Source organism: Crotalus tigris, unplaced genomic scaffold (genome assembly GCF_016545835.1).
Source record: "Crotalus tigris isolate CLP2741 ecotype Arizona unplaced genomic scaffold, ASM1654583v1 scf7180000018809.685583, whole genome shotgun sequence".
Classification (NCBI taxonomy): Eukaryota; Metazoa; Chordata; class Lepidosauria; order Squamata; family Viperidae; genus Crotalus; species Crotalus tigris.
Window position 1 is genome coordinate 437,262 of NW_024097207.1, and position 144,179 is coordinate 581,440.

A 144,179-nucleotide genomic window follows, 5' to 3' on the forward strand; every position below is an offset into this window, starting at 1 on the left:
GTGCCACATATTAAACCCAGTCTGATTGCTGTGATCCCAAGAGCTCCTTATGATTACAGCTACCTAAAGTTGGGATGGGATGGGGTTTCTTGTTGATTTGATGCGAGAAATATACACAAAACTAAATATTCAATATATTTGTTGTCTTCCCATTCTTCTGCTTGCCTCAAACTTGTCAGGCATAATTATTTTTCCTAGTCCATCATCTATTTGTACTGTATGCCCCAAATCAATGCATATCTGATTGCAGACCATTGCTTCAAGCATTGTTCCCTGCTTGAGCGGGGTGGGGGGGTTGGACTAGAAGACCTCTAAGGTCCCTTCCAACTCTGCTATTCTGTTATTCAGTACAATATGCACACTGCTTTTCAGGCCTTTGTCAGACAAAGGAATTGCTCTCCTCCCCCCTCCGCAAAGGTCAATAAAAGGGCAATAAAAGATCCATTGCATTATTGCAAAGTCATCAGAAGTAGAAACCTCAGCTTTTTCCACAACACCTGGAAATATGCTGAGACCATGCTTATTTAAAGCCACAAGGCTGAAGCCATCCATGGGACAACAGAAGATTCCCCCAAGCCAAGCCAAGCCTTTTTGAGGAGAAAAAAGGGTGGGGGGGGGAGACCAGAGTAAGAATGTTTACTCTCTAGCGCTCGGAAGTTGATATTTCTCAGTGAAACATGATGAATCATCAGAGTAGCTCTATAAAAGGCATGCCAGGTTATTTCGCCAACCATCCAAGTTGCAGCCTTTTGCATCCATCAATCCTGCAAGATGCATCCAAACTCTGCAGCCACTTTTTTTCTGTTGCTGGGCATGTCCTGGTGTTTTAGGTTGCAGATTTCTGACGAGGATGATAGTGACGAGTTCACAAAACAGGAGCTGCAGTTTGCAGAGGTAATGTGATTGATTCATTAAACTACACATTCCTGCATCTGTTTTTCTTCTCTGTGTTGCCTTATTTATCAATATCTTCTCTATCAATATCAATATGGATGGGAACTAATCAAGGAAAGAAGCAACATAGAGCTAAGGTGAAATTTCCTGACAATTAGAACAATTAATCAGTGAAATGACTTGCCTCCAACATGGGAGGTTTTTAAGAGATTGGACAACTATTTGTCTGAAATGGTATAGGGTTTCCTGCTTGAGCAGGGAGTTGGACTGTTATTATTCTATTAACATGTGAATGATAAGCTTCAATATGAAAGACCTGGACTTTTGTTTTGATGAATCTGTATGGAATATTATTATTTCTATTTCTAATTCTGCTAGTGCTTTTCTTTTATGTTACTATTGCCATCAGTATTAGAATACCCTATTGAAAAACTGTTTTTCCCTCTTCTTTTTCTCTCCAGCATTATTTAAAAACTCATTATAATCTCTGGTCAAGTCCCGCTGGCATCTTGAAGTCAGGCGATACATTTTCCACCAAACTTCGAGAAATGCAATCGTTTTTGGGGCTAGAAGTCACCGGAAAGCTGAATGAAGAAACCTATGAGTTAATGAAGCAGCCCAGATGTGGTGTTCCTGATGTGGGAGAGTACAACTTTTTCCCCCGAAAGCTAAAGTGGTCCCATAATAATTTAACATACAGGTGAGAAGCAGCTTGTTTCTAGCTCCAAATCCAACACAATTTGTGTTGATGGATTTCCCATCACCCATCACCTATGCCCTGAGGAAAAAATAAATAAAGATTGAACTAAAATTTTGGGGAGGTTTGATGGCCGTGTTGGGTGTGATAATGAGGCAGAGTGATAAGATGTTTTTAATAGAAATGACAATATTAAATGAAATACTAAATTTCATTTTTGATGGGTGCCATTATCTTATCTTATTATTTTGAATATCTTCCATATCTTCAGGGGGATTGTCTACTTTTATTTATAATAATATCAACAAGGCTTATTTAGGATGAATGTTATGTATTACATATACAACATTAAGATTAATCTTCTGAAGCTGCTTTATGGTTGAACAGTGTTTAAACAGCTTTAAACATGCTAAAACAACTTCCAGTAAACCAACCACAAGTCTCACAGACCCAAACAACCTAAATCATTTCCATTATGTATGAAATGTATCTTTTTACAGCCACTTCTAAAAATAAGGCAAATTTACTGTTACTCTGCCAAAAAGAAAAATATCCACACTTTTGGTGGCTAGAAAACCTACTTCATTAAATAAAAAACCTGCTTCTATTTGCAAAATCAAAAGCATAAGAAAGAATATCACATTATTGTCACCAAATATTTTGCAAACTTTTTCTGAGTCTAAAAAAAATCACCATCATTTGTTTGGTTTTGGCAGGATTTTAAATTACACCCCGGATCTGAAAAAGTCTGAAGTGGAGAGAGCCTTCAGAAAAGCGTTCAAAGTCTGGTCTGATGTGACACCACTCAACTTCACCAGAATTCGTACTGGCGTAGCAGATATCATGATTTCCTTTGGACGGAGAGGTAAATAGTGGAGAAATGGCTACCACTATGTTTTCTTAATGAAGCCACTGAGGATATGGTCACTACTAGTTTGATGGGTATTTGGTAATGCTGGAATCATAAGCAGAATGTCCAAAAACCTGGAGAGCAATGGTGGGAGAGGACTAGCATTATCTTATCTGTATTTGAGAATTTTTTGTATGCATTCTATTGATAACATGAAGTAGTGGACTTCATTTGTTGCTGGCCTAATCCAGCTTCAGGGCTTTTCTGTTCTTTACTTGCTTTTGTATGTTAACCAGATTGTCACTTGAGTTGATTGTCAATTAAACATACTAATGGTATTTATTACCATTCCATATGTTTGTAGAACATGGTGACTTCTATCCTTTCGATGGACCTTCTGGTCTCCTGGCTCATGCTTTCCCTCCTGGACCAGGTTCTGGAGGAGATGCTCATTTTGATGAGGATGAACTGTGGTCAACAGATTCCAAAGGTAACTAAAATGGGTTTAAAAAAGTATTTCCACTCCCTTCCTATTATTTGGTTCTGAACAGTATTTGATGTTTAACCAGTGACTTTTTTCATAAGCAAACTTTCCTTTGGGGGGAAATACATGAATATGATTCATCATTGTTCAGCTTTATAATTTCAAAGTCAATACTGGCAGAGTTGTTTGTTTTGATTAGTACTACCTTACCAGTACCAATTGCATCAATTAATTCACTTCCTATTTGCACAAAAGTGAAAGAATATTCCATTGAATTCAGATCAGATAAATGTTCATAACTAGCTGTTAGTAGCACTCATCTAGCCTTGAAAGCTAAGCAGAGTCAATACTTGGATGGAGTTCAGAAAAGAATTCCAGAGCTGTTGGCAAAAGTTCCTGAAAGCCACTTTTATTCTACTGCCAGGAAAACTGTGGAGGCTTTTAAGAAGAGATTGTACAGTCACTTCTCTGGAATGGTATAGAGTATAGGGTCTCCTGCCTGAACAGAGGGCTGGGCTAGAAGACCTCCAAAGTCCCTTCCAACTCTGTTGTTCACTTATTCTGTAAGAAGAACATTCCCCAGAAGTCATCAATTATCAATTCATCTCAAAAAATATTTACTTATAAATTATGCATTGGATTGCAGCCAGAATTAAATATAATAGCTTAAAATAGGAACAGGCCACATTTAGCTCCCTAGCCCTAATTGTATGGTGTCCAGGAGAATTTTTAGGTCATGCCATTGAAATTCTGTACTAGAGAACAGTAATGTGTTGGCACTATTTTTTTTTCTCTTGCAATGGAAAAAAAATCCAGGAAAATAGGTGACTTAATTTTGTTGGGGGACAAGGCAAAACAGGGGGACCTTGGCCCAGCCACTCTTTCTCAGTCCTAAGAAGAAGACAATGGCAAAGCACTTTTGAAATCTTGCCAAGAAAACTGCAGGGACCTATTTAGGAAGTTGAATCAACACTGTTTCAAAAGAAACACAAACACAAATAGATCTACAGGTAGTCCTCAACTTATGACCACAATTAAACCCAAAATTTATGTTGCTAAGTGAAACATTTGTTAAGTGAATTTTGTCCTGTTTTCTTGCCACACCTGTTAAGTGAATCACTGCAGTTGTTAACTTAGTAACATGGTTGTTAAATGAATCTAGCTTCTCCATTGACTTTGTTGTCAGATGGTTGCAAAAGGTGATCACATGACCCCAGGACACTGCAACCGTCATGAATATGAGTCAGTTGTCAAACATCTGAATTTTGATTACGTGACCATGGAGATGCTGCAATGATCATAAGTGTGAAAAAATGGTCATGTCACTTTTTTCTATGCTGTTGTACCTTCGAATGGTTGAGGATTACCTGAATTAACTTCTCCAAAAAATGGGAGGGGAAATAATCAGAACATATTTCTAGTGACATAATAGCAGCCATCTCCATGACCCCAAAAGTCCTTGTAGACTGAAAACCCTAGTAGAAAGGGAAAAAATGCCTTCAGATGCAAACAGATAGCCTAACCCCCAATTTACCTATCTAGGTTGGTAAGTAATTTATACAATTTCAATTCATGGAAAGTGAAAACATTGGAGGAGCCTGTAAGACTAATTAAATAAACACTTAAATGGTGGCTATTATTATTTTAAGTGTTACCAAAAGAAACAAAAGAAAGAAACCAGTTTTTCAATCTGGCAAAATTAGGATGCAAGCTTGGTTGCTCTCTTGACACAAGCCATACTGTTTCCTAGGATATAACTTGTTTCTGGTGGCTACCCACGAATTTGGTCATGCTCTGGGACTTGAGCATTCCAGAGATCCAGGAGCTCTGATGTATCCAATCTACACATACACAGGGAACACAGGCTTCTTGTTGCCAGATGATGATGTACAAGGGATCCAGACTCTTTATGGTAGGTTGGTGTTTTGAGGTTTCTTCTGCTTATTGAAATGTTGTGCCAAAACCTGCCTTGCCATTTCTTAATTTTTTTTTCTTCTGCAAAAGAGGGGTCTGCTTTTTTTCCCCCTCTTATTCTCAGAATGCTTGAACATTTATTTGAATTTCTCTTTGAATTCGAATTGACTACATTCTTTGAAGCAGTACCAAACTGCCAGTCTTGTGGTTTATTGTTACTGATCTTTCCATGACTCTGAAACTTTCCTAATGGTCCATTTCCAATCTTTTTTTAAAAAGCAAAAAAAAAAAAAAAACCCCAAAAACCTAATGGGAACATTTTCTGATTAGAGATTTAATGAAAGTATGGGAAAATTGGAAGCAGCGCAAAATTTGTATAAGTTGTTTTCCTCAATGTAAATGAGAAGAGAGAGGGGAAACTGCAAAAATGTCAAGCATTCCATAAATATTATTTAATTAGTGAATAACCCAAATTCTTAGAATGACATGCATAAATAATTATGGACTAATATGATCACAATATGTAATCTAGATTTAATGAATAAATAATGTATTGACCCAGGTGCAGGAGATCACGATCCCCATCCTGATCATCCAAAAACCCCTGAGAAATGCAGTGAAAACTTAACACTTGATGCTATCACAGAATTTCGAGGAGAAATGATGATCTTCAAAGACAGGTACCTCATAAATGAAATATGAAGGATTTCTTTGCCATTTCTGACTTCATGAGATATTTTACTGATTAAGGGAGGCAATGATTAATTACAGGATTAAATTGCTCCAACAGTCTGCAGATCTTGAGATCTGTATGTATATCATCCAAACATTAAAGATGAAAATATGTTTGCAACAATCGCTTCCTCAAACCAAGGATTAATCACTGCATGATGTTAAAGATCAATTCACTGCATTGTATGCTGACTTTATTTATCCATTAATGGCTTGTTTGGTATTGTGTAAAAATAATCTAGTCAAAAACAAGCAAAACCAGCAAATATACATTGTATTATCTTCTGCAAAACAAATTGTGCATTATGTAGATATCCTCATCTTCATCAGCATCATTTTATTCAGCATTTTTATGTACAGGCAGTTTTAGGGATAGACAATCTGTAAGTTTGGATTGTTTGACCATTATGGCCTGCATAGAATTATATTAGTAATCAAAGTACCTTGAGATTTATCAAAATCAAATTGGAAGTCACCATAATGACTTCAGATGACCCTTTCCAAATGTACATCTTGAGTCTGAGACTTAATTAAATTGACCTATCAGTATCTCAAAAGGTTTGATGAAAGGGTTGTTGAAAACTGTGCTCATATTTTAGGACTATTCTCTGCTTGCATTTATTCATGATATAGTAGGAACCCGCAATATCCCTTTTGGCTCTGTCCCCATTCCATTGCATTTATTTCATCCCCATCCCATGACAGATACAAGCTTAAACTATCATTAACTGTCCTGGTGTCAATGTTTTCCCTCTGATTCCAAGAGTATCTCCCACATGAATAAATCTGCTAGGTCTGGAGAGAGTTTGGAGGGAAGATATTGTCAATGACTGGAAACAGACAATAGATGGAGGATAGGCATCACAGGTGTCTGTGTGTGCATGTGGGGGAATATAATACATTTTCTTCTAATATTGTTTTCTGCCAACACAAGAATGTATGCATTCCTCAATTTAATTTAAAATTTCAAACTTCAGTTCAACAAAGGGGAAAACCCTTAGTGACCCCCAAAATACATGGCTTTTGTTATCTCTAATTATCTCTATCTCTTTCTATCTTTGATTCCTAAAATAAGAAAATGGCTATAGTATATGGTGCTATTGAACATATGCACAATAATAAATATCCTTCATAATTTGAATACTTATATTCAAGTTTTTTATTGCTTTTTTACATTGTCTGTTAGTGATGCTTCATGATGGTTATTATAAAAAGAACAGCAATAAACATAAGCAATTACACTAAAAACAGTGTTTTTAAGCCCTTGTGAAATGCAAGCCCAGAGTTCAATTCCCTCAATTCAATCACGCAATTTAATGGTTGTTGCATTTATTAGTAGGTATACAATATTGTCTCGACTCCAGAGAATCAAGTTCTAGAACCAGTCAGTATGTTTAATAAGATATTGGCACTTTATAACAAAACTTTCCTCTTCCTATTAGGTTTTTTTGGCGCCTACATCCTCAGATGGTTGAAGCAGATTTGGTGCAGATTAGATCATTTTGGCCAGAAATTCCAACCAAAATTGATGCAGCATATGAACACTCTGACAAAGATCGTGTGCTGCTTTTTCGGGGTAAGTTGATGATGAGTTTGGTTTTTTTTTTTTTTAAAGTTCAAATTATGTCATCCTTTCCATCAAAAGTGATATTCCAATTTCATAATAGTAATAAAAACTAAAAAGCAATTATAAACCTGCAGTTGCAAATATAATTCTATCATTCTAAAGTTACAATTAAAACAAAATTTAACGTCATTTAAATACAGATATCTGTTGAATAAAGTTCAGGTTCAGACTTCCTTGTCTTGGTCCTTGAATGGGGAGATGTAAAACTTCCAGTGGCCTCTTGGATGCCTTTGCAGAAATTATAGGATTGAAGTCTAAATTTGCCCTTTACAGAAGTCTTCCCCCATAATTATATGTCAATATCAGAATGAATACTATGGAACTGAATGACACCATGGTTTTGCTACATTTATTAATGCAATCCCCCTGATAGAAATTGTATTAAAATAGGTAATATTTCAACTAAAGTCAGGTCTTTCGAAACTCACTGCTTTCTCCAGGACAAACTCAAAGTTCTGCTTTTAGAAATCAAATTCAAACTCCATCAGGATGTTGCCCTTAATATATAAAGTAAGAACATCTGGCATTTTACAGTATATTTTTTATTCACCAATATATCCTTCTGAAGTAATTCTTGCTTGGTCTCATTACACAGCAATGAAAACAAGTTAAAATTTCCTCAGCTGTAAGAATATGTAATGAATATGATGGAATGTGTTTTTTTTAACTTTTTTACAGGAAGAAAAGTTTGGGCTTTGAATGGTTATGACATAATAGAGGGCTACCCTAAAAAAATTTATGAATTGGGTTTGCCAAAATTCATAAAGACAATAGACGCAGCTGTCCATATTGGTGAGACTGGGAAAACTCTCTTTTTTACAGGAGAAAAATATTGGAGGTAGGTTGAACATTCTTCTCACCATCTTTTGTTGAGAGACAAAGGTAAATATGCCCTTGAATCAAATTTGATTCAGGGTGACGTCATGCTTATGTCCATATAGTTTTTCATGACAATACAGGAATGATTTGTCATTTCCTTTTTTTACATTTTATTTTATTTTATTTTTGTCTGTCCTAGATTTCCTGGTGTTCTCACATTCAAGTAGATATCTTGATTGGATACTATTTATCTATCAAATCTAGACAAATGCAGCCTGGTGCTACTATTTTCTGTGAAACTGTAGTCAGATTTTTTTTCATTCATTCTCACCTCTTCACTTGTTCTGGTTCATAAATTTCATGGTGTACTAAAACAGGGGTCCCCAACCCCTGGGCAGTGGTGGGATTCAAATATGTGAACAACCAATTCTCTGTATGGATGCCACTTCCAGATGTCCATTCTGGGCCTGGGAAACAAAAACTTAGCTACCGGTTCTGCTGGTGAGAACTGGCTGAATCCCACCATTGTCCCCGGGCCCTGGCCCACTACTGGGCCACGGCCTGTTCAGAACTGGGCCAAGTTGTGGGCAAACACGTGCATATGCAGCTCCATTTGCGCAAGTGGCAATCAAGTGCGCACAGCTTAATTGGTGTGAGCACCAGGTGCACACAGCTCCTGCTCACACAAATGGTGCTTCATGTATACACGAGCACCACTGCTCATACGGAACCTTCCCCTTCCTCCTCCCCTCCCTCCTGCTGGCTCACCAAGCTGGAAAGTTTGGGGACCGCTGTACTAAAAGACTTTTAATTAATGGGACTTCAATTACTTAGATTTATAATTGTCCTTAGATCAAATCCAGGGAAACAACAGGAGTCACCTTCATGATTGATGTAGGCCAAGAAAACTTTATAATTAACAATTAAATTATTGTATCATGGTCACAGAGTCAGCCAAATGTTTATATTGGATTGGCATTTTTGTCCACCTATCAAGTCCTTCCCAAGAACCTGGGATAGGCAGATGATGTTTGATAGTGATAGTGTTAGAGATACCATCACAGGATGTAAGTTGTTCCAAGTAACACTGCCTTTTGCGATTAAGTGATGGTGATTTTGTCACTTCTAAAGCTGTTAAAGTGGTGGTGCTATTCTTGCTTTCTTTTGCCATCATTGTTCTACTTCTATTTCAAGGTCTTTCTATTTTGTGGGGTTTTTTTCCCCTCCATTTCTTTCTCTTCTAATCTGCTGTCTCTAGATACTGCAAGATTCACTATCCAAATTTCTTTGTCTTTCTTAACAACAGTCACTAAGCCTGGTGTGTTATGTGGCAGGCATTTGTCTGTTGTACTGCTGGTAAGACCACAAAGTCATAGAAAATGCTTCAGGATATATCTTCTGTATATGTTTATATTTAGCTACAATTCATCATTTCCTTTTTTTATGAATGGAGAAATAGTTGCAGGCATGGTTATACCGGAAAAACATTAAAGTAAATATCATGGAAATTTCTCATTAAGAAAATACATTCCCTGAATTTTAAGCCATCAGTGTAATTATGCTGATCTGTTGCTGTTTAAGCTTACTCTATCTTTTCTGTTGCAAAACATGAAACCAATAGAATTTATTGGGTAACACCCTCCACTTTATAAGATTAATAAAAAAATATATGTATGTGTGTGTGTGTGTCTCCTGACATAATAAATAAACTTTTTCATAAATTCCAATACATATTTCAAGCAGTATGTAACTAATGAAATGTAGTGAGGAGATCAATTGCACATAGCTCAGTTTTTATGTGTGAGAGAAAGAGGATGAAAACAGACCTTCCCTAATAGTTTACAGAGTACATGGTAGATGTAGATAGTAAAGTCTGGCAAGATTTTGTCTATAGGTGTGAAATCAGCTTGGAAGAATTTCCATGTGTCGTTCTTGATTTTAGGCCTGACAGTATCTTTTGGGTGCCATTCAAGTGCTTTATTTTTCTAGCACTTTATATTATTGATAAACCATCAGTTTAATATGGATATTATGCTTTGGTGCTTCAAAGAAATGCTTGATAAAAAATTACAATACATAGAATGCTGTAAATTAGTGGTTCTCAACCTTTTTAATGCCGCGACCACTAACGGGTCATAAGTCGAGGACTACTCAACCAGTTGTAAGTCAAGGACTACTCAACTGGTGCAGCACCATTTGCAGAATGGGACTTTTGGCGGGCTCAGCAGGGCAGAGACAGCCTGGACAATTCCTATTGGCTTTTGAAAGCCAATAGAATTAGACTCTATTCAAGAGAGTCTATTCTATTGGCTTTCAAAAGCCAATAGAATAAAAGGGAGTAGCACAGCTAAGGAAAAGGGGGGAAAAATGGCGGACTGCATTGTTTGGCGACCCCCGTGAAATGGTCCTTCAACCCCAAATGGGGTCCCGACCCACAGGTTGAGAACCACTGCTGTAAATAAACCATGGATAACAATAGTAATGGTTTTTCATTTGTTTTCCTCTTCAATGTAGTTATGATGAACAGAATCAGATCATGGACAAAGGCTACCCTAGATTTATACATGATGACTTCCCAGGAATTGGTCGCCGAGTAGATGCAGTCTATCAGAAAAATGGTATGTTTGTTTGACTTTTGATGGGGACATTTGGAGGATTCCAGCATCCTTAAGTACAGTAACTACACTTTCTTCTAATCTATCATTGCCACCTAATCAAATCATTAGCCCCTTTCTCAAAATTTGATATCATCCTTTCCTTTTCCTTCCTGGTAATATTAAGCAGAGCTCCTTTTATTTGGAGATTTGTAATAGGCTGAAAAAGGAGCCAGGAAGAAAACAGTCAAAAGTTATTCCTGGGTTGTTGTCTTCTACCCTTGTTGAAAGCAAGAGAGAAACAACATTTGACTACATTTTCTATAACTTCCTTTTTAAAAAATGGTGACAGTGTAATAAGCAACTACATCAATAATAGAATGCCCTAGTGATTATACAATATCAAAAGAGCTATCTAAACAAAACAGGAAAAGGGGCTAAAAGACTGATATACAAATGAATAATCAAGGGATTTACAATTGTCAAGAACATTTTCATTTCCCAACATATCCTTAAATAATTATGAGAAACTGAATATATTGCACCATTTTAAAAGACTAAAATTGCCACTAAATTCTAAAGAAGGCGTAAACATCAATAACCATGATTAAAACAAAAAGTGAGAGTTTTTTGTAATTTCCAGAGCTATTCTATCAGTGCTGCCAAATTTAGTAATGCAGTTTCTTAATATAATGAGGCAGGAAATGCATAATTTGGGAAACTGCTTTGGTCCTCTTTGAATTATTATCTCTGTAGTTCTCAGCCCATCCTTTCTCAACAAGAAATTTGTGTTTTTTCTATCACATAACTTCTGCAAAATGAAAATATGTGCAAATTGACTTAGCCAGGAAATAAACTACCAAAGAAAGGACAAAATCATTCACAAGTGATATAGGAACAGTTTCACTCAGATCCACATTAGGGATGTGTTGACCAGTTGCCACTTGTAGAGTGGGATTCTACATAACTGCAAAAGGGATTTGAGTCCTAATCCAAGTTCTACAAAGACACAGACTTCTTTGACCAGAAGTCTCTGGATACTATACTTGATCTTAGCCAAAAGGCTGAGAAGTCTCCAGATAGGACTAATACTGAACTTTGAAGTAGATGAATAACCTACTAGCAGAAGGGATAGAGGGCAGAATGTTAACCAATTTAATTTTCTGCTGCTCCAGCCAAGATCAAATGTTCAAAGGGTGCAAGGATCTAGAAAGAAAGTGATTGAAAGTTTCAGACAAATCAGCCATCAATAGACAGATAGAGCTAAACCACATTTACACGCCATTCAAAAGAGGCAATAAAAATGTAGGAAGGAAAGAAAAATGTGGGAACTCATCCCTTTCACAAGCAGCCTCAGAGGCAAACTATCAGGCAGAAAAGAAGACACTAATCAAGGAATCATCAATGAGAAAATCACATCCCTATCAAAACTGGCAGGGCATGATACTATATATCAGGGGTGTCAAACTGCCAGTCCGCGGGCCTGTTTCATTATACCGAAGCTGCATCCACCCCATTGCCTGCAATACAAAAAGAGTCACGATATGTCGTGACACATCAGGTGACATGGCGAGTTTGATACCCATGCTATATATTGACAGAGAGAGAATTCCATATTCTCTTGCATTGATGATGTAACCTAGTTGAAACATCTGCTGCAAACAATCAAGCTCAGAGAGCACCAAGAATTCCACATGGTTCAACTGTAAACTATACATACTCTTTGAAAATTTCATCCTTCCCCTGATCTGGGCAGGAATATCCTGTGAACAGAATTCATTTCCTGGAGTATCCTGATGATGGAAGCAAACTCAGAATCTAATCCTTATGTTTTGGGGAAACATGCATTCAATACCAACAGCAGTATGATAGCAATATCAAGCAGTATTTTTTAAATTAATTTTCATCTTTTACAGGCTATTTGTATTTCTTCAATGGGCCACTGCAGTTTGAATTCAGCATCTGGGATGAAAGAATTGTTCGTGTCTTGAGAACTAACTCGATCTTTTGGTGCTGAATATATTAAGCCAGGTTCTGAACTGTGGAATAATTTGCTACTCATGAAAAATAATACTGCGTGTGGATATTTTTTTTAACCTAAAAGCTTGATTCTGTGAACAAGCTTAGATAACGTTGTCACTGATTTTATAATGTATATATGGGACATATAGCTATCAGTCTGGAACTGAGTTAAATTGAAAGGGTTTAGCTTTTCGTAATGTATAAACATTTTGTATGGATTAACACTATTTAATAGTTGAATAAATAAAAACACCATCTTCCTATCAAGGGTTGACTAGAGAAAAGAAAACCCTTGGAAATCCCTAGTTGGCAGTAGGCAGCATCATGCAATTGTTCAAAAATAAAAATAAAAATGGGGGAGAGAGGTGTGTGTGGGGCAAATCTCTGAATTTCAGAATCTTGTGAAATTGATTGTTTACATCAAGGATCATTCAGGTGATCTTGAAAAAACAAATCATGATAAAGTTTGGCAACATCCTGAGAATTTAAATAGTTTTATTTTATTTTTTAAAAAATGGTTTTTAATTTAAATTGAGTTTCTAGTAGTGTTATGGAAGAATATCTCAAGTGATGCTTGATGACCTGAAGGTAAATTAATAAATACAGGTAGTCCTTGATTTATGACCATAATTGAGCTCAATATTCCTGTCTCTAAGTGTGACAGTTGTTTAGTGAGTTGTGCCCCATTTAATGACCTTTCTTGCCATAATTGTTAAGTGAATCACTGCAGTTGTTAAATTAGTAACACGGTTATTAAGTCGCAAAAGGTGATCACGTGACCCTGGGACACTGCCACTGTCATAAATACGAGTCAGTTGCCAAGCGTCGGAATTTTCATCACGTGATCATGGGGATATTGCAATGGTTGTAAGTGTGAAAATAGTCATAAGTCACTTTTTTCAGTGACGTTGTAATTTTGAACTGTTACTAAATGAACTCTTGTAAATCGAGGACTACCTATAACTTGGGAAAAGAATTAAACACTTTTCAGGATGGTGCCTCAAATCTTAAGGATGAAAGTAAGCAGGGGGAAGGGGGTTATGAGCCTATGCAGTATATTTAACTATAAATTAAGACCTCTTTTTCCCCAAAGATCATAAAGAAATCTTAAAGGAGACCATGGAAAATTCACTGTTGAAGATCATCTCCAAAGTCCTAGGTTCCTTAGAGGAATGTCAATCTTATTTTTTTTTTTTTTAATAAGAGCATTTTAGCAAAAAAAAATGAAAAGCATATTTCCTCATTTTACAAGGAAAGAGACCTTTATTTTAGTTATTTTTCATTCATTTTGTATTTAGTGTAATGCTGTCTACAAAGTCCTAGCATTTAGAAATATGTGAAGTTATAGTTGTTTCTTCCTTATGTGTGTGTCTGTGTTTTTTTTAAAAAATACAAATAAAGTACATAAATATATACAACACCTTAAAAATGTGCATTTTTTCTTTCTCTCCAGCATTTGAGTTGTTCAAATTAAGACAAAACATGGGGACAATTTTGTAAACAGAAGACAAGGTTGCCTAGGTAAAATAACATGTAAAATAAACATGATGTCCAGTAAAATAAACATGATGTCCAAATGAGATCACCCAACTATATTCTTCTATGGTCATATTAAGTGGGCATTATCTTGCATTGATAATCCATTACATGAAGTTTTGGAAGCAAAGGCAAAATGCAAGACATCTAGTAGCCTTTTAGCATTGTCCTACAAATTCCTTTCCTAACCAGATGAAACATTACAGGATGGCATCAGTTATCTGTCTACATTTCTGTTGGTAGCATTCTGTTGGTAGCATTAGATGTTGGTAGCATTCAGTGAACATGCAGCAGCCTAAAGGCAAACTAATGAAACACAATTGCTATAATCAGATATGCTGCCCCAATAAACTATAATGTGCCTTCATGGGATGGCTTGGTTCATACAACATGTTAATACAATGGGTGGTTTCCCATGACACATTGAATCACAAATGACTGAATTGCATTTAAACCTAATCTAGCAAGTTTTGTAACAAATGCTATGCAGCATTATTGGATCAAGAAATCCTCAGAACTATGAAAGGTACAGTTATCTCACTTTGAAAAGTCAAATTATGAAAGTGGTGGAATAAATGTTGTATCCATGTTTTTTCATTAAACAGTGGTACTTTATACTTGTTAATTGTTTTCAGGAAGCACAATGAGTACTAAAAATAATGAGTACCAAACAAACCACGTGACCGTTTGTTTTGGCTGAGAAGGACTTCCTGTCTGTTCCTTTTCCTATGTCAATGACCTTCCCAGCAGGGCCAACTTCCTGTCCATTTTCTGTAGCTGTCTCATACTTCCTTTTGCAGTGACCTTCCTGGCATGACCAACTTCCTGTCCGTTCTCCGCAGCTATCCCCCTATTCCTATTGCAGCACATCAAATACCAAACAAACAATGAGTACTGGGACAACATTTTTGCATTGAAATGGGTCGAGTATGAAATTTGATGAGTTTTAAAGCAGTCAGGTATTGAGGTACCACTGTATATAAAATGAAACCATTTCATTTATTTTACACAAACACATTTTTTTACTTTTAAAAAAAATTTGCACAAGCGAAACTGACAAATTATAACAATTAATCAATGGAATTATTATCTATTATGTTATCTATTATTTATTATTTTATTTATTATTTTATTATCTATATTATCTCATTATCTATTATTTTTTCTTATTTCTAGGTATATATCTATGGTGATTCTCAGTTATCATTTTTTCTAGGTTAGTTCTCTCTTTGATTAGTTTCCATCCCCAGTTTCTTGTCCTGCCTTCAGGTGCTTTGGAGAATAGGTTGACCACCTTTTCTTTATGGCAGCCCCTGAGATATTGGAACACTGCTATCATGTCACCCCTGGTCCCTTTCATTAAACTAGATATCCTACAACCATTCTTCATAAGTTTTAGCTTCCAGTCCCTAATCATCTTTGTCACTCTTCATTTTTCCTTGCTTACAGACAGTAATTGGGACCAGAAATCACTAAGTGATGCAGCCCTAAAGCGCGATCTGGTGATATGTAGACTTCCTGGCTATAATATAGAAAGGATGTTTATTTTTAAGAAGCTACTAAATTCTGAATTGCAAAGAGCTGGTAGCTGGTAAAATTCTCTGAACCCAACACTAGATGTCACTTTTTTCTTGTCATTTAATTTGGATTGCAACAGAGAAACATTTTGTAAAAGAAAAAACATGGGGAATCGTCAGCCACACTGGAGGTGGGATAATTTTTAGGAAAGAAGAAAAGAAAGAAAAAGAATAGAAAACTTCATTCCATTTGTTCATTCATTCATTCATTCATTCATTCATGACTCAAAATCCCACATAGCAAGCTACAAATGTAATTTACAATTTGGCATTAGTTTATTTATTCAATTTCTATAGCTGCCCATCTCAAGCAACTGACTCTGGGTGGTGAGCAATCATAAAACAATTTCAAAAAATTACAACACAAGTAAAATATTTGATAAACTATCTGTACTTTCTTAAGGAAGTAACTTTTCAGGGAGTGGGGAAGTGTTAGCATCTCCCACCACAGACTTCTCTTTGCAAAGCGAAAAATTCCCAGTCTCTTCAATTCCTCTTGTTTTATTGTAAATTGCCCAGAAAGCTTTTACTATTGGGTGGTTTTAAATTTTTAACAAAAAATAAAGTTGACAAATATATAGCTAGCTCTTTTAACTTTGATCAGCATAGATTATTACAACTGTTAGCAAGACTATTGTTAGTTGTGAATGCATTTCTTTCGCTTGATCTTGAATATTGGAAAGTCCCAGTGAAACTTTATCTCATGGATACATGGTGAAAAAAAATGACTCAGATTCCTTTTGAGCTTTGAGGATATTTTATTTGTTTCAAGCACTGGAACATTTTCACTGAAAACCCTGTCCGTCTATTTTCTCATGTTCAGAAATGAGACCAGATTTCAGTAGAAGAGAATGTATGTAGCTCTGTGTTGAACTGTCCTTAGTGCAAGTCACACATGCTAACTCTAATTTTATTAAAAGATTATAATAACAGAATTGTCCGAGTCTGAATGCACTTCCCCTTCCCTTACTTTATCTTCATGTGAACCAAGGAGGTCTTATCTGAGACACTTTCTCAGGTTACGGTTCTGGCACAGACTCAGAATTCTTTTATCTGACTGTTTCTCTTGTTCCTCAAGGTTATTCTTTCTTCCTATTGCACATCTTATCAGACCTTGAGGGATCTTCATTTTTTGATCAGATAAATTTATTTTAGATTGTATTTTAGATTAGACCACCTAAAGATTATAACTGGTTCAGAATGTAGTGAGAGATACAATTTTGGGTTGAAAGGGTTGAACTGTTGAAAGGATTGTAGTCTGGAGATAGATGATGTTGTATCCCTCTCCCTCTTTTGAAAGAGAGCTGTCAGTTTTGACATAGATGGCCACTTTGACCCCTCTTTCAAACTAGCGGTCCTCTCTGTCCAAAATGTGGACTTTGCTGTCTTCAAAAAAGTTTGTCTTTTGAAGACAGCAAAGTCTTTGTCTTTTAAATGCAGATGGACTGCTGAATCTTGCCACACAGTCCTTTCAGCAGTTCCAAGAAGGCACCACACCAATTTGCACCACTCAGGTGATCTTGAGGACACAGATAAAACTCCAGATGGCCTCAACGACTCTCTAAAAGAATGCAAATGACCAGCTGTCTGCAAGTAATATAAATCCTTCCATTCTCCACCATCCAGTCAGAGCTGAAAAAGCTTTGTTGGATGAGAAGCGAAAAGTCTTCAAAGAAAAACAAGAAAGTCTAGTTGACTCTTGAAAAAGAACCTTTGAAAGTACTATTATATTCTTAACTACTTGAAATCTTTGGTTGGTCTTCAAGGTTGCTCTATATGGGGTTGTCCAAACTTGGACAGTAGAGCATACTGTAGTAATCATCATAATAGCCAACACTCCAGAAGACAGGCTTAAGATACAGAAGGATCTGCCAGACTTGAACACTGGGCACTATCTAACAAAATGAAATTCAATGGTGAAAAAAGCAAGGTTCTACATTTAGGCAAGAAAAACCAAATGCACAGGTATAGTATAGGGGGTACCTTGCTCAATAGTAGCAACTGTGAGAGGGACGGCTGCTTGAATTGGGTATGTCTAGTTTAATGAAGAGAAGGACGAGGGGGGACATGATAGCAGTGTTCCAATATCTCAGGGGTGCCACAAAGAAGAGGGAGTCAAGCTGTTTTCCAAGGCACCTGAAGGCAGGACAAGAAGCAATGGGTGGAAACTAAAGAAGAGAAGCAACCTAGAACTAAGGAGAAACTTCCTGACAGTTAGAACAATTAACCAGTGGAACAACCTGCCTCCAGAAGCAGTGAATGCTCCAACACTGGAAGTTTTTAAGAAGAGACTGGACAGCCATTTGTCTGAAATGGTGTAGGGTTTTCTGCCTGAGCAGGGGGTTGGACTAGATGGCCTCCAAGGTCCCTTCCAACTTTACTATTATTATTATTATAAAAAAGGTCTAGTTTCTGACTCTCTCATGGCTTCCATTTATAAAATTGCTTTTAATGTGGTGGTTGCACAAGCTCAAATTCTATCTTAGAATAATATAAGGGCATATTAGGTTAAGGCCTCAAACACACCATCTAAAATAAATTTATCTGATCCAAAAATAAAAGAAGACCAGTCTGGCATGCTGACTTCTGGTGATGATCACATTGTTTCCAAGGTTCTTTTGCAATCAAATTTTTTATAATCTACTCTAGATTTTTCCCATATAGTGATGTCAGATTGTCTGGCTATACTTCTCAGATTCCTCTTCTTTTTTTCTGATGTTGAAGATAACATTTCTTCTTCCTGTCATTGTGTCATCTGTCATGTTGCCTATTCTCAAGAATGTCTCAAAGATGTTATGCAACAATTCGGCAAGTTGCTTTGATACTTTAAGATGTAACCATCTGTCCTTGAACACTTCAACTAAATAGCTGATCACGTTTCTATCTATCTTAAATTTCCATCCTGCTCCTTCAGTTTCTTTCCACAATTGCCAAATCCTCTTGTAAGAAAAAAATGGACCAAATTAGGATTTTCATAGTTTTGTCCTTTTCTTGTCACATATCAGTATCTTTGGCCACTTGATATATTTATTTATTTATTTTCCTATTTTTGAAGGTATCTAAAAGTGTCAAGGACAACTCACCACAGTCAACTTGCCACAGCACAACTCACCGTGGCCAATTTGCCACAGCACAACCTGCTGGGGGACAAGAGTTACACCAATGCCAAAGTAATGCTGGAATAGAATTGTTAAAGAAAGGATGCAAAAGGAGGGCCAAAATGAAATGTGAATGACAAAAATTAAAATAATTGTTTAATTATATTAAATAAATTATTGAAATGTCCCAAGGTGAGGACTCATTCCAATCTTCTCCTTTCCTGATGCAGATATAGAGTTCTAGGTCATCTCTACTGCATTTGTTCCTTTCTCTTTCCATCATGTAATCTGTTTTCAAAATTTAACCAGCTTCCTGCAATAATCACAGTTTTGCTCTTCTCTCATTTATCTTAGTCCTCTTTTCCCATGAAATATATCGCTATTTACTTAGTGATTTGGTGTTCCTATAAACACTAAAGATTGTAGCTCAGTGAATGCCAACTGAAATCAAATATAACTTGGACTGAGTTTTACAACCATAAATAAAAGAAACTGCATTAAAATAGACTTAAAATGTTAATAGTTCATCTACTAAAAAGGAAAAAAGAGATGATATTGAAAACCAGAGAGGACACATTATGCTGCCATATGTTTACAACTATGGTCTTAAAATTCCCACAAAACATAGAAGCATGCTTATTGACATTGCTATAATAATCATAACCAATAAAGATTATATTCTTTGGTGTTATGAAGTGATCAGTTTCTGAGATTATGGAGGAAAGTAATAAATCCCTTCAAAATTTTCCCTCAAAACAATATGTCTAGCAAACTCTTCTGCTATGACCACAGATTTCCTCTTTCACCCATGAGCGTACAAAGAAAAGACAAAGAAAATGACCTTACACAAATACTTTTTCTGACTTTGAGGAAATAGTTTTGTCATCAAATGTCAAATCATTTCAATATATATGTAACATTCTAGAGACCACAATTTCCGTTTTCACTCAAGTCTGTTGATAATGTGTGTGAACACTATGTGATATGAGGACATATTTTCCATATATAGTAGACAGAAAGCACAGTCTAATATTAATGATGTCCCTTCTCATAATAAAATGAGAAGCATTTAACTCTTTCTCTACAAATATACAAAATATAAATATGCCATCACCCCAATTTTTCAAATATAAATATGTTTACATTAATATATTTAGAGACAAGGGGAGGAGATACAGCTGACAAAGTGAGAAAGAGCCTGTGCTCTAAAGATTAACACAGCTGCCTAACATGTAAGCAGCCCAGGTTTGAATCTCAGAAGGGTATGTTTGGCTGAAGAGAGCTAAGAAGCTCGAAATAGCTATTCCATCCTCCCCTATTCTTTGTTAGCAATCCAAAAAATGTATATATATATTCTAAATTTTGCAAAAAGTTCATATATATATATATATATATATATATATATATATATATATATATGTAGGTCTTTGGTTGTTTGGGTTTTCTCCCACGTAAAATTGGAAATTTTACGTGGGAGAAAACCCGAACAACCAAAGACCTACATACAAATACCCGCGAAAACCTCAGAAAACATATATATATATATATATATATATATATATATATATATATATATATATATCTTTAATAATTTTGAATATTGGAATCCCAGGTATGGTCATTTAAAGTCAATCAGATAAAAATAAAGAGCTCTGGGATGTAAGGTAAAAGGCTTTTTTATTAATTGCAGAGCTTTCGTTAACAACCTGTTAACATCATCAGAGCAAAGGGCTAAATGAGAAGGGGGGAGTATGTGCATAAATTTACATAACAGTTAAACAACGGTTGCAGTGAGGCATGTGCACATAATGTGCTTAAGAAGCTCTTAAAGGCATAAAGCAGTCAGTCTCAAGGCTATTTTCAAAAGTCATGCTTGTCAGCTGTTTGGCGCATAGATCCAGCATGCCTATCAGCTGTCCAGCACAAGGTTCTTAGGGCTTTGTGCTCAGTCTTGTGCCAGCTGGATTCCTTCCGTGAGGTTTATATATATATAAAACCTTTTTGCAAAGTTTAGAATGATTGAGTTCAAATTATGAATTTGAACAAACTTCATCTATATATAACATTTTCCAGTTACACTATTAGCATATATTTTCAAATTTCCATAGCATTTTTCATTAGTTTTTCATTTTTAGCATTTAACTTCCACTCTGACATATCATAATTGCTCCTACATAAATCTGAAATAGTCCTTATACCATCCCCTCATTTCAGTTTTATCCCAAATAATTTCATTTCTTTTATTCCTGTGATGGAATACAGTTCAAGTTCCCAGAAGTAAGGCAGTGATTACAGAGGAACAAGAGACAACTCAGTTCGGATAGATTGTGTGAGAGAAAGAAGGTGAAGACAGTTCCTCCCTAATAGTTTCCAGAGTGTATGCTTTATGGGGGTTGCTAAAATGCTTTAGTTTGCCAAGATTCTGTCTCTGAGTGAGGAACAATAAAGAAATCTGCTTAGAAGGATCACATGTCCTTCTTGGGTTTTGGAGCCTGTCAATTCCTAATTATATTCACTCTGCTGGAGACTTCTTGTTTAGCCTTTTACATCCTCCCCAAACAACTTCTTATATGCATCATTGTTCTATATTTTTATTTCTTCTTTTCCTCTTAAGTGTTCTCCAAATCAAATCCATACCATGGTTATAAACAAGCACACAGAAGGTGATATACAATCATTAAAAATGCATAAAGACTACATTAAGAGTACACAATAAACACTTAAGCCTAAGAAAGAATTATAAAAATCAGAATTAAAAACTAAAAGTATCTATAAAAACCAAGAAGCTAAAAGAAGGGGTAGGAGTATTAGCTAGATATAAGGAAGCATGTAAGGTTAGTATGTGAAAGGCTACATTTATCAAGCAGCAAAACACTTTAATATGGCAAATTGGATATAGGAGATGACCAGACTAAGCCTGAGGACAGGGTCAAATGCATCATAAGCCTGGAATCCCTAATGCCCCCTTAAGAATCCTAAATCCAGCCCCACCACAGTCCATTGATTCTTATCTGGAGCCAATTTGTCTTGACTGTTAGTAAATCATATTTTTCTCTATCGGTAACATGGAATAAACTTATAGTACTTTTGAACCATGTCCTGGCTCCTGGTTTCCTATGCCTGACATTAAGTGGTCATTAAATCTAGTTTATAACATTGGTCATTATATGATGAATTTTGAGCATACAAAACCTAGTAACGTAATATATTAGTGGTAGTAGGTTTGGTATCAGAAACAATAGGGTGGTATAAAGTGCAAGATATTGTGCCAGAGTACAGGCCTTTCTGAGTTTAGGTATTTTAAGTTTAGTTAGGTAAGCCATAGTGAATGCAGTGTACTGTATAAAAAATGTGGATTTTAGCTTTTCAATGTTCCTTATTTTGTTTGGCTATAATCTTCTGAAGTTGTATTTTTCTCTTGATAGATATTATACATGATATAATCTATAATTGTCTCCTATAGAGTTTTTCTCATCTACAATTTCATTCAGACATCATTCCACAAAACATCATTTTTCAACTTCATGTTCACACAAAAGTAAAAAGAAGAAGGAGAAGGAGAAGGAGAAGAAGGAGAAGGAGAAGGAGAAGAAGAAGAAGGAGGAGGAGGAGGAGGAGGAGGAGGAGGAGGAGGAGGAGGAGGAGGGAGGGGAGGGGGAGGGGGAGGAGGAGGAGAAGGAGAAGGAGAAGGAGAAGGAGAAGAAGAAGAAGAAGAAGAAGAAGAAGAAGAAGAAGAAGAAGAAGAAGAAGAAGAAGAAGAAGAAGAAGAAGAAGAAGAAGAAGAAGAAGAAGAAGAAGAAGAAGAAGAAGAAGAAGAAGAAAGGCAAAGGTTTCCCCTGTCCAGTCATGTTTGACTCTAGGGGGTAGTGCTCATCTCCGATTCTTAGTCAAGGGAGCCAGCATTGTCTGAAGATGCCTCTGGATCATGTGACTAGCATGACTATATGCCAAGGCGCATGGAACACTGTTACGTTCCCATTGGAGTGGTGTCTATTTATCTACTTGCATTTGCATGCTTTCAAATTGCTAGGTGAGTAGGAGCTGGGACAAGTAACAGAATCTCACCCTGCTACACCGTGCTTGAGTCTTGAACTCGGGCTGTCAGCTTTCCAGCCGACAAGCTCAGCATCTTTAACCACTGAGCCATCATGCCCCCTTTTATTTATTTTACTCCATGCAATTTGCAGCATTTTATACCTTAATAATTCTTTCTCTTTCTTCCAAGCATATTCCACACCCACTTTCTGATAACCATTTTGCATTAATTATTTAGGGAGTCTTCTAATACTTTTTCATATATCTTATTTGCCTGCAGTCATTTTATTTTGTTCTCTTCTTTTTGCTTCAATTCTTGTTTCATGTCTGTTTTATTTTCTCAAGCTTGATTCTTGGCATTATCCCTCATCTCTACTGTATCCTTCACTAATTCTTTCATTTTTTCCCACCATAAACTGCCAAATCAAATGCTTTTAAATTTATATTCATTTCCCTGCTATATGCATGGATAGACTTAGGCTTAAAGTATTTCTCTATGCTTATCTTTTTTTTTCTAAGCAGGCACTCACCATTCCCATGCATTTGCCGTCATCCCACCAATCTGTTTTACATCATACAACTTTCCCCCCTTAATCCCATTAATTTGAAATATGGTGTGATTTGTCTCAAAATTCATCTCTGATTCTTCCATGATCACGAATTCACTGCAGCATGATGCACAACTTCAACCTATGAATTCCTATTTCATATAAACCTATAGCAATATAATATAAACCTAATATAAACCTATAGCAATATAAACCTATAGCAATAGCTGACATTACTTCATACTTTCTGAGGTACCTTTTAGCTTTTTTATTTATAATTAAACTTCCATGCAGGTATTCATCAAATCTACTCCATAAGATCGAGCTATCTTCATTCAGATTTATTACGTTCTTCCTTTTTTACTTTAGTTTCATAAACAACATACGTATTTTAATTTCAATCCTTAACTCATACATTTACTAATCTTCTAAATTAGCTGGACAGCATACAGAAGTACATGCAGTGATTGGATTCAGCCAGTTTGCACCACTTTGGCAGAACCAGGACGAATTTTTTGTTGCCCAGGCCCAGAATGGACTTCCGGAAGTGGCATCTACACAGAGAACCAGTTGTTCACATATTTGAATCCCACCACTGAGTACATGTGAATATAAAGATGGTTTCATGGCATGTTTCTATACTTTTGTGTTTAATTTTGAATTTTAAAAAAAGAAGAAATAGGGGTGACATGATAGCAGTGTTCCAGTATTTGAGAGGCTGCCAAAGCACCAGAAGGCAGGACAAGAAACAATGGGTGGAAACTGACCAAAGAGAGAAGCAACCTGGAATTAAGGAGAAAGTTGCTAACAGTGAGGCCAATTAACCAATGGAAGAGCTTGCCTCCAGAAATCATGGGCACTCCATCACTGGAGATTTTTAAGAAGAGACTGGACAGTCACTTGTCTGAGGTGATATAGATTCTCCTGCTTGAGCAGGGGGCTGGACTAGAAGACCTCCAATGTCCCCTCCAGCTCTATTTACAGTGTTTCAGAGTTGGGAAGGTATTTTATCTATTTACATTGTTAGCCATCTAGAGCAATGGTTCTCAACCTGTGGGTCGGGACCCCATTTGGGGTCGAACGACCATTTCACGGGGGTCGCCAAACAACGCAGTCCGCCATTTTTTTCCCCCTTTTCCTTAGCTGTGCTACTCCCTTTTATTCTATTGGCTTTTGAAAGCCAATAGAATAGACTCTCTTGAATAGAGTCTAATTCTATTGGCTTTCAAAAGCCAATAGGAATTGTCCAGGCTGTCTCTGCCCTGCTGAGCCCGCCAAAAGTCCCAGTCTGCAAACGGTGCTGCACCAGTTGAGTAGTCCTCGACTTACGACCGGTTGAATAGTACTTGACTTACGACCGGTTGGGGGTCATGGCAATAAAAAGGTTGAGAACCACTGATCTAGAGCCTGTGAGAATGACGGTATATATGTATGTCAGTGCTTTTTTTCTAAAAAAAAAAAAAAAAAAGGTGCCGGAACTCACACATATCATACAACCTGCCTTGCCTACCCTTCCATCCAAAAAAGGTGCCGGAACTCTGTTCTGGCCATTCTATGAGAAAAAAAGCCCTGATGTATGTAAGCAAAGCTATATACCCACCCACCCCCAATACATACATAAGTAAAATAACACATTATCCACTGTGTCCTCTTCCGCAAAATTGATGCACATATTTTTATTCTGAGAAATTCCAGACTTCAAGATTGCCTGGAAGTTGCACTTTTCACTTATCACAATCCTCTCCCTTGGGTACCTCTATCTGCCTGTGGCCATGGGCTCTCCATAAGGATTTATGGCTTCATGTTCCAGGATTAAATCTCAACATGTAGGCTTAGTTCCTGTTCTGCAAAGCAATGAAAATATTTCCCCAATGAATTATCACTGAGACCCATATGAATCATATCAACAATATATACACCCAGATTTCTGTGGGACATTAAGTTTTTATATACGTCAAACACATAATTATGCATATGCACTGACCTCTTGCCTTTAAAATATGCCTTAATAAATTTGCTATATTTCCGCAAGATCTATGCCACCATGCAACCTGTTCTCCTTTAAGTATATCAGAATATCAACCTCAAGAAATCTTAACTCAAGAAAATATTTCAAGTACAGGTAATCTTCAATTTATGACCACAAATGAGCCCAAACTTTCTGTTGCTAAGTGAAAGGTTTATTAAGTGAGTTTTGTCCCATTTATAACTTTGCTTGCCACATGAAGCACATTCATGCTTCATAAGTAAGTGCAAAAAATGCATTCCATTCATTAGAATTTTACTGAAATTCTTTCCTCCTCTGAGTGAAAATTTGAACGCAATCCGCAATTCTCTTTAATCCCGGTTGAATAAAATACAGAACAATATGGACAATATAAAAGAATGCTATCATGAAATCTTCCAGGACTGGATTTTAAGATGCTATTAACAGAGATCTCTATAACAGAATGAATGCAAGCATTTGCCTTTTCTTTAAAACAGGACCAGAGTTTATTGGAATTGGGCAATTAATAAAGTCAAATAAAAATAAATAAGTAGACAAAAACAACAATAACATCAACAACAAAATAGGACTGAGTTTCCATGTATCTTTTTAAAAATTTAAAAGTTAGAAAATTTCTTCTATTTTTTGTTGTTGTTGTTAATATTGAATCTTACTGCGAAGCTGGTCGCTTTATAGGCAGTGTTCCACCTTTTCCAGCACTTCCTAAAATGTCCATTTCTTCTTTTGTTTAACTAGGTAAAGTTTTACTAAATAAAAACCTCTTTCCTTTCCTCCTTCCTTTCTTTTAACTGTTCATTGGTGGATACATTGCCTGGGAAGATGCCAAACTGGAGAAGGATTCTTATTAATGGAAGCCACGTGTCTTCTAAGACCTATCCATGGAAAAGAAAGTATTTGCTCTTTGTTTTCCCAACATAGATTGGTTGGGTAAATAAACAGAGACCACCATATCATCCATCTGGCCAGCATTATCTTTGAGTCTGAAACATGACTGCAATCCAAACAGCATTTTTTTTAATAGAATCCATTTTAAAGCAGTTTCAGCAGTTGAAACAAGCAATTTAGAGCTTGAGGCCTTTGAATTATGGTGCTGGAGAAGACTCCTGCAAGTCCCCTGGACTGTAAGGCAATCAAACTGGTCAGTCCTAGAGGAGATGAACCCTGACTGCTCTTTAGAAGGCCAGATCCTGAAGTTGAAACTCAAATACTTTGGCCACCTAATGAGAAAGAAGGACTCACTGGAGAAGAGCCTAATGCTGGGAAAGATTGAAGGCAATCGAAGAAGGGGACGACAGAGAATGAGGTGGCTGGATGGAGTCACTGAAGCTGTAGGTGTGAGCTTAAATGGACTCCAGAAGATGGTAGAGGACAGGAAGGCCTGGAGGAACGTTGTCCATGGGGTCGCGATGGATCAGACACGACTTCGCAACTAACAACAACAAAGGAGAAGTCTGGGTTCCTTAACTTTGGCTAATTTGCTTTTCATATGGAAGCTTTGAGGGGAGTTTAAGTGGGGCATAAATGAAATTATCCAGTTGTAAGGGGAAAAGGCAGATTTCTTCAAATTTCTCCAGGGGAGGAAGGAATTCTTCCATTTTTCTTGTCAGAACCCATAACTTTTAAAGGACTCTTTCTAATTCTATTTCTAACTCTAATTCTACTCTTTCTATTCTTCTAGGTTCTGCCATACTCCTGGAAGGAGGGGGAAGATGCTGCGGGCTGCCTCTTGTTTTCTCTATCGCTACAATGTAACTCTTTTACCGTCTCTGCAGACATACTCTTTGAACTGTCCTCCCTTGATGTCAACTAGAAAGGGGGGAGAAAGGAATGTGCCTCCGAGCATCTGGCTTATCACCTGTTAGGAAGGAAAGGTGCGAAGACCCAACAAACACTGCTATAACACTGAGACAGACTGGCATTATCAGCAATTTCCCACAATGGACTTAACACCTGGGGATTGGCCCTTTCGAACTGACTGGATGAACTATTGGGGTGGGATTTGCTTGGGACTCCTTTAACCTATTGATCTGAGCGGGAAACCCTCAGATCCTGTCTATTATGCCTACTATTAGTTTTTCCTAATAAAAGTTCCTTTTGGAAGAAACTGCTTCCATGAGTTCTACTTTCTTAGGATGAGGTTTTGAAGTGGGCCCTGACACTTCTTGAGGACTTTTCTTGGGATTTAATGGGAGGGTGGGAAATCATTGAAAACTGCAGATGATGTGCACATTGCCTATATTCACCTTCAAAACTTCTAATCAAAGAACTGAGGAAGCTTCTTTAATAAGAAATGTCTTCAAGGAAAAACAAAGAAAGTCAAGTTGCCTTTGAGACAACCATGACTTGAATGACTGAGAATCTCCATAGACATTCTAATCAAAGCGGTGTAAGCGAATCACATTTGACTCCTGAGAATTTTTCCAAATTTCTTCTTTTTCTAAGAAATGTCTGAAGCAAAAGTTATCCTCAATGGGAACCACTAAGAAAAAATACGAGAAAATTTATCTGCCTCACATCTAGTTAATATTTCTGTACTATGGCATTTTCTATTCTGGATATTTTAATATAATGTGTTTCTTTCCTACAAATTCTGAATTTCTATTGTGTAACCATGACTAGTAAGTTCTCAGACAATGATTCTTTTAACTAGGTGTGATGGCAAGCTTAAAGAATTGAATGTAATAATAGTTAATCCACATAAACAAAAAAGGTTGACTCAGTCTTTTAGAATCAAATGCAGTGTGCCGTTTGTCACATAATTTCTTATCTCCTAATTGCCCTAGCACAAGGGATGGGTTTGCATGGGAAAACCCCTTGGAAGTGGAAAGGTCATCTCAGGGTTAGGGTTAAACCCCATGAGGCCTTGCCCTAAAACCAATGTTGTGGTTCAACTTAGAGCAGGGGTTCTCAACCTTGGCAACTTTAAGACTTGTGGACTTCAACTCCCAGAATTCCTCAGCCAGCAAAGCTGGCTGAGGAATTCTGGGAATTGAAGTCCACAAGTCTTAAAGTTGCCAAGGTTGAGAACCCCTGACTTAGAGCATCTTTTAATGCAGAGGGAGTGCTTTCCAGTTGGCCTGGCCTGAGAGGTCCTACCTAGGCACATTGCAAGAGAAACCCCACAGAAAATGAAAAGAACCTCGGGCTATGGTTAGAGTTAGGGTTAGGGTTAGGGTTGAACCAATGTCATGGTTCAATTTAGAGCACTCTTTATGCTGAGGGAGCCAGCTTGCTTTCCCTAAGAAGCCCTTGGTGCATTACATGGGGAAATAGAAAAGTTATCTCAGATTAGGGTTTGGATTAGGGTTAGACCCCCATTGGTTCTGGCCCAAAAACCAACAACGAGGTTCCATTTGGAAAGTCTCCTCCTGCCCAATGGAGCTCTTTGCTTTCCAGTCTGCCTCCCTAGCAAATCCTACAACTTTGCATGGAAAAACCTCATTGGAAATGCAAAAGTCATCTATGGTTAGGGTTAGGGTTATCTGGTCAAAAAACTAACATCACAGTACAATTTAGAGAGCCTCTTCATTCATAAGGGACCTGTTTGCTTTCTTTTCTGTCTCCCTAGAAACCCTAGGCATATTATACCGGGAAACCCATTGGAAATGTAGAAGTCTTGTACAGCTGGAGTTAGGGTTAGGCCTTCATGAGGTCTGACCCAAAAATGAAATTAATCACAGATTTTCTATTCAAGATGCCAATTAATACTTTCATAGAGGAGAATCTTATCTTATGTCAGATAGGATTAGGATTCCTTCCTTCTAGCAGGTTTTTATCCTTAGCTGACAATCAATAACTTAGTGGGAAGAAAAATGCAAACCCAAAATGATAACAGAAACAAATGACAAAATGACAAATGACAAAAGATCCCAAATTTAGTGTGGTATACAGATAAGGTCTACAAATACAGAATGGTATTTCTTTCCTAACTTTATTAGTCAAACACACCAATAATTTACTGTGTTAACATTGTTAATACTGTTCTAAAACACATGTATATTAGGACCGAAACAAAGAGTAAAAAAAAAATATTCATGATACTTTTCAAGTTATCTATTGCCAAAGGGTAACAGTTCAGGAAGATTATTGAATTAATGGACTATTTTTCAGATAGTCTACAAAACCCAGCACAATCCTCAAAATATAAATTGCAACAGCAGGGAGACCACAATTCAAAGGTGAAGAGATTCAAGAATCAAGCAGAACTGCATTTGGGCAAAAGATCCACAAGTTACATGTCAGTTATTTATTTATTTATTTATTTATTTATTTATTTATTTGCCAAATGAGTTTCTCAATTTCGGGAGAAATCCTTGTAAATGAGAACCTCATTGCCAGCTCATGGAATTTCCAACTCTCCTTCCTTTCATTAATTTCCATTTCATGTGTCATTCATTCTCTATAAACACTAGACTCAGTTTCATTGCTTTGTTTTGATTGAGTAGTAGCATGTCATCGCCATCTACTTAATTCTAATTTTCTTGCCAAGTTCAGACGTGGGGCTAAGACGCTTCCTTTAAATGAGATGGAGTAGCAGAAAGTTTCTAGTATGCTGCTAAACAAATCTAAACAAATGCTTTTTCAAAGTTGTTATTAAGATGTAGCAACAAAAATCCTACATTGGTCATACATTGTTTGCTATGGATTAATATCATTAATTTATCCAGTGCTTTTTTTCTTTAAAAAAAAAAAAGGTGCCAGAACTCACACACGTCATACAACCCGCCTTGCCTATCCTATAAGATTCCATCCAAAAAAGGTGCCGGAACTCCGTTCTGGGCATTCTATGAGAAAAAAAGCCTGAGTTTATCAATATGACAAGACACAAAGCCATGCCTTCTGCCCCTGCATTGTTCAATGAAGTTTAAATGGTTTTTCTAGTCTTTTTTTTTTCAAAATACAAGTATGCCAAAAAGAGAAATGATAGGCTTTTACCTCATGAGGATTTCAGCACTGAGATATCAGAAAGGGGATTTTGTGAATCAGTTCCTGAACAGACAAGCCTTATTTACACACTTCTATGCATGAAATATGGTACAAAGCCACAGTTATGCTCAAAATAAACAATGAGCCTTGCATGTGAACATTTCTGTATGGGTTTTTTTTTTCATTCATCTGTATCTGACTGTATGTCTGTGTAGAAGTAGCTGAAAGGTTGTGATACATTGCCATTTGTTCATTTGTTGCTGAATAAATTGGATTGCAATTTTATTTTGTATATATACACACTCACGCAATAGTTTATGTTTCCAATTGGATCGAGGATTATGGCAAGATAAGGGGGAAGCTATGTTTAACAAGCTTCAGCAGCTATAACCCTTCATGAACTGGTGATGCTGGTAACATCATGCTCTCACCATTGTTCATTTAAAATACTGTAACTTGCTTTACATGGGGCTACTATTAAAGATAACTCAGAAAGCGCCTCTAGCAAAAAACATAAAGTTATCCTCTTAGGGATCAGTAACTCTGGTTTTGTAATGGTATGTGGAAATGACCTTGGGAGGAAGAGATGCTGCCTAGGGAGCAGTCAGATAAGAGACAGCATAACCAACACCTGCATAGGAGCCTCCCTAAATTCTTGGGCTGTAAAAGAGATGGTTGAGAGAATTGTACTTTTAGATTTGCAAGATTCTGTTAATGTGAAAAGGTACGTTTCCCCCGTCAGTCGTGTCTGACTCAAGGGCATGGTGCTTACCCCCATTTCTTGGCCAAGGGAGCCAGCATTGTCTGAACACAATTTCTATGGTCATGTGACCAGCATGGCTATATGCCAAAGGTGCATGGAATGCTGTTACTGAAGTGGTAGCTATTTATCTGTCGCATACAAATATTTTTATTTATTTATATATTTGTATTTTGCCTTTATTATTTATATAAATTACTCAAGGCAGTAAACATATCCACACATCTTCCTCCTCCTATATTGCTAACAAATATATAAATAAATAAAACAAGGGTTCAGCTGCTCCATATCGGTCCATATTTTTCATTTTGAAGAAGAGACCCTTAGGCAGAAGGCCTGTCTCCCTAGCTGCTTCAAAAGTTATGGAGAAAGTGGCTTTGGGAGAAATAAAAGGGAAAAAATACCAAATGTAGGATTTTTTTCAATCTTGATGAGGATCACTGAAAAAGAAGGGAAGATAATACTGACCAAGATTCGTGTTCCTTTTATGACTCTACTATTGTTACTCAGTAGCAGGGAAATGACAATAACCTAACTTATGAGTAGGTAAGGACAGCAGATAGGTCTCTAGAGTTTCACTAATCATCAATCATCATCATCATCGCATTTTTCACGCAGATGCAGAGTCTGCTTTTTTGGGTCAACAAACAACATCTTGCACAATCAAACACCGCATTGGGATCCAACTGGACATTTTTCATGTCCGCATTTATTGTATCTTGCCATCTTTGCTTCAGCTTTCCACATGGACCCTTGCCATTTTTATTAAAGTGCAAGGCAATTCAAGCAACAGTGTGGAATTCTGCTTGTAGAACATGGCTGTACCTCTGTAGGTGTTTCCCCCGCATTTTTTCTGATATTGGCGTGGTGCCCATTGCTTTCTGACATGGTCAAAGAGAAAAATGCTTAACAACCAAAAAAGCATGCACATCTCCATGATGTGTAAAATGCGCTCAATGCATTTTGTGACTGGCCAGCACTCATCCCATATAGTGCTGTGGGGCACATCATTATTTTATACACTTTTGATTTTAGATAGTTTGGCATGCATCAATCATGGGGCACACCAGGGATCTCCTTCCATTGTAACCATGCTTTTCTACTAATGAATTCGAGGAATCATAGAATTTTTATTAGCTTTATTTATTAGCCTTTATTAGCCCTTCAGATTTATTGGTAATTAATGACAGAATATTCCAACAGTTTCTTGAAATCAAATGGTCTAACACTTCTAAAAGAAAAGATATTGCTGAGCAGTATTCCTGTTCTTAAAATGTTTACCTGCCAATATTTCATTCAGGTGTTGCCACAAATAATTCTATAAATCAATTATATAAACAGAAGTCATCATGATGGGAAAAAGTTTTATCAGAAGGTAAAAGTCTGTCATGGAATAAGAAACAAATAGCTTAAAGTTATTTGATTAGAAGGAATGATTCTTAGTCATCTTTTTAATGAAGGGCACAGCCTCAGCCCTTGGGTGAAAAAAATCCCACTTGACGAATTCCAGTTACCTTGTTTATTATTGCACAATAAGGTTTGCGTACTCATTCTAAGAGCATCATTTTCTGCCTTTGACAAATCAACAATGTTTTCACTCTCTGAGTCATGTTACTGTTGATTTTATGGAGCAGGCATGAAGTATATATAGAGGAAGACTTATGTTACATGCACAGATCCACTTCCAGCAGCTGAAAAGTTTTGTGACTTCAAATTTGGAACACAGACGTGAAGCTGAAAATGAATTTGCTGCTGACACTAGCGCTATTTGGAACGCTTGCTTGGGCTTTGCCCATAGTTCAAGAAACTGAGAGAATTTCAAAAAAGGACAGGGAACTTGCTGAGGTAATGGTTGATATAGTTCATAAATAAGGATGGGTAGAACCTCTGCTCCTCCAGATGTTGCTCAATTATACCTCTTAGTAATTCAAATCTCTATGACTAATGGTGAGGTTGGGAATTTTAATTCAGCAACATCTGGAAGATCATTTATTCTATACCTGTGTATGATTATAAGCTTAGAGTGTCCATATTCTGACTAGCTTCTCTGTAGCTTGATGTCTATGTTGGATAGACTGATGTTTCTTGCTTCATGGTTATGCTGTCTGAGCATTATGAGTTGTCCATCTGAGGGTAACAGATTGGGGAAAGTTGCAGTTTATAATTGTTGTGATTGCTTACAACAAAGGCTAAGATGGGAAGATTCATTCTGAAACAGGAAACCTGCATATAAGAAAAATAAATCTAATCAATTTAATTCTATTTCAGAAATACATAAAACATTACTACCCTGAATCAGATTCAACACCTGTGATAAAAAGCAAAGCCAAGAATGGCATTGCTCCAGAAAAAATACGGCAGATGCAGGATTTCTTGGGGTTGAAAGTGACTGGCAAATTGGATGCAAGCACTATGAATGCTATAAAAAAACCCAGGTGTGGCATTGCTGATATAGGAGAATACAACACTTTTCCTGGTTCACCTAAATGGGTAAAGAAAGAACTGACATACAGGTAAGAATGGAAAGTCTTTTCTTGAATTAAAAATACCACTTGAAGATTATTAAGACCACAGAGAGTTTTATAGTATCTTAGACACTGACAAATGTATTAACACAGACACTTTTATATACCGGTATTACAGCTTCTGACTTTTAGCAAAAATAAAATTCTGTTGAAGGATACAGATAGGGTGTAAAGTATTATTGGTGAATAAGCCCAATATCTGACAGCAAATGAAGATCGCATGAAATCCGACCATGATTTATCTTTTTTGCTCTACTGCCAAGTTCAGATAAAATTATTGATGGAAAAAAAAAGTAGAAGAGAAATAAAATGAAATACCTTGGAAAGTCCGTGTGTGGCAGGTTACAACTCTAAGCATGGGCACGTTCCACTTCATTCTACTGTTTGAAATCTTATTTGCAAGCTTCTTCATACCGTGATCATTTGATCCTTCAGGAATTATTGGTCATATTAATAAATGTTTTCTTTTGCAGGACGGCTAGGTGATTATTTTTGATTTTCCTCTGTAATGCAAAACTAGAGATAGTTGAATATATTTGATAGCACGTTGTCTATTGGTACTATGCCCCACTAGAATCCATTTAGAAGCAACACTTCTGAATCAGATTAAAACATGTTGAAAAGTTGTGTGGAACCCTCTTTTCATTCATTTGTTACCTTTTCACAGCATTCTAAATTATACACCTGACATGGAATCCCGTTATGTAGACTATGCAATTGAGAAAGCTTGGAAAGTGTGGAGCGATGTGACACCCTTAACCTTCACCAGGGTTTACGGGAAACCTGCTGATATTGAAATCTCTTTTGTTAATGGAGGTAAGTAAATGACCATACAGTAGGTAAAGTAGCCTGAATGCCACACTCAGAGGCTTAAAATATGTCTTTATTTTCTCAGCACACGGAGATGGTTTTCCTTTTGATGGAGAAGGTGGAAATTTGGCCCATGCTTTTTCACCTGCTTTTGGTGGAGATGCCCATTTTGATGAGGATGAATTCTGGGCAAAGGATTTGAAAGGTATCTTTCCTTTTAAACTTTTAAATGTTTGTGTGTGTTTGAAAAATTGAAACACAGAGTGACTTTTGGTGAGATGAGTGGCTATAGAAATTTGATAGATATATGGGTAGATAGATAAATAGATAGATAAATAAATAGCTAAAGATGAACAGAGCTCACTAGCATTATGTTGTAGCATGGCAATTCCATCCCCATTTTTATAACTCGCTAAAGAAAAAAAAACTTAAAGTCAAGGTGATGGCCTTTTTAAGGTCCTAGAATCCCAGACTGGAAAGTTCTATGTGGACCATGAAGTCCACCCTTCTATTTTGCTCAGGAATCCAATTTAAAACAGTTACACTTGAATACTTCCCTCAAAGAAATACCCACCAATTAACCCTATTCTTTCTATCTATCTATCTATCTATCTATCTATCTATCTATCTATCTATCTATCTATCTATCTATCTATCAATCTAAATGTTTGTTTCTTTATTATGCTAAATATCAATTTCATAAGAGATCCTTCTTTTCCATTCTAGGAACCAATCTTTTTCTGGTAGCTGCCCATGAGTTTGGCCACTCATTAGGGCTTCAACATTCCAGTAATTTGGGGGCTCTGATGTTTCCAATCTACCAACCAATGGATCCCAAAGCCCTAAGACTTCACCCTGATGATATTGAAGGCATTCAGAGCCTTTATGGTGAGTACAGATACCCAGCTGAAGAAACTGATTAATAGTCCACAGTAGGTTTGAAAGACTGTGAAAAAGAAATGCACAATTTTTGAAATACAACGTTATTGCTCATGCTACATTCTGAGGAACCATCCTGATCAAATATGGAACATTATATGACATGGCCATGTAGAGAACAACCTGCTTCTGAAAAATGTAAAAACTCTCTTGAGAAGTAAATCAAAAAATCCCATTTTCCAGATTCATTTTCTAATTTAAGAGAAACATATAAGAATGTTGTATCATTAAAATCTAAATAGAATCATTACCTGCAAATAGGCTAAATATGTATTAACCACATCAAGAGATTGAAAAGATATATAATATAATGTCTACATCTGCCTTCATGTCAACTGGCAGAAACTTTCTTGAAAAAGTTTCTAAATCCCACTTGTTTTTCATTTCTTCTCATTCTCTCTTTTCAAGGAGCCCCTGGAGATGATGATTATAATGACAGTTTATTGGAAGACCCAACAGCTGCCCCAACAGAAGTACCATCAACAGAACCATGCCACCCTGACCAAACTTTTGATGCTTTGACTTCTCTTAGAGGAGAAACCATATTCTTTAAAGATAAGTAAGTATAGTGCAATCTTCTATATCCCAGATGCCAGGGATTAAACCAAGTATCTTTTATATTCCACATATGGGTCTAATGGCATCAAACCATGACATGTTAAATGACAATTCATTCTTGATGTTATACAAATGCCATAATAATGTACTTGCTTCATGGAGTCTTACATGACACATTATTAATTACATCATGTATAATAATAATTACATTTTGTATGTGGTTATTTCATCCTATCTCACCATGTAGCTTTTCCTGCAAATATCAATGCAGTTTCTGCCCCTGAATTACATTCCTTCTCAAATTGTTTCCCCTCTATCAATATAGCTTCTTCTGGCGAAAGAATCTCCTCCGAAGTACAGTTGAGAAAGATCTTATTTCTGCTTTCTGGCCAGCTTTGAGCACTGGTGTAGATGCTGCATACGAAAACAGAGATAAGGACATCGTCTTTCTTTTTAAAGGTAAATAATTCCTCTGGATTCCTCTTTTCAATGCAAACACAATGAATATTCCAAATTTAAAGTAGGTGTAAGAAGGGAGGATAATTGATAAGATGGACTGTGCAAGTGGCACAATAAGTGGGATCTAGCTGTTTTCTCTGAAAACATAGCTAGATAGGAAGCATTCCCACATAACATTTCTGTTTGATTTTTCTTATTACTCTCTCAAAAAGCAAGGGATTGAATTGATCAGTGAAGTTAATGCTATTTCCACATTCCTATCTCTACTAGTTGAAGAAATGTCCTCCTTTGCAAACTCTCATGGATGTCTATATAACTCATCTCTGAATTTGGAATATGGAGGGTCCCATCCCATCTCCTTAACCAATTTTTTATTCCTTCTGACAGACACATACATTTTGTGATCTTTTGTTTAACAGGACAAAAGTATTGGTCTTCCAGGGGAAATATTATAGAGTATGGGTTCCCAAGAAACATCCAGAGTCTGGGCTTCCCACACACCATTAAAAAAGTTGATGCAGCAGCTTATGACAGCAATTCAAAGAAAACATACTTCTTTTCTAGTGACCGTTATTGGAGGTAAGATAAAATGTTACATCTGTGATCTCTTCTAACCCTTTGCAACTAAAATGCATAGACTGCATCATATTTGCCTCGACTGTTTTACTGAATTACGTACAATTTTAATTATTCTCCACCCTCACAGAATCTCTTCTAGCAAAGTGGAACATGCTATGATACACATCTTTAGACAAAACATTATATTGCTTTCAGCTTACTGTGCTCCTATACATATCAGATCAAATCAAATCAACCTTTATTACAGTCAGTAACCAGCATAAAGGGGGGGTGGTGGTGGTGATGTACAAAAAAAATTTTAAACATAAAAAATACAAAAAATTACATAAAAATCTACAAAGTCCAAAAGGAGGGGTAAAAACAATATAGGGACATAAAAACATGGCAAACTAAATCTAACTAATATAAAATAATACAATAAATCTAATACCAAACATTCTATAATAACTTAGATGCTCCTTAAAACTAATCTGTGGCATAGGTTAATTTTCGATGTATTTTACATATCAATTCATGCAAATGTGAGTAGATTAATAGGTACCACTTCGGTGGGAAGGCAACAGCTTACCAGGCACCTTTGGGGTATAGCAATGCTGGCCACATGACCATGGAAAATGTCTTCGGACAATGCTGGGTCCCTCAGCCAAGAAAGAGAGATGAGCATTGTGTCCCAGAAGTGGACAGGGAGACCTTTGGCTTTACTATAGACTAAGGAAAAGGACAGAAGAGATTCATGTCACTTAGCACAGAGGTTCCCAACCTTGGCAACTTTAAGACTTGTGAATTTCAACTCCCAGAATTCTGGGAGTTAGTCTACAAGTCTTAAAGTTGCCAAGGCTGGAGACCCCTGATTTAGCACACTGACTTTCAAATGTAAGAATTCTTGCGTAGGCTAAAAATCAATCTGGTCCATATTGACAGTTTGGTTCATATGACAACCATCTATATGCATCCAAAAAGCTACATGGCAATGAACATTTATGTATAAGGATCTACATTTACAGTCATTAGAGATGTATCCTACCTTTCCACCAGACGTTCAAGACAGCATAAATAATGCTCTCCATTTTTTTCTGCAGCAACTGTTCTGTAGAATAGGTCAGGATAAGAAACAGAATAATTCAAACTTGCTTTATGAATTTCCATAGCTGAAGGTAGATTTGAACACCAAACCAAATGCTATGCAACCTTTGGTTCTGGAAGTAATACAGAGCTAACAAGTATGCTAGCTGGTGATACCAAAATAGAAAGTTATATGGATTCTTGAAGCAATTTGAATTTTTAAATCATTCTTCTCCTTTTTCTTTTTCTTTTTTTAGGTATGATAATGAAAAGAACTCTATGGAGCGAGGAAGAAAAATAACAGCTGACTTCCATAACATTCACTCCAAGGTGGATGCTGCTTTTATAGATAATGGTAAGATCACTTGTATTAACTTAATCAAAATCAGTTATCCATTCAGAATTCAGAATGGACCATTCAAAATCAACTAAATTTCAGATGGGTTGGGATCTCATAGCAGGTGGTAGAATATATATATATATATATTAGATTTTATATGGGTAGGGAAAAGGTAGGATCAGTGCGGGTACAGGAAAATTGGGATAAAAGGGACAGGGTGTGGATAAATACAGTAATACGTAATTCAGCGAACAAGCTGTCATCTGGGTCTTCATAATAAGTATTATTGTTTATATAATACTAGACAGTTATAAGAATAAATCAGTATAGTTACAACTGACATTTGGTAAAACACTAATATTCCTTTAAGTAATTAACATAGTTGGTAGCATAACAACTATTTCCAATCATCAACCTTAATACTTAATATAATAAAACTCTAAAATCTCTTCTTATTGTAACGTATTTCAACCCACTGATAAAATTTTCCCCAAGTTTTATAAAAGATTGAGTCTTCTTTCTCCTTCATCTCTAATGTTAATCTGTCCATTTCTGCACAATCTTAAGATTTTCAAAATTATAACCTGGTCTGATGGTTGATTTTCATTTTTCCAAAATTGGGCAAATACTATTCTTGCAACTGTTAATACATGTAATATTAAATAATCATTTTCTTTACCATAGTTAGGTCTTAATATTCCTAACAGAAACAGTTCCGGTTTAAATTCTATCTGCATTTTCGTCATCTTTTCTAACCATCTATGAATCTTAGACCAATATTTTTTTGCGATAGAGCATGTCCACCAGGCATTATAATAAGTACCCGGTTTTTGCTTACATTTCCAACATGTATCTGATAAATTTTTAAACATTTTTGCTAAACGAACTGGTGTCATATGCCATCTATAAAACATTTTATATAAATTTTCTTTGTATGTTACTGCTTTAGTAAGTTTAATATTTTTATCCCACAGTTTTTGCCAGTCTTCTAATTCTATAGAATATCCAAAGTTCTTTGCCCATACTATCATTGTCTCTTTTACTTGTTCTTCTTCCATCTTCCAATTTAATAAATACTTATAAAGTTTCTTAATCAAATGTTTATCTGTTTTTAAAAGTATTTTATCAAGTGGAGTCAGCTCTTTATAAAATCCCATTATTTTTATGTCTTTTTCATGTCTTGTTTGAATTTGCAAATAGGACCACCATGTTAAGTCAATACCTTGTTGTTGAAGGGCTTGCCTGTCTTTGAGTTTTCCGTCCTTGTCCGAAATGTCTTTGTAACTAACAAGTTTATCATAGTTAATCAAATTCGGGTAAGCAAATACTTCCATCATTGAAAGCCACTCAGGAATTTTCATATACATTTTGTGTCTAACTTTCTCCCATTCAGTAAGTAAAACATTTCTTATAGCATGGTTTTGAAAATACTTATGTGTTTTAGCTTTCTCGTACCATAAAAAGGCATGCCAGCCTAGTTGAAGGTCATATCCCTCTAAGTAGAGAATTCGCTTATTTCTCAGAGTAATTCATTCTTTAAGCCAAAGCAAAATAGCTGCTTGATAATAAAGTCTCCAGTCTGGAAGTCCAAAACCCCCTCTATCTTTCGAGTCTTATAGAAGTTTAAATTTAATTCTTGCTTTCTTTCTTTGCCATATAAATCTTAATATCATTGCATTTAAATCGTCAAAAAATTTCTTACCCAGCTTTACAGGAACTGTTTGAAATAAAAAAATTAGCTTTGGTAAAATGTTCATTTTAACAGTCGCTATTCTTCCTAACAATGATAGTTGGAGATTTTCCCATTTTTCCAGGTCCATTTTTATTTGTTTTATTAGTCTCTCATAGTTATCTTCTTTTAGTGATGTATATTTCGCCGTAAGAAGATTTGTCTTTTTGGTGAGTTGAGTTTTCTGTTTATCAGTTAATTTTTTTGTTAGGACTTTAGTTTTTTCCCTATTTATTTTCAGTCCAGCCACTTCTCCAAATTTCTCAATTTTCTGCAGAAGTTTAGGAGCTGTTTCCAAAAGCTCCTCTAAGATAAAGACCAGATCGTCAGCGAAAGCCTGCAATTTATATTTCTGGTCTTTAATCTCAAGACCTTTAATTTCTATATCTTGCCTAATGTTTCTAGTCAATACCTCCAGAGTAAAAATAAATAGCAGGGGGGAGAGTGGACATCCCTGTCTCATGCCTTTTTTAATATCAAAGCTCTCTATATAATCTCCATTTATAAGTATCCTTGCTGATTGTTTCCTGTAAATTGCTTGGATTGCTTTAATAAAGTTTTCACCAAAGTCCATTTCCTGTAGTTGTTGAAACATAAATTGCCAATTTAAGTTATCAAATGCTTTTTGTGCAACAAGAAATATAAGCGCCATCTGGTTCCCTGGATGATGATGACTGAAGCTAATATTACCTTGATACCTAAAGAAGATACAGATCCTACACAAATCAAAAACTACAGGCCAATATCGTTACTAAATGTGGATTATAAAATCTTTGCTGCAGTTTTGGCAGAAAGAATGAAAAGTTTTTTAATAGAATTTATTCACCCAGACCAAAATGGTTTTCTTCCTAAAAGGCAGATAAAAAACAACTTAAGGATTATTTTAAATATCTTGGAGTATTACGAAATTTTTTTATATTGATTAATCTTGAAAAAACTAAGTCAGAACTGATCAGTATTGATTTGTGGAAGACTTTATATAGTATTTTAAAATGGGTTAATACAAATAAATGAAGTGCTGAGTTGCCCACTCCTAGTTTGGAACATATTTTCTTGGTCTAGCAGTTAAGGTGCCATGCTAGAAAGCAGGAGACTGTGAGTTCTAGTCCACCTTAGCTATGAAAGCCAGGAGGGACTTTGGGCCAGTCATTCTCTCTCAGCCCAACCCACCTCATAGGATTGTTGTTGTGGGGAAAATAGGAGTAGGAAGATATGTTGAATATGTTTGCTGCTTTGAGCTATTTGTAAAAATAATAAAGGCAGGATACAAATAAATAATAATACTAATTAAAAGTGAGCATGCCAAATTTCAAGAAAGTAGGTCCTGAAAAATATTCTATAGCTGCCAGTTACGAAATAGGAAACTGTTATGTGTTCAATAGTGATATAATATGAAAATCTTTGGGAATAGCCTTAGGTTTACCAGGTTGATGAGGGAAAATCAGGCGAATTTAGTTCTCAAAACTGGTCTCAATATTTCCTCATCTGAAGGAAAAGCCTCTTCAGTAGATTTCTGGATAAAAACTCTGTAACTTACTAAATCTCTTAGTTTTCAAGGAGTAGAAAAAAATTGTGCTGAAAACCCAGCAACTGATTTCTTAAAAAAAAAACATTGCAATGCCGAATGCTTCCTATCAATTTATTATATTTAAATGTTTTTGGATAACCAATATAACTAGCACTGCCAGTTAGATTCACTCAACATAACCAAAAGCAATCTCAAGAACAAACATTGCCACAGATGTGTAATTTTAATGTGGCAGAAAGGGAACATTATTAAATATAACCACGTAAACTACTTTTAACTTTAATCAGAGTTGATGTCTAAGTGAAATAAAATCAAACTGAATTTGTTTATTTTGGCACCATAAATGTATGTGTCCAGGGCCAGTCTACTTTGTGAAGAGCACACACTTTTCCAGGTGCAACACTCATTCTGAAGAAATGATACTGTGTGCTAGAAAAATGCACTGCTATGATGGCCAGTTCTTCATTTTAATTATTTAAATTGCATATATTTTAGGGATGCTGGTAAGATTCCATCAAAACTGAAAGGAAAACAAGAAAGATGAAAAGATCATAAATAGCTTGGAATCAATTGCACCTGTTTAATTACTTATCTTGTTTTTTTCTTTTAGGTCGCTTCTATTTATTCAGTGGTTCAAAGCAATATGAATTTGAATCTGCAACCAAGCGATTTTTGGGCATAAAGAAGAGCAATAGCTTGCTGGGTTGCCAGTGATATGTCAGGAACAAGAGAAAGGAGCAAAGAACTGTGGAATCCATTAATCCTAGCTCTTAAGAACTAGCTGATAATGTCAGTTATGGTCATTACTTGGTGTATTCTCTGCTTTTGAGCCATGAAAATGTGATGGTGTTTTCATAAGGGAGATAATTCAAAAATGAATTTTAATTTAATGTAACTTATTATATAAGATATTATTTGTTAAAATTTATGCTATTAAAATATGTTTCTGAATAAAATCATCTTGATTGTTTACTTTCTTGGAAAGCCAAGGTATGTGACACATGGTCCAGCCACATGGTGCCTCTGGGAAGAAATTTTCATTTGAGAATTGAGTATGTATCTACCAACTAAGAGTAATGCTTCATTCAAACAGAGAAGGGACTCCTGATTTTGCTATCATACCCTTCCCTCCAAAAACCCTGTTATACATTTTGGGTGCCACCAAATTCTACATGATTTTTCATAATCAAAGTCATGACTAGGTAATTGATAAGGCAATCAAGTGAAAGATCATTTCCAGCCGGCATTCTAACATCTCAGGGTTTTTTTTTTCTATTATATTCCTTTGAGTCAGTGTTAATTCCTGGCAAAAGCCTGTATTAATCTCTGCAATTCCTGGAAAGATTTTTAAAAGTGGTTCGCCTTTCTCTCCTTCCTAGGGCTGAGAAACAATGACTGGCCCACGACACCCAGCTGGTTTTGTGCCTAAGGTGGGACTAGAACTCCTGGTCTCCCAGTTTCTAGCCTGATGCCTTAACCACTACAGCAAGCTTAATCTAATATTTCATTAGTATTAGCAAAATCATTACTGAATGACTCAAGGGTTTAAACAAAATCAGAAACTCATTTAAATAATGTCAGATACCAGTAAGAGATTAGGAACAACTGGGTTACATATGTATTATTGCATTTTGACCTTGGACAAAAAAAACACAAAGAAAAAAAACCTCCAAAATATCCCAACCCGTTCATGTTTTGAGCACAGAATTATAAAAGAGAAAGAAATCATTTTTGTAAAAGTACAAGGATGCCGGTAAGTTCTATAAAGTTTTCACATAGAAGAAGCTTTATGAAGCAATTTTGTACATGCTTGAAAGGGTAAAATTCTGCTACAATTTCCCCTTTACATCCAGAATAATAGACTTAGCTCAGAGAGCATGAAGCTCAGAGAGTACCAAAGACTCCACAGTACAACCATGAACTATATATGCTATCTTCTATTAACATAAAAATCAGAGTCTAATTTCTTTTCCCTGGAAAGTAATGATTTCACAGCTGGGACTTCACAACACTATGAGTAGACAGTGATCTTGTGAAATCTGCAAAAAAATCATTTGCAGCCCCTCACTATTCCAGTCTATCACATCTGTAGCAGTTATGCCATCACTCCATTATATAGAAGATTAATGCTGTTCATAAAACTCCATAGCACAACTTCTTATAATATGATATATGTGGCAGTCATGGTGAGGTAGAGTTGGTCATAAATATATTCTCTAAATCCAGGGGTCTTTCCATCTTTAAGACACCGTGATTGGGTAACAAATGGTGATCTAATTGTAGGGCTACTCAGATTTAAGGACAGACTCATTCAGAATCCAGAAATTCCCTCCTCCTAGCATAAAACCTTGGCACTTCACATGACAAAAAAGTTATTTTTGCCTTCTTAGGGCAACTATTATGGCACAACCATTTGTAGAATAGTTCATGATTACTCAGATTAATGAAGACCCAACTCACAACAGTGGTTACACGTTTTTCTTTTGGGTAGTGATGATATGATCTGGAGCTGGGGGATATTCCAATTAGTCCTTTGCCTTGTTCAGATCACTCTGCTGATGCTGGAGTTCTCTGAATATGTCCCTGCTGTAGGGAGGAAGGATCTATTAATCTATTCCATATGCCTGATGGTCACTACTGAATTTCAGGGGGAAATTGGGGCTGTTCCTGAGGGTCTGACCAGGAACTGACTGAGGGTTTGGTCACTGCCTGGAAGAAAGTAACTGTGGTCTTGAATTGGATTTTTGTGTGTTCCATCTTAGATCCCAGAGATCTGTTTCTCAGAAGAATTCCAGGAGATGAAATAAAAAAAGCAATGTCCAGAGTGTGGAAGAGTGTGAAGTATAATCAGGGGCATCTACAGATAATAGTCCTAGGTGAGGTGTAGTGTGATTTCAGCAGTGTTGGAACCAATAAGCACCCAGGACTCTTTGCCTGCGTCTACTGAAAGCCTCTCAGACTCTGAAGTTCACCCATCCAGTCTCAAGCAGAGGCATGCTTTAAAGATACAAGAACAGAAGGGTCAGCTCAAAAAAAAAAAAAAAAAAAACAGGCCAGCAGGAGAATACTCTAATAAATAATGTCTCTCAGCTGTGTGTTGGGTTAGGTTGGTTTATTTATTGGCTTTACTCTGTGAAACAAAATGCTGAGAACAAGTTTTCAGCTCTATTTCTGCTGTGAACTCTTGAATTCTACCACACTGTATCTCTCAGCTTGTCCCTTGGATTTATTGCTTGCCTATTCAGTTCCTGGTCTTGAACCTAATTTATTGCTTGCCTATTCAGTTCCTGGTCTTGGACCTAATAATGACTATATTTACAGTTACCACCTTTAGATATTATTTTCTTCTGTCTTAGCTGGCATAGAGTCTTGCATGTATCCAGCTTGCTATTTTGTTGGCTGGAAGTCAGCAATGCTGATACTGAAAAGTTATTAAAGTAAAACTTGTGCCAATAAGATTGGTAAAATGTAATTATTTTTCTCTCTTATTCCTCTGCAGAGAGCTGGCTGGCAACCCTGTTCAAGATTATGGATGGGACTGAGATGATCTGTGCAGATACTGCACCAATTCTTCGAGGCGTCTTTCTATAAATCACTCAAGTTCAACTTTGGCTGTGCAAATCTTGAGGTTAACCAAGGCATGGTCCAGCATGGTTACCTGGGAAGGCTTTGCGTATACTGTATTGGTCTTGAGGAAGTGGAGAGGGTCCTCAGGGATACAATTGCAGGCCACTGAATATCAATTCCTGTTCATCTCACCAATTCCTGAGAATCTCCTTGTCATTTCTTTCTTGATGATATTCAGGTTCCTATAGTTCATATGTTCCACAGAACAATCTGGTTCATTTTTTTTCATTTTCAATGCAGACAGTTTCTTTTGTCATCGTCTTAATTGGGATTCTATTACTCCAAGGGACTTCCCATTCTGCATCACAATTTCCTGTACTATTTATTACATATCTTTGTTCATCTCCTATAGCATGACTGTTACCTTGGAGCCTGTATCATCTTTGAGCTTTTCCTTGAGAACTCATTCCCTAAAATGTTGATGATAATATTAGAATATCTCACCAGGTTTTACATCATTTGTAAGGTTATAGCATCTAAATGTGTTGCCATCTCTTTAATTCCTTTATTATAATACAAATATGCAATCAATATCTCTGGGGTTTTTTCTTGCATTTATGATGGTAGGGCTTAACTCTTTTTTTGTGTAATTAAGGAAATTGGGAAAGCACCCAGCCCAAGTTGCTTGCCCCTTGCCAATGAAGTTAGCTAAGAGGAATTTGTATCTTATTTTCTGATAAGTTTAATAAAAAATCTTTTTAAAAATATACTGTTTATTTATTGCTACATTGCATTGCATTTTGCATCTTATGCTTAATTGAGAAGCACCTGATGCTTTATGTTCAATCACCGTAGTACAAACAGGAAATGCGCAAGACCATTCTTGGTGGTCTCAAGAATGGGGATATGACCAAACGTGCTGCACCATTTTCATGCAAGCTCCTCCCTTTTGTACATGTTGTGACATGTATGAAAGGAGCAGAACTTGAATTGCCAGGGCATGATGCTCATTTGGTCTTTCTGATAAAAATGTCAGATCCTGCTGATACTTCTACCCAGGAATAATTACGTGGAAGGATTATTCAGAGGGGTTAGGTTTCTGTGCAATGATTGCTTTGAATTCAGTAGTTCAGGGACAAGCTGAGTATTTCAGAATGTTGGAACAAAAAATATTAGCTTTGCTGTGGTTTCAAATACACTACAGCTCAGTCAGAAACAAATTGTCTCTGTTCTCAAACTGTGCTGACTCTGTGCAATCCAGAACTGCTTTCAAACTTGTATGATTTCTGGGATTAAAGGTACTTCACATGCCTTATTGGGTCATTGTCAATCCCATTAATGGAAGAACAATTATATATTTGTGCAACAGTATTAATAATACTGCACTAATTAATAACACAGTACAGCTTCAATATTAATAATCATGATAACATTCTGAAAAATGAAGCATAAACAAGAATTGGAAAACTTTCTTATAAAAAATACTGATCATATTATTTAATTAATTTTCTTCACCACTTTACAAAGATAGATAGATACAGTGGTGGGATTCAAATATGTGAACAACTGGTTCTTTGTGTGGATGCAGTTGTGGGATTACACTTCAGCAGAACCGGTAGCTAATTTTTTGTTGCCCAGGCCCAGAACAGACTTCCAGAAGTGGCATCCACACAGAGAACCAGTTGTTCACATATTTGTATCCCACCACTGTGTAGATGCTGCTTCTGGAACTCCATTCTGGGCCTGGGCAAAAAAAAATAGCTATCAGTTCTGCCATCTGTTGCAAACTGGCTGAACCCCACCACTGGATGGATAGATAGATAGATAGATAGATAGATAGATAGATAGATAGATAGATAGATAGATAGATAGATAGATAGATAGATAGATAGTACATAGACATAGACAAAGACAAATAATTGATTGCTGTAAGTCAAATATAGAATTTTCTTTTCAGAATTGTATATTAATTCTTGTAGCCAGCCCCCATTAAAAATGTCCACAATTATTGAAGTCCTGATAGTTCAAGCCAAGAAGAATATATGCATCCGTAATATAGAGTAATCAGTTGAGATTCATGTCAACAAACCTGTTACTCTGAGCCCCAAAGCAAGCAATAATATGACAAAACCTGATCCCAGTAATAATTTTTCTGAGCCAATTTATTGAACTGTGTTTTCAGTTGGAGAGTAAATACGATCAATTCATTATAGCATGTGAACCCTCCTTTGTGATTTGTAAATGGTGGTTGATGTCTTGAAATTTGTAAACACAACCGTTGTGGATTATTCAATCTAGCATGATGAAATAAACTATGCACAGAATAATCTGTGAACTAGGTTTAGATACCAAGAATTTATATTTCTGGAAAAGTGAGTTATTGTTCATGAAAGCATTTTTAATTACTATCTGATAAGGCTTTGACATTATATTGACGTTCAGACTCTCTGAATGTCATCAATATTCTGAATCATTCCTCAAAGTAGTTATAAATTTGTTATAAGGCATCTCTTGATTACCTGTGCTTACCTGTGTGTTTCTTCCTTATGATCTCCTGTTTATGAACAAATATTGCTTATTAAGTGGCATACCCAGTTAGCATTCATTATTTTGTCCTATCTGTCAAATATGAAATCTTGACATTATTTATAAAGACTACTTATTTTGTTTCTTTTTAAAAAATGCCCTTAATTTCTCTACATCATGGAAAAAGGATTATTTATTGTATGGCACATTCATATCACATTTCAATAAATAAAACCTGAGATAAAAAAGTATGAAATATAAAATATAAACATATGTCTAGATTACAATCTAATTTTTGCTTCATTTGTCAGAGCCAGGAAATCAGCAAAGCCTCCATTATAAAATCTATTATAAGCATATAGCACTCTGTCACTATATGTTGGATAGTTTATTTTCTGGCCCTGCGGTCACAATTCGATGACGGCATTTTGCTCCATTTATAGAGGGTATCAACACATCCACCATGGCTAGTGCGAATTTGGTTCAGTGCTGTCCATATCGCACAGGGCTGGTCAAATCCAAGTAGTTTTTTTCAAGATGCAAGCAAACGTTTATTTATGAGACTTATATACCGCTTTAAGTGCAAGCACTTTCTAAGCGGTATACACCAGTAAGCAATGTATATATATATATATTTACATTGCCCCCAACAATCTGGGTCCTCATTTTACCTACCCTGGAAGGATGGAAGGCTGAGTCAACCTTGAGCCGGTGAGATTTGAACCGCTGACCTGCTGAACACAGTCAGCTAAAGTGGCCTGCAGTACTTCACTCTAATTGCTGCGCCACCTCGCCTCTTTTCCATGTTGACCTCATGGAATCAATTTTCTATCCAATTTTGTTTCCACATATTGTGTATATATAACAGTAATAAAATCACCATAGTATGGAGCCATACACTGGGAAATGGGACAGATGTCATAATTCAATATCTAAGGAAGTTAATCATCCAACTGCTTCTGGGGTGGCTGTGGTGAGATCATCCCAGATGCCTTGAAATTTCCTGAGGGGACATTCTTGAACTGTATGTGTTCTAGTGCTGCACCACAGTTACACTGCAGAGTCTCAGCCATTCCCTACTTAAAGAGCTTTGCCTTAATTCTGGCGTAGTCTGTCCTGATTCTATTCAGGTGGCTCCATATTTTGGGGGGCAACTGCATTCCTGGAAGTGGTTTTGTTGGATCTGTGTGATCTATTTGGTTGTTATTATTAAAAGTTGCCCATCTTCATCGCCATTCTCCATCTAGATTGTAAGAGTGTGGTATGTTATTCCAAAATGCTTTCCTAGATTTAAGCCTGGTTAATCCTAGTGATCTACTGGCAATATCACATCACATCATACTAAATGATGTCCCAAGATATGGAAAAAGGGTAACGTTCAATGACGCAAATCTTTAAACACTCAAACCTTTATCTGGAGGAGATCTTTATTTTCCTGGAAAAAAATATTCTGTGTTTTGAAGCCTGCATTCAATCCTAAAATCTATAAATGAGTCAAAGAAGAAATTCTAAGGCGATGCAAGAGTAGTTGCAAAATACAAGAAAACAGTAAGAAAAAACTGAAATCAGTAGCTCCAAGGCAAATGTGTAAAGTTAATTAAATGAGAATTCCTTGGAGGCAATTTTTTAAACCTCTGAGTCATATTCCTATGTCTTAATTTGCACTAATGGTGCATTTGACACTCAGTTGGATCCATACATCATTTTTAAAAGATTGTTTCAGCTCAAGCCAATTACTGATTTCTAGTATAAAGAATAAGAAGGGGGCTTTATCACTCATTGAAAATATGTTTATTCATACTTTCAGAATGCTGACTTGGTCTTTTTTTATTTAAAGACATCAATCCTACGTCATTGCAGCTGAATAAAAATACCATCTAGCATAGCATCTTTACATATAATATTGTAAGCATCCAACAAGTTTAAACATTAATAATTTCAGTAGGGGCTTAGGAGATCTGTGGCCCATTAGATCATATAAAAAACAAAGTGATGCATAAGCAGTATATATTTAAAATGAATAAAAAAGTGTTCAGAATCAACATTGTTCACCAGGTAACTGCAAACCAGACTGAATAAAAATGGCCCTGGTATCACAAACAGACATGTGAAGGTCTCATTTTCAAAGCAGTTTTCAAGCAAAGGATCAAAGTGACTTCTGAACATTTTGGGAGATATAACTGATGTTTCTTCCATCCTTTGGACTAATGGAAGTGAGCTTTAACTTTAATCCTCTAACTGGATCCCATCTTTTCTTTTGAGATATCTAGTGCAAGATAAAATATATAGAACAGGGCTTTTCAACCAGTGGTACGGGTACCACCTGTGGTACATTGGCACCTGGCAGGTGGTACGCGACCATCCTAGAAAAGTGGTAGCGGGGGAGGGGAATGAGCTGAATCGGTGGCAGCACTGCACAAGCCTGAGTGAGAGATGGCTGGAGCTGCAGGGCTGTCAGGGCTCAGAGGAAGCACCAGGATCAGCGCAGACTCCAGCTGGAGCTTGGTGCTGATCCTGACGCTTCTGCTGAGCCCAGAAGAAGCACCAATCAGCTGGAATGTTGCAGCATCTGCAGGGTCTTATGATTTACATTCAGATGCTTGTCAACCGATTCATATTTATGATGGTCACAGTGTCCCAGGTTCATGTGAAGTGACCAAAACCTTTTGCAATCACCCAGAGACGGAGGGAATAAAAACCAAACACCCCCCACCCCACCCCCGTTGCCAATCCTCAACAGAAATGTTCATAACAATGAAAACCTCAGACAGGAGGAAGAGCACAGCTGGGCAGGCAGGTAGGTGTCTTGCTCAGCTGTGGCTTGGGGGGCACTTTTTTCAGTGCCATTGTAACTTTGAACAGTCACTAAGTGAACTGTTGTAAGTCAAGGACTACCTGTACTTTATCACTTTTTTCCTTTTTTTTTGTCATCAAGTTTTTGACACCTTGCTAGGCAACTGGTGGTACTCAGATGTTGCCATATCCTAAAAGTGGTACAGTGGGTGAAAAGTTTGAAAAGCCCTGATATAGAGCATACTGTCTTCTCTATTTTTGTCAATACCACAACCACATGAGTTGCAATGGGCTGAGAGACAATAACTAACCCCAAAGTTACTCATTATGAGATAAAGTGGGATTTCTAAAGTCATTTTAGTTATCTTTACCTTATAACTGGTATATTGTTCTCTCAGGTTCTATATTTTAAAAAACATATATTTAAATATATTATTCATTTTTCTTATCTGTAAACATCCCAGATTCATCAAGGAGGCAGCCTCAAAATTGGATAAATAAAAAATATTTACTAACCCTTATCCAAGTCATTTATATGTAGCTTGACCAGCACAGGGCATAGAAAGAAATCTTGAGGGATGCCACAATGCCTTCTTCCAAGCTAACACATATACGCTGGATAAAATTGTTGAGTCCAATTGTTTAACCAGCTTTATTACCATCTAATGGTGGCATTATTCAATCCATATTTAGTTATCTTCTTTATTAGAATCTCATGGAAGTCACTGTTAAATGTGTAATTCAAGTCAAGATATGCTATGCATTACAGTGGTCAACTAAATTTTCATCAGGAAAGGAAGTCATTCTAGACTTCTAACTATTATATCATACTATGCCAAACATATTACAAACTGAGCAATAAAGCAAAGTTATGCTATGTGTACAAGATACTAGTTGACTCCATGCACAAACAAGCAGAATCCTGTATCTTGTGGAATTATTTGCAAATTAGGTACAAACCAAAAAACAGAACATACCAATCCCTCCACTCCCATCCGAAATGTGATTGCAAATAATGTATTTGCATAGATTGGCCTGAGGCTTTGATAGAAATAGGCAGTGCTTTTTTTCTAAAAAAAAAAAAAAAAAAAGGTGCCAGAACTTACACACATCATACAACCTGCCTTGCCTACCCTACAAGGTTCCATCCAAAAAAGGTGCCGGAACTCCATTCTGGGCATTCTATGAGAAAAAAAGCCCTGGAAATAGGCAATATCAGTAGGATATGGTTTCTTTTCTGACTAAAACTGTAATGATCATTGTTAAGAGATAATGATGGCATCAAGATGATGGAAAATTTGACAGCACCTAATGAGCCATGGGTGGCACAGTGGTTAGAATGCATTATTGCAGACTAACTCTGCCCACTGCCAGGAGTTTGATCCTGATCGGCTCAAGATTGACTCAGCCTTCCATCTTTCCAAAGTTGGTAAAAATGAGGGTCCAGATTGTTGGGGAAAATATGCTGACATTATATTTAAAAAAAACAGTAATTTTACCAAACACCTGTAACTGTATTTCCTGACTTTGGCACTCTGTAGGTGTATCTTCAGCTTCTGCAATTCCCCAAGACAGCATGGCAATTGTTGAAAATTCTTGGATGTTGAAGTCCACACATCTGGAAGTTGCCAAGATTGGCAATACCAGTCAGCAAAAGTCATTTCAGCTTGTAGCTAGCAAAAATACAGACACTAAAAAGTAAGAGGGAGTTTCCATAGGAAAATCACTGGGAAGCACAAGAGACAAAATCTAGCCCAAACTCATACAGGAAACTCCATGCATATTCTCCTCTTTTAGCTGATCCAACAATGGCGCATAAAGCTGCCCAGAGCTGTTGTTTAATAAATTATGGGGGGGTCACACAGTCAGCCAGCTGTTGGATTTGCATTTTTATCGGTCTATTGAGTTCTTCCCAAGGGTTAGGCAAATGTTTAATGGTGTTAGAGGTATTGACATAGGATGTAAGTTTTTCCAAGTAAAGCTGCCTTTTGCAATTGACTGGTGGTGATTTTGTCAATGCCAATGGTGTTTTTTTTATAAAAGTTTTATTAATTTTTAAAAATTACAATCTTTAGTGCTTAATAAACAACATGTTGTCTAGGTTCAGATATTTAACATTAACTTCTTCAATATTAATCTGTTCAATACTAACAATCCAGTATTTTTTCCCTAATCCTTCTTTCTTCTCCATATTTTTCCCATTTTTTCCTCATTGCACATTTACAATTTTTGGTACTGTTAATGTACACAGTTAAATATAAGCATCTTCATCATATTTTACTAATATTGTACAAATAACAACAATATCAATTCATAAATCAATATCCTGTTTGTCATGCTCTTGTTACGGTTTGGTTTCCCATCAGTATTTAAAATATCTTTGTCAGTTATGATTTTCTCAATATTAATTACATTTATATAGCTAAAAGTTTTATTCATATCAATCCTCCTCTTATCTCCATATTTCCCATGTCAAAAAAGAGAAAAAAATGCTATCTTAGTTCTAAATCATATTTTTTATTATAAAAGTCTAATTATATCTAAGGGTCATCCGTTCTTTTAATCTTATTCAAACAAGTATTTAAACATATAATGCCCCCTCTAAAAGGTGAAATCTTCTGTTTTTAAAATCTGACTTTCTTTCTTTCTTTCTCTCTTTCTTTCTTTCTTTCTTTTTTTCTTTCTTTGCCAACTACCTTTCCAAGCCAGGGCAATTAGATCGCCCAAGAATTTTCTTTCTATATTTGTGAAAATTGCTTGGCATATGGAAGACAATTTAGGTAGGGTATTTTGGAATTCTGCCCATTTATATTCCTTAAACAACTCCTAGTTCCTTTCTCCCTCCATTTCTCTTTTCATTTCCTGTCTCCCAAGTTGTGACATTTCCCTTAACATTTCTTTAGTTGTCAGCAGCTAATGGCCGGCCACAGGAATGTAGCTGGTCTTTCCACAGCTGGTTTGGAGGGCTTTCCTTGGATTGAATGGAAAGACCACCATCTCTCTGTGATCAACAAGGCACCCCTCCATAGCCTCTTTGGAGCGACTTTAGGTCCTTTTTATGACCCCTAGCAGGGCAAAATCTGGTGCAGAAGGCAGAGCCCTGCCTTCCTGTGTCCCATTCCGCTGTGACTGGAAGCCAATGCCAATGGTGTTTAAGTGGTACACCCAAGGCACCCATTACTGTTGGTACTATCTTTTGTTTGTTTGTTTGTTTGTTTGTTTGTTTGTTGGACATAATTACTCTACTTTTGTTTGCAGGTCTTTGTATTTTAAGATTCCCCACCACCACCACCACCACCACTTCTTCTCTTTTATTCTGCTGCATCCACGTATTTTCAGGTCTACTATCCAGTTTTTATTTTTGCTTTGTTTTATTTTTTATTTTCTTGTTGGCAGATCTGAGGTGTTCTGTAGCAAGTGCTTGTCTCTTTGATTTCTAAAGTCTCAAATACACTTTAGCTTCTTCATTTTCTATTACTTTGTCTAGTTTGTGGCCTCACCAGTTCTTGCTTGCAGGCAAGTAGTATTTCTTGCAGATATTGTTGTGGCTTTGTCATGCTAGTGTTTGAAGTCGGTCTATGAGATCTTCTTTCAGCAGGTTACTAGGTGATGTGGTTGTTGTTGTTGATGACAATGATGACGACGATGATCATGATGCTCAGTAACACCATTTTTGTAAAGACTTTTACAGGTTGTATTGCAATGCCTCACTTTCCTTTAAAATATATGCATCTTTATGCTACAGTACAGACCTATTGGATCAAGGCTACAAGCCTTCAGTAATGCTTCTTTGCTTCCATGAAGTTGAACCACCAGTTCTTTCACTTTCTGTGGACCCTCAGTGGAATGGAAGAACAAAGAACAACATGTTGTATCACTGTATCATTGAAGAAATAAAAATACAGCAAAGGAGAGGCAGACTGCATTAGTATCAAAAGAGAGAATATAGGAAAGAAGTCTGAAGGAATCCATGTATGCAGACATCTAGGAAAACAAAGGAAAGAACATGGATACCGAGAACGGAACATTTCCAAAAAGGAAAAGGCTGGTATTGGCAGAAAAACCATTCAGAAGAAAGACAGCACATCTTCCTTGCAGGCATCACATAAACATAAAAAGTGGGTGATGTTTGATTGCATCTGCCATCATACTTTTTGACTGATCATTGAACTTTTTGACTCTCTAGGGATGTCCATGGCTATCCACTTGAATTCATGAGAAAAAGGAGATGAAACAGCAGTCTCTTTAGCATGAGTCATGGCCCAGATGAAGTACTTGCACGTAAAGTAATTAAGTTCCTGAGATTTTGCAGAAGGAATCCTCTTGCCAACAATATTCTCAGAACAAATCTTAGTAAACTACATTTGCTAAACCACACATTTCCTCTTCCTCTCATGAATACATATGTACAAAAAAAAATAGACATTAGGGGTGGGGAAAATCCTAACAAAATTTGTTTCTTTGACTGTGAGGGGAAAAAAAAATCTGCCACTTAACTAGTTAACTCTGCAATCACATCAGTGCAAATTCTTTCTTAATCTAAACATTTAAAGCACTAATGCCAAAATCTGAAGTGTGTTTCTCCTTCAAAACAAACGCTACTGTTTTTTTAATCTAATTCTCAATGTGCTTGAAGACATCTTTCACAGGTATATAGTATAATGGTTAAGGTATTTGATGAGGTCTGGGAAGACCCAAATTTAAGTCTACCCTGAGCCTTGGAGACTCACTGGGTGACTTATTCTCGCACCACAATCCACTTTACAGAGTTGCTTTCATGGGGATAAAATTAGGGGAGATTCCTCCCCCATACACACATACACATACCAATATGGCTTTAACTGTAGGAGATGACCTGGCTGAGCCCAAGGGCGGGGTTAAATGCATCTTTAGTTTGGAGTCTCTATGCCCCCATAAGAGACCTACTGTACGTCCACCCCACCCCATCCCCCTTGAAGTCCATTGACTGTTATCTGGGGTCAATTTGCCTTAACCCATAGTAGATCAGATTCTTGTGCATAGTTTGCATAGAATAAACTCATAATGCTTTTGAACTCTGTCCTGCTTCCTGATTTCCTGAACCTGACATTAACCTAGAGAATAAGCAAAAACATGAATAAATACAATTTGAATTGTATTTATTTGAACACATTCATCCTTAACTCTGTTGAGCAGTCTCTGTTGCTCTTAATAGCAGGAGATCAGTAACTCATTACAACTTGCTAGTTTTAATAAAATGATCAGCTGGCCAGAATCTAGCAGCACATGCAATTCTGAACACACTACTATTTGTCCATATATTGCTACAAGAACTATGCTGATTTCAAGTAGGCATCCAGATGGAATTTGTTGTGCTAGTTTTCTATCTTTAAAGCCCTACATGGCATGGGGCTAAGTGACACATGCAATTTCTTGTCTCCAATGGTTTCTGGCTATCCCACCAGATTTGGCAAAATAGGCATGATCCAGTCTCAGGTCTGTCCCAGTTTGGGCAAATAAGAAAGAAAGACCCTCGACTCCATTGGTAGTGAAAGGTAAATTTTACTAAAGGCCAAGTGGTTACAGTGTTAGAAAGCCAGATCTGAAGATTCCCGCATAAGCCCAGGTCACTAACTTCTCTCCCCTGGTCATCTCTCTAGTGTCTAATAAAGTTCAAACTAGTTGTTTTGGTAACAGTTCTGAGGATTGGCACTCTTTGATGAGTGGTTGCATTCCATTCTCATGCCTGTGTCCTTGGATCATTCAACTTATGTCACTGGTGGGCTCTTAGAGTGATTTCATCCCCCCTCCCTGTAGTTCCCCTCTTCCCACATTTTATGGTAGGTTGCCATCAAGCAAATCAAAGCTGAAGCAATGAGATGGCAGATCTGACATCCAGATCCTTTCTACAATGCAATATTACTCGGTCAGGCCCAGAAGGTACAGTTTTTCTGTCAGAATGCCTGCCCTGTGAAATAACCCCCTTGCAATATTCAAATGAGCTCAGTCCTGCTGGACATCCAGAAGTCCTTGAAGTCTCGGCTCTTGTAACTGGGGCCAGGATATTAGTGGAGCCTGATATGAGTGTTCTAGGATTCTACCCATGATAAATTCACCAAGACTCCAAAAGAATCTAAAGGAAAAACAGTAATAAAGTTTAACTATGGTATTAATGCCATTTCAAATATCCTTCAGAGAGAAAACATTCTTTTAAGGTGCAAAGCTATTAATAAAAATAAAGAGATTGTATTGGACTTCAATTCCTATAACACCTTTCTCATTTGCAATGGTAGGAGTTGATATCTACCAGAAAGACCTAATCTGAGAGAGAGAGAGAGAGAGAGAGAGAGAGAGAGAGAGAGAGAGAGAGAGAGAGAGAGAGAGAGAGAGAGAGAGAGAGAGAGAGAGAGAGAGAGAGAAATTTAGAACATATTTGGGATTGCTGGAAGGTATAAAATAAGAACTGCTAAATGCCTCAGCAGCAGGCAGGTTTGTGCAAGAAAAGGTGGTGTTCATAAACCTGAAGGCAAAAGATAAAAATCACAGAAACTTTCTACAATAATTTGAGGAAAGTTCAGAGATAGAGTGGGTTGAAAAGGCAGGGAAATTCCCTAAATAAAAGATATATTTGAGCCCAGGCTACCTCAAACATCATACAATGTGATGTCTCCACTCACAACAGAAAATTCCCCCACCTACATCCACTTAGGAAATCAGCTTCAGAATTTGGAAGGACAGGGATTCCAGGAGGAAGGGGAGAATTATTTGGCCAACATTATCTGCTCTCTAACCAATAAATGTCAGTGAATAATAAATAGTATACATCTCTCTATCTATCTATCTATCTAGATATAGATACAGATACAGATATAGATATAGATAGAGAGAAAGAGAGAGAGATAAATAGATAGAGATAGATAGATATAGTCTATATCTATATCATATATAGATATAGACAGTGCTTTTTTTGAAAAAAAAAAAGGTGCCGGAACTCACACACATCATACAACCTGCCTTGCCTACCCTACAAAGTTCCACCCCAAAAAGGTGCCATAACTCCATTCTGAGCATTCTATGACAATAAAAGCCCTGGATATAGATATATAGATATATAGATTAGAGATTGAGATAGAGAGAGAGAGAGAGAGAGAGAGAGAGAGAGAGAGAGAGAGAGAGAGAGAGAGAGAGAGAGAGATGGAGATGGAGATATATACAAAAAGATATAGATAGATAGATAGATAGATAGATAGATAGATAGATAGATAGATAGATAGATAGATGATAGATTTAATACAAATAATAATAAATAATAAATCCATATTTCTTGCCTTGCCTATTCATATGAAAGCATATCATTCAAAAAGGTGTTTCAACATGTCCATCTAAAAGCCTTGAATCATCCACAGCTTCTCAACAGATCAAGGTAGCTGGCTGGAGGCACTTCTAAGGTCTTCACAGCAGAGCAGTATCAAGAAGAAGGCCCAGAGGGCTATTTTGCTCATTGAATGCTATGCACAAGCCTAATGTTGGCACTATACCAAAATCTAGCTTGTTAAGACATCAAACTAGAAACTGGGAGACTCTTGGGCTCAAAGCCACATGCGTTGCTTGGGCCAGTTATTCCCTCAACCCTAGGAAGGAGACAATGGAAAACAATTTCTGAAAAACTTTGCCAAGAAAACTTGTCCATGCATTCTGTAATAATTGGACATAATGGAATGGAAGAAAAAAAATGTCTGCCATAGACAGCCACAAGGTAGAAGAGGGACATTACTGTGAAAAAAAAATCAGATTTATTATGGGAAAGAGAACATGAAATGTGTATATGCAGAATATACAACAAATATATAAAATATACACATTTATATACATATCTCTATACAGAGTATTATAATTACCCCTTGGATAGGGTACCAGGAATGGCTTTTCACCTGAAATGTGTCTCAAAGGAGAATTTCAGTGACAATCTTATGGGTGGTGGAGATTGCTCTAGCTGTTATTAATTTACAAGTCAGGTAAGATGTGTGCATATGTGGATGCTATTTTTCATGGATATCTCCTTCTCCAGAAGCCTGACATTGTGAAAAAAAATCCTTACAAGCAAGACAACATGAAAGGAAAGACATTATGAAACACTTCATGAAATTAAGATGTCATGAAAGGACAAGATGTTATAAAAAGGACATCTAAGAAAAGTCATCCTGAAAAATACCTTACAGACTTTTTTGGAACAGGAAATGGGGTAATCCACACCATTATAATAAGAAAAGTGAGAACTAAAGTGTAGCAGAACAATCTCCAAGATTGTTGGAGTAATATCTGATAGACTGGACCTCCTTTTAATATTGGACTGACATCAAATTTTTGAGGTGAAAGATGTTAAGTAACATTTAAGCAGGGAAAGTGGCTGGTGGCAATGTTAGTTTACTTTCCTTTATGTAAGAGAGTATTGGAGATTCAAGATATATTTGCAATATTTGTTTTGTCAGCAGAAAATAATATCCAACTAATAACGGGCTATCCCTCTCCTGAAGCTTCACCCCTATGTTATCTCATTTTTCTGATTGCACACATTTTATACTTCAATTTTTTTCACATCCAGATGCCAGGTTAATTGAAGGGTTAATTGACCACTGTAGCAGACATGAGGAACTTGCAGCTGTCTTATCACTCCATGTTGCGATTGTTTATCTACCCCTAAGACAACATTTGACTGGTCCAGATATGCACCACCAACTCTTGGCGGAAGCATTATTTAATATGTCATTTTTATGTACTGTAGCCAGACATTAGAGCTCAGATCTCAATCTTGTAGTCTAGCCATAATGGCATCATCTTGAACATAGCGGGATTTATTTCTGAGTAAATATATCCTACTAATAAATCAGACATCTCCTTAAGAGAGAGACAGGGAAGCATGAGGTGAGGTGGATACACAACACAATATTTTCTGGAAGTTTTTTTTCATATATTTTCAAAACATTCAATAAAATTCAAAAATATGATTCTGGGAGATTCCAAGAAACTAAGACTGTCTATGACCTTCATGACGACCAGGCTGCAAATTCAAACATTGTAATCCTGTCCCGTCCCGTCCCATTCCATCCCTTCCTCAACCCAACTTTGTCTGTTCATGAGCTGATGTCATTTTGACAGTCATCAATGCTTTCCTCTAGTCTGAATTCATATGATTATGACTTACAAATAATCTTAAAATGTTAGTCATCCCATGCCAGGTCTGTACCCTATAAGGAATTGACTGACATAAGTTGGTAAACATTTTTAGTTCTTTGTTTACATCCTCAGTAAAAGCTGGAGCTGTACGATGAAGTGACACGATGAACTCATTCTCTGTACTTTAGAACTGTATCATTTATTATAATTACTATAGCTATTTACCATTATATTAATCAATGTTGACTGAACATATGTACTCGGACACAATCTGCTTGCTAAAGCTTAAAAATGTTATTGTGGGGGTAACCCCAATGTTGTTTCTAATCCTGTCCTAACCCCAATCCCGATCCTAATCTCACCCCAAAACTTAATCCCTATCCCGGTCCTAGCCCTTCCCCAACCCTATAAAACTCAATAAAAATTTCTATTAAAAAAAGAACTGTATGCATAGGGTATTCACATATATACATATGTGCATATGCATATGCATATACACATGGTTAAAAAAATAGAGAGCATACAAAACATATTGAAGATATGCTTCCAGTTAATAGTTAGAACATAAATGGTAACTTTCTTGTGCTTAAAGCATGGAAGATTGCAACATCTGCCAAGATGAAGAAATCATATTAAATCATTTAACACAGCACACTTGTTCTTTTACCCACATCTCCCCACCTCCCATAACCTCTGTCATCGATTAGGTAATAATTTCAGTTGAGGCAAGCTTAAATCAGTTTGCAAGGCACCCAAATGCTATATAAGTAGACAGCACATTTTAAAGCTAGCTATCCCTTGGCTTGGAAGCAGAAAAACAAGAGTCAGGATGAGAAGCATCTGGCTTGTCCTCTTTGGTGGGGCAATAGTTTTTGCTTTGCCTGTAAAACACGAAAAAGAAAAAATGGTGCTTATGCAGGTAAGGCCAAAGATACAAATGGAAGTGTGTGTTGATGTAAGGTAATTATATATCTATAATAATGTAAGAAATATAAGCAATAGCAATAACATTTAAACTTTACAGTGCCATTAACATTACTGATCTAATCATTATTTTTTATTCCTCACACACAAACACACATAAATACCTACACGTAATTATTTTGTTCTCTCCCAGAAGTATATAGAAAACATGGGATTAATGAAAATAGAGAAAGGTGAGAAAAAGATGCGAAAAACCCCCCTCTTGCAAAGATTGAAAGGTGATAGCTTCTAGGAATATAGAAGTATCTATCTATCTATCTATCTATCTATCTATCTATCTATCTATCTATCTATCTATCTATTTAGACGTCTAGACATCTAGACATCTAGTATTACACAATAGTGTTTTACTTGGACCTCAGCATATGTGTTATATTTATAAACAAACATCTAAAATTCTAAAATGTAATTTAAAATCTATGTAAAATATAATGGAAAATGTAACTGCGTTTAAATACCAAAATATTTTCTTACAAAGAGGACTTATCAAGAATAATAGTTGGGCTATTCACATTCATCCCAGGAAGCATTGTGGACATTTAAAATGATGAAAAATATGGGAGGATCTGTCCTAATTTTTACATCCAGCTCAATGCTGTAATGGAGTACAGAAAGTAGCAAGTGTTGTTATCATCTATAATATCTTTATTCTACCATGATGCTAGATAGATTGCTGATATTTGAATATTTGTCCTCTAATTTCTATCTTTTATAAAATTTGGAACAAGTACAACAAAAATGATGTGCTCATATGTGCCTTAAATAACTGCTGTAGATAACGGATTTGACCAGAAGCTTCTAAATCATTCTAAAATATAAGCAAATTAATTAATAGATTTATATATATATATATATTCTATTTCAGAAGTACCTAGAAAAATATTACAACTTTACATCAAATGGACAACAAGTCTTTAGAAGCAGAATCAGCAACCCCATGGCAAAAAAGATCAGAGAAATGCAAACATTTATTGGATTAGAGGTGACAGGTGATATAGACTCCAATACACTGCAGGCAATCCAAAAACCCAGATGTGGAAACCCAGATGTGGGCCAATTTGCCTTCTTTGCAGGTCAGCCTAAGTGGCAGAAGAAACATCTAACCTACAGGTAATCTTTCAACTCAAGTTCTCAAGGGAAAGGTTGACATAATTCATATTGATGCTAAAAGGAAAACCTCCTTCTGAATTTGGGTCCTGTTTATTTTTTCAAAGGATACTGAACTATACACCAGATATGGAAATAGGCATTGTTGACAAAATCATTGAGAAAGCTTTTAAAGTTTGGAGCCAAGTTACGCCTTTGACATTCAAGAAAGTTCCAAATGGCAATGCTGACATATTTATCTCTTTTCATTCTGGAGGTAAATAAACTATTACACATATATAATCTAATAATATGTTTCATAAATAAGGGGCTTATGGAAATAATTAATGCATTCGTAATTCTTACATCAGGACTTTTCTTAGTCTTAGAACTTTTCACTTGCCAAATGAAATACACTTTCTATCGATAGTATTTAGATTTTTTAACTATTGAATATACATCTCATTTCAGAATTCTAGAGCTTGAACATCAACACTTAGAAGTGTATTGTGTCCTCATAAATAATCACACCTAACTGGCATCTAACATTTGTTTTCCTAGTGCAAAGGTTTTTATTAGAATTCCAGTGTTTATTACTAAAATGACCCCAAGGTAACTTCACTGAAATGAAGCTTATCTCTCCCCATAAAAAAGTAGACATAAACAAAATTATGTACCCAAACATCTTGAGCAATGATATACATCTATATGTAGCTCCATTTATGCAATAACTGATCCCTCTTTCATTTTGCAGTGACTTTTTTAAAAAACATGTATATCCTTATCTTCACAAACTATCTTGTTAAGATCATAATTTGTTACCCCCTCTCCTCCCCAATAACTGGCAAAATTGACAATGATGCTGTACTGACAAAGTTTGTTTTCTTGCTGGGAGATCATCATCTGTGTTTGTGTTCAGTAAATTTCAGTTCATGTGATCCTCCTCATTACTTCTGATGAATCTAAGCATAATTTTATGCACCTTCAGTTTTGCTTAAAGCTGATGAAAAATGAAAGACAGAAAGTTGAGTATTATTGTAGAGTAGATGGCATATTACAGGAAATCTATTTTGGAAGTTTACACAAAAACACTAACTCATCTCAGGGACTAAAACAATGCCTGAGACAAGACAATAATTATTTTTCTGGCATATTTAGTTCATGGAGATTTTTATCCTTTTGATGGACCTGGTGGAATACTTGCCCATGCCTACGCTCCTGGTCTTGGCATTGGAGGAGATGCCCATTTTGATGAAGATGAATTCTGGAGCAATGGTGTAGAAGGTAATACTAAAGATAAAAGATTTGAGAACAAAATCATATTAAAAAGTTGTTTTTAAATATCTCAAAGATGCTTTTTCAAAAGGCAACTGGACTATGTTTTTCCTTGAAGACAATTTACTTCTCATCCAAGAAGCTTCTTCAGTTCTGAAGCTTCTGGAATGAGAAGCAAAACATTTTCAAGGATAATCAAAGTCCAGTTGTCTTCTGAAAAAGCATTTTTGGGACAACCAGGACCTGGTTGACTGAGAATCTCCATAGATGTTCTTAAAAATCCTTGTTCTCAAGAACAAACTTGCACAGAAAAATAAGATTTATAGTGACAGCTTACCAAAATGTGATGATAATTTTGATCAAACAATGATTCCTCTCACAATTGCAGTAGTTTAAAGCAATAAAATTTGTACATATTAGAAATGCTATTATAGGAGATTTTTGACTGTAGATAAGTAAAATACGATTGTAATGATAAAAGCAGGAGCTGGCTTGGGGCAGGGGCCACAAAATATAAAAATTGTTAAAATGACAAACTTGTCATTTAGATCTTATGGCGTTTCATATGAAAATGCAGAAATCTCATTTCAATGTTTTGGCAAGAACAACATTCTTCTAAGAATAGCAAAATGTGGTGATTGTGTAAGATTTCAGCCACACTTTTGAAATAAAATTTTAATTTAATTTTGGAGATTCGTACTTGTGATCAAGAGGATGTTATAGGTAGCATCTTATGAACTTGTTAGCAAAACAAAAAACAAGTAGGGAGGGGGGAAGGTGAGAATGTAATTAGAACTAGAAAAAGACACTTGTATGAATATCTCTCACAGAGAATTCTAAATAGTATTATAGAATTGTGCTGCCAGCCAGAACATAGTTTCAAAATCTGAAATGTGCACATTACTTTTGAAACCCCAAACCATATCCACATCTTCCTGAAATGAAGTAGTTTCATAACTTTCAAGCAGTATTAATACACATAGAAAGATTCAGGCAGAAGAAGGCAAGATTTGAGTGACTATAGTGGAGGATCACCAAAATGCTGGTGTTTTACTTTTATATCCAGCAGGAAGGTGGAGGATTAAAGTCACACAAGTGGCAAGCCTAAGTGTTTTGGGGGGGTTGGGAGGTGCCTACCCAATGCTTAAGTGCCTTATTTTTTTTGTTTTCAACTATATTGAATATTTAGTGAACATTTCCAGTATTCATCTATATGACACCAAGAGGAAGCCATAAAATCACAGAAGAATACAAGCAATTAAAATAAAAGAGGGTGGAGAATTCATAAACCTGATGGGACCAGGGCTAACAATTCATGAATTACACAGATCCATAAATATCTATTACTGTGACTTTTTTTTCCTTAAAAGTATTCCTTGTTATTTAGAAAAAACGACAAGGGAGCAACAATTAATATTTACTGTATCTAATAGTTGATTGCATCTAAGATTTTGAATGTGTATTTATATTATGATGCTTCTTATTACCCATGTAGGTACCAACTTATTCTATACTGCTGTTCATGAATTTGGCCATTCCCTCGGACTCTTCCATTCTCAGGATCCTAATGCTGTGATGTACCCAGTCTATAAGAAGCCTGAGGCAAATCAACAGATTCTATCTCAGGATGATATTAAAGGCATCCAGTATCTCTATGGTAATTTACAAATGCATATAGTCCAAAATATTGTAACTTTTAACAATTTGTGAACTGAGAAAGAACTAAGCTCAGAGTCAGTTATCTCAAACGTCTGCATCTTTTAAGTCTGATCAGCATGTAGATAATGAAGCACCAGCTTTTCCCCAGCCTAAGATGATTCTGGACTTTATGCAAAACTTTATGTAAATTGTATGCTTAATCAACAGGGAAGGATTTTTTTTCCCACTACTACTTTTATGCATCTGATGTTCTTTTTAGGAGCATCATCAAATCCACCTCAAGACCCAGTGGAAAAGGATGAACCAAGTAAACCCAACAGCCCAGGCAAACCAGTATTACTATCTGCTTGCAATCCTGGCTTGACATTTGATGGTGTGACCACTTTTCGGGGAGAAATAATGTTTTTCTGGAATAAGTAAGGCCCGTAATTTTCAACCAGAATCATTATCTTTTCTCTCTCTCTCTCTCTCTCTCTCTCTCTCTCTCTCTCTCTCTCCCTCTCCCTCTCCCTCTCCCTCCCTCCCCCCCTCTCTCTCTCATACACACACGCACAAACCAATAATGCTAAAAATGGCAAGAAAGTTGCAAGTTGTGGTTACAAGACCACAGACTTTGCAACGGGTGGTAAATCCAAGCTGATTGCCAAATGTGATCACATGATTGTGGGGGGGAGGCAGTCCTAATTTCAAGGAGAGGTTATAAGTCCCAAAAGTCCTACCTTTTTTGAAGTCCATTGTAACTTTGAATAGTCATTAAGCAAACAGTTGTAACTCAAGGGCTCCTGAAATATTTATATATTTTTGATTAATTCAAGGCTGTAATCATACTTAATAACCCTACCTTGGGTTTTAATGCAAAAGTTCTATGAAATTATCCTATGGGCTGCATGCAGCCAGAAGATAACGTTACTTTTCCATGATCTGCAGTGTTAAAAATTTAATAATCAGTCCTAATATCAAATAATGCCCTGAATGCCTGATAGCATTAAAAAACGTCTTTCCCAGCATCTTATTTTTTTTCCCCTTTTCTAACTCCTGTCTCTCTCCAATTAAAGAAAAAAAATGCTGTTGCCAAGATTTGAAATTTCAGATATTAAAAGTTATTTTAAAGTGCTTTCAGAGGTGCAGTGCTTTAAAGCAAATATGTGTTTCTAATAGATATTTTTGGCGAAAACTTCCCCAGTACAGACAGATTGATTTGAATCTGGTTTCTGAATTTTGGTCATTTCTACCATCTGGAGTTGATGCTGTTTCTGAAAATAATGAGAAAGATGAGACATTTTTTTTTAAAGGTAAGCTCTTATTATATATACTAGGATTCGCCTGTCCTTGTTCTGTATTTGATTCGAAAAAAATCTGAATTTTCTTCCAGTATTTTTTTGAAAAACTGGACAAGAAAAGAGCATGCCTATGACTCTTTAAAGCAGCTACTTCTTTTCCTGGAATTGTGTGGCAGTCTTCTGCAGCTGCAGGGGACATTTTTCGAAAGATATAGCTGCTTTAAAGAGTTGTGAGCAGGGGCTAAGTGCATGGCCTCATGTTCTCTGAAATATCTCTTCAGAGTCAGATCCAAAGTGCTGTAACACAACTGCGAATTCTGGGGTAAAAGCAGGGCTTTTTTTTCTCATAGAACACCCAGAACGGAGTTCCGGCACCTTTTTTGGATGGAACCTTGTAGGGTAGGCAAGGCGGGTTGTATGACACGTGTGAGTTCCGGCACCTTTTTTTCTTAGAAAAAAAGCACTGGGTAAAAGTACCAACTTAGCAAAAGAACTGAGCATTTTGTGTTAATTTAGGGAGCAAATAATCTCAGGCAAATAACCAGTCTTTTCTAGGTTGCCAGCCCTGGCAATAGTTTATTTAAATTATAAGCACTTCTTGCAGGTTTCCTATTCATTCACTTCTAGCAATCCATTGTATTCATAATCTGCTTGATTACAGGCAACCAATTCTGGGTCGTGAAAGGAGATTATGTACTTCCTGGGTACCCCAAGCCCATTCACAGTCTGGGCTTTCCAAAAGATGTCACAAAACTTGATGCTGCAGTTTTCAGTGCAAATGAAAAGAAGACATATTATTTTTCTTCAGACAGATACTGGAGGTATGACATAAAGTCAAATGCAATGCAAGAGGGCTTACAACTGACTTTCAAATGTCTTTGGCAGCATTTATGTTGTCTGCATTTTTAAAGAAAACTTGTTAAATGTTAAATCCAGCATACATTTGAGACTCCAGCTAATAACAGTCACTTCCTTGCCTGTATATTGGATAGTTAATAATAATAATAAACTTGGAAGGGACCTTGGAGGTCATCTAGTCCAACCATCTACTCAGGCAGGAAACCCTATACCATTTCAGACAAATGGCTGTCCAGTCTCTTCTTAAAAACTTCCAGTGTTGGAGCATTCACTGCTTCTGGAGGCAGGTTGTTCCACTGGTTAATTGTTCTCACTGTCAGGAAGTTTCTCCTTAGTTCTAGGTTGCTTCTCTCTTTGGTTAGTTTCCATCCATTGCTTCTTGTCCTGCCTTCAGGTGCTTTGGAGAATAGCTTGACTCCCTTTTCTTTGTGGCAGCCCCTGAGATATTGAAACACTGTTATCATGTCACCCCGAGTCCTTCTCTTCATTAAACTAGACATACCCAATTCCAGCAACCATTTCTTATTCCCCCCCCAAAAGTAAGTAATTAATAAAAACAATGCAGACCATTCGTATGCATACCTCATTTTATTGACAAGTGGCAATGTGTTGCACTGCATTATATATTTAAAATATTATGGCATTATTTCATTTCCAAATTGATTAGTGCCCTCTAATGGTAGCCACAGATATTATTTGATTACTGGACAGAAAATTTTATTCCTTTCAGAAAGCAATTATTGTAGAGCTGGATTTGAGGAATGAAAACTAAGTTGAATTACAATACTTTTGATGTCTATAAGTGCATTTACTGATTAAACCAATAAGGACAAAACCTCAAGTACTGTATTTTAGACTTCAACTCTAATCTATAAATAATACAGATTAGTAATAGCATCAACCTTGAATACAGAAGGTCCCAATTTTAATTTCTGGCATCTCCAGACAGAATGGAAAAGACTCTGGTCTTAGTTGAGAAAGCCTCTGTCAGAATATTGTTGGCTTTCCTTGGCTGATCAATGATCCAGCTCAGCTGGAAACAGCTTCCAATTTTCTTTCAACAAAGTAGTTTATAAGTTTCCATTGTGAAAGAAAACTTGGCTTCAAAGGAGCCTGTAGGAGATTACCAGACTGAACCCAGGGGAGGGGTCAAGCATATCATTAGTCTTTAGTCCCTTCACACCTACAAGAGATTTAAGGCCAACCTTCCTTGAATTCCATTGACTTTAGAATAGAATAGAATAGAATAGAATAGAATAGAATAGAATAGAATAGAATAGAATAGAATAGAATAGAATAGAATAGAATAGAATAGAATAGAATAGAATATCTTTATTGTCACTGTGTAACTCAAAACAAAATTTAATTCTATTTAATTTATCTACCCCCAATTTGCTTTGACTGGTAGCTCAGATTCTTGTAGAAAATGTATTATGCAATAAATCTGTATCAATTTGAACTGACTTGGCTCCTGATTTTCTGCTCTTGACAGAACTTCTAGTGTCCACTAACAAAAATTTCCACATTTTCCATATAATGATTTTCTGCACTATTTTTTGGTCAGATTTTAATCTTGAGTATTGTGTTTAGATCTGCAATGTCACTGGTTAAAAGGGATGCAGAGAAACTGAAATATGTTCAGAAAAGGGCAACAAGGGTAATCTAGGGACTAGAAACTAAGTCCTGTAATGGGACAATTAAGGAATGGAAAATATGTAGACTTGTGAAATCTGAGAAGGAATATGAGAGTATTCTTCAAAATACCTAAAAGGATATCACACACAAGGTCAAGGAAAGCCTGTTCTCTCTTGTTCCAGAGTGCAGGACATGGCACAGTAGATATAAATTACAGGAAGACATTCCAAATGTTAGAAAAACTTCCCAACAGCACTGTAACAGTGAAAATATTATCCAAAGAAGTGGTGCCTTCCCTCCATTTCAGGTAGAAGCCTTCTGCCTGGGATACTTCTGTCACCTTTCACCATGAGATGAGTGACATTTAAATTTTATTTGATAAATAAACAAATACTTTAATTTAGATTTCTTTTCTGAGTGTTGAACTTGGAGGCCTAAATAATTTCTTCCAACTCTATGATTCTAACTCCAATTTTGGTTTGGCTTAAGTTTGTTCCTTTTTCCTTCCTTTTCTAAGTTATGATGAAAACAGCCAGACCATGAACAGGAAACCCCAAAGGATCCAAGATGGCTTCCCAGGTATCACAGGCAAGGTTGATGCTGTCTTCCACTACAATGGTAAGGAACAACTCTTAAAAGACCTGAGTAGGGATTTTTTTTTACCAACACTGCTTTCTTTTTAAGGAAACATAAACAAAGGACAATTGACTTGAGAATGATTTGGACAAAGGTCCATAATCAGAAGCTCTGAAGGGCTTAATGAGTTAGCTATGTCCTCCAGGATTCCTACATAAGGGTATTTTTTTTAAAAGGGTATATTAGAGAAACTGTAATTAATCTTTGTGTATTACAATTTATAGGCCACTCTAGTCAGAACAAATCTTGAGTGGCCAATTTAATACATGCAATTCTAAAATATATAATATAAAATTTAATTCACTTTTAGTTTAAAATTTATATTTGTCCGCTGATTTCAATGCAACCCACTCTTTGCTCACTAAAGAATTGTGCCCCCCACTCTAGTTTAGATGAGTAACACAAATCTTAATCCTTTCCATCAATTCTCTCTAAATTTTATTGCTTGGAAAATGTGGACAGAATCTATCAGAAAAATCATTTCAGGCAAGTGTGTTGTATTTCTGCTGCATTTCTATACTTGCTAAATTTATAATTAATGTGCCCCCTGGTAAGTATTTTTCCATTTGTTGAAACTGTACATTATATTCATGTATATTTGCTTTCCTTCCCCTTTGTAGATGTATTGTATTTCTTTAAGGGAACACATCAATATGAATTTGATCCTAACACCAGAAGAGTTACTCGGATCCTGAAGGCCAACAGCTGGTTTTCATGCTGAGAAGATAAAGAAAAAAACTATTGAAACATAACTGGCTACTTTACATTGACTGTAATCTAGCATTGTATGTGAGAGAGAGGGGGGAGGAGAGAAAATATAATGTAATGTAATGCAATGTAATGTAATGTAATGTAATGTAATATAATATAGTAATATAATATAAGTACAATATATGTGGCATTCTATTGATAGGAATTATTAAATCAGTAGTGCTATATATATAATTGCTGCAAGATTATTATATGCACAAAAAGGGAAAGATTAAAATCCTGCAACAGAGGAATGAATGGTGAAGATGGCAGAATTAACAGAGATGACAAAATTGATGAATGTTATTGTATTGTTTGTTTGTTAAGTTATGTTGTGTTTTTATTGTAAACTGCCCGGAGTCCTGTGGGAGTGGGGCGATCTATAAATTTTAATAAATAAATAAATAAATAAATAAAATTTTTCTGATTAGAGAAAGATAAAAACCACATTTATTAGTAACAGGAAATCCCTCATGGACTTTTTCTGAAAAAAAATTGTGATTTATGGTTTAGAGGATCAGAAAGAGTAGATTTTGGAAAGAAGGAAATTATGTTGTTCAGAGAGAGAGGGGGGGGGAGAGGTGGTAAAATATAATTGCTACTAATAATTGCTATTTCCAGAAACTGCATCTTATAACTTTTACTTTCCTTCCTTTTTCTTCTCTACTTCTTTCTTTGAACCTTTTCACTTACTATTTTTCTTTCCTTTTTTTCTTTTAAAATTTGTATTGTTCTTATTTCCTTAATTTTTTAAAAAATAAAAATTATATATATATAAAGAACTCAGCCATCCTGTCATCAATTCATCTTATATAAGGATGATAAAACAACTGTGCTGAAAGACCAGGTTCTGCTAAATTGTCCTGCCAAATTTTTAAATGGAAGCCTACATGCAGTTCAGACAGGGGATTGCAATAAAAAAGTCACAGTAGTGGATGCCACTGTATGATTTGGGATGACAACTATCATTTTATTACAAGTAAAATAAAAAAATAAGGCTTCAATGGAGCCATGACCATGCACTTCACTTTTTTGACGCTCCATGGATATCTTTACCCACTGTTATCTGAAGAAATGAAAGTGTTCATGCTACACACAGGCATTTAGCCAGTGGTGGGATTCAAATATGAGAACAACCGATTCTCTGTGTGGATGCCACTTCTGGAAGTCCATTCTGGGCCTGGGCAACAAAAAATTAGCTACTGGTTCAGCCGAACTGGTGTGAACTGGCTGAATCCCACCACTGCATTTAGCTATCTGTACAATCAAATGGCACCCATTCATACCCTTCCCAGCCTCACAGAAAGACTAACTTAATTATTCTGCCATGTCTGGCAGAAAATCTGGTAGATGTTCTTCTCATCCATTACACAATAAGATAAATAAATAAGAAGATACTTTGCTGCCCTTTTAAGACATCCAAATTTGACTGTTTGAATAGGCTACCTCAGTGTTTCTCAATCTTGACACTTGAAGAGGTATGAACTTTAACTCCTAGAATTCCTCAGTCAGCATGGCTGGCTGGGAAATTCTAGAATTTGAAGTCTACACCTCTTTGAGTGGCCAAGGTTGAGAACCATTGGGTTTCCTCATTCTGCCTAATACAGGGGTTCTCAACCTTGGCAACTTTAAGACTTGTGGACTTCAACTCCCAGAATTCCTCAGCCAGCAAAGAATTCTGGGAGTTGAAGTCCACAAGTCTTACAGTTGCCAAGGTTGAGAACCCCTGGCCTAATGGAAAGCCTATCTCTCTTAACAAAAGGTTTATTATATCCATATATGTAACTGAAAAGCGGATTTAGGAGAAAAGCTTTTACATCCAGTGGTACATAAAAACTTCAGGAACCACACAAGTGATCAAGATGGAGTATCTATTACAGTATGCATAATATTATAAAGTTAGATTATAGATTGGTTTTGTAATCTCTGGAAACTCCTAAAATAGCTGGAAAGGACCCAAAGTATTTCTTCTAAAACCCATCACCCAAGATACAGCTCCAAGACAAATAAATCCATTCGGTCATGGTAATAAAACTCTTCCAGGCATGCATTGTCACATATATTGCAATGTAACAGGGAGAAAACATTGTATAAATCTTTTGGTGCTTGAAGTTCATTATTCCATTTTTAATGGAGTTCCATCAATACTGAGCCCTACTTTAACACGTCACAGTTGTTTAGCATAAACGGTTGTTTATTTGTATATACTTTATTTTTTTAAAAAAATGACAGAATTATAGAGTTGAAAGAGAAGTCTTCTAAGCCAAGCAGGAGACTCTATACCACAGGTATCAAACTCGATCACATCACGTAACGTATCGTGATGTATCTTGACAGGTTTTGTCTTTGCGGAGCTGTGGTGGGCATGGCTTGTGCGTGACACATCCGGCCCATGGATTGCCAGTTTGACACCCTTGCTCTATAGCATTCCAGACAAGTGGCTGTCCAGTCTTTTCTTAAAAATCTTCAGTGATGGAGCACTCATAGCTTCTGGAGGCAAGCCTTCCCACTGATTAATTATCCTCACTGTCAGGAAATTTCTCCTTAATTCTAGGTTAGATCTCCAATGATCTTCCACCATTACTCAGATGCTATGGAAAGTAAGTCAACCCCTCTTCTGTGTGACAGCCCCTCAAATATTGGAACATTGCTATCATGTCACCCCTAGTCTTTCTCTTTATTAGACTAGACATATCCAGTTCCTGCAACCATTCATCATAAGTTTTAGCCTTCAGACCCCTAGTCATCTTTGTTGCTCTTCTCTGCACTCTTTCCATAGCCTCAACATTTTTTGTATCATGGGGACCAAAACTGGATGCAGTATTCTAAGTATGGCCTTACCAGTTCAATTCAACTTGATTATTCAACAATAAAGTACATTTTGGTGTGATATTTATGGTGAGAAAGAGAAATTTAGTGGAAACACCTATAACGTGATTTGAAGTATCTGAAACGTTTTTGCTACATCCATGCAGGAATATACTCATGTTTATTTTACAGAAAGATTGGTTGGATATTAGAAGAAAATTCTTGAAAGGAACAATTCCACAATGGAGCCATTTGGATGGCTCTCGCACCAAGCCATAATTTCATCTAAATTGTGTTTGCATGACATCACAACAGAAATACAAAAGAGTTTTCATTATGACCCCATGAAGCACATTTGATCATGTGTCTCCTTTTCCCAAACACCCAGTAGTAAATATCTGGATTGGAGATCCTTTCCACACTTGAGCAATTGAAGCCAAAGGGGGGCATATAACAGTGGAGAATTGCTGGGTTTCCTGGATTAAGTTGAAGGTTGAAATTAATTGTTTACAGTATTCTTTCCAGTTGTAGGATTGTATTATCTTTCACTAACAAATATATTAATTACATTATTGTTACAATACCAAATGATGAAAGCATGATAGATAAAAAAATGATCTGTAAAGATGGATAGTGAGATAGCCAAAATTTGGTGGAAAGATAGCTTAAACATTAAATTTATATTTTGTCTTTTTTACTGTTCATGAAAACTGAGGAACACCCGAAGCTACTTTACACTAGCTATATTCACACAACATTTAAATCAGGTTAGGACAACATACCAAATTTGATCAGTATTAACCTGAGATACCATATTTTCCGGCGTATAAGACTCGGCGTATAAGACGACCTCCGACTTTGGTGCAGATTTCCATGCCTAGAAAGTCATCTTATACGCCGGAAACTACCGTAATTTCCAGCGTATAAGACGACTCGACGTATAAGACGACCCCCAACTTTTGCGCCAATTTCCATGCTTTAGAAAGTCATCTTATGTGCCAGAAAATACGGTAAGTTTTATATGGCGTAGCAAATTACGACCATTTATTTGATTAGTTTACAATTTAATGTGTCATGCAGCACCAGAAAATGGATTGAAGTAATAATCAGATTCTATATTGTATGAACACAACTATGGAACCAGATCATTGGTTCATCTACCTTGTCTGTCTGCACTAGCTCCTGGTTGCAGGCTATCTCAACTGGGACGTTTTGGTGTACCATTAAACTCAGTGAAACTATGACCTCCCCTAAGCCATTTAAAATAACTGACAAGATCCAGACCTATGAAGAAAATATCATCATGAATCTTTAAGGTCTAATGTTTATACCACATTCTTAGACTAGTTCCTCCATGCAATTACTAGAATGAGGCATGTAATCTTCAGTCTTTCTATTTGCTAAAATTTCTCAGAAATAGTCATTTCTCCAGTCCAGTCTAATGTGTTTATAAGTCATTACTAAGATAGGGAAACTTCCCTTGCATCACTGCCCTTATATTATTCACATCCAGTGGAGCTTCCCAGGGCTTGTTGAAACTTACTAGAAGCAGGCAACTATTCCTCCAACAGCAAAGAAAGAACTTCAAACGTACATATTCAAGCACTTTCTTCTCTAGATAGAGCTGTGGGAGAAAAAGGATGTTTTCTGGAAACTGCATAACTGTTACAGTAGAGAGTAGAGTATTTGACTACCAGAAGGAATTGACATCCAGATTACAGGTGTATTGGGTGAACAACAGAAAGGCCTTCTGACACAGGGGGGAAATTTTTCTATGATAGGAGTGTGTGATAGATTAACTTAGCTCCTTAGAAATTGTCAAAAAAAATCAATTTGTAGAACAAAGGAGAAAAAAGTATAATGATTTAAGAAATTGGTCTGCTCAGGAACATCCCATGTCTAATCTAATCCTCTAAATGGCCATTGTAGCAGATTTCACTGAATTAGAATCAATAAAGGGATGAAATGCAGACTAATTCACTAACTATGGAGTGACCTGATGTCAGTTTTCTTATCGTAATTCATATATTAATCAGTTCATCAGTACAAGACTGTTTTGTGTCATAGCGATTTTGTGAATCTAGATAGCACAATTTATCATCTCAATCTCAATTGCTACATTTTCCTTCTCCTTTTAACTCTTTGCTCCCATCTGCACAACCACAGATGTATATATATTCTTCCCATAGGATGATATTCTATTCATCTGATGAAATGCACAATTATTCTACAAATTCTTGTATTCTAATAACTGCATTCATCTTTATGATGCCACAGAACAGTGAGGATTTTTCCTGCAATGGATTAACATTGCTACTCCTTCTCTAGAAATTCCAGCTATACAGTGCAAACCTGGAAGAGATATTAAGGAAAAATAGTGTGAAATCCTTCATATAATATATTAATAAAATTTTGTTCATCAGTGCATGCACTGACTAAAGAGATACTTTCCTATTTTATGCAGCAATGTTTTCAACATCTGGCTGAATAGCTAGAATATATTTTCTAGAAAGTTATCCCATGTTCAGCTGCTAATTTTTACTTAAATTAGAATAGAATAGAATAGAATAGAATAGAATAGAATAGAATAGAATAGAATAGAATAGAATAGAATAGAGCTGGAAGGGACCTTGGAGGTCTTCTAGTCCAGCCCCCTGATCAAGCAGGAGAACCTATACCGTCTCAGACAAGTGAATGTCTAGCCTCTTCTTAAAAATTTCCAGTGATGGAGCACCCACGATTTCTGGAGGCAAACTGTTCCACTGGTTGAGTGTCCTCACTGTTAGGAAATTTTTCTTAATTCCAGGTTGCTTCTCTCTTTGATCAGTTGCAGGATTATACTGTATATTTCTGTTTTCATCATTTCTATGTTTCCTATTCAGACATTATTTTCCACAGCAGTTCTCCATGCAGTACAGACCACTTTAAGAAATATTATAAGTATTTTAATCTCATCATGCAGATAGGAAGTTTGACCATTGTTTTTCTACTAATTCGGAGTTTTCTCACTATTAATTAAGATGCTGAAAAAATGAAAACGAAATTAGAAAGTAGCCTCCATAGCTCTTTTGTTGCATGCTGCCTATTTTTCCTCCCCCCAAAATTAAGTGCCACAATACAATTTAGGCAGGTAGCTCTCTATTGGCTTTGCTACAAAAGGTGGGAAAAATAGTGACTAACTTTTAACAGTGATTCAGTTTGCTTAACCGTGGCTTATATTCCCATCAACACTGACAGGGCAAGCCCCTACTATGTAAAGAGACAGCGAATCCCTCTCTCTTCTAGCACTGATGATGTTACCTAATTGGGAAATGAAAGATCTGCAAGAAAACAACCAATCTCAGAGAGTACCAAGGACCCTACTCAGTTTACTTAATAAGCTACATTATATCTTAAACTATACATTATGGCTTAGTGTAAATTTGCAAACAAATAAACAAACTACAGGAATTGCCTCCTAATCTTTGACTAATCAGTGTAAGAGTTTTCAGTTCCTCTGAAAATGTTTCTTTGCTAGACCCAATTTTTTTCAAAAGTATCTTTAACACTTGTCTATCCTTTGGTCTTTTACCCAGAAGAATAGCAAATTTCCAGAATCATTTATGGAAGGAGGAGAAATTGCTATTTCTCTCACCTAGACACATATGCAATGCATGGAGCAAGAGACTTTTAGGAAGAAGCAATTCACATTTGTCTGAAGGACAGTATAAAAACCTGCATTTTCAAGTTGACAAGAAATCTGGTAGCAACTTTTCAGGCTAACGTATTTTGTTCAAAAGTGCTAGCCAGATTTCTTCGAAGTTATTATTGGTTAATATGACTGTCATCCTATAATGGGAAGACACGATAATCTTTCATTGGTCTATTCATATTCAAGAGATTTGTTCAGATTACCCAATGAAGAAAAAGTCAGAGAATGAAGAATGGAGACAGTGTGCTTGGCTCCATGCCTCTTGGAAATGGTTATACAGCTGTTTTAGATAATACAGGTAGCCCTCAACTTACAACAGTTTGCTTAGCTACAACGGCACTGAAAAAGTGACTTATGACCCCTTTTCACACTTATGACCATTGCAGCATCCCCATGGTCATGTGATTTACATTCAGATGTTTGACAATTGACTCACATTTATGGTGGTTGCAGTGTCCCAGGATTACTGTATGTGATCACCAGTTGTAACCTTCTAACAAGCAAAGTCAATGGGGAAACCAGGTTCACTTAACAACGGTGTTACTAATTTAATAACTGCAGTGATTCATTTAACAAATGTGGCATGAGAAGTAGTAAAATGGGGCAAAATTCACTTAGCAAATTTCTCACTTAGCAACATAAATTTTGGGCTCAATTGTGGTCGTATGTTGAGGACTACCTATACAGTAACACACCTATACACACAAATCCTTTCCATAAGATTTTCAAATGAAGCATTCCCCTGAAGTGGCCTCTTTCCAGTTGGTGCTGTTCTGGGCACAGTTTTTTCTGGTATCTATCTCATAGGAGGTTCTAATATAAGCTGTTTAAAAATGCTAAAAAGGTAGGCATCCATAAAGAGTTTGGCTTAGGAAATGTGGGGGAAAACATGTATGGAAAAAAACAATTCCCATGCAATGAAAACATGTCTATAAATAATGAGAAGTCAGCTTTTGAGTCAGAAAGGAAGAGTGGGAGATGTCCAAATACAAATAAATTTCATTTATTTATAAAACGTCAGTGAAGGGGGGAGAGGGGAATTACAAAATGAACCATACCCAGAAACAGAGGGTAATTAAGGTTGTCATGAGATGCTAGCTCATTATCTGATATTTCAACACAATATCGCTACTTCCCTTTGTCCCAAAACATCCTGTTCTGTCTTCTTTACCCAAAAGAAATGTTAGTTTGCTGCTAATGGAGTCATATAAATCAAAATACTGGCAGGAATGACGAATAACTTCTGATTCTTATTACGAAAGTCTAGAGGAAATTGACTTGGTGGTCCAGATGTGTGAATGTGTTGAACTTCATAGATGGTTCAAATTTTCTTTCAGCCCAAAGAGATTCTTGGTACTACGCATTATTTGGCATCTTACTAGCTAATGTAGTTTGCATAGAGGCTCACTGATAAAGGAGGAATCAGGAGCCTACAATTCCCAACAAAAGAAAATTAATACTGGCCATGAAAAAGCAAGAACTCCCATATAGAATGAGCTTGCTGATGGTTTAATTGTGACTTTCCAGATGCAAATGCACACGAATCATTGTAATACCAGGAGGAAACAGGTATAATTTTATGTAAAGGAAGCGGAAGCCCCTTTCAGGAAGGGCAATAAAAATAATTACTTAAGTCACACACACAGGTTAATGGGTTCAGTTTTAGCGGTGATGAGCGTGTGCTATTGAAAGGACAAATTGAAGTAGATCACCCTGGATAATTTCAATCTATGTGGTCACTAAGAAACAATGCCAACTTGATGATAGATATGAATCATAATTGGTTTATTTTTTAATAAAGAAGATGTGGATGTTCCTAAATTTTTAACTTCTAACACTTATTCCCAGTGCCGCCATTTTCCACATTAAGCAACATTTTTGTGAAAAAAAAAACTCTCTGGGCATATGGCACACCTGAGTTGAAAACATCTAGATGATCATCAAATGGCAACCAAAGAGTTTGGATGGCCTATATAATTTTGTTGTCATTTAATGGTCATCCAGATCATCACTGCAGCCCAGATATGGCACTCTGAAGAAAGAAGGCATTCTAAAAGTTATGTGGAAAGAAAAAAAAACATTTTGCTAATAACAGAAGCTTCGTAAGATGTTTAATAATTGTTTTCTGATAATATCTCAGAGTTGCATAACTATATTCCAGCTGAGGCTACTTCTGGCTTTTGAGCTACATGAGATGCCGGGCGTATTTCACAAAGTAACCTGAGAAAATCTGGATAATGATAAAATCATAAAATATGATTCTCAGTGGTAGGATTCAAATAGGTGAACAACCGGTTCTCTGTGTGGATGCCACTTCTGGAAGTCCATTCTGGGCCTGGGCAACAAAAAATTAGCTACCGGTTCTGCCAAAGTGATGCAAACTGGCTGAATCCCACCACTGATTCAATTAATCAAATACCAGGTCTTATACCACATTAGGCTTCATATGTAATAACCAGTAGCTTTAATTGCACCCAGAAGAAAACTGAAAGCTAATGCAGCTCACACAACAAGGATGTAATTTATATAAATCTAGGGACATCCAATGCTGCATGTACCACTGCATTCTGGATCTGTTGTAACGTGTTCAAGGGCAACCTCCTCTATACTGCATTGCAGTAATCCAAATGGGAAGTAACCAAGGCATGAGTGGCTGTGATTGCTTAAGAAGACAAAGGTTTCCCTAGCTGCACTTACCACCTGCTCCTTGAACAGTAACCTTCAAATCCAGAAGGCCCCCAAATTGCACACCAGTTGCTAATTTTTAATGCAGAAATAACTCATGCCTGTACAAAAGAGATGGTTTGCATCCATCAAAAAAAGGGACTGAGTTACTCGGCTATAAATTCACAGATTTTCTGGAGGGAAATTTAAACTAAACAGCAGGGACAGGGAGTTAATTGATACGGAACAACCTTGTCCCCGGCAATCTAAATATCAGTGCATGTAGCATAGATGTGTGTGTGGACAAGAATACCAACCTTACTATCAAACAAAATGAAGCCTCTAATAGCGAGTGCCACACAAAGTGCACTAACCAAATAGGTGGTAAGACAATAGGGGAACTCAGGCACTACACAGGTTAGGTAGAAAGGAAACACAGGGCCACTCACAAAGGACTCAAATGTTTATACACCAATGCACAGAGTATGAACAGCAAACAGGGTAAACTAGAAATTCAGGTTAATGAGGGCAGATACGATATTGTTGCCATTACGGAAACATGGTGGGATGAAACCCACACACAGAACACACAGCTAGAGGGATTTAAATTATTTAAAAGAAACAGACCAAATAAAAGAGGAGGTGGAGTTGCTCTCTATATAAGAAATAACTACATCTCTACAGAAATAGAGCACAACAATGATAAAAACTGTCTTGAATGCATTTGGGTCAATATAAAAGGGGGAGGGAATGACATTGCCATAGGTGTATACTACAGACCACCCAACCAAACAGAGGAAATAGATGAACTTTTTGCTAGTCAGCTAACTAAGGTATGTAGGAAGCATATCACAATAGTAATGGGGGACTTTAACTACCCTGACATCAACTGGGAGAGAAACTCCACACCAAGTGGAAGATCAAACAGGTTCCTGGCAAACCTAGCAGACAACTTTGTCTCCCAAAAAGTAGAGAAGGGAACTAGGGGGTTAGCCATTTTGGATCTAATTCTCATTAACAGAGATGAAATGATAGAAGGTGTTAAAGCCATAGGAACCCTGGGAGGAAGTGATCATGCAATATTAGAATTCAATATTATAGAAGCACAAGCAATAGAACACAGTCAAACTAGAGTCTTGGACTTCAAGAGAGCTAATTTCAATAAACTTAGAGAGGGCTTGGGAAGGATTCCATGGATGAGAATCCTCCAGGGGGAAACAACTCAAGAAGCATGGGAAATTTTGAAAAATGAGATAATAAAAGCCCAGTCTACCACAATACCAACGAAGAGGAAAAACAACAGCTCTCAAAAGAAACCAGCATGGCTGCATAAAGAACTTTCTGACAAATTGAAAGATAAAAAGGACAAGTATAGAAAGTGGAAAGAGGGAAACATAACTAAGTCAAAATATCAGCAAATAGCCCGAGCCTGCAAAGATGAAGTGAAGAAAGCCAAGGCTCAAAATGAACTAAGGCTTGCGACCAAAGTCAAAAATAACAAAAAAAGCTTCTTTCAACATGTAAAAAACAAGAAAAAAGTGAAGGAAATGATTGGTCCATTAGTGGGTGGAAGTGGCAAGAAGGTGACAAGCAACAGGTTGAAAGCAGAACTATTTAACTCGTTTTTTGCATCTGTCTTTACACAAAGGGAAAAATCAGACCAACCTATCAAAAATAGTGCCATAAAAAACAAAATAGAAACACAAGTTAAGATAGGTAAGAAAATTGTAAGTGAGCATCTGTCCAGCCTAGATGAGTTCAAATCGCCAGGACCAGATGGATTACACCCCAAGGTTCTCAAGGAACTGGCAGATGTGATATTGGAACCATTGAACTATATTTTTCAAAGATCCTGGAACACAGGGGAACTACCAGAGGACTAGAAAAGAGCTGATGTAGTTCCCATCCTCAAAAAAGGAAAAAAAATGGATCCAGGAAATTACAGACCTATCAGCCTGACCTCAATACCTGGGAAGATCCTGGAAAAGATAATCAAACAATGAATCAGTGAACACCTAGAGGCAAACAAAGTCATTACTAAAAGCCAACATGGTTTTGTCAAAAATAGATCATGCCAGACAAATCTTATTGCATTCTTTGACCAAGTGACAAAATTAGTGGATCAGAGGAATGCTGTGGACATAATTTACTTGGACTTCAGTAAGGCATTTGATAAAGTAGATCACAACCTACTACTTGATAAGATAGAAAAATGTGGGGTAGACAGAATCACCACCAGATGGATCCGTAGTTGGCTGTCGGCCATACTCAGCGAGTGGTCCTCAACGGAACTGCATCTATATGGAGGGAAGTGTGTAGTGGGGTGCCCCAGGGCTCTGTTCTTGGCCCAGTGCTCTTCAACATCTTCATCAACGATTTGGACAAAGGGATAGATGGGGAACTCATCAAATTTGCAGACGACACCAAACTGGCAGGAATAGCCAAGACTCCAGAAGACAGGCTTAAGATACAGAAGGATCTGGACAGACTTGAACACTGGGCACTAACTAACAAAATGAAATTCAATGGTGAAAAAAGCAAGGTTCTACATTTAGGCAAGAAAAACCAAATGCACAAGTACAGCATAGGTGGCACCATGCTCAATAGTAGTAACTGTGAGAGGGACCTCGGAGTCCTAGTAGACAATCACTTAAATATGAGCCAGCAGTGTGCTGCAGCTGCCAAAAAGGCCAACACAGTGCTAGGCTGCATTAACAGAGGGATAGAATCAAGATCACGAGGAGGATTAATACCACTCTACAATGCCTTGGTAAGGCCACACTTGGAATACTGCATCCAGTTTTGGTCACCACGATGAAAAAAAGATGTTGAGACTCTAGAAAGAGTAGAGAGAAGAGCAACAAAGATGATTAGGGGACTGGAGGCTAAAACATATAAGGAACGGTTGCTAGAATTGGGTATGTCTAGTTTAACGAAGAGAAGGACAAGGGGGGACATGATAGCAGTATTCCAATATCTCAGGGGCTGCCATAAAGAAGAGGGAATTAAGCTATTTTCCAAAGCACCTGAAGGCAGGACAAGAAGCAACGGGTGGAAACTCATCAAGGAGAGAAGCAACCTAGAACTAAGGAGAAACTTCCTGACAGTGAGAACAATTAATCAGTGGAACAGCTTGCCTCCAGAAGCAGTAAATGCTCCAACACTGGAAGTTTTTAAGAAGACACTGGACAGCCATTTGTCCGAAATGGTGTAGGGTTTCCTGCCTGAGCAGGGGGTTGGACTAGATGACCTCCAAGGTCCCTTCCAACTTTACTACTATTACTATTATTATTATTAAGTGCAGGAAATCAGGAGTCCGGGCATATATATTCAAATGAATATATAGATTCATTGCAAGCTGAAACTCTCTACAAGAATCTGAATTACTAACAGTCAAAGCAAATTGGTGGTAGATAAGAGTCAATGGAATTTAAGGTGGGCTGGACTTAGATCTCTTGTGGGCATGAAGGGACTCAAGGCTGATGATGCATTTGACCCCTCCCTCAGGCTCAGCCTGGTCATCTCCTACAAAGCCTTAATTACTACTTGGTTGGTCTATTGTAATGTGCTTTATGTAGTTGTGCCTTGAGAAGCAACCACAAAGCTACAACTGGTACAGATAGATTTCTAATAGGACAATCCCAACAGGTTGGAATAAAACCTATCTTGAAGTTGTGCATTGGTTGTCAATAGATTTTTCAAGCCTAATTCTTGCCCATTTCTAAAAATTCTCATAGGTGGAATATATAATTCTTCCATTTCCTTTACTTATGAATGTCCTATCTTTTTCATTTTGATGGTCTACATCTCTCTGGCTTCCCACGTTTCAGTTAAATATCAAGCAACTCTTCCATAGTGGCTTTTTCAGTAAAGAAAAAGTGAATCACCATAGAGAAAACAGAAGAGGAAAAAAAAAGCCCAACTGTGCCACCTTGCAGAAATACAGTTCAAAAGCACCAAATGAATTACTACCGAAAAACTAAAGCATTCCAACGATGAGGTGCCAAAACAAGGAAGGAAATTAGAAGACAGATTTCAATACATTATGCAAAAACATGGCCTTAAATAGTGAATTTGCTTTATTCCCTGCAGTGCTAGATTGACCAAAACAACAACAACCAAGAAATCAAAATAGGTTTGATGGACTCATTAAAATTCATTACTTCGAAGGAGTGGTTTTCATGCCCATCATATTTCAGAACATAATTTTATCCAAAATAAGATTCTTCACTTCCTTAACTCTAATATCCATGTGGTAATAGTCAAATAAAATAGTACTGCAATGGTTCTTCGCAGTTCATGGTGTTGGTTATTACATTTAAAGCCCTGTGTGGCATGAGTCCAAGTTACTTGAGGAACCATCTCACCCCAATGGGACAGGCCCACTTCACTGGTGCCAGCAGAGGAGGCATGTTGCAGACTCTGTCAGTTAGGGAATACCAGCTGGCAAGGCCAGGAGAAGAGCCTTCTCTGCTGTTGCTCCTGCCCTTTGGATCCTCTTGCTTCCTGAGGTGAGATTGACTCCCATCCTTCTGACCTTCCACAAGAGCCTGGAGATCTGGCTCTGCCAGTAAGCATGGGACCCCAATGGAGAATTATCACACTGGAGGTGGTTGATGGGACAATAGTATACCCCACCTCCTCCTCTGCGCATCTGCTTCCTCTCCTTCCACTTTTTAATCATATTTTTTATTTTTATTTTTAATGTGTACATGTGTGTGTGTGTTTACTGTTTTTAACCTTGTAAGCTTCCCAGAGTCATCTTGTGGCAAGATGGACATTAAACCAATTTAATAAATAAACAAACAAACATCATTTAAAAAGGTTTCTCTATAGCACCTTCGTTTTCTCTCATATTCACGAGTTAAAATAGCATCCTTAATGATGGGGAAAGACTGAACCTTACACTGGTCAGGGAAAATACATTTACTCTAAATTAGTTTCATAGCTAAGGCCAGATAAAATGCACCAGATCAAGACTGCCAAGTCAGATTCCTGGCAATTGCCCAGACAAGTTCCTTCTTCTTTCTCTTTTCTTTTTTTTTTTTTTCTTTTTTTTTTTGGCAAAGTTTTAGTAGTGGTTTGCCCTTGCCTTCTGTTTCATTTTATAAGTTAAATGTACATGCCATCTATCTCACTCAGAAAAGCAACTCTTCTTAGTTTTCAGAGAACAGCTGATCCAAGCTGGCAACTGGTAGGGCTACAATTCATGGTCACCTAGTCTCAGGACCAGTGCTTTAAAACCAATGTTCCTCGCTCCCAACCTTTTGGGCACCAGGGACCAGATCCATGGAGAGAGTTTTTTCCGCAGATTGGAGGGAGTGTGGTTTTGCCTGCTGCCTGCATCCTACGGTTGCTGGCAAGGGGTTGGGGACCCCTACTTCAAAACTACTGCAGCAGAGTGGCTCTCATAATCTTAGGGTATTGAAGCTAGATGATGATCTGGTTGCACCGTTATGAATTATGTTTGAGAAATCATTTTGAAGTGCCGGATGACTCAAGGAGAACATGTTTTCCCTGTCTTCAAAGTGTGGGTGGCAGAGAGATTCTAGAGGGCAGGAAAACAGTCTGTTAGATGTTGACAGGCCGATGTAATTTCTTCTTCTTCTTCTTCTTCTTCTTCTTCTTCTTCTTCTTCTTCTTCTTCTTCTTCTTCTTCTTCTTCTTCTTCTTCCTCCTCCTCCTCCTCCTCCTCCTCCTTCTTCTTTTTCTTCTTCTTCTTTTGATTAACTAAATTCCCTACATGATGGAAATGCTACACAGGTAGTTCTCAACTTACGACCGCAACTGAACCCAAAATTTATGTTGCCAAGCGAGACAGTTATTAAGTGGGTTTTGCCCCATTTTATGATCTTTTCTGCCATGGTTATTAAGTGAATCATTGCAGTTGTTAACTTAATAACACAGTTGTTAAGTGAATCTGGCTTCCCCATTGACTTTATTTGTCATAAAGTCGCACATGGTGATCACATGAACTTGGGACACTGCATCTGTCATACACATGAGTCGATTGTCAAGCGTCTGAATTTTGATCATGTGACCATGGGGATGCTGCAATTGTCATAAGTGTGAAAAATGGTTATAAGTTCCTTTTTTCAGTGCCATTGTAACTTCAAATGGTCACTAAATGAATTGCTGTAAGTTGAGGACTACCTGTATACATTATTTACATATTTGGATTTTACAAAAGCCCTTAACAAAACACTCCACAATGTTCTGATTTTCTAGTTAGTTAAGCTTAGCCTTGATGGCTTATCAATTAAGTGGATTCATAATGGGCTCAAAGACTATGTCAAAGGATCAAGGATTCCTCATTAAACTCATACAGTATGAGATATCAAGTCCTGGGACCTCCTTTTCAGTGCATTAATTAAATCCTTAAGTCAAAAAGGTAATGGGAATGCAAATGATACAAAACAGTGTGCGGCTGAAAGCAGAAATAAAATTAAAAACAATTGGTTCAGATGAAGAGTATATCATTTAATGGACATAAATACAGAGCTAGGAGAAAATAAATCATACATGCAGTTATAAGATATGACATCACATTTTATCATAGTAGGAGCATAGTACTTGTGATGATGATGATGATGATGATGATGATGATAATAATAATAATAATAATAATAATAATAATAATAATAATAATAATAATAATAATAATAATAGAGTTGGAAGGGACCTTGGAGGTCTTCTAGTCCAACCCCCTGCTCAGGCAGGAAACGCTATACCAGTGGTGGCGAACCTATGGCATGGGTGCCAGAGGCAGCACTCAGAGCCCTCTCTGTGGGCATGCGCGCCGTCACCCCAGTCCTAGGCCTTCAGCTGGGTTTTATAAAACCTTTTCCCTTTAGGCCTCTGCACCATGTACAAAAAAAAAGAGGTTCAATCAATCAGTCAATTTCAACTTCTTGCGGGAAAAAAAAGATCTTGCAAAGTTGGAATTGATTGATTGAACTTTTTAGTCCCACCCAGTCTGCTGTTACCACCGCAGCCACACTCACCCAATGGGCCACACCCACCCAATGGGCCACATCTACCTAATGGGCCACACCCACCCGGTACCTGACGATGCATAAGTGGGTTTTGGGTTGCAGTTTGGACTCTCGGTCTCTAAAAGGTTCGCCATCACTGCCCTATACCATTTCAGACAAATAGCTGTCCAGTCTCATCTTAAAAACTTCCCAGTGTTGAGCATTCACAACTTCTGGAAGCAGGATGTTCAACTGATTAATTGTTTTAACTGTCAGAAAATTTCTTCTTCATTCTAGCTTGCTTCTCTCTTTGGTTAGTTTCCACCTGTTGCTTTTTGTCCTGCCCTCAGGTGCTTCAGAAAATAGCTTAACTCTCTCTTCTTTGTGGCAACCCCTGAGATATTGGAACATTGCTATCATGTCACCCCTCATCCTTCTCTTCATTAAACTAGACATACCCAATCTTGGTATTGTGTCTTGGTATACTTGGTATAGATCTTGGTATAGTAATTAATTAGAAACCAAAGTGGGATGTGACTGCAAAAAGAGGCATGAATTCTCTTGGAAGATTTTTAAAAATCCCTAACCTAAAATCCAGCAGTGAACCAATTGCCCAGAAAAGTAGTAGATTCAAACAAAGATTAGAAATCCATCTGTCTCAAATATTTTCGATTCTTGTACTCAACAGAGTGTTAGACTCTGTGGCCTCAATGACCTATTCCAACTCCAGAATTCTCTGACTAGTTAAGAGGTCTTATACATATCTTCCTCCTTTCTAAACTCACCCTAAACACCAATAAAATAAGGTGGGTTTCCCAGGAGTATGGAGAGGAAATCTCTGTGAAAGACCAACAAACTAAATGAGATGCCCATCACAGGATTATCCCTCTTTCTTGCAAATTCTATCTTTATTTTAACTTTTAGCCTCCAGTAGTGAGACCTGTGTAAGGTGAAGATAATGTTAAGCATTACTATTTGAATATGTTCTCATAACTGGGGAAAAAAACTTTTGCTTTTTTTTAATTAACACAAGGAGTTGTGAAAATGTTATTGCTCAAGGATGAGTCCTTCGCTGGGTTGCCAATCAGAGGATAATGAGTCAGAGCAGAGATAAGTTTTCAACTTCTATATAAACTGAGGATGGTTGAAACCCAGAAACATTCAAAGGGAATAAATATTTTATAGAACTGGAAGTATCTACAGTGATTTTAACTATGACAGGTCTCTCCGTTTGGGTGTTCCTGCTTCTCACCTGCAACTTTTCTGCTTTGGCCATTCCAGTGAATTCACCAATCAGTAATGCTGACATGAATTTAATGAAGGTAAATATATACTCAAAATTGCTGAAATTTTAGCTGTTCTCTAATGATACTGAAGTCTAATTTTAACTTTTCTCTCTCAACTAATTTTTCCCCATTGATATCATATTTACCTTTGTGTCTTGTGAGATGTGTCTCATCTTTTTACAGATACTTTGTTCATTAATTTAATTACTTAATGGATTAGGGTTAATTTCTGCAAAACAGACTATCCTCCTTAAATTTGCACCATCATTAAAAAAGCTAAATCTCTTTAGGAGTTCTTTTTTTTTAAGTGAACTCTATTTTTTGGACCTTTAACCTTCAAATTTATGGGAAGAATCTTCATCCACTTCCCCAAAACCATAGAATGATTTTTCGATATGCTGGATATTATTTTATGTTATTAATGATCATATGTATTACTAGAAAGAATGAGAACCATAGAATTCCATCAATTTTTCCCTCGCTTGGTTTCTTTTCATTTTAGCTTATTTTTTTTAAATTCAGAGTAACCTTACTTTTGTTTCCTAACAGAAATACTTAAAAAACTTCTACCAATCCAACGATGAGAGAAACCCTAAGATCCGTATGGATGAAAATGAAATATTGACTAAAAATCTCAAAAAAATGCAAGAATTTTTTGGCCTGAATGTGACTGGAAAGGCTGACCTGAAAACTTTGGCAGTGATGAAGAAGCCTAGGTGTGGCGTACCTGACTTGGGGTCATTTGTTCTTACAGAAGGCAATCCTAAATGGGAAAAAAACAGTATTACCTACAGGTAAAAGGATCGCAGTACTTTTTTTTAGCAGGTATCAGCTTAACATACAGGTAGGGGTATCCAGGGAGGAGGATAAGACAAAAAATCAAAATCGCAGTCACATGATTGAAGCCAAACCCCTTTTATGTGTATGTCACATGATTGTGTCTGCCATCTTCCCTGTTTTGAGCGTCCTTCCAGCAGATGCCCCTGCATCAATAGAAAATATGAGCTTTGATTGATCTTGACATCCAGTCCATTTAGTGAGGAGAAATTTCTATTAATGTTTTCCAAACTTTATTTCATAGCACATTTTGCATTTTCAAGACCTTATTTAAGACTAGGAGATATTCAGAAGCAGAATTCCTGTTTAGTATGTCAGGGATCAGCCTGGCCTCTCTTTAACACAAAGTATTTTCTTTCTGAAATAAGGGAATGTTTATCAGTCAAGTAAAAGCTTTAGTATCAATTTAGCTGGAAGCAGATATAGGCCATCACATTGTTGTTAAATGGAAAGAAGTATATTGCTTTAAGCCCTTATGAAGAGAAATTAGAAAGTGTCTATTGAATATGATCAATTTCCATTTGAGCCACTTTGGTCTAATGGCTAAAGCAACAGACTAGAAAGTTGGAAACCATGAATGAGTTCATATCCTACCTTAGCCATGAAAACTGGCTTGGTAACTTTGGGCCAGGTATTCTCTCTCAGCACAACTCACCTTGCAGGGTTATTGTTTGGGGAAAGTAAGAGGAGGAAGGTGTGTTGGATATGTCCATCCCCCTTGAGTTATTATAAAAAATAATAAAGGTGGGATATACATAAAACAAATTTTAGATTCAATAAGAAAGCGTTACTTTCTATGTAAACCAATCCTTTCCTGCAGGCTCTGACAGAATTGGGATAACTTTGGAATCTTGGAAAGCTGGTGTGACTCAGTATCTCCAATGCTGGTTTAGATAGACCACTCTTGTGGCTGCCTAATAATTTATTCCTGTTTCATTTTAAAGGATTGTAAGCTACACTTCAGATATGCATCCATCTCATACAGATGAAGCCATCAGAAAAGCATTTGAAGTCTGGAGCAATGTGTCACCTTTGACTTTCACAAGAATCTATGATGGTGAAGCAGATATCATGATTTCTTTCCACACCAGAGGTAACCACATAGGTTTAGCCCTGAGCCGAGTCTGGTTTTAGGGACCACTGTTTAAGCAAAAAATTAACTGCCTAACTGAACTCTTTACTTCTTCTACATTTAGACCATGGTGATAATTCTCCTTTTGATGGTCCCGATGGAATCCTGGCACATGCTTTTCAACCAGGAAAAAATATTGGGGGAGATGCTCATTTTGATGAAGAAGAATTTTGGACAAAAGATGGCCCAAGAGGTATGTCTAAATCATTCTTGAACTGTAAACATACAGATTATGCAAGGATATAAGCACCTGAGATTTATCTACAGATGCAGCCAGATGAGATGGTAGACCTGGAAATATCTGCTAGTTTCTCTAATATGGGCTACAACCCCCAAGAACCTGGATGAACATGACTAGGAATTACAATTTTACTTAAACTGTAAAACAGTAGCTATCGCAGGTAGTTGGCAATGACTGAGCAGGCTGAATGGTACAGAAATTAGAGCCAGTTTTAATTCAAATCCTACATGGCTTCCCTTCCATAAAGAGGAATTTAGCCTTTTCCTTCCCATGCCCTCAAGTCTTCAGATTTATTTTCTCAACAGACAGTGCCTTCTGCAGCAACTTTGTTCTGTTTCAAGAAATAGAAATGAAGTTTACAAACAAAAAGGGGTTGTTGCTTTTTTTGAGACAAATGAAACACATTTTAATTGCCTATACAGGTTGTGGGAGGAACCAACCCCTTCCCCTTCCCTGTCAACTATGATTACTAAATCTACATGGGACTATTCCTTTTTCTTTACATGTTAAATGTTGAATTTTGTTTTTTTTTTTAATCTGAGGAAGGAGTATATCAGTTATGAATTTCTTATTGCTTTCTACAAAAAGGATTTTCTCTTTCATTTTTTTTTTTAGGCCGCAACCTGTTTCTTGTTGCTGCTCATGAGTTTGGCCATTCGTTGGGTCTGTCTCATTCCATGGATGTTGGGGCCTTGATGTATCCTACCTACTCCTACACAGCGCCAGAATTATTTCGTCTTCCGCAGGATGATATCAATGGCATTCAAGCAATCTATGGTAAGGCCAAGAGAAATCAAGTCCTAAATTGAATGCAAAAACCTGCCTTTTGACTACTAAATGTAAATGAATATTTGTAAAGCAGTGCAAGCATTACTAACTGCAAGATCCTGTTCATTTAAGTAGGATTTCCAAAAGAAAATTTTCTGTAACTTGTAACTAGCTTATTCTTCCCAGTTATATTCCTTAAAACAGTGTCATAATTAATTTTATTATAGCTAGAATTTCCCACTATCAACAAAGACACACTGGAATTTGTACTACTCCAAACACTAACATTAAGAAAGCAAATCTTGATACTTACAATTGTTTTTAGTATCTATTTGATAGCTTCCATATCATGTTTTTATTATTATTTAGGAAAAACAGACAGCCCAATACAGCCAACAGGACCCTCTACACCAGACGTGTGTTCTGCTAAGACTACTTTTGATGCTGTTACCACCATGCGTGGAGAATATTTGTTTTTTAAAGACAGGTGAGTTGCATTCTTAAAATAATTCTTATAATTCGAGTAATATTTTCCCAATAAATGGGATACGACCCTTATATTATTTTTATGACATGAAACTCCATTTAAATTTTCCCTCTTTGAAAAGATGCCACATTTGGTAATATGCTGCTTCTGTTTTACAATTAGGCATTTCTGGCGTAAACATCCTCAGGTGTCCTATGTGGATCTGTATTTCATTTCTCTTTTCTGGCCAACTCTACCTTCCAATATCGACGCTGCTTATGAGAACTTTGTGCAAGATAACATATTCCTTTTTAAAGGTGAGTAATGAAAACACTTTGATTGCCTTATAAATTTATCGAGACTTGCTCTTATCATATGGGGGGAGGAAGTTGTTAGGAAAAAAAGGGGATCCTTCGTTTGTTCAATAAACCAATGTCTACTTTGTTAGTCTTTCTTTTTAGGTGATTCTATCTAGTGTTTCTTAATTATTCTTCTCTTAGGAACTCTTTCCACATTTAAAAATTATGGAGGACCACAAAAGAGCTTTTGTTTATCTGGGTTATATTTATCAATATTTATCATATTGACAATTAAAAAATGAAGCATTCATTGTCGCTACTACTTGTCACACTTGTTTGAGGGGCTTTTAAAACTGTGGTGAATGAAGGGGAATATACGTATCCCAGAATAATATTGCAGGATCCAATCTGGGTCAGTCACCAGGGAATTTCTCTCTAGCGGAGTGTGTATTTTAAAATTGTATTATTTTTTTAACAAAGGCTGGGAAATAATTTTGGTTTGGTGGATCTTTTGATAGGGTCTTGGGGGAGGGACCCCCAATGGTCTTAGAACCACATGTTAAGAAACACTGGCTTATGCTAAGTTATACAAACTAGTAACTGGTTTCAGTGATCACATTAAGCCAAAAGCCAAACACAAACCCACACACACACTTCACATTATGGTTTACTATACTGTCTGAATTTATCCCAGTTGGTAAATTATTCAGAACTACTCATAGCCTAGTCTGACTTTGTGCTGGCATTTCTTTAGTGTGACTGGAGGGCAGATAACTCAGTTCTTGTCTTCTCCTCCTCTCCTCTGCCTAATTTTCCAGCTGTCTTCTGGTTTTTCTTTGCATTTTATCAAGATAACTCTGCTGGCAATGCAGAACTGAATTTCAGCCTGCCGAAAAGATCTAAGCCAGATCCTAACTCCCTACAGCTGCCACTTGTTTTTTTTTTTTTTTTTTAAGTTAGGATGGTGTCAAATCCACAGAGAACAAAGGATTCCCCTTCCTTCCTAACAAGTATTTATTGCTAGAAATAGACATACAGACCCCTGAGCTATGAATGCCCACGCATAGAATTCTGAGCACCTAAAAAAGCTTCATCTTTCTTTTAAAACCAGTATTTGGTTTCTCCAAATGCTGCATGTAACAGTGGGAAACATGACAAGGCTCAGAAGTGATCATTTATTTCAATATTGAAATAATAATTTTCTTAAGCAAACTTGAGGAAAGCCTAACAGTATCAAAAAATATAATTACATTTAATATTACTCCGTCTCTTTTTAGGAAACAGATATTGGGTTCTAAGTGGATATGATGTAATTGCCCAGGCTCAAAGCATTTACAGATTGGGATTACCAAGAAATGTGAAGAAAATTGATGCTGTATTCAGTGATCCAGAAGCTGGAAAGACCTATTTTTTCATTGGGAATAAGTATTGGAGGTATGGCTCAGTGTTCTGTGATCTTAATATGACTTGCTTACTATGTGGTTAGTTTTGAGATATTAATCTTTAATAAGCAATATTTAATTGAAATGTAGTATATAATAGTGTGGCAATAAGATGATAAATAAAAGAGGTCAAAATCTGCAAAATGGTGGCCATGCATTGCGATCCAAGCTCAAGGCCTATTGTACATGATAGAGCATGCTAGTTCTGCTTACACTGATGTGATCATGTAAAGCAAAGTATATTTCCCATAAGGTTTTTTTAATGCCTAATACAAATGTGTGAATATTCTGCTTGAATATTTGATAGAAAGTAAATGTGGTTGAATTTAATCAGTTTTTTTTCAAAGCAATCAAGGAAATAGAATACAATCATGAGCCTCCAAATCTTCTGAGTAGAAAAAGAATTCCTTATTTGATTCTGAAATCCAAACAGATTCAGTAATTCATTTTGATATGCAACTCAGTCAAATCTGGAAATCCAAACTGAATCAGATCACAAATCCAAAGCAACAAATAGAAATGGATATTCCCTGATTTGCCCACTCTTCATACTTAGTATTGAAACAAAACCCTACCGCTTCTTAATCTCTTCTTCCATTTGAGCCACTTCCAATGATGGCATTAAGCAAAGATGACTGGAGATAAGAAAGGAATACTTTCTATTTGCCAGTCCTTTTTTGGAATAACAGTCTGAATCTTGACTGGCTCCTACTCATTCAAATGTCTCTCCCACGGTCATTTTTATCATTTGAAAAGATACCAGATTGGACTCAGACTGTTGAATGAATCTATTTTTCACTGAAATTCACTGGACTTTAAGCATGATTAACTTCTTTAGTGGGAACTAAATCCAGCCATCTTCCCTGGACCTTTCCCACAGTTCTTAATGGCAGGCAGCAGTTTTAATCATACAGCTGTCATCATAATCCAAAAGCTGTGATTGGTTTTCATGATCTAGAGCAGTGGTTCTCAACCTTTTTAATGCCGCAACCCCCAACTGGTCGTAAGTTGAGGACTACTCAACCGGTCGTAAGTTGAGGACTACCCAACTGGTACAGCACTGTTTGCAGAATGGGACTTTTGGCGGGCTCAGCAGGGCGGAGACAGCCTGGACAATTCCTATTGGCTTTTGAAAGTCAATAGAATTAGACTCTATTCAAGAGAGTCTATTCTATTGGCTTTCAAAAGCCAATAGAATGAAAGGGAGTAGCACAGCTAAGGAAAAGGGGAAAAAAATGGCGGACTGCGTTGTTTGGCGACCCCTGTGAAATGGTCGTTCGACCCCAAATGGGGTCCCGACCCACAGGTTGAGAACCACTGATCTAGAGGATGACTGATTCTCTGCACCTTCTTTAAAAGTACTGCAACTGCTAAACATCTAAAATTTGGAAGTGGTTTTTGAGAACACCTGGCTGAACTTCTCAGCATGGAAACTTTGAGATGTCCAGGCAATATCAGGACTGTAAGATAAACTGCAAAGTTTTAAAACAGAAGAAGGCAGTGGCAAGTCTTCGTGGATAGGCCCATAAAGTCATTTTCTCCTTTAGAGAGAAAAGTATGTTGAAGAAATTTTCATTTCCTGTATTTGGCTTGGCTTCTTCAATTGATCATTACCAACTTGAATCCTTTTTCCTTTAACTAAAGTGCCTTCTATATTGCATTTCAATCATAACATTTGTTATTTCCATTCAGATACAATGAAATGGAAAAAAGCATGGAAAAAGGATACCCCAGAAATATAGCCCAAGATTTTAAAGGGATTAAACCCAGAATTGATGCTGCTTTGTACAACAATGGTGAGTAAAGGAGTGAGTTGGTATGGCAGAAAAACAAGATTTATTAGAACCCAGGTTGACTTAATTTGTATTTATATTATCATCAGCACTATTAAATTCTTTCTTCCTAGTATAATAGAACATACATAATGGGTTTACAAACTGCACTGGGCATTATAACTTTTAAACCTTCTGCATTTAACATTTTAGATAGTGGTTTCTTTAATACTCCTTTAACCATTTTGAATTTTTTATTTCATCGTCATTTAAAAAAAAATCACAAGTAACTTGTGGCAGCTTAAAGACTAGCAAAAGTGCACAAAAGCTTCTATCCTCCATTAATTCGGTAAATGAAAATAAATTAAGCCTGTAATTATATCCCTGCATGGCCTTAAATCTACGTTTTGCTGATTCATAGTTTGTGAAATAAAATATGAGCAGCAATGACTTAAGGACTAAATCAAAATTGGTTGGATTTATAATTGGTTGATAGTCATGTGGCTTAATATCTTGTATGAACCCGGGCACTAATATCTGTAACTCATGATTTATGACTTACATATTTATGTATTGTACAAACCTAATCAATCACTGATTTATAAATTATGCTTAAGCAAAGTTTAGTCAAAGTTTAATCCAAGTCTCAAAAGCAGACAAAATATACCTTTGCTTTTTTTTCTTTTGCACATTACTGTTAGCTTGAAGTTTCAGAATTTCAAAGTCTGTTCTATATTGTCATGAATGTTTTTGCACACATAGCTCAAATTTTCCTAAATTCACATTAGAAATCTGTAAAGAGGAAACTTATCTTTGGGTCTGAAAAAAAACCAGATTTTTCATTTATGTTTCTTTCTTTTTTTCTCCTCAGGATATATCTATTTTTTCCGAGGAACAAAAGTGTTTCAGTTTGACCCTAAAGACCAAAGAATTGTTCGGCCTATTCGAAGAAGCAATTCTTGGCTGAATTGTTAAATCATTTAATCAACGCTACCTATTGGTTATAACTAATTCTGACAACACAGAATTCAACAAGCTTAACTGAGAATGCAGTAATAACCTGTGGTTTTGTTTTTCATGTAAATGTAAAGCAAGTTTAAGCTGATTAACTGTATTAAATTCTAATACGTAGATATAATATATTCTACTCTCCGATAAACTATTTATTGTGAATGATATGGTATTTGCTTCTTTTGTTTGACCGCGTGCAAATATTACTACAGTATTACATAAGATTACATTGCTGTACTCTGGAGTAATTAATTTAAGAAACATATAAGCTGCTGACTAAATTAGCCAAAAGCACAAAAAAAGAGAAATTATATTTAACCATATTAACTTCCACATATAAAATACTTAATTTACTTTGAATTGATTTGAGAAGTCACAGATTTGAGAAGTCACAGTTGAAAATGTTAATTTGCAATGCAAAAACACAGCATTTATACTTAATATGAGACAATGTGAGAAATTCACATCTGCTGTTTGATGTATAATATTAGTCACAGATGTAAAAATTGCCAACAACACATCTTTATAGTACAGTCATCAAATGTTGAAGTGCATTTATGAATCATCTTGATTTTGAGGAGCAAAAGGTACCTAAAATATTTTGCAGGATACCTCATCTACTACGTACTATATATTATGCACTCCAAAATAATACACTATTGTTTCCGCATCACAATGTATCCTATAGAATTCAGTCTGTACATTTAGACCTCTAGTTTGCTCTTGTTGTTGTTGTTAATTGCGAAGTCATGTCCGACCCATCGCAACCCCATGGACAACGTTCCTCCAGGTCTTCCTGCCCTCTACCATCTTCTGGAGTCCATTTAAGTTCACACCTACTGCTTCAGTGACTCCATCCAGCCATCTCATTCTCTGTCGTCCCCTTCTTCTATTGCCCTCAATCTTTCCCAGCATTAGGCCCTTCTCCAGTGAGTCCTTCCTTCTCATTAGGTGGCCAAAGTATTTGAGTTTCAACTTCAGGATCTGGCCTTCTAAAGAGCAGTCGGGGTTGATCTCTTCTAGGACTGACCGGTTTGAACGCCTTGCAGTCCAAGGGACTCGCAGGAGTCTTCTCCAGCACCATAGTTCAAAGGCCTCAATTCTTTGGCGCTCAGCCTTTCTTATGGTCCAACTTTCACAGCCATACATTGCAACTGGGAAAACCATGGCCTGGACTATACGCACTTTTGTTGGCAGGGTGATGTCTCTGCTTTTTAGTATGCTGTCTAGATTTGCCATAGCTTTCCTCCCCAGGAGCAAGCGTCTTTTAATTTCTTGGCTGCAGTCCCCATCTGAGGTGATCTTGGAGCCCAGAAAAATAAAATCTGTCACTACCTCCATTTCTTCCCCATCTATTTGCCAGGAATTGAGAGGGCCGGATGCCATGATTTTGGTTTTCTTAATGTTGAGTTTCAAGCCAACTTTTGCACTCTCCTTCTTCACCCGCATCAAGAGGCTCTTTAGTTCCTCTTCACTTTCTGCCATTAGAGTGGTATCATCTGTATATCTTAGGTTGTTGATATTTCTCCCGGCAATCTTAATTCCAGCTTTTGATTCATCTAGCCCTGCCTTTCTCATGATGTGCTCTGCATATAAGTTAAATAGGCAGGGCGACAGTATACAGCCTTGCCGGATTCCTTTTCCAATTGTGAACCAATCAGTGGTTCCGTGTCCAGTTCTCACTGTTGCTTCTTGACCCGCATATAGGTTTCTCAAGAGACAAATGAGATGGTCTGGTACTCCCATCTCTTTAAGAACTTGCCACAATTTGTTGTGATCCACACAATCAAAGGCTTTTGCATAGTCAATGAAGCAGAAGTAGATGTTTTTCTGGAACTCCCTAGCTTTCTCCATGATCCAGCGTATGTTGGCAATTTGATCTCTAGTTCCTCTGCCTCTTCGAAATCCTTCCTGTACTTCTGGTAGTTCTCGATCCACATACTGCTGGAGTCTAGCTTGTAGGATTTTAAGCATAACTTTACTAGCATGTGAAATGAGTGCAATGGTGCGATAGTTTGAACATTCTTTGGCGTTGCCTTTTTTTGGAATTGGAATGTAAACTGACTTTTTCCAATCCTGTGGCCACTGTTGAGTTTTCCAAATTTGCTGGCAAATTGAGTGTAGCACTTTTACTGCATCGTCTTTTAAGATTTTGAATAGCTCAGCTGGAATACTGTCACCTCCACTAGCTTTGTTGTTGCTCAGATTTTCTAAGGCCCATTTCACTTCACATTCTAGGATGTCTGGTTCGAGGTCAGTGACCATCTCATTGTGGTTATCTGGGATGTTAAGCTCATTCTTGTATAGTTCTTCTGTGTAGTTTTGCCATCTCTTCTTAATCTCTTCTGCCTCTGTTAGGTCTCTGCCATTTTGGTCCTTTATCATGCCCATCTTTGCATGAAACGTTCCCTTCATATCTCCAATTTTCTTGAAGAGATCTCTGGTCCTCCCTATTCTGTTGTTTTCTTCTATTTCTTTGCACTGTTCATTTAAGAAGGCATTCTTATCTCTTCTAGCTACTCTCTGGATTTCTGCATTCAATTGGGTGTATCTTTTTCTTTCTCCCTTGCCTTTCACTTCCCTTCTTTCCTCAGCTATTTGCAAAGCTTCCTCAGACAGCCATTTTACTTTCTTGCATTTCTTTTTCTTTGGGATGGTTTCAGTTGCTACCTCTTGTACAATGTTGCGAACTTCCATCCATAGTTCTTCAGGCACTCTGTCTATCAGATCTAATTCTTTAAATCTATTTGTCACCTCTACTGTATATTCATCAGGAATATGATTTAGTTCATACCTGAGTGGCCTAGTGCTTTTCCCTACTTTTTTCAATTTAAGCCTAAATTTTGCAATGAGAAGCTCATGATCTGAGCCACAGTCAGCTCCTGGTCTTGTTTTTACTGACTGTATAGAGCTTCTCCATCTTTGGCTGCAGAGCACATAGTCAATCTGATTTCTATGTTGACCGTCTGGTGATGTCCATGTGTAGAGCCGTCTCTTGGGTTGTTGGAAAAGAGTGTTTGTTATGACCATCGTATTCTCTTGACAAAATTCTATTAGCCTGTGCCCTGCTTCATTTTGTACTCCAAGGCCAAACTTGCCTGTTATTCCGGTTATCTTTTGGCTTCCTACCTTAGCATTCCAATCCCCCATGATGATAAGGACATCATTTTTGGTGTTAATTCTATAGGCTTCATAAAACTGGTCAATTTCATCCTCTTCAGCACCAGTGGTTGGGGCATAGATTTGGACTATTGTGATATTGAATGGTTTGCCTTGGATTCGAATTGAGATCATTCTGTCATTTTGGGGATTGTATCCCAGTATTGCTTTTCCTATTCTTTTATTGACTATGAAGGCTACTCCATTTCTTCTGAGGGATTCTTGCCCACAGTAGTATACCTGATGGTCATCTGAGTTAAATTCACCCATTCCTGTCCATTTTAGTTTGCTGATTCCTAAGATGTCAATGTTCAGTCTTGTCATCTCTTTTTTGACTACGTCTAGCTTGCCTTGATTCATGGATCTTACATTCCAGGTTCCTATGGAGAAAAAATCTTTACATCATCGGACTTTCCTTTCACCACCAGATATATCCACAGCTGAGCGTCCTTTCGGCTTTGGCCCAGTCGCTTCATTCTTTCTGGCGCTACTAGTACTAGCCCTCTGCTCTTCCCCAGTAGCATATTGGATACCTTCCGACCTGAGGTGCTCATCTTCCAGCGTCATATCTTTTTGCCTTTTAGTACTGTCCATGGGGTTTTCGTGGCAAAGATATTGGAGTAGTTTGCCATTTCCTTCTCCAGTGGATCACATTTTTGCTCTTAGTAGAGGTAAATGCTGATAATATCCACAATGTATTTTAGAAAAAATAGAAATATTGGTAAGTCAAGAATTCTGGATTAGACAAAATTCTTATCGGATACTTTTAGAGATGCAACATAACATTCTGTGTAGAGTGCACTTTTAAAAAAGAATTTAAACAGCTACAAGACAAAATTGCCATCAATTCAATGGTGACTGTTTAGATATAATCTCAGAGTTTCCTTGGTACTGTATGAAAGCAGTTTTCTCTGGATACCTTTTGGAGTGGGGGGTGTTTCTGAGCTTTATATTATAATTATGTGGAGAAAAAGGATATTATTGAGTTTGTTTATCCATCAATCTGCAGCTTCCCAGACAACTCACACTTCCCGCTTTGAAAATGTCCCACAAGCAGGGTTGCTTCATGTTGTCCTCCCTTTGTCTAGAGCTAGTTCTCACACCAGTGAAAAAACATGGCAACAAATCTGACTATTGCAGAAACAATGAATAGAGACAAACAAGCCTGTCCCATCAAAAGGGGGAAGACAAGCCATCTGTCACGCAGAACAGGAAGGAAAAGGAAATGCAAGAGAGTTTGAGTGCAAAAAATAAAATGAGGGCAGTACTTGAGTTGCAACAGGGGCTGAAATTTTTTGGGTTATGGCTTCCAAACTTGCTACAATAATTATTACTAGTTACTTCATTCTTGGATTTCCTTGTTACAAGAAAATTTCTAAGAAACTTTTTTGAGTGCTCCAGTCCTAAATGGAGGCCAATAGTGAGGAATAGTATGAGAAACTGGGGAAACTACAAATGACCAGAAAGATGATTGTGCAAATGAATGTCAAGCCAAATCTCACATAAAACATGGCCTCCTCACAGCCAAAGCACACCACATCCTCCATAAAAAGCAGATCAAGCTTTGATCTCACTGTTTTGGCTACCATATTGACCATTTCATGTAGATATTCCTGAATGCTGGAAGAAGAAACATTTAGCAACGTGAACTCTGCAGAACTCTGAATTGCAAAAGAAAGAAACACTCCCATTTCCCAACAGCAATTATTCTAAGTCAGCCAGGTTTAAATTCCTTGAGGGTTCAGATGTTGAGATGATTACCAGCACTGCCAATCAGTCATGCCTTAAAGCTATTGTTTTTTTAATTAAAAAAATGACATTATTTTCAGAAGAATGGTAGAAATAATAATAGTAATAGCACTTAGACTTATATATCACCCCATAGTGCTCTCTGAGCGGTCTACAATGTCAGCATATTGCCCCAACAATCTGGATCCTCATTTTACTGACCTTGGAAGGATGAAATGGGTGCCTGTTAGGTGAAGACAATCTGCAAGATTAAAACAGTCATTTAGGTCTTTCAGTCACAGGGCTTTTGAAAAGCAGCCTTCTGTTTCACTCAGAGTGATCAAGAAAGGAGCATGGACACACCCAACATGGGTCTGCCTTTTCTAGGCCAAGTGACAGGAAGAATTGTAAAATGGGGGGTGTGGTTAACAAATTCATCAGAGGAACCCTGAAATTCTGACTCTGTATTTTAGGGTTTTTTAATCAGGTGATATTGTCAAGAGTTTCGGCCAAGTTTCACCTTCTCACCCAAGTGACAGGAACTGTAAATCTGTTATTGTTATTTTAATCCATCTTCAAAGGACTGTCTGCCTGGGCTCATACAGTACTAACAATTTACAAATGAAGAATTCCATCAGCTTGAATATTCACTAGGTCAAGCTCTAATCCTATTACTTGGAGGGAGGATTAGTGAGCCTTGAAGAGTGAATGAGTGCATTAATGTTAGGAAACTGCCAGCTAGGATGAAAGGGGAGAAGAGGTCAAGTGAGAGCCTAGCTTGGAGTCATTGCACAGCAGCAAGTGGCATAAAGCTTTACCTCCCCCAGGAACCATGAACCTATGAAAGTCGTTCCCAGGGGAAGGGAAGTAATCTGGTGAAATTCTTGTAGCAAAAGTGGCAGACAATAAAATCACTGGTTTCAGGTATTCATGTGTGGCACTAGTTGCTTGCATCTGACAATTAATGACTATAAAGTTAAAATATCATTTTACTTCTATACGCCCTCACCACATTTCCAGAAATGCTGGAACATGTCTAAAAGTTTAGACTTATCATTTAGAGGAAGGTCTGCAAAATGAAAAATGTAAGTTGGCTATAGCTTCCAAGACATTTTGCATTCTTACTGTAGACTGTGCTTTAAAACCAAAACAGCTGTGTTTATACCTGGTAATTGGTATAATTCTTGGTAATTGTGTGATTTGTTTGGTTCTGCTGAGTGTGTTGGGTGAAATTTTGTGATCATGGTTTATTCAGCATACCAAAGTTAATGGAGAATGATCACAAATGGGAATCTCATTTTTGAAGAAAGATACACAGGTTTGTACTACAAATCGCCATGCTTTCAATTATTTTGTCCTCAAGAGCTTTATTATAAGTACTGAAAAACAAAAACTTGAAAGAAGACTTCCTTAGTAGTTAGACCTACTTCAGTTTGAAAAAAAAAAGTAACAAAAAACTTTGGCTTACTTTTATCTTCCAGAAAACTTTTCACCAGCAAGGAAATACAATTTTATTTAAACAGGATTTGGCCCTAAACTAATTTTAAATATATTATAGTTGTATAAAACTTGTTTTATTGACTGATGCTTTGCTATTCTGGATTTTTTTCATCACTTCACATGTAACTGCTTTTTGTTCTTCACACAACATGCTTAAAGGTGAAGACCGAGCAGCTGCCTTCATGCAACATAATAAATTTTGCTAATCTTATCTTGTTTCAATTTTTTTAAGACTTAGTGTATGTTATATAAATAAAACTGTTCTGTTAATTGTAAACCTGCAGGATAAACAACAGATATGCAGAGGGATCTATGAAGGAGAGTAAAAAAAAAGTCAAATGGCAGCTATGGCAATATAGAGGAAGCAATTACATGGTCATGCCTGATATCAGATTTTTTTCCAGCCCCTCTATGAAGGCCTCTGAACATTAGGCAAATAACCAGTTCTCTAGAATAGAAGGTATTTAAACCTAATCTATCAGAGACCCACTCAAGGCTTCAATACCAGCCAAGGAAAAATGTCTCCAGAAAAGTTCTGTTTCTAAGGAGCCCTTTCTCACTCATGAGACGTGTTGCTTTTGGCCGTTCAGGAAGTGTCTACTTTGTTTTATAGCAAACTCTAACTCTACCTTCTGACATCTATGCCTCTTGATTTCTATGTTAAAATCCGAGAGAAAGAACTCTTCACAACTCTTCACTACCCTCAAAGGATCAAGATTTCCTGTTTTGCCTCAGGATTTCTTGGAGCAAGTATCTCATGACTGACTTGCAGCTCCTATTTCCAAAAAAAAAAAAAAAAAGGATACAGAATATAATTTAATTTCTTAATGCCTAAATGCTTTATTCATCCTAACACTCCTTGTGAAGTTTGGTTCTTCTGTGGCCCCAAAACATTTTAAAACATATAGCTTATGTCTAATCAGGAAATGGCAAACTAATTTGGGAGTGCACTTAAGGTAAGAAAGGAGAATGGGCTCTGTTTTGGCTGTTTGGGGTCTAATGTGTTTGCTAATCAGCAAAGCACGTTATGCCATTAACCAGATGCTGTGCTGCAGGGGTATAAGCTTTTGGTTAGGCAAGAACTGTAAATGAAACAAAACAAACAGAAGTATTGCCTCAGTGTGATGAAACACAGAGAGACGGGAAAATTAGTAAACAGAGTAGCCTTCTACATTTACAAAGAAAAAAATCCCATGTGGTTTTGCTTTAGTTAAGCCATTAGTTTAATATTTTCCATACACGTTTCAAATTTTTGAAGAGTGTTATCATTTTGAAGACCTTCATGGGACATTTGTCTTATTTGACCTTAGATGCATAATATTTTTCTTTAAACCATTCTCCATTTCTTTTTAAAAAGATGTCTTTCTCTCTTTTTTTACTAAACCATGAGTTTACTACAACTTAAATTAAGCCAAAATACTATAAAAAGATATCCTGGTAACATTTCATTTAGGTAAAAAACATCACCAACATATCAAAACAACAGTTAACAGGTCTGCCTGGACCACACAAAGGGAATTTGGGGTTTGCACACAACTAAAACAGGTTCTGTATAATTTCCCTTTTATGCTTTTTTCTAATCTTATGACCTTGGCTAATCTCAGAAGCTAAGCATGAGCAGTTCTGGCTAATACTTGGATGTAAGTCCGTTAAAATAATTTCTAAGGCTAAGTCAGAGTGAAAAACTGGGGGGAAAAAACCTTACAAGAAACTACCTCTAAACTAAAGTTTTTTAAAAAACCAGCCATACATCATGAGAAATTCTCATGGGAAAAGAAACTACAGAAAATTACTTCTAAACTGTTGTTAGAAAAATATCATGAGAGTTGTTATATTTAAGCTAACATTTGATTATTACTTTCTTGCCAATATTTAACTGACAATCATGGACAGATAAGATGATATAACAATATCTTCTCTTCCAAATAGTTAATATTGTGTCAAATACTTTTTTTAAATCAATGTATACCTTCTCGATATTTTTTTCAAGCAGGGAAAGGATATTTTGAAATTATTCTTTACTCTTGGCAACCGTCTAGCTAGCCAAGTTCATGTGGGTTTTCTTGGTAACCATTTCATCACTGGTTTGCCATTACCTTCTTTCTAGGGCTAAGAGAGAGGGTCTGGCCAAAGTCACCCACCAGGCAGAACTAAAACTCACAGTCTTCCAGTTTTTAGCCTTGTGTCTTTAACCTTATTAAGTTGTTAAGTAATTAAGTTAGGTGCAACCTGGCTTAATAGCCCTAACTGGGAGGGATCTTGGAGTCCTGGTGGACAATCAATTAAATAAGAGCCAGTAGTGTGTGGCAGCAGGCCATATTTAGGGGACAGATTATTGAATTAGGATCTAAGTGACATGGTGCCCTAGTGGTGAAGACACTTGCCTCTCACTTGGAAGGTTGAAAGTTCAATGTTAGGTAGCAGCAGATGTTTCTCTTTCCTAGGGTCAAAGAAAAAATATCTGCTGTGAACTCTGCATGGCATGAGGAAGGGCATCCAGCCAGTAAATGCTCAGCTCCCTCCAGTTGCCCCAACTCTACCCTGAATTAAGGGATTACAGGGTCATAAAAGGGAATTTTCATTGTTGGATTAGGATCAGCACCAATTGTTGTACTTTAACTTGACTTAATCAACTGTTATGTTAGTACCAATCACCGGTCTCATCACTAAGGCAGAATTATGGGATCAGAACATAGCAGGCATAATTTCTACCACTGTGTGGAAAAAGCCGTGTTAAACCAGCTATCTGGATGTGCCCTTTGATCATTTGAAGTTTATCTTCCATATCAGCTCTGAGTTTATTGATGTGATCATTTTAGATGCTTTCTGTCAAGTTTAGTGTTACTAACCTGCCCAAACTTGTTTCTCTATATGGACATGTGCTATTTCCTTGGAAATTATATATGTTTGATTCACGATTACTCTCTTCCAAATCAGACAGTATTTCCTCTATTACTACATGAGGAAATCTGTCCTTCCCCCATTTAAAAAAAAAGTCAAATAGCTAATGAAAAGGTTTCTTTCATTAGCATCTTGGTATCTTTCAGAATGCCGAATCATCAGCACCACCCAATTAGAAACAAATTGTCAGGCATTGTGTGTTTTTTGAGACATATTATGCTAAATTACTCAACAGAGGAAATATTACACTCTTGTGGTTAATGTTGAATTCAAGTTGAGTAACAGCTGCTGCGGAGAAAGATCAAAAGTGTTACTTCTCCATCGAGTACCCAAGGATGTATCTGAATAGTGGAAGTTTATAATATCAAATTATATATAACACATTTTACTGCCTCTGCCTCATTCACTCTTTCCTTCTCTTGCTTGTTGGCAGGGTAGTGAAGGCTACTCTGTTTTCCTCACATAAATATAAAATAGGAAATTATCCATGAATAAGTTAGTAATAGTCATACAAAAAAGATGTTGAGACTTTGGGAAAAGTTCAGAGAAGAGGAGCTAAGATGATTAAAGGCCTGGAGACTACAATATATGAAGAACAATTGCAAGAACTGGGTATGGCTACACTACACACTGTAGTATAAACCATAGTTTATGGACCACAATGCCTAACCTCTTATAACAATGAAAAAAATCACATTAGGACTTAGTGTAATATGTTAGTTTAGCCACAGTGTGGGTAGGAGTTGCAATACTGTATACGTAAAAGGCACAGTTTAAAAAATTGAAAAATATTTAAAGGTTGCCAGAGAGACTTAGAAAGTATTTTTGCTAGTTCAGTGCTATAAAGTTTTATATAATCAAGATTTTAAGTCTACTTGCACTGTGACACCTTCTCCTGGTTGTATGTGCTTTCTGTTGCTAATCAGAACATGATGAAATGTTGAGTCAGTCCACAGCTGGCTTTGTGAAACATAAAGCACAAAAATTTGAAAGCCAGATGAACCACAATAGCTGAGACAGAAACTTTGCTGCTTCTTAAACAAGGCGACCCAATTTCAAGATGAAACATATTTTGCTTTTATTTTGGTGTATTGCATTTTCTTATGGACTCCCCATCCTTTCAGAGAAGAGAAGCGAAGGACAAAACCAACAGCTTGCGCAGGTAACAATGCCACTGGGCTCCGAGAAATTTGGAATCAATGAGAACTTGGGCTGGGCTGTTGGGTTCTTCATATTTTTTGAGCTTGCTGTTTTCCTGCAGATGTTTAGTTACTGGTCTATGTCACAACCTCAGTGCATAGGAGAGAGAGATTTGCTGGTTTTACAATATAGGAGCTTGCCTTGCCAGTCTGGTTTGGAGTCTGGTTTTTTTTTTCTTAACCGGTCCTTGATTAAAGTGTTGTTTCTTCCCTTACTTATGTGAGTTCTGATGCTCTGCCTTTGCTTAAGACATCATCCTAATTTTGAACAGTTGTTACAGAAATTGTAGTGAGAAATTTGTGATGTATGGGGGGAGGAATTCTGGGAGTTGAAGTCCATGAGTCATAAAAGGCCAAGTTTGAAGATCCCTGTGTTAATGCAACTCCAAAGATCCAGTAATCCTACCCCAATCCAAAAAAAACACAGATCGCCTATCACATATGTTGCAAAGACAGTAAAAACTACTACATAGGATAGAGAAATAGAAAATTGACAAAAGACATATATGAACATATTGATAGTCCTTGCTTACAACAGTTCATTTAGTGACCATTTGATGTTACAATGGCATTGAAAAAAGTGACTTATGTCCATTTTTTCATACTTACAACCATTGCAGCATCCCCATGGTCATGTAATCAACTGATATGTGTTTGGCAACTGACTCATATTTATGACAATTGCAGTGTCCCAGAATCATGTGATCCCCTTTTGCAGCCTTCTGACAAGCAAAGTGAATGGAGAAGCCAGATTCACTTAACAACTGTATTACAACTGTGGCAAGAAAAGTCATAAAATGGGGCAAAGTTCACTTAACAACTGCCTCACTTAGCATCAGAAAATTGGGCTGAAATGTCATAAATCAATGACTACCTGTATATATATATGACTGTCAATTGACAGTCACAAGATGTGATGAACATTCTTAAAACTCAAGTCATAAAGAAGCACAATTAATCTCAGCAAATAAGAACCACAACTAAACTGTTGATATTTTAGGTCAAGCCAGCTCCAAAATTCATGTCAGCCTGGCATTCTGACAAGTCACATCAACAGATACAAATTTTGTATTTAGGAGAATGGCGGGCAGAGCACTCAGTATTAACTCCTGACCTGGACAGGATCATTTGTTTTACAACTGTTCAAACTTATGAGATGCTGAAAAAGTGATTTATGAATAGTCCTCAGATATATGACTGTTGCAGTAACATGATCAAAATTTGAGTGTTTGACAACAGGCATGTATTGACAATGGCTGCAGCATCCCAGGGTCCCATGATGACCACTTGTGGCGTTTCCAAGGAGTTTCTAACAAGCAAAGTCAATGGCCACTCAATGGCCACCTGATTTGCTTAATGACTATGGCAAAAATGTCATAAAATCCAGTGTAATTCACTTAATGATCAAATCACTTACTAATGGAAGCTCTGTTCCCAATTGTGGTCATAAGTTGAGAACTACCTGTAACAATATTGCTAAGAAATTGCAAAAATGAATATGCCATAACTATTCTATCAGCCAAACATATAATACATTATAGTGTATAACAAATTAATGTGAAAATCATGTATTAATTTGTATATCTACATGCTTTTCTGTTTTCATCAGGCATATATCAATCAGTTTTATGAGCAAAAAGCTGATCCAAGGCAGCGAGGCTGGAAGATAAATAATTTATCCTTTGTGGATAAAATCAAACAAATGCAAAACTTTTTTAGATTGAATGTAACAGGAAAGGTTGATGCTGAGACTCTAGAAGTTATGCAACAACCACGATGTGGTGTTCCTGATATTGGACAATATGTCCTGGCTCTTCCTGGATGGAGAAAAACCAAGCTCACATACAGGTAAAAATATTTTGTTGATGGACCAAATAAATGAGATGACATCAAGAAATTAATAACAATAATAATAATAGTAAAGTTGGAAGAGACCTTGGAGGTCATCTAGTCCAACCCCCTGCTCAGGCAGGAAACCCTATACCATTTCGGACAAATGGCTGTCCAGTCTCTTCTTAAAAACTTCCAGTGTTGGAGCATTCACCACTTCTGGAGGCAGGTTGTTCCACTGGTTAATTGTTCTAACTGTCAGGAAGTTTCTCCTTAGTTCTAGGTTGATTCTCTCTTTGATTAGTTTCCATCCATTGCTTCTTGTATTGCCTTCAGGTGCTTTGGAGAATAACTTGACTCCTTCTTCTTTGTGGCAATCCCTGAGATATTGGAACACTGCTATCATGTCTCCCCTCATCCTTCTCTTCATTAAACTAGACATACCCAGTTCCAGCAACCGTTCCTCATATGTTTTAGCCTCCAGTCCCCTAATCATCTTTGTTGCTCTTCTCTGTACTCTTTCTAGAGTCTTTGAGATATCCCCTGAATTGAGTCAACATGCATCAGATAAGAATAACATAGTACCTCCTTAGTTGTATACATAATAGATCTTAAGTAACAATGTTTTTGTCATAAACTCAGCATTCATAAGTTGAAAAATACTGAAAATTAAATGTCACTATTAAAACTTTATTTTAAACTGCAAAAATCAAACTTGAATATTTACAATATAGATATACAGTTTAGGATTTTGGGATTGCATTGCTTCTCCTGAAAGTTTGGGAAAACTTTAAAGTTCACTATAAATAGTATTTTTTAATATGATGGAAAAGAGAAATTATTAAGTACATGCCTGGGCACTAACCATATTAATCCATTTAATTTGATTTAATAATTTAATTTAAATGAAATAAAATAAAAGGAAAGTTAACTTATGCTTTAGCCATACCCACTATACCCCCAAAACCTAGCCTGGAGACATTGGATATTGCTATTTTGCAAAAATAATTCACTGGAAGAAAATGCCTTCTTAGGTAGAGGGAAGAGGAATTTGTTTCGCTCACATCTCAATAAAAAGTAAAAGTCATATGAATAATTCTAGCCAGGAACTGGCCAACATGAATTGGAAAAATTGTAGCCATTTGTCTCAATCTACTTGCTTCTGACTTGCATATTCATTTTTCAGTCCAGATCATTATTTGCCATAGTAGCACAAATGATTTTTTAACTGTTTTTCCCACCTTTCTTAATTTTATGAATAACTCAAGGCAGCACACATACCTAATGCCGCCTCCTATTTTCACCTCAACAACAACCCTGTGAGGTGAATTAGGTTGAGAGAGAATGACTGGCTCAGGGTCGCCCAATCAGCTTTCATGCCTTAGGTGCAACTAGAACTCACGGCCTCCCAATTTCTAGCTCGGTGCTTTAACAACTAGACCAAACTGTTTCAGTGAGAAAGTGTTCTGCATTATAATTTTCTTAGAATTATGAATTACACTCCTGACATGAGGAGAGCTGATGTGGATGCCTCCATCAAGAAGGCTTTTGAAGTTTGGAGTAAGGTGACACCTTTGACTTTCAACTGGATTCGCAGAGGGAGAGCGGACATCATGATAGAGTTCGCAACAAGAGGTAGCACCTTAAATCCCACAGCAGCTTTAGGTTTCTTTAAGCTCTTTCTATTACGAAGTGAGAGTAATCTCATATCATGTTGTCTTTCAGTGCATGGCCACTGCCCACGACAATTTGATGGACCTCTGGGTGTCCTTGGGCATGCTTTCCCTCCCGGCCATTACTTCCGTGGAAATGTGCATTTTGATGAGGATGAAACTTGGGTAGCCAGTTTGTATGGTAAGTAGTAATAAACCTTTCAGTTTTGAAGTTGCAAGAGCTATTTTAACGGTAGCTGTAGACCAGTGGTTCTCAACCTTTCTAATACCGCGACCCCATAATACAATACATTTATTTATTTATTTATGAGACTTATATACCGCTTTAAGTGCAAGCACTCTCTAAGCGGTGTACACCAGTAAGCAATGTATATATATATTTACATTACCCCCAACAGTCTGGGTCCTCATTTTACCTACCCCGGAAGGATGGAAGGCTGAGTCAACCTTGAGCCGGTGAGATTTGAATCGCTGACCTGCTAAACACAGTCAGCTAAAGTGGCCTGCAGTACTGCACTCTAACTGCTGCGCCACCTTCCCCATGTTGTGGTGACCCCCAACCACTTATACATCACCGGGTGCCAGGGGTGTGGCCAAAGAAAAGAGGAAAAAATGGCGGACAACCTTGTTTGGGACCCCCATGAAATGGTCGTTCGACCCCAAATGGCGTCCCAACCCACAGGTTGAGAACCACTGCTGTAGACAATCCTTCAAAGAAGACAATTCAGAATAATAGTGCAGGCATTAAAATGAGTATGACTGCATTGCTGTGCATGGTTATCTGAGTTGAAGTCCACTGAACCAAGTATGGAGCTTTCAATTATAGGCAGTGCTCGTGTTACGACTGTGAGCTCACAATTATGGTTGTAAATCATGACATTCAGAAAATGGGTCACAATGTGAGTGGACTCAATTATATGACATTTTTTAAATGGCTGTTAAGTGAATGTGTTGGTCATAAAGCAAACATGGTAGTTATTAAGTATAAACCATGGTCATTATATGAATGCCACATTCCTTAAGCAAACCTATTGTTCACTCTGGGTCCATTTTTCCAGAAATTGGAAGTAAACGCTGGCTGTTATAATGTTGTAAATTGCAATCATATGACCACAGGGCACAGCAAATGGCTATATGTAATTGTGGGCTGGTTGCTGAGCATCCAAAATGCAGTCACGTGACTTCAGGAAGTGGGTGGACATCAGAACTTTGAAACCAGGTCATAAATACCATTTTTGGGGTCCCCCATAACTCAAATGGTTGCTAAACAACTGGTCATAAACTGAGGACTACCTGTACATAAATTCAGTTATTATGGGATGATAAGCTTGAAGCAAACTTTTTCATCCATGAGGTTTTTTGAGACAAAGGCAGGTTTTACAGCTAACCAAGATAAATACGTAAGTAGGAACTCCATCAAAAGGAAAACAGGGAGGGGGAAATCTCACCTCTAATTATTCTGATTATTTTATGGCTTGCTCCTATCACTCAGAATTAGGATTACTTGAAAGTGTCATTATTCCATCATTTATTTACAGAGCAGAGAAGATCTAGAAATTATCCTGTTGCTCCAGCAGATGATGTCAGGACTCCTGTTTTGAAAAAAGCCCCAAAGCTGCATTCTTCTGCTGTTCCTCTCCCTTACTCCATCATTAGTAAGTTTAAAGATTCTCCACTCCATTCTACAAGCAATTCTTCCTTGTAAAAATGGGGGAATATAATGACATTTTATCTGTAGGTATGGCAGTGGGAACAGTCTACATCAATGCAAAATTCTTCTTCCATTTAAAAAAAATGAATACCTATAGCTGATTGAAACGTTTTATAAGTTTTCTTTGTATGGAGTTCTGCAGCTTCCAATATAAAAAGATAGTAAATGTTTGGATAGGGAATTGGTCTCTCTTGATCATCAATACAGTTCTCAACTTCAGCTGGAGCTCCCACTGGATGGGAAGCCAGAAAACTGCTGATGGAGTTTCATCAGCCAGAGGTAACACATAGAAAGCCCCAAAATGAATGTTCTATGGGCAAAAAAGGAGTAAGGATGGACAGCTTTGAAAAGATTAGATCCAGTTACCCTGTTTTCCTAAATTCATCTGATTGGATGTCCATCTTCTATGTGAGCCCCGGAGCTACACTGCTGATTTGCTATCATGTTCAGTGTGGCTGTCAATGGAAATGATTACAAACATAATGGGAATTATTACAATCCACTGCGTTGAACAGACTGGAAAAACAGGTATCCCACCACAATCTGCCTTGGCCATTATGCCCTGAAAATGTTGGGAATTGGGATATAGGAATTAATTGCTCCAGGCCCAGCCATGATTGCTTGCAAGGACACCTAAGAACACTTTAATATTAGAAGTATTGTATTAGTTCATCAAGTCAACCCTGAGGCCTGAACTACAGGAACAACTCATTGAATTTTGTCAGCAACACTTTCAAAAGTGAGGGGTCCTTGGTGGTCTCTGAGCTTGGTTGTTTTTTTGCAGACATTTCATTATCCAAACTAGGTTAACATCATCAGTGTTACCTAGTTTGGGTAATAAAATATCTACAAGAAAACAACCAAGCTCAGAGACCACCCAAAACCCCTCATTTCAATCCTGAGCTACAAATATTCACTTTTATTGGTACTTTCAAAAATGGCTTGCCAATCATTCTTCCTAGAGCTGGGATTGTCTGGTCCAAAGTCACCCAGCTGGTTTCTCATCGTCTCCCAGCTTAACTACTTGACCAAATTAGTTCTCTTGAAAATAGGTAAATTATACATTTTTTAAATAACTGTTCCTTACACAAATAAAACAGCGTCTCTTATGTAACTCTTTGTGAAATTCTATTGCATATTATATACATGTATTACAAATATCTCATTCTCTCCACATAAGCCCCAAATAGAGAAATCATATGTGAATTTACTTGAGACTGAATCCCAAGGAACTCAGTGGAACTTAGGTATGCATCTACAATCCATGTATAATTATGTTTTATTGGTTTATTTTTTTATTTGTTTAGAATTTAACCTGTTCCTTGTTGCTGCACATGAGATTGGGCATGTACTTGGCCTTGCACATTCTAATGATCCAAGAGCCCTGATGTTCCCCAATTATAAGCCCATTGACCCTGATGATTCCCCACTGTCTGAAGATGACATTAATGCTATTCAGGCCATCTATGGTAAGAAAAAAACCAGATGATCAGAAATGGATGATAACAAATTATAATTATGAACAAAAATTAAAGGAGTCTCATGGGTCATCTGACATGCTTGGGGGCTAGTCTAATGTAAGAAAGGAATGTTGGAAAGCACGTCTGGTATTTTTCCAGGCCCTTTTGACTACAGATAGTCCTAGAGTAATGACCACAACTGAGTCCAAAATTTTGGTTGCTAAACCAGGCAATTGTTGAGTGAGTTTTGCCCTATTTTATGATCTTTCTTGCCATAGTTGTTGAATGAATCACTGCAGTTGTTAAGTTACTAACAAGATTGTAAAGTGAATCTGACTTCCCCATTGACTTTGCTTGACAGAAGGTCGCAAAAGGTGTTCACATGACCCCGGAACACTGCAACCCTCATAAATACATACCAGCTGCCAAACATCCGAATTTTGATCCTGTGACCATGGGGATGCTGCAACGAGTGTGAGAAAAAGATCATAAGTAACTTTTTTCAGTGCTATTGCAACTGGTCAAAGGGTCACTAAACAAATGGGTTGTAATTCAAGGACTACCTTGAATTCATGAGTATCTGTATGATTGAGTTTCTTATAACTTTCAGAAAAGTGTCAAGCAAACTATCCCAAAGGTGCTTTTTTCATGAGGCAACTGGACTTCCATGTTTTCTTTGAAGACATTTCACTTCTCATCCAAGAAGCTTCTGTCAAGCAAACTACTTTTTATCGTTTTAGGTTAGCCAATTAATGAATATCTTCTCCCTCTCCCACGTCTTACACCAAATCATTGTTGAAATAGACATCCCTTCGTCCTCTTCACATTAAAAAAAAAATACTAGCATTTTCCTCTCTTATGCTCCATGTTGTACAGATATATTTATTAAATTGATTCTCCATTGCGTTCTGAAAGTTTAATATTAATGATAGATATTCAAAATGGCCAAGTTCCAGATACTGCAGGCCTTGGCTGAAGTTGCCCCAGCCAAGATAAAACAGGTTGAACAAAAGCCATCCTTCCTATCCAGAAATATAAGAGAATGGAAACTTCTTGGCTTAAAAAAAAAACCCTTTCAAATTCTGAAACACAAAACCTTTATGTTGGTGTATATAGTTGCCAAGGTCACAGTTGCTATGCCAGTGTTTTCTGAGAACCAACTGCAACAATTCCATTGTGTCATTTAAGGATCATTTATATGGCTACAGCAACAAATTTGGAAGAAATGCTTGAAGTAATAGATTCAGGTTGCAGGCAATGCTCCAGGATCTCTTGGACCACTCTAGAATCTCTTCTGTAGCATGCCAAGCATGCCTACTTTATTGCTTGAAAAGCAACAGAAATATGATTAGTTTCAAATATCCCCTGCAAATTCAATATGATACACTATGTTTGGGCATACCACAATGTTGTTAATTTGCCTTTGGCTTGGCATCTTGTGTGAACTCAGGTGATCATTGCGTATTCAACAAGCTATGATTATATATATCATGGTTCAGTTCAATATGAGAACACAGCTAGTACGCTGGCAAAATCAACCTGTTGAATTATTGTGACAATACAGAGAAATTGCAAGCAATAATTCAGTCTGAACATGAGCATCCAAAAAGAGCCCATGATGATGTTATGTGTGTCATGAAAGCATTCTGAAAATGATGCAATGATGTAATTAGATAAAAATCACATATATTGCATAATTCACTCCATTTGTCCACAATCTTTCCACTCAGAGAATAAGCGTTATGATTAATCATATTCCATCTGATTATTTTAGGACCATCACAAAATCCTTCCAATGAACCGGTGAAGCCAACAGTACCAAAAGCTTGTGATCCTAAACTAAATTTTGATGCCATCACTACCTTCAGAAGAGAAGTGATATTTTTTAAGGGAAGGTAAACAGGATTTGCTTACTATATAAAGGGAGAACGACAGAACAGCTGCATAGTACATATGTGGCACGTTGAGTAGCTTGACATCGAAAATAAAATCTTTTCCACTCTCGACCCCCACCTAGTGTTCATTTGTAGCCTCATCATAGTTGTCCCAAAGGTGTTTTTTCTTTTTAGTTTTTCCTTGAAGACATTTCACTTCTCATCTAAGAAGCTTCTTCAGTTCTGAAATAAAGAAGCTTGGATGAGAAGTGAAACATCTTCAAGGAAAAACAAAGGAAGTCCAGTTATCTCTGGAAAAAGCACCTTTGGAGCAGCCATTACCTGGATGCCTGAGGATGTCCATAGACCTCTTGCCTCATCATACTTTTCTGACTCCGTTGCAGAAAGTTGGCAACTTTGTTCCATTAAAACGTAACTGTAAGTATTTATACTTCACAATTTATTCACTCACTATAAACCTTAGAATAACACCAGGATTATTTTCTTCCAAATTGCACATGGATTAGAATTTAGAGGGAACCAATCAAGGTAGGATTTGCAGCAAATAATACATGGCTGAACCATTAGATTACAGAACTATAGGTTTCTAGCTCAAAAGGATTCTTATTTTCTTAGTCCTTGAAGTCTGAAATCTTACTAGGATGACTCTCCAGAAAACATAGGGGGCCTTACTTCTGAGTAAATATACAAGCCATTGCACCAAAAATGTTCTTATGTTCAGCTTTTGTCCCTAATTATACCCTTCTAACTATGTTAGACTTCTTCCCTTTATTAGTAAATTGATTTACAATTAAAACAGTTGTCTATTTTAATTCACAAAATAATTATTTTTAGTAATAGGAAATGTACCATCATATTCATTGCAGGAACATCTGGAGAGTGTATCCTACTAACTCTGAAGTGGACATGGAATCAATTTCTACTTTGTCACCTCTGCTGCCATCTGGAATCCAGGCAGCTTATGAAAATATGAATGATCAGTTTTTTTTCTTTAAAGGTAAGACATTAAGGCTTATATTATTTGAATTAGAAGTTTAGGAATGAAAAACCTGCAGTCCTGGAGTGATACATATGGCTCCTGCACTAATTTCAAAAGCTCTCTGCAAACATACCATGCGGGTCTCTGAGAATAGTAATGTCTCTAACAACCAGCTGTTGGAGAAGAGGAAACAAGATGTAAATAAGAAAAAGAAAAGCAAAAAGGCGGGGGAGGATAGACAAAAGCAGAGATGGCACTGAATTTTCAAGGCTAATAGCCAAGTTCATTTGTGGCAAAGGAGCAAAAATCTGCATGATGATTTGACATAGCCCTCCTGAGCTGGCTAATAGCTTGCCTGGATATAGGAACTAAGGGAGATTTAAGACAGGGACATGCAAATTGAAAGGATTCTGTAAATGAAGAAGAATGTTTGCTTTTGATGAAAGACTCTTGTATACAACTCACATTGGGTTTTGCTTTAAGAAAAAGACTGAGAGCTGCCCAGAGTTGATTAAAAGATGGGTGGCTATAAGTGTTTTTAATAGAATAAATGAATAAATAAAATTAAAGAAAAATAAAGAGCCCTATATACTTAGACGGGCAGCCATCATTCATTTAAATTGATTAGATAAATATAGATAAATAGACATAGATTAGATAGATAGATAGATAGATAGATAGATAGATAGATAGATAGATAGATAGATAGATAGACAGACAGACAGACAGACAGACAGACAGACAGAAAACAAACAGTCAGGTAGACCGACAATGGAGATTATTAAATTTGAAAATCTTTGACCTTCTTTCCTCCTATATCTTTCAACAGGTAATAAATTCTGGATGATTAGTGGGCTTCAAATGCAGCCTGGCTATCCCCAGTCCATTGACAAGTTGGGATTCCCAACAAACACTGAGAAAATCGATGCTGCTGTTTTTGATAAAGATACTAGAAAAACCTATTTCTTTGTTGGTAACCATTACTGGAGGTAAGTTCTCTTAAAGAACCCCTTTTAAAAATAATAAAGGTCACATTGAGCCTTAGAAAGAAAAGATGGAAGGGGGATATTAAAGTGATCTTTAAATACCATTTTAAAAATATTTTTATTGAAAATTTTAAAGTAAATAGTAAAAGAAAATGCAGAGTACATTCAGAAAGTAGGGAAAGGAAAGAAAAAAGACTTTTAAAGCAGGGTTCCCCAACCCCGGGGCTGTGGCCCACCTCTGGGCTACATCTCTTTCAGGACCAGGCCACAGAAGCAGTGGGTGAGGTGCTCACACATGTAGCTCCACTATTGTGCGCAGTGGGTGGGCGAGCATGCATAGCTCCATTTGTGTGAGTGGTGGGCCCATGTGCCTGCCGCTTGCACAAATGGAGCTGCGCAAAAGTTGTTGGGCTCATACAGAGGACAGACTTCTCGAGAATGCTTTAATTTCAAATACTGCACCAAGCTCCGGTTAGCAAACTCTAATATTTTATTTTCATGTGCCTATCTCTGTGTCCACGTATACACACACACATTTTACAAAATTTATATATAAGTATATACACACACAAACTTTTAATATGTTTATCTAAAAAGGAAATGCACAAACTACAACCTACAGCCGTCAGTCCATTGGTATAGTCCTGGGATACCTTCAAAAGTTATTTTTTTAATTCAGATTTTTTTACAGGACAAAAGAAAAATATTAATATTATGTATATTGTAAACAATTCTTTAACTGCATTTAATTATTTTCAACTTTAATTGTTCATATTTAAACCAAAACAAATTTAGCCTTATCTCACATCAAACCAAATTCAATTTTTTATTTTAGCATTACCCACTTTTTGGTCATAGTCTACTTTTTTTTTTTTTCAAATGAAGCTAGCTAGCATACCTCAGCTTTTAACCCCTGTTACAATTTTTATACATCCTTGTTCTAGAACTCATATGTGACAATACATTTCATCTCTAAAGCAACTGTTCACACTAAATATAACACAAAAGCACTAACAAACACTGCATCCAAATGTACTGATATGGAAAACAGAATATGGATATGAATTATATTCATAAATATATTCATGAATACATAAATCAATATTTATGTAAATATATTTCCTACATTTACAAATATTTATATATTACTTCTGTTACTATCCAAACAGTCGGCAAATAGAATGTGAGTCATTTGTGATGTATTGCATTGTTCTCCATCTGAATCTGTTCTCTTGTATCTAATCCATCTTCCTCAACATTACATATTACACCAACAGCTATTCTCACTATCTGTGTGGTAGCATAGTGGTTAGAATACAGTATTCCAGGCTAATTCTGCTCACTGCCAGGAGTTCGATCCTGACCGGCTCAAGGTTGACTCAGCCTTCCATCGTTCCGAGATCGGTAAATAAGGACCCAGATTTCTGAGGGCAATAGGCTGACTCTGTAAACCGCTCAGAGAGGGCTGTAAAGCACTATGAAGTGAAGCAGTATATATGTCTAAGTGCTAAGTGCTATCTTACACTAGGACCATGGGATGAATTCGCACCAGGCACATCTTGCATCTAATATGTTCCTTAAATTGTATTTTTCAGGTATGATGAAAATACTCAGTCCATGGATGAGGGTTATCCAAGGAATATAAGGGATGATTTTCCTGCAATTGACGAGAAGATTGATGCTGTCTTCCAGCTCAATGGTAAGGAAAAAAAGGCATTTTCTAATGTGGATCTAAAATGTGGATCATGGATTTGCTTACAGACATAGGAACTTGTCTACTATCATTATTTATTTGTATGTATGTCACTTTCCCATGGCAGTGGTACTTAAAAGTACTATACTGCATCACAAGACAATTCACTTATAATTACCTTTATAAAGAAAAATTGGTTAACAACAAAACTTAAACAGTTTTACTAAACGGCATAATGATATGCTTTATAGAGTGGTCTTCTGTAGTCAGTATTAAGGACTAAAAGCTGAAATGCAGAAATGTTATCCAGAAACAAATAAAAAGGCTTTGAATTAAAGTTCATATTTTTGAATGAAACTTGCAAAGATTTGTCACTTTTGAGCTTGCCTCTTAGCATCATCTCTACAATCACAACACAGCTGAAAGAGTGGAGATTGCCTCTACTAATCCTTTGTCTATTATACTTTCTATAGCATTTACAAATTTGGAGGGAGGGATCCTTGGTGTTCTTTGAACTTGGTTGTTTTCTTGCAGATATTTCATTCCCTCACTAGGTAACATCATCAGTGCTAGCAGGTCAATTGAACAATTCAACTCTGAGCTACAAATATTCTCCTCTGTTGGTTTATAAATTTACAAAGCCTGCCTCATGCCATCCAGGTTTTTTTTTAACTGATGGCACTGTTTCAATGTCATGTTTCTATCATTTTTCTATAATACAGTGTCTTTCCTTTTAGGATTCTTCTATTTTTTCCATGGATCCAAGCAGTGGGAATTTGATCCGAAGACTAAACGAGTGATTGGTGTAATGAAGAGCAACAGTTGGCTTAATTGCTAGAAATTGTCTTAAAACACAATTCCTGTAAGAGGAAAATAGTATACAAATGATTCTGTTATACAACTATGAATTGTTATATATCACAGATAATACATGGGAAGCAAAAATTCAGAGGATCACTAGATGGCAGTAAAGAAATATTGAAAATTAGCTTTTTGCTGTCCTCGGGATGGTTGCAAAACTGTTACGTGCTCCTGTTTACTTATAAAATATGATCTTTTTTTAAACATCTATATTTATTCAATGCATATAAAGCTTTAACAAGACGTTTAGCTGCTTATAAAGAATGTTTGCATTTTCTGCTGTGATTTGTGCACAGTATGCATGTTTGATACCTAATAAGCAACACTAACTTCTCAGATATGCATTGGCTGGGGAATATGTGCAAGATTGCCAATTTAATGCTATGCATTCTGAAATAGATTTGCCATTTTACAGAAAACACTATTTGCTTTTAAAATAAGACAAGAAAACAATAAAAACAAGTGTTATATTAGAAAATGCTTTTCATATTAAATACAAGATGCAGAAGTTACATTTAGAAAAATATTATTTAATAAAGTTGGGTTGAAGGTTCTGAGTAGATGTAATGCGGGAAACCCACCCTTCAGATAAACAGATATGTTAACAAGTTTTGGTTAGGAAAAATCTGTTTTTTATTCTTGTTTATTAATTAGTTAAACAAATGGCATGATTTGCAAATTCAGTCAGCATAAAGTCATTGCCTCTATTCCCAAAGAGTTTAAAACTGTGCTTACACATTGCATTATACCACAGCTTACTTTGGCTAAGTACATAAAACATGCTTCTCCACCTCCTCCATCATCATCATCAACAACAACAACAACAACATCATCATCATCATCATCATTCTCTCTCTCTCTCTCTCTCTCTCTCTCTCTCTGTGTGTGTGTGTGTGTGTGTGTGTGTGTGTGTGTGTGTGTGTGTTGATCTGGAACAGCAAATAAAGGAGGCTTTGATTAGGTTTCACATATTTTTCAGGGCAAGACATCATGATATAATGAGGATTTTTAAATCAGGAGAGATGAATGCCCAGGAAGGGAGTAGAGTACCACATTACAGTCAAATAGTACCTACTGCTTTTATGCATACATAGTTGTATAAAACTTTATCATGTCTATCCATCCCATTTTTTTAAAATTCCTTTTATTAGAGGTATTGAGAGTTTTTGTTGTTCAGTCACTAAATCATGTCTGACTCTTTGTGACCCCCATGGACCATAGCATGCCAGCCTACCCCGTCCTCTACCATCTCCCTGAGTCTACCCAGACTCATGTTCATTGCATTGATGACACTATCTAACCATCTCATCCTTCTCCTTTTGCCTTCCATCTTTCCCAACATCAGGGTTTTTTTCAAATGAGCCCTCTCTTCTCATTTGGTAGCTAAAGTACTTCAGCTTCAGTATCTGTCCTTCCAAAGGACAGTCAGGGTTAATTCCCTTTAGGATTAACTGATTTGATCTCCTTGGACTGCAAGGAACTCTCAAGAGTCTTCTGCAACACCACAATTTGATAACATCAGTTCTTTGATGCTCGGCTTTGCTTATGGTCCAACTCTCACAGACATACCACAGCTCTGACTATATGGACTTTTGTCAGCAAGGTGATGTCTCTGCTTTTTAATATGCTTTCTAGGTTTGTCATAGCTTTCCTCCCAAGGAGCATGTGTGTTTTAGTTTCATGGTTGCAGTCACCTTCTGCAGTGATTTTGGAGCCCAAGAAAATAAAATCTGTCACTGCTTCCATTTGTTTCCATTCTATCTGCCAGGAAATGATGGGACCAGATGCCATAACGTTAGTTTTTTTTTTTTTTTAATGGTATTGAAAGTAGGAGCTCTCAAATGTTTGATGGTCTGTTTTCAATACATTTTCAACTCCATGACAGAATTATGCACACTCTTTTCAATGAAGAACATTTTAAATTAATAGAAGGATATCAGAATATTAAGTTTATTTTCATTCCATTTTTCTGATATGTTCTGTTTGCTGCTTCATAGCTGCAGCATATTTTTTTCCTAATACTTGTGTTTTTGTGCACATACATCTATGTGCACAGAATTGTCAAATTGATGTGCATCAGTTTACTTTTCTTTGTACTGCTCATTTGTCATTTTTGTGGGTACTCATGCATGTTTACGGAAATCCTTTTGGAGCAGATCACAAATCACTTGAAGAACAATTCAGAATAAAAAAAACTAATGTAAACATTCTGCCATTCATTTATCACTTCATGATCTGAACTTTGAACTCAACCACTCCTGCACGAATAGTGAACACATGTTATTATGATGCCCAGTAGAGCATTTTAATATGTAAAAGAATTAAAGCAACAGATTTACGTTCAGAAAGCACAGATGTACAATAGTTTGCTATTTTCCATAAGATGTGTCTTCAGATCTGTGAACGGTATGCCAGTCCACTTGTGCCATCTAGTGCAGGGCTTTTCAACCAGCGGTACAGGTACCACCTGTGGTACATTGGCACCTGGCAAGTGGTACATGACCATCCTAGAAAAGTAGCGGGGGAGGGGAATGAGCTGAATTGGTGGCAGCACCGCACAAGCCTGAGTGAGAGATGGCTGGAGCTGCAGAGCTGTCAGGGCTCAGCGGAAGCACCAGGATCAGTACCACTTTCCAGATGATTGGCGCTTCTTCGGGGCTGTCAGGGCTCAGTGGAAGTGCCAGAATCAGCGCCAGGCTCCAGCTGGAGCTCGGTGCTGATCCTGTTGCTTCTGCAGAGCCCTGAAGAAGCACCAATCAGTTGGAAAGCGGCACTGATCCTGACGCTGAGCCCAGAAGAAGCACTGATCAGCTGGAATGTTGCAGCATCTCCAGGGTCTTGTGATTTACATTCAGATGCTTGGCAACTGATTCATATTTATGATGGTCACAGTGTCCCAGGGTTATGTGAAGTGACCAAAACCTGCTGCAACCACCCAGCAGACGGGGGGAATAAAAACCAAATACTCCCCACCCCACCCCCGCTGCCAATCCTCAACAGAAATGCTCACAACAATGAGAACCTCAGACAGGAGGAAGAGTGCCGCTGGGTGGGCAGGCAGGTGTCGTGCTTGGCTGTGGCTTGTGGGAGCACTTTTTTCAGTGCCATTGTAACTTTGAAGAGTCACTAAGCGAACTGTTGTAAGTCGAGCACTACCTGTACTTTATCACTTTTTTCCTTTGGGAGGGTCATCAAGTTTTTGACACCTTGCTAGGCGACTGGTGGTACTCGGATGTTGCCATAGCCTAAAAGTGGTACAATGGGTGAAAAGGTTGAAAAGTCCTGATCTAGTGGATTTACTGCTTTTTAAAATTTCCACCATCTGGACCATTCCTAACACCCTATGAAGAGTTGGAAAATCCCTTTTTCTCATTCTTTCTTCCAAGTATTCAGTTCCAAAAGGCTATGCTCAAATGATTTAATAAAAAGAAATAGAATTTAGGAACACCCCCACTGTATATCTTTAATTTTGCTAATGTAACACATAGAAATGCTGCAGCAGTGATGATCAGACAGGGTGTCCACTGAAATAAATTCCAAAAGAGTCACCATGTTAGTTTGCTGCTGCTCAACTATGAATTATGGCACCTTAAGGACTAATAATGTGACCCTAAGTAAGCATATAATTGCAATCATTTTAATAGATATACAGGTAGTCCTTGATTTACAACCACAATTGAGCCCAAAATTTCCATTGCTAAGTAAGACAGATGTTAAGTGAATTTTGTCCCATTTTACAATCTTTCTTACCACAGTTGTTAAATGAATCACTACAGTTGTTAAGCTAGTACAGCTATTAAGTGAATCTGGCTCTCCCATTGATTTTATTTGTCAGAAGATCACAAAAGATGATCACATGACTCCAAGACATTGCAACTGTCATAAATACATGCCAATTGCCATGGGATCACCGGTGGGATTGAGCCGGTTCACACCACTTCGGCAGAAATGGTAGCTAATTTTTTTGTGGCCCAGGCCCAGAACGGACTTCCGGAAGTGGCATCCACACAGAGAACCGGTTGTTCACATATTTGAATCCCACTACTGCACGGGATGCTGTAAAGATTGTGTGAAAAATGGTTGTATGTCACAAGTTTTTTAGTGCTATTGTAACTTTGAATGGTCACTAAACAAATGGTTGTAAGTTGAGGGCTACCTGTATAGTGTTTTGTCCTGAGAAAACATATTATGTAACATTCAAAGAAAGAAACCTATAAAGCCATTATCGATAAACTTGATCAGTTTTCTAGTTATTGAAACAATTACCTTTAGGTGTTATACCCAGTGTATGTGTGTTTATGTTTCTTTATGTATGCAAACAAAACACATAGACATACCATGTTTCCCTGAAAATAAGACCAGGTCCTTTTTTTTTGCCCCCAAAAGAGTCACCAGGTTTTATTATATTATGTCTTTTATACTCACCTCCAGCACCGACAGCCCCACCCAGCTGGTCCACTTCTTCTGGGGCTGAAGGAATAGCTTCATTCTGTAGCTGCATTCCTGCCTGCATTTTGCAATCAGGCAAAAGACCTCACAGAAGAAGTGGGCCAGCAAGGACCTGGCTGCCAGGTAAGTGGGTGTGGGACTCTATCCCCGCCCTAGCTTGATTTTTAAGTGTGTGCCTCACCCCAAAACGAGGGCTTATTTTGGGGGTAGCACTTATATTAGGCCCACCCCCAAAAAAAAATCAAGCTAGGGCTTATTTTGGGGGTAGGCCTTACTTTTGGGAAAACACTGTATCTACTATTTCATAACATCTTATATATGTGGGGTGGAGTGTCAACATCCAGCTCGAGAATCCAAATAAAACTCCAGGTTCATTCCATTTCCGAAAATCTTATTGTTTATTGAACACACGGCATGGTAATGTCAAAGCAAAACTAACTTTGAGGTTCCCAGACACCAGTTCCTAGAATTAAACAATAATTTCTCTGGCCAAACCCCCACCCTCTCACATAGTCCATAACAGTCACGTAGCTGCCAAAGTTTCATTCACAACATGGGTGTTCCTTAACAAAAGTATGCTTCATTAGGATTGGTATGCCATAGGAAGAATCAGATGAGGCAGTTCTCAAATTTGATGAAACTTCAGCTCACTTTCCCATCTCATTCAATCAAAGAAAAACTTCTAGTAAGTTTCAGAGGTGAAAGGAACCTGAGACAGCCAACTTTTCTATAAAAAGCATAGTGATATTCCTGCAGATTCCCCATTATGTATTAATCATTATAACTGGACCATTCAGCTGGCTATCTGTCTAAAGCAGGACTAGAGGTCCCAGTTTCTAGTCTGTTGTGTTAACTATTGCACCAAACTCGCTCTTAAAACATGCAAACAGAAGGTGAGAAAAGAGAAGAGATAGCAAAAAGTCTATCTTGTAATTAAAACTTGTGCCGGTTTGTTAAGAATTGGGTTTTCTACTGTAAAAAAAAATTCCTGTCAGGAGTTTTCTTGAAAAATGGACAAACCTTTTCTGTCTTTTGCACTGTGCACTCAAAAGAAAGGTGGATTAAGTGCTTGGATTAAGTGACTGCACAGTTATGAGCTGGATTGGGAAGCAATTCTAGGGTAGCCATGCCCTAGAACAGGGGTAGGCAACCTTGGCTCTTTTATACTTGTGGACTTCAACTCCCAGAATTCCTGATTCAGCAGGATATATCTAGTAGGTTAGAAGGCTATAGCTTTAGTCTGGCAAGTTTCTGTCCATTAGATATCAGTAAATAAAGGATTGAACTCAACTGGATTTTATCTCTGTCTCATTTCTGGGCTTGGCCTGACAGAGGATCACCAGATGGATTCAGGAAGATCTGTAACCAGAAGGAAATCTTCCAAGAAAAAAAATAATCAAAACTGAGTTATTCTGGAACCCAAAAGGCAGAAAATAATATTTTACAGCTCCTGTTCAGGTTGTAAGACAGGTGACTAAATTGAGTGTTGAGTGGATTCCAAGCAAAATACTATAAACTAAAGGAACACTGTTTTAATATTGGTAAGCTAGTCTGAGATTTTTTTTTTTTTTTTTTTTTTTGAGCTAGTATAATAGTAAGAAGGAGTAACCTTGAGGAACAAGAGAAAGAGCCGTTGCCAGTCAGATAAAAGAAGTCCAGGACAAAACAGTAAGCCAAGAAACTATCTCAGATAGGATCCTTTCTAGTTCTCATGAAGATAAAGGAAGATGCATTTGGATTATAAAGTTTTATTACTATAACTTTACAATAAAAATAGTTTTAATATATATTATTTTAATTTCCTAATCTGAGCTGCCTTAAAGGGCTGACAATTACAGATACATTCAAAATAACTAATAATATGTGCATAATTTCCATCTTCCTTCCTTCCTTCCTTCCTTCCTTCCTTCCTTCCTTCCTTCCTTCCTTCCTGCCTTCCTTTTCTGTCATATAAGGATATATGTTATTTTTTAAAATAAAAATACATTATTGGACCTTTTGGCTTTATGTCTGTGCTTCTAGGAAGATATACAGTCACGGTGGTTAAATTTCTGGTTCCATCACACAAATACATTATAGGATATAATTGCTGTGCCTAAAATGGAGGCTGCAAGAGGCTGCAGCCTGCATATTCATTTGCTTTTTTAGCTGCACCACCTGAGATGCAAAAGTATACCTGTACAAGATGCAAACAGAAGAACAACGCCCACATTTTGAACACAATTGTAGTTTAAAAAGTGCTGTGGGTTTCTTTGCTGAACATACCTCTTGACACCGATGATTCTTTCACCGAGGTGTCTTGCCATAGAGAAATACAGAAGAAAATTATTTCAAGAATGAAATCATGCTCTCTCTATCTCTCAATTGAAGCTTTCTCACAGAGCCGTGCTACGCATCATGGGAGAATAGATAGAGAATCACAATGGTCAAAGGTATCATAGGCTAAAGAATAAGACATTTTTACCCTTGACCCTCCTCCGAAAAATTATGCTGACAAAATTCAGTGCCATGTTAATGAAATTTCAGGCCATATAGGGAGGCTGGCCCTGACAAGCTGCTTACGCAGTAGCCTTCTGGTTGGTTAATGTTGGTGGTGCAGCAAAGTTGAGACACTCCAAAGAAGGAAGTGCTATGTTGGGCAACATTGTAGATTCAAACTTTATTTGTTCGAAGATGAAATCTTGAGCACAAGATTCAGGTTATGGAAAACTTGCTCCTTAGAGAACCCATCCTTTTTGTCTTGAACTTCCTTGGAATTTGTATGATGCCTCCTCTTACACTCCTTCCAAAACCTGGAGATTTTTTTAAAAAAAACTGGACAGCCACCTGTCTGAAATGATATAGGGTTGGACTAGAAGACCTCCAAGGTCCCTTCCAGCTCTGTTCTGATCATTATTATAACCTCATGCTGCTTTACTACTAAATTGGCTAGACTTTCATCTATACTATGTATACACATCATGAAATTTATCTGTATTATAGTATACATTATAATTTAGTTATCATAATATATTTAAGGGTGTGATTCGGCTTAGGCCCTACAAGTAGCCTTCTAGTGTGAGGGTTACTTTAATTTGTGAGGCAGAAGTTGAGAAATAGACACAGAAATGGAAGATACAGCTGGACTGAGAACCCTAAGCGTGCGATTTACCATCTTCCCAGAAACCTCAAAAATAATTCATTGAAATCCGTGATAAACAGGAAGTCAAGGAAAAATGAAATCTGGGGTAAGCCAGATCAGGAAGCGCATAGAGGAAAGATTTCAGGAATGTTACTATACTGATATAGGGTACAATTTTGAAAGACTGTTTCCCTCTACCTCCTCAGAGAACACTATCTCTCTCACACCCAGGTTTGAGACATCAAGTGAAATGACCCCAGAAGAGAGGTGGCACCAGCTGCCAAACCACCATGACTCTACGGTAAGAGGCAAAGGAGGGGTGGGAAAACCTCTAGGACAGTGGTTCTCCACCTGTGGGTCGGGACCCCATTTGGGGTCGAACAACCATTTCACGGGGGTCACCAAACAACACAGTCTGCCATTTTTTCCCCCTTTTCCTTAGCTATGCTACTCCCTTTTATTCTATTGGCTTTTGAAAGCCAATAGAATAGACTCTCTTGAATAGAGTCTAATTCTATTGGCTTTCAAAAGCCAATAGGAATTGTCCAGGCTGTCTCTGCCCTGCTGAGCCCACCAAAAATCCCATTCTGCAAACAGTGCTGCACCAGTTGAGTAGTCCTCAACTTACGACCGGTTGAGTAGTCCTCGACTTACGACCGGTTGGGGGTCACGGCATTAAAAAGGTTGCGAACCACTGTTCTAGGAGATGATTTTGGACTCCAGCTTCTTACTTTATGGGTTAGCAGTTATAAGTCACTGGGAGTATTAGATGAAGGAGGAGAACGTCATTGGCTGTAGGAAAAGAGCCATAGAAAGGAAACATGACAAAGTTCCTTCACTGTAATTAGCTTGTTATAAATTTGTTTCAAGATTGTGATATTACCTTGACTAGCAGTAAACCTGTCTTTCTGAAATCTGTGCGGTTCTTGTTTCTTGCGTTTATCCCCTATGGTAAGAAGACAACAAAGAGGCCAATAAAAGAGTATTGAAAAAAGATCTCCAAAAGTAGAAACACAGAGGCTAATAGCAAATGGCTCCCAGCATGTTTATATAGTGTGTTTGCTAAGTATTTAATATACCAATAATACATTTAATAATGCAGTATTATTTCAGTAGACCTGTTCCAAAAAGCCAACTTTTCTTGCTTACAATACATTGTATTCTACTTAATGTCTACGAAAGCATGTGCAACACAAAGTCTTCTCCAACTTCTCCAAGAATAGAAGATAGGTTGGACTCCCAGACAATTGAAGCACAACACAAGTAGAATACCACCACCCTATGATACAACTTTCTTCTTCATCTTGGAGTTGATGAAAGAAGCAAGAATTGCTCCAAAACCTGGACTAGCCTTTGAAAAGCCTTTAACAGCTGCAATAAACTATTTCACTCTAACATGATACTTAAACATAACTGAGTATATTTCAGAGAGAGTTCATATTCATTTAGAAAAATGCTGATTTATGTGTCAAAGTACCATGTAATTTAGTAAGCCGATACAGGGCAACAACACTGCAATACATCCAGAATGGGCTTTCATTGTGATTTTGCACATCATACACAAACTATGCTATAATTGTACTGGTTGTTCATAAACACCTTTCAAAATATAACCCAGAAAGCTTACACTTAAGATAATTAACAGTAATAGGAGTTTGTCAAACTATTCATATGTCTTTGAGAGTAAACACATTTATATATCTTTTGGCAGTACTTATTAAGTAGGTGAAAGTAGATAAATTAGAAGACCCATCCAACAGGCACATGCAACAGACAGAGAATGTACAATAAGCCCAAAGTCAATCTTTCCTCTTCACAGCACTTGCATCTACTGTGATTATGAAACTTCCTTCAGTCCAATACCTTATACATATGCTTGCACCACAACAGATGGCTTCATTGTGGTTGATGTCTTTGGGTCATCCTGTTGAGGTATTCATAGATCCCTTTTTGCTTCTGTTTTCATGCATACATGCAAGAGAATTAAGTGATTTCATAAGGCCAACTCACTTAAGCAATCACTTCACAAAAGAACATAACAGATTACGTTCTTCCATTGACTGTTGTATATCTTCAAGCAACAGCCTTTTTCATTCACAGTATGCATACAGTGATAGAAAGTGGCTATTCTTTGAAGAGATAAGCAAAAAGGATGATGCTTCTTACATATTTGATTATACTATTCTTACTGACATTCCCAACTGCCTTTGATCAAAGTTGTTTCCAAAGCCTATAGTGCAATGGTTCTCAACCTGTGGGTCGGGACCCCATTTGGGGTCGAATGACCATTTCACGGAGGCCGCCAAAACAACGCAGACCGCCATTTTCCCCCCTTTTCCTTAGCTGTGCTATTCCCTTTTATTCTACTGGCTTTTGAAAGCCAATAGAATAGACTCTCTTGAATAGAGTCTAATTCTATTGGCTTTCAAAAGCCAATAGGAATTGTCCAGGCTGTCTCTGCCCTGCTGAGCCCGCCAAAAGTCCCATTCTGCAAACGGTACTGCAAGTTGTCTGCAGCGAAGGTGAGCTGTCTGGAAGTTTCCACCCCTCCCTGCTGAGCAACTACTAAAAATGTAAGTAAAAGAGGGCCAGGGGTGGGAGGTGGGAGGCCGGCAGGCACAGGGAGGGTTGCTGGAGCGCTTGGGGCCCGGCAGGTGCCTTACCTCCCTTGGGCTGGGCCAGCTGGTGGCCCAGCCGGTGGTTGGCCTGTGCCATCTCTGCCGCTTGCCAGCTACGCCTCAGCCGGCGCAGGGGCGGCACCACGCATTCATGGCACTCCCGGGCAGGGAAAGTCCTCGACTTACGACCGGCTGGGTAGTCCTCGACTTACAACCAGTTGGGGGTTGCAGCATTAAAAAGGTTGAGAACCACTGCTATAGTAAGTTTAAGTAGTGATACCAATGATGCTAACTATGGCATCAAATGACATGACTGTTGTTCTCACACCATGCCTGAAAGAGGAAGAACATTTTTACTAATGACACCACATGCACCAATAAAACAAAAGAGCCCATATGTCAGCAATAACAGAATAAATTTCTGCCCTAGAGTATATACATACTAAAATAACTTCTTCATATAGAGTCTGGCAGACCTACTGTTTATCATCTAAGAAGGAGAGAATTCTCTCATGCCCACCCTAAAAGAAACCAGAGGGGTTGATTAAGACCTTCTCTATGGTAGACTTGTCCCTCAGGAAAAGGTTGCTCCATGAGGTTGGATGAGCCTCTATTTTGACAGTGGTTCAAAAGATTATGAAAACAGTTCTCTTTAAGAGCATTTGGAATCATCTGATAGAAGTCAGAGATTTATCTTTAGTTTTTCATAGTTTTGTTTACCATTTATTAATTTTATGGAGGGATGCTACTGATTTATCTCATAAATTGTAAGCCACCTAGAGGTGGAAGAGTAGATAGCATTTTGATCAATGTGAGTTACAAATAAAACAGTTTGATAGTATCAGATTACTTCTAGTAGTCCAGTATAAATGTAGCTGAATTTCATTGTGGAAACAATCCACTGTTATCAAGGATTTTTTTTCCTTTGATGTCCCCCATGCTCCCATCATGCAATGGTTAGAATCAGGTAGAGTGGTCATTACACTTGAGAAAGGCTCATTTCATGGGTATTACACTTTATATGATATATGGAATAAGTCCCCTGATATTCAGAAGAGGTTCTTAGAAGGGGCTGTAGATGTAATTGCAATGTGGAGAAGCAATAAGTATGGTTATAAAACTGATGTTCTGTTCTGGATCCAACACACTGAATTTCTGTAGCATTCTATAGTGTTTCTCTCTTGCCTATGTTTTTTAATGAGTTAGAAAGAATCCAACTTTTCCTCTAAGTACTGGTGTATTACCCCTTCATCAAAGCTTTAAGCTATGTAATTACTTTCTGAGACATGAATCATCTTGGCTCTTAGCTTCCAAACCAGGTTTCCTCTATAAAAGGAGAATGGGATCTCTTTGTTTGCTCTTCTCAAGCCACTCTTCATATATAGGAAGAAATGGAGGTGTTTTGCATCTTCTCCCCAGCTTTACTTTTGATATTTTGTTTGAAATACTCAGCTGCAGCCCCGGCTCTTTTCGCATTGCCAAAAACATCCAACTGGAGTGATTTCTACATTGCCCAGGTTGGTAATGGTTTGCATGCTTTAATGATTTAGGCTGCAATTCTAGGTGTACATTTGGAAGCCTAAGTCCTACTGTATTTTTCAATTGAACTGAGCTTAACTGTTAGCATAACTGAACAGAACCGAATAATAGAGTTGGAAGGGACCTTAGAAGTCTTCTAGTCCAACCCTATGCTCAAGCAGGAGACACTATATGATTTCAGACAAATGATTGTACAATCTCTTCTTAAAAACCTCCAGTGTTGAAGCACCCTCAACTTTGGGCGGCAAGTTATCCACTGATTAATTATCTGTCAGGAAATTTCTCCTTAGTTCTAGGTTGCTTCTCTCTTTGTTCAGTTTCCATCCATAGCTTCTTGTCCTGCCTTCAGGTGCTTTGGAGAATAGCTGGGCTCCCTCTTCTTTGTGGCAGCCCCTGAGATCTTGGAACACTGCTTCATGACACCCCAGTCATTCTTTTCATTAAACTATACATACCCAATTCCTACAACTGTTCTTCATATATTTTAGTCTCCAGTCCCCTGATCATCTGCCTACCATATACCAAAAATAGGTTGTGTAGGTATCAACAGGACTTAATTTCAATGCAGCAGAATTTTCTTCAAATGTTATGATAAACAAGTTTTTGTTTTTAGATTCTGGCCTTAGTAGCCCTTTGAAGAAATTAGGGAAGATGTTTTAACTCTTTTGTATTGCATGACAAACTTTTTTATCCTGCTGTATAAGTGAAACTCTGCCATTTCTATCACAAATATGATACCATTATTACCATTTAGAAGAAGACATGTGGTTTTGTTATCTCCAATTCCCATAAAATTGGGGGAAATAGGCTTTAAATGTCAACAGGGTCTTAAGTCTTAAAGACTTGTACTGGAAATATAACAGAATCTTGCTTTAAATATTAAGCATGCACTTTATGCAACCTGCAACTATATGGATCTTTAGAAATGTTAAGCTACTGGAAATTCAATTTCATAACATTTTAATAACTTTAGGAAAGCAATTTGGAAACTGTTAACCTGCATTAGAGTGACCATAATTCTAAATGTTAGTAAGGAAGAAAAAAATGATATCTTCCTATTTGCATTTTAAGATGCAAAATGTTTATGCTTTGGTTTACAAATATGTAAATCATAGGATTTAGGTCACAATATAATAAGGCATTTATTGCACATTTCATCTGTTTCCCTTGTACACATAGACACCAAACACATATGTCTGCTTGACATAGTGATGATATATATTTCAATAATCTTGCAGCTTCCGGATTAACATCTGTTGGCAACTGATAATCTTGAGAGCTGCAGTCACAACACATCCGGGAAATTCCAGGTTGGAGAAGACTGTCTGATAAATGATAAAATACCCATGTAATGTGCTGAGTCACAATATAGTTGAGTTTTACAAGTTGTGTAAACCAAACCATTGTGGCTGATGTATGATTATAATTTAATGCATACTATAACTCCATTGCATCCTTGATTTGTTTAATACATCATGGTTAAGCAAACTATGTGTGATTTGCTACCTCACTAAATGAACACTGTAAATGCAGAGATTAGAACCATCATTTTAAAAGCAGAAAACTGTCATTTAATTAACTGAATCACACTGGGCTTGAAAAACCTATCCAGTTTAAATAGCTATAGAATATTTAAAGACTTCTTGAAAACATCTTATACAAAAATAATAAGGAGCTTTAAAGTTTCTGAGCCAGAATGATCAACTGAACAATTGAAGATAATATTCAGAGCACCAACTCACATAAACATTATATTGATGATGATGATGATGTCAACTTTTATTATACAGAGAATTTAGTAGCGATTGGAATCTGTTAATATGTACTATCCAACTAGGTTTTAAATTTTATTTCTATCTCATTTTGTAAATTTTGTCTAATATTTAGTTTGAGGATTTCACTCTGGAATTTAGTGTGGTACTTTTGGGTTGTTTTATTGTAACCTGATTGAAGATTATTTTCTTAAAGAAGAGGGGTTAATAAATAAATGAACACAGCACAATCAATTCAGGAATACATTATAGCAGACATAGATCTATACAATATTTAAATGAGGGCTTCCTAATTTTATGCAAAGCTGAACATTTGTTTGTCATCTCCTTCCCCTTACTCCTTTGTGTCTCTGCCTTTAGGAATACCTTGACAAATACTACACACCAAAAGGAAGACACCAAGCTGCAGAAATGATCAGTGGTGGCAATTCCATGACAAGGAAAGTCCAGCAGATGCAAACTTTCTTTGGCTTACAAGTCACCGGGAAGTTGGACCACAGCACTATGGATATAATAAAGAAGCCTCGCTGTGGTGTCCCTGATATAGCAAACTATCGACTTTTCCCAGGAGAACCTAAGTGGAAGAAAAGGACACTGACATACAGGTAATGAATTAACATTCTTCAAATATCTATATTATTTGCTATTCCACCATTTAGATGTCTTCTGTTTTGCCAGTCATCTATACCAGGGGTAGGCAACCTCGGCTCTTTTATGACTCGTGGACTTCAACTCCCAGAATTCCCGAGTCAGCATGGCTCAGCTTGGAAACTCTTCCTTTCCCCTCAGCGTGGCTGGCTCAGGAATTCTGGGAATTGAAATCCACAAGTCATAAAAGAGCCAAGGTTTCCTACCCCTGGTCTATACAATAATGATTGTAGAGGTATATCAACATTTGCCATCTAAGGGAGGTGGGCAAATCTCTCTTTCGCTTATTGGCTGCACAAGTGGCATTTGCCAGTACTTCAGTGATGTAGCATTTTAATATTTCCCCAAAGCTATGACCATCAGGAGTCAAACATCACTAACAAATATACCAACCTATATTTGCAATAGTGGTTAATATCTGTGACTCAGGTGTAGGATAAGGGTGAAGATTTGTTGTCCAAGCTTGTTGGTTGGTTTCTGAATGTTTTGTTATCAGACTAGGTGAAGATGTTATCATAAGGATGTTTCTCACATCTTAAACTTACACCTGAATATATGAACAGCTTCCTTTGAAAAATATAGATTGAGGATGAAGATTCGTTCTACGAGATAGAACGAATCTTAGCTATGCTGGTCCTTAGAGCAAAAAGCCAAAATGGATATCAAGGCAATGTTCTTATTTAGAACATTGAGGTTTTTCTTGAATTCTTCATCAGGCATTATGGTTGCAAAAAAAGAAAGGGCAGAGAAGCAAAAAAGAAAAGAAAACTGAAATAAGTTATAAAAGAAAGAGAGAAATAGTTTGATCATTCAGAAACATTCAAAAACCAACCCACAAGCTCGCAGAACGAATCTTCATCCTCAATCTATATTTTTCAAAGGAAGCTGTTCATATATTCAGGTGTAAGTTTAAGATGTGAGAAACATGATATTTCAGATAAGATACATTCACGTGAAAATATCCCATCTTTCATACCTTACCTTCTATCTTTCAATGTTTTAAAAGTTTATGTTCAGATAACACAGTTGCATTAAAAAAAATCTAGACAAAAATTGAAAAAGAAAAAAGAGGGTTTTTTTCCCCCCTTCATCAAGATCCATTGACAAGCCTACAGGTGGACTGTTTCTCCAATTTATGACTTCTGCATGAAAGCATTTAATCTTTACTAACTCCTGCCTGAATGCATTTGTTTTAGTTGAGTGGGCTTTACATGAATTTTTTTTCTGACCAACACCATCAGAATGACTGATTCAACTAATAACTCACAAATAACTAGAGCGCCATCTACAGGATGCTTAAAACTATCACTGCAAACTATCCTAAACAATTGAACGGCTTTAAACTATAAGCTGCTATTTACAGGGTTTTCCATCTACTAAATTTAAAGTGTTGCCATGCAATAATTTTTTCATAGATTTTTTTTAATCCAATTTCTTTTGAAAATAAACTATGCAGATAATCCTCAACCACAAGTGAGCCCGCAATTTCTATTGCTAAACGAGATAATTGTTAAATGTTGCCCCATTTTATGAACTTTCTTGCCACGCTTGTTAAGTGAATCACTGCCAGTTGTTAAGTTAATAACATAGCTGTTAAGTGAATTGGGTTTCCACACTGACTTTGTCAGAAGGTCGCAAAAGGTGATCACACGGCCCCGGGACACTGCAACTGTCATAAATATGAGTCAGTTGAAAAGCATCTGAATTTTGATCTCATGCCCATGGGGTTGGTGCAATGGTTGTGTGAAAAATGGTGAGAAGTCACTTTTTTCAGTGCTAACGGTCACTAAACTAAGTGTTGTAGTTCAAGGACTATCTGTGTAATTCCTGGTTCCATAGATCAAAATAAGATCAAACTATTTATCTCTTTTTTTTATAACTTATTTCAGTTTTCTTTTCTTTTTTGCTTCTCTGCCCTTTCTTTTTTGTAACCATAATGCCTGATGAAGAATTCTGAAAACCTCAAGAAAAACCTCAATGTTCCAAATAAGAACATTGCCTTGATATCCATTTTGGCTTTTTGCTCTAAGGACCAGCATAGCTATGATTGCTTTATAACTGTTTCACGTATTCTGAGACCTTTTTCCTAACTAGCTACATTATAGTCTCATTCCCATCTTTTCATATGTACATCCAGAATTGTGCTGTCAAGCGCAGAAACTCAGGAGTCCGGGCAGTTCAAATGAACATATAGTTTTATTGCAAATTTGTAGAGACAAGAATCTGAATCTCTAACGGTCAAAGCAAATTGGTGGTAGATAAGAGTCCATGGAATTCAAGGTGGGCTGGACTTAGAACTCTTGTGGGCATGAAGGGACTTGGGTCTAATGACCTATTTAACCCCTCCCTTGGGCTCAGCCTTGTCATATTCTACATGTGCATTCTTCTCCACAGGTTAAAAAAATACACATCTAGCCTAACTCAGGCAGAAGTTGACAAGGCTGTGGAGATGGGTCTGAAAACATGGAGTGCTGCTGCCCCACTGAACTTCATAAGGGCAAAAACAGGGGAAGCAGATATCATGATCTCATTTGAAAATGGAGGTAAGTGCTCTTAGTAATATCCCTCATATTGAATTTCAGATATTTGCCTTTATTCATAATAGGCTAAGTTTATACTGGGGAAGAGCTGACAACATTTTCAAAATAATGCAACTATTAAGTTTATAAGCCCTTTTGGGTTGGAAGACCCCCATATGAGTATGGATGAGGTGAACATGGGGTATCTTTTAGGGAATGCTTTCATATGTTGCAAAAAACATGATGTGCTATATTTCCTGTGAAATTTAAAGTGGTCAATAAATGTCTAGAAGAAGTCAGTTTGGCAAAAGTAAAGGAGAATGCATTTATTCTTCTTAGCCAATAGCTGCTAAGATACAGGACTGATAGAGATACAGAAAAATATAAGTCAAAGAAGGTGAGGGAGAAATTTATCTGGCTCCTATTTTGATAAGAGTCCTATCTAATTTCACACTTTTAAATCAATTTGTAAGGTGATGCTCAGTAGACCTTTGAAATATATAACTTCTACAGATAATCCTTGACTTACAACCACAATTGGAACTGGAATTTCCATTGTAAATTGTTGCAGTTATAAAGCGAGTCATCATGTGGCCAGATTTCATTTTATGATCATTTTACTACTACCATTAAGTAAATCACTGTGGTCGTTAAGTGGATCATAAGGTAAATCCAGCTTCCTAAGTTCAGTTTGCCTGTCAGAAGCCAGCTGGGAAGGCCACAAAGTATGATCACATGACCACAAGATGCTGCAACCACCATAATGCAAGCCAGTTACCAAGTACCCAAATTCTGATCACATGACTTTTGCAATGGTCAAAACTTCAAGGATGGGTTGTAAGTCACTTTGTCCAAGAGCATTATAGTGTCAAATTGTTGTTAAACATAAATATGTAAGTCAAGGAGTACGTATTAATTTTGCTATACAGGGAGCCAAACAAAGAATCCAAACACAACGGAAGGAAGGAAGAAAGCAAGGAGGGAAGGAAAGAAGGAAGGAAGGGAGGGAGGGAGGGAGGGAGGGAGGGAGGGAGGGAGGGAGGGAGGGAGGGCCAGCCTATATTATTTTAGATGATATGCTGGAGCTTCTGTTCTGATTCACTGAATGTTAGTGGTAAAAAAAAAATCCAAGTTAAAAACTGCATTCTAATTTATGAAGGATTGTCTTAAAAGGAAATGGCTATTTGGTCTTTGTATCCAGTCACTGGTTTATTTGATAGCAATTCTGCAATCATTCCACAGAAACCCTTCCATTTATAGAATTCTAATATACTAAGAATAAAAAAATACCATGCAGTTCACAATATATCCTAACTCTCTAATTATTCTAAGGTCACATTTTGTTTTTATATTCTGATAGACCATGGGGACTCCTACCCATTTGATGGGCCACGAGGGACCTTGGCACATGCTTTTGCACCTGGGGAAGGTCTAGGTGGAGACACTCATTTTGACAATGCAGAGAAGTGGACGATGGGGATGAATGGTAGGCATAAAACTATACCCTAACCTGAAAATATTTTAAAAAGGCAATATGTTCAAAACCAAACCTCTGTATAAATAAATACACAAGCAACCATAAATAAACTGAAAAAAGGATTCATCTTGGTCCTTTAGTAACTTGAAAATCACTATATTTTGCAATGCACAAGGTTTAGTTCAACAATAAAGTTTGCTTTTCAGTAGATCCAATACAGATCTTCCTTGATTTCTGGATTCTTTCCAAATAGATCAGGGCTATCAGTTGTTTATAGGTTAATGGGGTTTAACAATCCTCTTAACATATGGCTTGTACTTCATGCATATAAAGTCTCAAGAACTACATTTTATGGGGGGGAACAGCTAAATTACATGAACATTGACTTAAGGGGTCCTTGGTGCTCTCTGAGCTTGGTTGTTTTCTTGCAGACATTTTATTATCCAAACTAGATGACATCCAAGCTCAGAGAGCATCAAGGACCCCTCATTTCAACCCTGAGTTGCAAATATTCCTTTTTATTGGAAACATTAACTTACAAAGCTTAATTTTGCAACAGTCCAGAATATAAATATCCTTCTTAGTTTCTTTTTCAAAGATTGAGAAATTCCTGCAAAAATAGCATGGAATTTTATTCTCTTTTATAAATTTGAAGTCTTAAATTGCTGTTGTTGTTGACAGTCAATCATGCTAAGCATGGAAAGAAAGTACTAAATGAAAAGTAATTAATTCAGTTGTTCCAAAAAAAGGGGAAATATCTGTTTTCATATTTACTATACAGTCCAGCATCCACCTCTGCTTGTACAATGTCATCATATTCAAACTGTTTTGCTTTATCATACATACAGTATACTGCAGAATATTGCTTTCAGCTCTATTGTAGCTGAAAATTGTATCACCAGACTATTATCGGACAATAAAGTTATGACTTTTGGCCTTTAGCACTTAATTCAAGTGATCCCTAGTTATCATCACAATCAATAGCAAGGAATCCAATAAACCTATAGATATCACTAATATTAACATCATATTTTTATTATATAGGATTCAACTTATTCACTGTTGCTGCTCATGAATTTGGACACGCACTGGGTCTTGCCCATTCTACTGATCCATCGTCTTTGATGTATCCAACCTACAAATATCAGCATCCCTTTGGTTTCCGACTCCCAAAAGATGATGTGAAAGGGATTCAGGCATTATATGGTAGTTCACATTGCTTTAAAAAAAAAGTTTACCTCTTAATATTTTAAATTCTTTAGATTTAATTTATTTACTTCCTTAAAACTAGTCCTTCTTTTTTTAGTAACTCATGCAAAACATTTGCGTTCTTCATTTATGCAGTGCTATTTCCATTTTATAAAGTAGGACATATTAATATTAGTTGAAATAAATTTCTAATCTGGCTATGATTAATACTTACTAATGATTACCAGATGTCATTATACTAAACTTTAGAAGAGAATATTTTTAATTCAAGGTTGAACTGTGGGGAACCTTGGGCTGTTGTTTACTGTTAGCTTGTTTGTCTGAATACCATAAACAACAGCTTAATCAAGGAATCACCACTCTCACCAATACTGACAGGGCAAGCCAAAAATATATAAAATGAGAGCATACCCCATTCCCCACTAGCACTAATGATGTTACCTAGTTTGGTAATGAAATTTTTGGAAGAAAACAACCAAGCTCTGGGAGCACCAATGACTCCATACTAAATTATGGCTGTTGAGGAACCACAACTGGCTGAGTTCAACCAACTTTCTAGCTCAAATTCAGCCACATTAAGATTTCTTTTGGGGGTGTATAGACATAGATGCATTTATTAACCACCCTATGCTAAACAGTCATTCAAGTTCTTCTCCAGCCCACATTTTTTACTTTTATTATGAGGTGATTTGGGAAAATGGACAGAACATTTTTGTTTCATTTTAATTTCCCCATAAGTTTGGGGAAAGATTCTCTATTATGGTCTAAACTTTATTTTTTTCCCCTTCTTACATGATTCATGTTTTAAAATGGTGAGAAACTCTGCTATCAGATTTTCAGCAATTGTATCAAAGGGGCTTCAGATATTACAAAGGTCCCCAGACACATCTGGAAGGTATGGTTAAAGATAAAGATGATGGCCACTGACCGTATGATTGAAACTACCTGTTTTTTATGTGTGCCATGGGCAAACCTTTGATCATATCATCATGGCCGCCATCTTGACTTTCTTTACTATAACTCCATGACACCGAACCACAGTTCTGGGGGTGCAGATTATGTATAACTACTGCAGAGCTCATGTTAAAACACTATTTTCATTTTTTTCCGCTCTCCTAAAAATAGTGTTAACAATTAATATCCCTTATCAATGTATACATTTTGCCACACATTCTGCAACTGAAGAAAATTGGTTTAGCTTGAAATATATTTCAGTCTATTTTAATGGAACTGGTTTTTTTTAAATTAGAACTATTCAGAAGTAATACTAAAGGATCAAATTATATATATATATATATGTTTTCTGAGGTTTTCGCGGGTGTTTGTATGTAGGTCTTTGGTTGTTCGGGTTTTCTCCCGTGTAAAATTGGAAGTGTCTTGGCGACGTTTTGACGAAGTCCCATTCGTCATCTTCAGGCTGGTGTTTTCAACTTCGTGCTTCGAGCAACAAATATATATATCTTTCTATCTATCCCTCCATCTATCTAATTTTGGAGGATTGCAAATGTGAATGTGTAAATAATACAATATATCAGCCACATACAATGAGTTTTCACTCCTAATTCAAAGAGAATCATCTTCTAGGGCCACGGGAATTTGGATCCCGAAAGCCTCCGGTTTCACGTCAACCTTTTTCCAACCTACCAACACCATACAATCCAGATCATTGTGACTCCAAATTTTCATTTGATGCTGTAACAATGCTGGGGAAAGAGTTACTTTTCTTCAAAGACAGGTAAGATTCTTTCTTTATCCAGTGCCCAGTGACAGTAGACTATTACGTTTTATTTTCTAGAAGAGTAATATGGTCCTGGTTTGTTTTGGTTTTTGGAAGGCCAGTTTTTAGCTATATGAACCAAATATGGCCAGTTTTCCCTTTTTGGGAATGAAAGCAACATCCCCCTTGACAAGATTGTTTCACATACAACTCTTGGTTCTGAAAAACCCACCTAAAAATCCCCTTTCTGCTTCCTGCTCTGGAATGACTCAACAATTTGCCATTAGGCATGACTTCTATTGTGTCTGGCAGAGAAAAAGGGAGAGAGATACAATGACTCACATGAAGTGTTAAAAGATTTATTTTCTGTGCTGTCTATTCTCACAGTTTTAGGCAGCTTAAATAAAACATCAATAAAATACAAAATCAAGCCCTTAAAAAACAATCAATGCTATTAATAACAACTGTAACTAAAAACTGTTGTGACAGAATGTCCCCCCTGAAGAGTACTGTTTTCAGCATATGTATCTTATGGGGGTAAACTGATCCAGAGGGGGGGACTATTGCTGAGAATATCATTCTCTGGGTCTCAACCCTCTGGCCTCTGTCAGGCTGGATCCTGCAGCATCCTCTTCTTATTAGATTGTGTAAGGCAGGTAGATTCTACCTGAAGAAGACAATTCATAGAGGTGTTTATAGGTAAGCAGAAAATGGCTCAGAAGTCTACTATCATTCAAGGCAGGGTCCTGCAGGACAAGTGTCATTCAATTGGGTCGGCACATTCTAGGCCTTCTGCAGTTTTTGTGACATGTTCAAGGGCAGTTCTGCATGAGGCAAATTTCTTAATGAGAGGGTACAAGAGTATGAATTTTTGTCTTTGGTGTCTCTGGTCCAACAAAATGGTCAGTTTCTAGATGATGCCGTGATCATTTTTTGTATGTAGAAATGTGGATGGATGAGTATGGTGTAGCACTAGGAAAATAAAGAGAAAGCAATCCACCTCCATTTATCTCTGAATTTCAATAAAGAACTTGGGAGGGAGGAGCAAGGAAATTACTTTTACAGGTAGTCCTCAACCTACACTCACAACAGAGCCCAAAATTTCTGTTGCTAAGTGAATGGGTGTGGAGCCTTTTTGGAACTGTTGAAAGGGACTCTGTTGTAGACTGAAGATAGATGATGTTGACTCTCTAAAAGAATACAAATGACCAACTGTCTGCAAGCAGTATAAATCCTTCCATTTCCCCACTATCCAGTCAGAGCTAAAGAAGCTTCTTGGATGAGAAGTGAAATATCTTCAAAGAAAAAACAAGAAAGTCCAGTTGCCTCATGAAAAAAGCATCTTTGGGATAACTATGACCTGGATGACCTGGATAGACATTTAGTGATACCAGTAAATAGAAATCCTAAGTATTGCATGAATTTATCAGTCCTTCAAAATAAAGGGTAGGCAATACATTGCTTATGAACACCACATCCTCCCAGATACTTCACTTCCCAACTTCTTATTTTTCCTTGATTTTTAATAGATATGGGGATGGATGTTGACCCCATGCAGTTTCCTTAATAACATTTTTAGAAGTGGTTTTCCATTGCCGCCTCCTTTCTCATGCTGACTCAGAATGACTGGCCCAAAGTAACCCACTAGCTTTGTGCATAAAGTAGACGTAGAATTCTGGTTTCAATGCCACACATACTGTATGTACAAAGGGGGGCAGAGCTTGGAATGCATGATTGCATCTATCACATTGGCCTTTTGGCTTTTCTTTGGATGTCTCTAATTTGCATGTTGGTTAGCTAGGTAGTAAATGTGTACCTTTTGATTGATCAAGCTCAACATAGCACCTATTTTATGAATAAGCAAGCTTCCCGTAAAGTTATTTTGCAAGCTCATTACCATGTGCTCTCAAAAGTCCCAGGGTATGTTTGCTGTGCAGTAAGCCTCCCCTTTTCTTCTCTTTATAGGTACTTCTGGAGAAGGCAGGCTCAACTCACAAGCCACGTGCAACCACTCAGCATTACCAGCTCTTTCCCTCAGCTCATGTCAAATGTGGATGCGGCCTACGAAATAGCTGAGAGAGGAATTGCTTTTTTTTTCAAGGGTTGGTCAGTTTTGAAAACATTTGTTGTTTTTGTTGGCGTTGTTTTCTTAGGAAACTAGATCTGTGAATGTGTACTCATCATTTGTATAATGGTAACCTTTAACCAAGGTTCTAGTTTACCTTAAAATCAGTCTTGTGTGAAAGACTGCTATTACTGTGTTTCTGCCCCATATAATTATTGGGTCTGTACCAGCAGCACAGTAGAGGCAGAGAAAAAAAGAAAATTTCTACTAGCAGTTGCTGTTTTTCAATCACAAGCAGGAGGCATAACATTTCCTTGATGGATTATGTTCAACTTAGTCAATCATATAACACCACATAATTTTGAAGGAGATTCTGGAGAAAAAGTGTCAATAACAATGAAGACTGCTGTTTTGCAGCAATCAACACTCAGATTAACACCAAGATTAACTCTAGAGCAGTGGTTCTCAACCTTTTTATACCGTCGACCCCGGTCATAAGGACGCGCCCCATGCGTGGCACGCATGTGCGGCGGCGCATGCGTGGTGCTGCCCCATGTGCCGCCCCATGCACAGCACACATTCGTGGTGTGGCGCACATGCGCGGTGCCGCCAGCTGAGAAAAAACTGGTGGATCGCGTTTTTGGCGACCTCCGTGAAATGGTCGTTTGACCCCAAATGGGGTCGCGACCCACAGGTTGAGAACCACTGCTCTAGAGTGTTAAGAGTATTAACTAGCAAGTCTTTCCCAAGGACTTGGGCTAGGCAGATGTTGTGGATTGATGATATTAAAGGTATCATTGAAAAATGTAAGCAGCTCCAAATAAAGCTGCCTTTTGTAATTGATATTATAGTACTATTAATAATTATTGTTAGTCACTTGTGCATCATTATTTGAAGTTGCTTAGTGTGAGAATTGCAAAAATAAAAACTGCTGCCTAGAAGAGGAGGTTGCCACCAACATCTACACCAATGACACTTTCAGGTATTAAAACTAGAGTAGCAATTGGGCCATTTGGTGTAGATGTTGGTGGCAGCTTCCTCTTCTAGGCTGCAGTTTTTATTTTTACATCTCTCCCACTAAGCAACTTCAAATAATGATGCATCTTTCATAGTCCATGAAGTTTTGTTCAGACTGAGTCAGAAATTGTGAAAACCAAATAAGAACAGGTGATCACACAGGTTTGAACTGATTCCAGAGCATTGAAAAGACTTTGTGTGGAAGTACCCAAGGATATCCTATTAAAATTGGAAATTCAAATTACAAGTGCAAGGTTATGTAGGCTCACTATATCTATTTATTTATTCTTTGCCAGGTCCTCATTATTGGACAACGCATGGTTTCCACATGCAGGGCCCTCCTCGATCTATTGCAGATTTTGGATTTCCTAAAAATGTGCTACACATAGATGCGGCTGTCTACCTGAGAGATGAAAAAAATACCTTCTTCTTTGTAGAAGACGAATTTTACAGGTTTATTGTCTCCTCATAATGTAGGCTTTAAATAATCAGTCATGAAATTTCATTCCTTAGTGCTGAACAAGAGACCAAGGGGGAAAATATTGTCTTGTTCATAATACTGGAATATTGCCACAGCCAGTAAAAGAGATATCCTGCATCTATTTAGCCAACATATAGAAAGGTGTGATTGTACCCTTAATTACATAACTTTTACATTTTTCATTGTGATTGCATTGTTTCCTTCCTGACATGCCTTGAAATTTCTTCTTTCTTTATCGGTTTACAAATGGGAAAGTTACATAAAAGTCAAATACAGATTTCCTTAACATGAATCAGATTGAAACTGGATTTTTCCTGGATTATTTATTTACAAATGGGCAATCCACTTTCTCCTGTTTTCATTTCTTGCCAGGAAATATGGCAAGATAGCATAGGAGCATGATTTTAATTGGTGAGATTTTCATTCAGTAGCATTTAAAATCTTGGCCCTAATAAGCAAATATTGAGGTACATATTCATATCCTTTTGCAAGTCATATATATCTTCCACATTAATTAAAGATGCTGCACAAAGTAATGGACATGTGATGCCATAAATGGACAAATACAGGGCACCACATATCTAAATAAGATTAGTGAAAATAGAATTAAGATATTTGCAACTCAGAAAGATAAATATTTCCTTCACATACACATACATATTTGCTATAATTTTCTGCTTGGAGATATAGTGATGACCATTGATTTCGATGCTATTGTCAAGAGTTGTA

General features: G+C 37.0%; 6 protein-coding genes and 1 long non-coding RNA gene across 9 annotated transcripts in view; 6 read left to right on the top strand and 1 right to left on the bottom strand.

The window, feature by feature from the left end:
- Nucleotides 1-636: 636 nt before the first annotated feature.
- On the top strand, nucleotides 637-13,344 carry LOC120313883 (collagenase 3-like). The gene is made up of 10 exons (XM_039356265.1): nucleotides 637-894; nucleotides 1,356-1,594; nucleotides 2,308-2,456; nucleotides 2,806-2,931; nucleotides 4,676-4,837; nucleotides 5,402-5,519; nucleotides 7,014-7,147; nucleotides 7,877-8,036; nucleotides 10,532-10,635; nucleotides 12,528-13,344. Exons 1-10 carry the CDS (start codon nucleotides 772-774, stop codon nucleotides 12,626-12,628), a joined length of 1,416 nt encoding a protein of 471 aa, XP_039212199.1. The 5' UTR covers nucleotides 637-771; the 3' UTR covers nucleotides 12,629-13,344.
- Nucleotides 13,345-32,411: 19,067 nt separating this feature from the next.
- LOC120313882 (stromelysin-1-like) lies at nucleotides 32,412-42,606 on the top strand. The gene is made up of 10 exons (XM_039356264.1): nucleotides 32,412-32,966; nucleotides 33,390-33,634; nucleotides 34,314-34,462; nucleotides 34,542-34,661; nucleotides 35,183-35,344; nucleotides 35,804-35,954; nucleotides 36,279-36,412; nucleotides 36,832-36,991; nucleotides 38,311-38,408; nucleotides 42,261-42,606. Exons 1-10 carry the CDS (start codon nucleotides 32,862-32,864, stop codon nucleotides 42,362-42,364), a joined length of 1,428 nt encoding a protein of 475 aa, XP_039212198.1. The 5' UTR covers nucleotides 32,412-32,861; the 3' UTR covers nucleotides 42,365-42,606.
- A 17,540-nt stretch (nucleotides 42,607-60,146) lies between these two features.
- On the top strand, nucleotides 60,147-70,840 carry LOC120313881 (stromelysin-1-like). 2 transcript variants are annotated; one of them, XM_039356262.1, is made up of 10 exons: nucleotides 60,147-60,608; nucleotides 61,539-61,783; nucleotides 61,888-62,036; nucleotides 62,918-63,043; nucleotides 64,530-64,691; nucleotides 64,953-65,109; nucleotides 65,852-65,985; nucleotides 66,635-66,794; nucleotides 68,984-69,084; nucleotides 69,723-70,840. In XM_039356262.1, the coding sequence occupies exons 1-10, from the start codon at nucleotides 60,519-60,521 to the stop codon at nucleotides 69,821-69,823; spliced, it is 1,425 nt and encodes a 474-aa protein (XP_039212196.1). In that variant the 5' UTR covers nucleotides 60,147-60,518; the 3' UTR covers nucleotides 69,824-70,840. The 2 variants fall into 2 exon arrangements, with proteins under 2 accessions (XP_039212196.1, XP_039212197.1); XM_039356263.1 differs by having other exon boundaries at nucleotides 61,542-61,783.
- A 16,153-nt stretch (nucleotides 70,841-86,993) lies between these two features.
- On the top strand, nucleotides 86,994-95,405 carry LOC120313875 (interstitial collagenase-like). The gene is made up of 10 exons (XM_039356257.1): nucleotides 86,994-87,311; nucleotides 87,825-88,069; nucleotides 89,057-89,205; nucleotides 89,309-89,437; nucleotides 90,101-90,262; nucleotides 90,623-90,740; nucleotides 90,903-91,036; nucleotides 92,296-92,452; nucleotides 94,153-94,256; nucleotides 95,104-95,405. The coding sequence occupies exons 1-10, from the start codon at nucleotides 87,204-87,206 to the stop codon at nucleotides 95,205-95,207; spliced, it is 1,410 nt and encodes a 469-aa protein (XP_039212191.1). The 5' UTR covers nucleotides 86,994-87,203; the 3' UTR covers nucleotides 95,208-95,405.
- A 10,121-nt stretch (nucleotides 95,406-105,526) lies between these two features.
- Nucleotides 105,527-119,024, top strand: LOC120313874 (matrix metalloproteinase-27-like). The gene is made up of 11 exons (XM_039356256.1): nucleotides 105,527-105,693; nucleotides 107,340-107,578; nucleotides 109,047-109,195; nucleotides 109,286-109,414; nucleotides 110,772-110,888; nucleotides 112,252-112,413; nucleotides 114,179-114,299; nucleotides 115,166-115,296; nucleotides 116,108-116,267; nucleotides 117,860-117,963; nucleotides 118,695-119,024. The coding sequence occupies exons 1-11, from the start codon at nucleotides 105,592-105,594 to the stop codon at nucleotides 118,793-118,795; spliced, it is 1,515 nt and encodes a 504-aa protein (XP_039212190.1). The 5' UTR covers nucleotides 105,527-105,591; the 3' UTR covers nucleotides 118,796-119,024.
- Nucleotides 119,025-126,992: 7,968 nt separating this feature from the next.
- LOC120313879 overlaps nucleotides 126,993-144,179 on the bottom strand; it is an 87,477-nt gene continuing 70,290 nt past the window's right edge. Inside the window, exons 3-4 of one of the 2 annotated variants that reach the window (XR_005558279.1) lie at nucleotides 127,272-127,334; nucleotides 126,993-127,180 (exon numbers count right to left, since the gene is read on the bottom strand). This is a non-coding gene — a long non-coding RNA (uncharacterized LOC120313879). Of the gene's footprint in view, nucleotides 127,181-127,271; nucleotides 127,335-132,798; nucleotides 132,892-144,179 lie in introns of those variants that run through there. The other variant, XR_005558281.1, reaches the window with a different exon arrangement.
- Nucleotides 129,178-144,179, top strand: part of MMP20 (matrix metallopeptidase 20) — an 18,631-nt gene continuing 3,629 nt past the window's right edge. The window contains exons 1-8 of the mRNA XM_039356259.1: nucleotides 129,178-130,523; nucleotides 132,678-132,922; nucleotides 135,360-135,508; nucleotides 136,845-136,970; nucleotides 138,006-138,167; nucleotides 139,755-139,905; nucleotides 141,853-141,989; nucleotides 143,266-143,422. Coding sequence (XP_039212193.1) covers nucleotides 130,398-130,523; nucleotides 132,678-132,922; nucleotides 135,360-135,508; nucleotides 136,845-136,970; nucleotides 138,006-138,167; nucleotides 139,755-139,905; nucleotides 141,853-141,989; nucleotides 143,266-143,422 — 1,253 coding nt within the window. The 5' untranslated portion in view covers nucleotides 129,178-130,397. The remainder of the gene's footprint in view (nucleotides 130,524-132,677; nucleotides 132,923-135,359; nucleotides 135,509-136,844; nucleotides 136,971-138,005; nucleotides 138,168-139,754; nucleotides 139,906-141,852; nucleotides 141,990-143,265; nucleotides 143,423-144,179) is intronic.

What these genes read in the sequence shown, in the direction of transcription:
- LOC120313883 (XM_039356265.1), top strand. Translation starts at nt 772, where the DNA reads ATGCATCCAAACTCTGCAGCCACTTTTTTTCTGTTGCTGGGCATGTCC. An exon ending in TCGTGTGCTGCTTTTTCGGG is followed by an intron (nt 7,148 to 7,876) that starts GTAAGTTGATGA and finishes ACTTTTTTACAG; the next exon opens with GAAGAAAAGTTTGGGCTTTG. An exon ending in ACAGGAGAAAAATATTGGAG is followed by an intron (nt 8,037 to 10,531) that starts GTAGGTTGAACA and finishes TCTTCAATGTAG; the next exon opens with TTATGATGAACAGAATCAGA.
- LOC120313882 (XM_039356264.1), top strand. Translation starts at nt 32,862, where the DNA reads ATGAATTTGCTGCTGACACTAGCGCTATTTGGAACGCTTGCTTGGGCT. An exon ending in TCTAGTGACCGTTATTGGAG is followed by an intron (nt 36,992 to 38,310) that starts GTAAGATAAAAT and finishes TTCTTTTTTTAG; the next exon opens with GTATGATAATGAAAAGAACT. An exon ending in TGCTGCTTTTATAGATAATG is followed by an intron (nt 38,409 to 42,260) that starts GTAAGATCACTT and finishes TTTTTCTTTTAG; the next exon opens with GTCGCTTCTATTTATTCAGT.
- LOC120313881 (XM_039356262.1), top strand. Translation starts at nt 60,519, where the DNA reads ATGAGAAGCATCTGGCTTGTCCTCTTTGGTGGGGCAATAGTTTTTGCT. An exon ending in AGGCATCCAGTATCTCTATG is followed by an intron (nt 64,692 to 64,952) that starts GTAATTTACAAA and finishes TGTTCTTTTTAG; the next exon opens with GAGCATCATCAAATCCACCT. An exon ending in TGCTGTCTTCCACTACAATG is followed by an intron (nt 69,085 to 69,722) that starts GTAAGGAACAAC and finishes TCCCCTTTGTAG; the next exon opens with ATGTATTGTATTTCTTTAAG.
- LOC120313875 (XM_039356257.1), top strand. Translation starts at nt 87,204, where the DNA reads ATGACAGGTCTCTCCGTTTGGGTGTTCCTGCTTCTCACCTGCAACTTT. An exon ending in AAAAACAGTATTACCTACAG is followed by an intron (nt 88,070 to 89,056) that starts GTAAAAGGATCG and finishes TTCATTTTAAAG; the next exon opens with GATTGTAAGCTACACTTCAG. An exon ending in TGGCATTCAAGCAATCTATG is followed by an intron (nt 90,263 to 90,622) that starts GTAAGGCCAAGA and finishes ATTATTATTTAG; the next exon opens with GAAAAACAGACAGCCCAATA.
- LOC120313874 (XM_039356256.1), top strand. Translation starts at nt 105,592, where the DNA reads ATGAAACATATTTTGCTTTTATTTTGGTGTATTGCATTTTCTTATGGA. An exon ending in TCTCCCTTACTCCATCATTA is followed by an intron (nt 110,889 to 112,251) that starts GTAAGTTTAAAG and finishes TTATTTGTTTAG; the next exon opens with AATTTAACCTGTTCCTTGTT. An exon ending in GTGATATTTTTTAAGGGAAG is followed by an intron (nt 114,300 to 115,165) that starts GTAAACAGGATT and finishes TATTCATTGCAG; the next exon opens with GAACATCTGGAGAGTGTATC.